Below are 122839 nucleotides of genomic sequence, written 5' to 3'. Positions count from 1 at the left end.
TGCGACTATGCAGTCAGCTCCATGAAAAGCAATATACTTCAGGCAAACTGCTTATTCACTGGAGCCGCTACTGAGAGTAGTATTTTCGCAAAACAAAAATGTTATATTCTGGACTAAGAAAGAAAATAAACAATCTTTTTCTTAAAGCATGTGTGTGTCTGTTGAGTGAATCACAAGGGCTTTTAATACAGGTTTGCCTATTGCTCAGGGCCTTACAGTTTATTTCCCACTGCTGGAATAGTAACTATCCTAGTGTGTGGCAAAAGAGTGTGCCCCTGCTTATTTTGCAAAATAAGGTCCACTGTATTTTTGTTGTACATTTACAAAGCCAGCGTATCTGCATTTACAAATGGGCATTGCTTGTTTTGTTTAGAAAAATGTAGATGATGCACCTTTATTCATAACCCAACCAGTAATATAGTGTTCTGTCGTGGGTTGAGGTGTGAAGAACAGCAGATCGTAGAAGACAGTGCTGTCAGTAAATAGCCCCCGCACACTTCAATATTTACCCATCGATCCAGGGTTGATTAGAGGTACAGCGTTATCAGTTATTGTGTCGGTGTTTTATTTTTCTTCTGTATCCCCGACTTGTTATTCCTGTACCTAATCATTAGCACGCAGAAGTGGATCAACGCACATGCACGTCTGTCTTAAAATCATTTGGTTATCAATGTGATTTTTTTTTGATCTGGGTAATACATTCATGTTCACTGATCTACATGCAATAACTCTTTTTGTTTGATTGGTTTCAGGAAACAATTTGATGGAAGTGGTGTAAAAACATACAAGCATACTATAATTGTTATTAATATTTGTCATAATTATAAATGACCCTACCAACAAAATATTTAACATTTAAAAACAAATACTATTTGATCTTTGCACATTTACCCCATTACTCAACTGTCATGCTGTCTAGAAGACCTACCAGGTTTTATTTAATTCTTAGGTTCGGTTAACATCGAGCTTCCTGTTGTTGAAGTGCTGAGATCTGTGGTTGTTCATGGGGGCAGGAAACACTTAAAAACATGCATTTTATAAGTAGGTAGGAGAAGATTGTAAGGTGTATAAAATCCCTATTATTATGTTACTACTATGTTTTTCTGTGTTGTAAGTATTGATTATCACAGGGCAGGTGTTTTGAGACGGGACAGGTCAGTAATGCAAACGGAATCAGTTTGGGCTGAACTGCCATATGAGGGCCCCTCTGTAAACTCAAACCCACACGCTTAGGGTATTGTGTCCAGGGGGGTCAATGGATGGTAACTTTCATTGCATCTCACGTTTTCTGAAATGAAACATTACATTACTATTCCATTGCAATCGATATCAAGTATCTTACATTCAAATATGTAGGTGATATAATATAACCAAGCTTTCAGATTTTCATAAGGGAATCCTATAATGGGTGGAAGTGGCTAGATTAAAAAAAAAAAAAAATTGGTATGTTCATGTTTTTATTTAATTCAAAGCAACACAAATGTATTTAGATGTGTCCGTTTCTCACTTCGGCAGTCCTGACACATTGGGCCTTTTTCTTAACTGGCTAGTGTTTATATCACTGGGGGAGTCCACGATATTATTGTTTGTGGGTGTTTTGCTTGTTTATTGATTGATGTATTTGTTTTTCTCTGCACTATTCTCATAAAATTAATCATGACATCTCATCATATTTTGTTGGGAAATTAAACTGATTTATGCACTATTTGCTTTATTGATGTTAATTTATCACCGGCTCACCACAGGAGGCTCCATGTTTTGTTCCTGTAGGGCCCTTTTTGGCTCTCCTGTACCATACGTTGTCTTAGGTTAAATAAAAACGACTTAATTAGTCGTGGGCGCTATTACGATCAGTTATAACAGCAATAATAAGCTCTCCTGCGTTTTTATGAGTTGTGTCGACATTTGGAAGAAAGAAACTTGTGGTAAGTTCAACATTTTGTCTTTCTCTTTAAACACGCTATATAAATATTAAACTATGAAATAAATAAATATGCAGTTTGTTTCACAATATCTAGTGATACCCATGAAAGGGCCCTTTTATTTAAATAAGTTCTTATTGTTATTAATACTAATTATGTGGGTCGCGCATCTCCACCTCACCAACAATTTCTTGGGATATTAACATTATAATTGGCTAAACAAGTGTGCGAGCTGTTTGGTCACTTTCTTAGTTGAATCTAAAATAAATGTAATGATGTATGTACTTGCAAAGCGTTTATATATTGTCAGGTTTCCTGCTGAAAGAAAAATTGATATGACTAATGCTGTATTCCGTCCGAGTTGTAAAAGCTGTCTTTTTGGAAATTATGTAAAACAATATCATACATTTAAAACTGTATGTATATAAATGGTTAAATATTTGGTCTATAAGTTGTAATTTCTTTGTTAAATTTAAAATGTATACATGTATTTTTAAAAGCAGAAGTTTTAATCCACTGACACTGTTTTTTTGCAGTTATTTGCCCAAATATATCTTGTTGTCTTGTTTATTTGGAGTGGGTGTCGCCAATATGGCCGCTGAACTGTGACGCAATCCAGTGACACGCTGACCCCGACAAGATGCCTGTATGAATGTGAGTATTGCGTAGGACTGTTTTCATTAAAGTAGGATGAAATTGTATTAAAAAATCGTTATACGTGGAAAAAATAAGTAGGTAGTGATAAAAAAAAACACCATTTTAATTCCGTTGATTAAAAATCAGATTTTGGTTGACAGACCTACACCTGCCAAGTCTACTTTGAACACCCACTGTGTTTTTAATACAAACATGAAGTGATCAAATGCCATCATAGGTTCATTAGCACCTCTGGTAAACCTATAGAAACATTCAGATCAAATTTTCTACATAAAAATTAAAAAAATGGCTTCCACAGGATGTTGCGGCCCGATGTCATTGTCTCTGTTCTTGACCACAAATACAACGTTTGACAAGTGTACCTGTACATGATGTTGCACATGTGTACATTTATTTTATTTAGACTTATATATTTAAAAAAATATATTTTGTCACCATGTAATGTCACACTTTGATAAATTATATTGAGCGTATTTCTGTGTTTGTAGAAACAAAGTCAAATTGTGTTGGCACTAGATGGAGACCGGCAGGTACTGGGACGTGGTGATGTGCGGGTGGGGGTGCATGTGCTGCTATGGTAAACACTCCTAAACTACAGGCAGGTGTGCGCTAGGTTGTGAATATTCTAAGAAACAAGATCCAGTGAACTGGAGCTTCCTACACGTCCTACTCACCCACAGACCTCATTCTTCACTGCCGAGCTCAATGACGGTTCCCTGCTCTTCTGAAGAGCACACAATGGAAAAGTAGGTCACAGCATAACATCAAAAAAGACTACAGGCCATGTTGTCGATTAAGGTGTGCACCAGCAACAATGAAAGTTTGCTTTTGACACCCAGGGGAAAATATAAGTAGGCTTTTAAAAGCAGGGCTGTGCTATTGTGCTCATAATACAGGGCACTGAGTACCTGTAAAATTCCCCTGAACTGAATGTGAAATAAATACATGTAATACTATTATTATAATTATATATTTTAGACTAGATAATTAAAATGGTGTACATTTCAAGAAAAGTGGCCTTCTTGAGCCTTATCCCATACAATCTTTTATTGTGGGGGTAACTGTTACCTGAATGCTCCTTCCAGTAGTGGGTTCAGTGTGGTGCTGCATGCTAACAACTGAGAGATCGCCCTAGATTACACGGGATCAGACTGAACTACAGCAACACAGTGGTGAATCTCACAGTGAAGCTCTTTTGGACTCGTACCTTCTATAGATTTTGGATGCTAAGTGTGCAGTTTAAATGGAGGAAAACGTTAGGTTGCGAATGCAGTCCTAGTTTTCTGAGAAAGAGGATGCTACCCAAAGGGGCGGGGCTTATGTCCTTGTCCCTATGCATAGTGCCTTAAGTGTAGAGAAGAACAATATATTAAAAAGGTAAAAAAAAAAAAAAACCTTGCATATATTATTTAATAATAATAATCATAATAATAATAATAATAAAAATGTTTTAGTGGAAGGATGAAAGGAATGCAAAATATATCTATTCACCATAAATAATTTATTTTGTATTAATTATTTACAAGTTATGAAACGGCACACACAAACAGGACCTTGATTGTGAAACTGCTGAAAATCTGCATTGCAAAACGTAACCACTTCACATCTTTGGGGGAAAATGAAAAACAATTTTAGAGTAAGCATTTCAATACACACTGATTACTATGGTGCTACAGTATTTTTTCTTCTTTCTCCTACACTACAAAGACGCTTAAATAATCTGGGTAACTCAAAACACTTGCGTCCAAACTTGTGTTGTTGTTTTCATAAACATTTATTAATCTCGATCTGTTATATCGATCTGGTGTTGCTGAAACCAAGGTCTCAGTACACAAAAGTGTCATCAGCCTTTCTATACCATGGCCACAACTTAGCCACCACGTCCTGTGTCCATCTACCCCCCCTCCCCTTAGCTAGACTTTAAGAACAAACACATGCGTCACCTTGAATAAATGAGTACATTGCTTAAAATAACCCAATTGTTTTGTTCATTACAACCCAACAAGTCTGACATTGTTTATAATGCATACATTTATTGATCATAATATGCAAATTACAAATTCTCACTTTTTTGAGAAGTATAACCAAATATCTCCTTTGGTAGCTATTTTATTTTTTTGCTGTCCTTTTAATAATAATAATAATAATAATAATAATATATAATAATGGTTTAACAACTCTCTTGCATTGTTTATTTCTTAAACAACAGGGCAAAAAAATGATTTTGGTTGATTTTTTTTCATATTTTAATTTCATGGCTATCAGCAATCAATTCGTTTTCTCCTAACTTCTATTATGGAAAATAAAAAAATAAAGTGTTCGACTGAAGTGGAAACTGCGATGGAAAATACTCAGTTGGCACGAAGCAAATGGAGAGAAAAAAAAAGTTCAATCGTCGGACCGCTTCTACACTGTGCATAAAAAAGTAAAATGAAACGGTATTAAGAAGATAAAACATAAATAGAAGTCCCAACCCAATTGTAATAGCAACTGATAAGATATTGTAAGGTGGAAGACAGATGCATGTACTTATGGGTCGCTCTGGGTGGTCCATGTGTGGGATGCAATGTCATGAGATCCTCCTGTGTGATCGCCAAACGCTGTCTACAAACAGAAGGGTTCCCCAGCTTCAGATCCTGTGTGTTGTAGTTTGTCATAAATCTTCCTTGTTTTTCACTTGATTTCAACCTGCACTATGCGAGCTGCTTCAAAGCACCTGTCTTTGTGAAGGTGTCAGTTACATTGACGAAGAACGACAATGAGAGGAAGTTAATGAGGGCCTCCCGTCTCAATCTCCCACTGTCCTTGTGTCCCTGGGACCCGTGGTGGTGGGAGTGCAGCCATTCCGTGGACCACAGTTACAGTATGGTCCTGCTCCACTCGGGAGGATAGTTTGATTTTGTTAAAATCAGTGTCAGATAAAACTGCACCAGGCAGTGAAGATAAATAATTACAAAAAACAATCCCAAATGGAGAATGTCAGAGGACTCAACAGGAGACAGTCTTTGGTGCTGTTGCTCATCCCCGAGGTCTCTTCCCTGGTTTCTGGCGTCTTTTAGTTTCAAGTCTTCCAGCCCTTGCCGCAAGACTCACAGTCAAGCTCCTCCGTCATGTACAGGTAGGAGTTTATTGCCTCCCGAAGCCCCTCGCTCACCAATGGCTCTCCTGACTCCGCTTTGTCTGTACTGAACAGCATGGAGCTGCAGATGGATGGAAATAGAAAGAGCTCCGTTAAACAACGCAGACATGCAAAACACTCATTTTGATGAGTTGCCAACCCCTCTGCTATGTATTCAAGCACATCTGAGTGCATTTAAGTATTCATAACCTAAAGAAAAGATTACCCCCAAACCTTACATGTTAAAATGCCCAGATCCATAGCTTTGGGTTCTATAGTCAAAAAAGCACCAGCTTATTTAGTATTGTTCTTCACAAAAAAATTGTATATTAAAAACACTGTACCTGTCCACATCTTTCCAGTTGAGGGTGGGCTTTCTGACTGCCATCGGTGGGGGTCCGCTCAAGACTGGGACATTGTTGGAGCCCTGAATGAAGCAAGGCTCCCTCAGGAGGCAGCACAGACCCTCACTCACCTCTGGAAAGGAAGGGCTTCATTAGGAGTGTTTCAAGCAGGGGACTGCTGAGTCAAAATCATATCCTACCAAAGTAGCCAGGCATGTATTGCCATGTATTTCAAATTCTATAAAATATATAATCTAATAAGTCTTTAATTTGGAAAGAGTCATTTTTTTTGTTATGTTTTTTTAAAACTGAAAAAGCAATGCCTAATACTTTTATATAAGGTACCCACCAGAATAATGATCCACCAGCTGGATGAGCGAGGGGAAGGTCAGCCGGGGGGAGACGTAGAACCAGCCGTTGTGTAAGCGATGGATGCGATAGTGTTTCACAGACTCCCAGGAGGAGCTGGTGTTCCTCCGCACGGATAGGGAATAGCCTCCTGCAAACACACAAACAGTGGCTTTTATTAATAGCAGTTCCTGTATAAGTGAAGACTTCATTTTCTCTCTGTGACAAACTACCAGGCACAACGTCCCTTCAGAAATGTCGACAGTACAATACAATAAAAGTAAACCAACATGATAATTTGTTGTTGTTTTTTACTAGAAAAAATATAAAAAATATATATATATATATTTACAAGAACCGCATGTAAAGTAGATATGAAGCAATAACGTTTTCTAGGATGTTCAAAGTGTACATTTGTATTAAATCTTATCTTGTGTTTTTTGACACCTGGGTCTAGCACGCTGATGAGCTGCTTTGAACGTCTTACCACTTCTGTTCTAGTTCATCTGCAGGTGTGTGAGCATGCATAAACAATAACATTAATACACAAATTAGTGGAGGTGTAATTGTCATTTCCTTTCAACTGGCACATGAAAATATGTAGCATTAACGGAAACATTTAGAGGAGACCCTCTTATACCCTGAATTGAAAATATAGCACTAGCTAGAGATGGATCCATGTTGAGAGATCTGTTGCAAACTGTTCTGGCTTTCTCATAACTTCTACTGAGGCCAAATATAACATTGTTCTCTCTCTCTTTCATGCTATCTCTCATCTCCTTTCTGTGTCTTTGTTTCTCTGTGGTTAAGTGGCTTTTAGAGTGATAAGGCAGTCACAGTGAAAAGAATAGAGGAACCTACTTAGTTTTCCTGTACAGTAGGTTTAAAATGCATTTTTCAGTCTAATTCATTTATATTCAGTACTTTTTATGAATTCATTCTAATCAAGCACAAGAATCAAATAAAAAGAATACAATATATATGTTGCTTTGGAAGTCAGATCTTCGGTGAAATTGAGAATTAATTCGAGAAATTTAATCTGAGTACGTAAAGAACACAGCAGTGAACTGTGAAAGGCAGGTAGACACGGAGGGCAGCTCTGGGAGTAAGGGAGTTTAGTCGTTGAGAAGCTGGGCTGGAAGTGACTCACCTCTCCGCGTCTGACTCTCGCGGATCATGAAGGAGCCGGCCTGGTTGTAGGGTAACAGCAACAGCTCTTCGGCTTTCTCCCGGCTGATGCCTTCAAATAGCCACCTGTGGAGAGGGAGGGGCAAAGCGAGTGGCATCAGGCACACTTTCCATGTCTGTAAATCCCCATACTGTAACGCAAACACAACGCAGATAGACCAGTGGAAACTCTAAGAGGCAGGTACTGCCTCACCCACTGGGGAAGGTATGACATCATTGTTGCCTAGCTGGAGGCTGCCTAATGTCCCAGACCCCCACCAACGTTATTTAGGATAGCATTTCAGAACCTCATGCAGTTGTGGTCCACATTGTGTCACATATCACTGCTTACCTGTGATACACTTTGGCAGTGTAGTTGCTGGGGATGTGGCTTTCTATTCCCGTGGCTGTGGAGCTCACCTTCCACCAGTCGCCATCCCTGAAACAGACGCACAGCGACAGATCAGCAGGGAGAAACGCCCCTTCGAAAAACAGCAACCACTGTATAGTCTTAGCATTTCGATGCAGCAATCAAACTTGCTGATTTGGTTTCATAAGGTCTGACTTCGATGTGCAGTCCTTGTTAAACCCATGACCAAGTTAGAATTGTCAGGACAATGTGTATAGTTCAGTTGCCGGTATTTGTGTCACTTGTGTCTGTATGTGGATGCATGTTGTGATGTGTGGGAAGCGCGCCGCGGCCTCGTACTCTGTTAGGACGTTGAGTCGCTCCCCAACTCGAATGCTGCAGTCCCCAGGGCCCCCAGCTGGATAGTTGTACAGGGACACCACCACATATTTGCTGAGATCTGCACAGCCAGAAGACAGACACAGAGTTAGGCCCAAACTGCTTGAACATGTATTCAAAAGTACTACATTTGTATTGGTGGACAAGAAACATTAGATCTAATCAAAAGCGACCACAGCAGCAGATTTTTTTTTTTTTACAGTTACACGCTAAACAAGAACAGAAATGCAGATATTTAGTTCTTTAGTATTTAATTCTCATACATACATAAACACACACATTTCATAGAATAGTCTTCTTTTTAAGGTCTTCTAAAGTTTCTGTTTGGTTATAGTTAGTTATAGCTGGCCCTTTTCTGATGTATATAATATGTACTTTTTTTTTCTTCTTTAGCTATTTGTTTATATATGACCGTGTGCTCAGTCTGATTTGTATCATCGTATTTATTCTGTCTCACTTTTTATAACCCTTGAATTATTTCGGTGTTTAGTGGGGTTTTTAAATGGTAGTACAGCTGCTTTGGAAAAATGCAATGTTTAGATATTACTTTAACCTTAACACCACAATTTGGCAAATAAAGTTTATAAAAAACATAAAACACGCCACAAATACATAAAATCTCATTAAAACACTATATAGGACTGTAACATTTAAATAAACGCTCAGATTAAATATGTTAAATGTAAAAATTTAGAGATCTTTGACATGGTTAAAAAAGACCACCACCAACCCCTGCAAGAAACCAAACAGAGCTCAATGTAACACTTTAGGAAGGAGTATACAGCATGTATAATTATACTTGTGAGTTTATCAAAACTAGTTGCTTTTAAAAATAATCAATTTCTTCTAGATATCGAAACAGTTATTTTAATGTTGTGCACGTTAGTTTGTGCAGGGCTTTTTCCATTACGATTTTGTGACACTGGTGGGGCTACAGAATCTGTTACAAAAGCTTGACAACAATACAAAGGCTTTCATTAGAAAAGGGGTGCAGAAGTCTGTGTAGGAGGGAGACGAGCTGTTTTTCAAAAATACTGTTACCAGGGACTGGGCCTGTAGATGTAGACTTTAAAGGTTTTGCTTGTGACAATAATGTTGTTGAGAACAACTGCGGTGGGTTCAGTAAATCTAGCTATTTATTTATTTTCCATTAAGTTCCCCTTTTTTCAGGTATGTGCTTTCCTGCATCTTATAACAGAAATGGAAATTGTTGGCCAGCAATTAAATATAAATCATAGACCCTTGAATGGCTCAAAATTCCCTGTATTTCTCTGGCAACTCACGTCAGTCTCTGCAGGAGTGTGTGTCAGTTGGCAATCTTACCAGCGAAAGTTGGCTGAGGGGTGTCAGGCTGTCTAGTTACACTCGGCTGCTGGGAAGAGTTGCGTCGGCCTTTGCTAGGGCGGCTCCCCATTTCAATCGGGTCTAAGTGGGTTCCTTAAAACTGTCTCACCAGCTCGTTCTGAGGGCGGAAGAGAAAAGGTTAAATTCGTTGAATTAAAGAGATCATCATATTTTTACTTCTTGTTAAACACTCAGAACCACTATACATGAAAACAACACAGAGTAATGTTCAAATAGGAACAAGACAACATTGTATCAGACTCAATAAATAACACAATAGCCAGATATGTTAAAACCTAACAATAAGAGCTCATTACTTCCTGAGAAACACATTATTTTGTAGTTTGTGGGGGTTGATTTTAACATCATGTTGTTGGCCCTGTTTGATTATAATTTAATAAATATTATTTATCTCCTTGTAATTTAATTTTTTTCAATTGAATTATTTGAACAGAATTCTATTTGGTATTAAACACTGTAACAACTGGATATGCAAGGTCTGACTGCAATGCAAAACTGAACACCATAGGCTGACAAAACGCAAACTCCGAAGAAAAAGCTAATGTGATAATCAAGAAGAAAAAAGTAATGGTATAATCTTACCTTTCTCAAATTACCAAAAATGCCTAATTTTATCTGTCCCCTGCACAGCCTTCTCTACATACAATGCCTGTCTTTGTCATTACTGAGCTCTTCACTTTGAGAGAGCTGAATTAAGCAGTTAGCAAGTTGCTGTACAGAATACGTCTGCCAGCTTCGTGCAGCTCACCCACCTATCTGAACACCTGGAGAGCTGAGATTAAAGCAGGGGCTTGTGCTGCAAAGCTTTATCAAATGCTATTTTTTGTTTGTTTGTTTCATCAATGATCAGAAATGCTGCAATATGTCAAACCAAATTCTATAATAGAGTGTGAAACCCCTTCATGTGAATCGAAGGGTCTGCTGTGACCAAGGCGTTTTTGTTGCGAACTACAAGTGTTAAGTCCTATAAAGGCCACGCCAGTCAGTAATGACATTTAAAGACATAAGATTAAGAATTTCTATTAGCTTTTATACAGGGGGAAAAACATTTTATTGTACTATATATACACAGATGTTTTTCATAAAATAGCAAAAATACTGGGGATTTTGTTCTGATAAAAGTGAAGTTAGTAATTCTCTATGTAATCAAGGAAACTTCAAAGTGTATTAATATGCATTGCCTTGCTTATACTCAGATCTGGAGACGTTCTATGAAGGAAGTGTCAAGAAATCTCTTTACTTTCAAGATTTAGAGAATTATTACTGTAATTGCAAAAGGATGTCAGCAAAAAAAGAAAAAAAGTGCCCTCTTTCTTTAATAAGCACAGGGCCAGGCTGAAGATTTTTCTCGAACTTGCTCAGAGAATACGGGAGGATGTAGATAACTGCAGCTTCACAAAACCAAATTTTCCAACCACAGTGTGACAGAGGTACAGCCGTTACAGGGGTATTAGAGGGCCGCAAGCTAGAAATAACCTCCGGACTCTCAACAGAGGCCACAAGGATACTAAAGCACTGCCAGCTTGGCCACATTGTTTTTCTCTGAATTTGTTTTCTCAATTGTCTTTTATGAATTCGTTTATTTAAAATGTTTCTAGAACAGCAGCAACAACATTTTTTTTTATAATCCTTTAACCTGCAATGCATTGAGAACTGTAGAAATCACCAGATCCATGACTTCAAAATCCTGTGTCCCTGCATTTACAGAGGAATGTAAATGTGTATTTTTCCACAGCTGACCGTATCAAGGTTCATATCCATAGCAGTATTTTTCTGGAGGAATGCCCTGGGCTGCATGTTAGAATACAAAATGCTTTCAGGATGTGTACAAGTGTGGTGATGAAAAGGCACCATTTTATCTTGTGTAAATTTTTGTCATCAAAAGACATCTAAAGTGAAACAACTGCTTCTAGTCTCACTTTGATTAAGCTCAAAGGCACCCAGTCGATTCAAGCTTTTTCACTTATAAAAATTAAACAATTTGATTCAATGCATTTGACATATTGATACCTTGTCAGTCAAGAAAGGACATTTCTGTTGGTTTCATCTGTGCATACAGTGGTAGTCCTTGCCAATGTGTATTTCACTATATTCCAGATTAAAGAATACACATTTAAAGACTAAATGATGATGATAATAATAATAATAATAATAATAATAATAATAATAATAATAATAATAATAATAATAATAATAATAGCCAGCATTTTTTTTGTATAAGTAATGTTGAATTTTTGATTTTAAATAGTATCTTCTCCCTGCTACGAAATACAAGTGAAACTGGTTTTATTGGTTGTCCCTTAATATTAGGCATTGTTTTTTACAATTAAGCACAATAGGGAACGTTTACTTCTAAACTGACAGAATGCCCACACAGAGAGGACACAGCTGGGCCTCAGTATCCAAAAACAGAGCATCTCCACATTGTTCAGACCAAAATTAATCAACAGTTTGCAGTTAATCTGTATAAACAACAACAGCTTTTATTACATAATGTAAGAAGCAATATGACAAAGTAAGCACTTCCTGTGCTACAACAAGAATTCCCATAATAATCATAAGAAAAAAACACAAGCTCTGTTTTTATATAATGGTTAAATAAACCCCAGGAGAAACTCAGGCTGAAAGCAGTTTCTGACCAAGTTCACAGTTTTTTTCATAAATTGTGCAAACTTTCCAGCACACTCCTTAACGGCTAATTAAGTGAAAAGCCGCCAAACTCCCATTTTCTCCAGATATGGCTAAATTAGACCATATTCCTTTTAATACCTTACTCTATGCACAGATGAGGCTGGGACATCTTTAACAGATTACAACACATGTGTACACAAACTCACATAAAACCAATATCATCTACTACAATCACTGTCACCTCAAGGTTCAAGCAGAGGTAGGGTGTTGGCTAGAGCAGTGTGCTTTAACAGGATTATTAGTTATACCTCTGTAATAGGATTCGTTGGGTTAATGTCACAGTAATCTCACAGAAAGAGAACGACTTTTAAAAGGGGATCTGCCAACAACATCAACTCCATTGCTGGCCCCCTGCGGACCATATCAGAGACCATACCTGACTGCAAAGGATAAACGCATGGACAACCCTCATCCCCCAAGGGAAAGCATGATACAATAGTTTTTAAAACCAAGCAAAATAATGGGATGGGCACCATAATTTGAATCCTACAAAAAATACAGATTATTGTGAAGTTTGATTTCCATGCATACATTTAAACATTAAACATGTTGACATTTATATTTGTGTAAATATTTTGCCAATTGCAATCACAATATTAAATAAATACATATATAGTTACATTATTTTATTAAAATATATATTTTAATATATTGAATATATATTTTAATAAATTTAACATATATATAGTTCTACATGTTTTATACCGTTTAATAACCTGTAACTACTAATTAATGTTTGAAGTTACTTTTATAGTCTGTTTATGACTGAAGCATTTGTACTCTATTAAAAACAAAAGTAATTTTCTGATTTCTACTGATCAACACTGGAAAAGATACCTGCAGACAGCAGTTTCTAACGTGTATTAAAATTAAAGCGAGAATTTCAATCATTATGGCAAATATTTTCATGAGAAAAATAAGAGCGGAGGATATATTTTAAATCAATAAAGTACACTTGGTATTACCCTGCTCTTAATTGTTTTTGATAAAACAGAAAGTAGAAAGAGTTTTATGTTTTAAGTTTGAGCACCTGAATCTGAGCTTCAAAGACTAATTTTATCAGATTAGTTTCTGTGCATCTGCAATCTGCAACCCAAGAAGTAGAAGACAGCTTCAGCAGTACAACACACATTCACACACAAATAAAACGTACAACAAATCATAATACTGACCTCATTGTATACTTTTGCTGTCTCTCAGTTGGCTACCACCTCTTGTTGGCAAAAAGGATACTCCTTTTCGTTAATTGCTCTTTAAAGAGATGTGAGTGAAATAGAGGCTGCTGCTACAATGATCCTGTCCTTGTGTGCGTGTGTGTGGTTGTGTGTGTGTGGGCTCCAGTCTCTTCCATTCGTCGTCTGGTACTGTGTGAAGGCTCACATACACCTCTTAATTAATCCTTTGCAGTGCATTGTGCAGGTGTGAGATGACGTGAAATAACAGAGGCATGTAGAGGACCTGTGGGCTGATTTATACAACTTCTAACTTGCTAGAACTGCCTTCAACTTCTAGTGGATTTCCTGTGACGACAAGAGCCAGTGCCTCGACGCACTACTCTGTTCTTAGCAGCAGCTTGACACGCTGTTGGTCTCACCCCCAAAGGCATCATATGTTTCTGTCTATTGTCCTTGTGGTTGAGTCAGAGAACCCTTTCTTCTGTACAGGCTTAGCTTTTCCTAATACTGTACTTTGGTTTTGTTTGTTTTTGTAGCCGAGTTGAGTAAACAGCATTCACAGTTGATCAGGTTAAAGAGTTGAAGGCCTAGCTTTTATCTTGACGGTGGCGATGTTTTTCTTCAGAAAGTGAAAGCGGAGTCCAAAATGACAAAGTAAATCCTCTTTTGCAAGTGAAGTATCACATTTTAGACTTAAAATGGAAACAATGTCACAGTGTAAAAGGCAAGGCCTGAATCCATTGCATATTTAATCTTAAATTAATACCTCATTAATAATGTAGTTTGAATAACAGTTAGGTATAGTCACAGCCAATGTATTTCAAAGTGTTTCTGTCAAGGGCAAATATTATAAGGAAATCACAAGTTAAGGTCTCATAAAACTGTTTGGTCTAAGGTTTCTTTGTATATAGGTTACAAAAATTCAGTTTGAAACATTAGTAAACAGACAGTTTGAACAGCACCATAAACTGGTTTTCTGATGCTTTCTAACCTCCGTCTCAAATCTGCACACACCAAATTAATACTTTATTTTACCATGTAACAACACATTTTATATTGTATGCATTATTCTGTTTACCACTCAGAACTGTAGCCGGGAGCTATTTTTAGGACTTCCGGTGAGTGTGAATGGAATTGGAACATCAGCATCAAGCAAAAACGGCAGTTTCCCGCCCCCCCACCCAACGATTAATAACAATTAGGCCTAATGAATCGGTATTACCATGACTGCCTTTTTGGTAAATTATGCAATACGTCATTAAGTCATCTCACATGCAGTTTCCTCACCCAGGCCATACGTATGCTGGCCCACTGTTCCTCCCCATGATGTGAACATGTGACAGAGGAAGACCTTTTTCAGATGGCGAATGAGACGTGAGCTCTGTTTGTGAGACAGGGAATGTGGTGACTCTTCACAAGTTCACATCTAAAAATAACTCGCTTATCAAAAACCGTTGCAGTCGCTGCTTTAATCATTAGTGCGACGAGAACGAGTCTTGCAATCTCAATGATCGACAATGTTTTGTATTGGAAAAGACTCTCGGCGATTCCAGAGGAACATCAAACAGCAGTATGCGTACGTCTGTGGTCCTCCATGACTCCACCATTGCTTGCGTTTCCCACATTTGCTTCATACTTTTGTAAATGATTCTGCAACACAGGAAAGATACTCATTTGTAGCATGTTTATTTTTGTATTCATCTTGATTAGGGTTTCTCATCCCAGAAATAGGCATGTAGTAAACATGCAATAAACTCACCGTTTAATGATAGCATATTTACAAAGTAATCGACCCATCTTGTGGTCTGAAGTGAGAGATGTTTAAGCGACAGCCAAAACATGACAGCCTGTTGACCTACACTTCCAATGATTAGTTGCTTTTGAAATCTGGCATTGATGAGTGCAGTCAATGAAGGACCCATATTGACTGAGAGAATGGGGCTTAGCTCTTTATGATGGGGCCGTTATCAGATGTAACTGAGGACAGCCTTTGTCAACGGTGCGGTCTTTTGATTCCTACAATTGCAGCTGAAAGTGAGCTTCAGACCCTTTCTTTTAAAGGAAGACGAGCAACAGCATGGTGCCGCAGCCCACTCACAAGAAACTCAATTCACCAGTAATCACTTCTCCGCTCACTTGCTGACATAGACAGTTTTAAAGACAATTTAAATAAAGCTCACTCATGGTGACCCTGTCTGCAGTCAAGGGATATACAAGAACGTTCTTTCTAGCTAAACTATGTCCATGTTACTTGAGGCCTGTCATTTGCAGAGGACAAAACCATCCAAAACGGCAGTTTTCAGATAGCGTCCTGTTTCCTGTCTGCAAGTTTCATGACTGATACATATGCAGATCATTGTACACAAACCCAATTGTTGTACCATATAGCATCTTTATAGAGTGCTTGTAGAAAGCATCACAAGATAAAAGATCATATCATTATAAGCAGTGACATATGCAATACAGAACATTGTTAGATGGAAATGAACTATTTATGGCAAACTGCAAGATAAATTATAAGACCAGTGGGAAAATTACTCAAGAGGACACTGACAAATCAGCAGATAAAGATGTCCTGTATGTGACTGTCCTATGGCAGGCAGGCTCGGAAAGAAGTTTGTGTCCTGCAAAGATCTTTCTCAAGCACACAGAGTGCTTTTTTTGGTTCTTGGGCAGTGTTATCTGATGTACCTGATGCTAAAAATAACCTAACTGTGAATGTCTCATTTGTGGCCTGACCTTGTTTTAAAAAAAAAAAAAAAAAAAAAAAAAAGACTGTAGTTGGAAACTTGGACCAATGTTACCAAACAGACATGCTTATAATGAAAATGATTTAAAAAAATAAAAATACATCTGTCACTCATGGAGGACACGGGATTTGTTTTGGAATTACTCATTATTTGGTACTTGAAAATGTGTATGTATTGTTTTTAAACCTTGTTTTAAAACTATATTGCAGTGTTCAGTGTGCAAACATCCACCTAGGATGTCTCCCTACAACCTATATTAATCAGTGCCTGTGCTTTGCCTACAGCAAACCTAACCCTCACCAGATTTCAACACCCCAAACTATTTGTAAACGTTCTTATAACAATTTGAAAGTCTACAGCATTCAACTGTTATTGACAGTTGCCAGTCAGTCTTGTGTGCTTAAATGATCAGGGTCTTCATGGTATGTGTGTTTCAGATGTTATGCATCATCATCAAATGTACAGTCCTGAAACTGCCATCAAACATGCAGGGAGGGGGGTCTAGTCACTTTAGAAAGACAGGTAAACCTACACCAAACCTCTTAGTACTTGCTCTGAGCATCTGTAGCAATTACAGGGCCTTAGCTGAATGAAGCACACACAGCACACCAGCCATTTCTCATTTACAACTTCTAGCTTTATTTAATAATCAGTACAAATTGATATAATCAGCAGACAGTGAGAATTATATGTTCCCTGTTTGAAGACAACAGTGTAGCATCATCACAAGCTCACCCAGGCTTTAATCCAGTCAGGAACAGCAGTGAATATCCACTCGGGGGAAAACAATAATTGAAAAATGTACTATGGTATCCACTACATAAGAAAATTAACAAAACCAAACCAAAATGTACTGAAGGAGATGACCATATCTTTATACGGAGGAGGATAGCACAGTTAAACCCTAAAAAGGAACTGTCCAAAAAAAAAAAAAGGTTTCATCAACACAAAAGTAACCACTGTACAGTTTCCGGTCCTGACTTTAAAAACATTACAATGCAAAGCTTCAAAACGTACACCAAAAATGTATATAATGGATTAAATTCTCCGGATGACAATTTTTTCCCCCCATTTACCACACCCCTGCCCTGTATGTTACAAGGTATAAGGTCCCATAATAAACGACAAGAACAGCAGGTTGGCTTTCCTGCATCTCCTAGTAAGGAAAGCTCTACTAACAGTCTAGGTTTAAGTACATAAGAATAGCTGAATTTCTACCTACATATCCCCTTCACTCAAAGCAAATCCTGTGCATAGCTTTGCTACTGCAGTGCAACCCGTGTAAACCGCATGCAAACCCACAGGGACAATGTTTTTTTTTCCCCATTCATTGTGTTTGTCTCTTTCGGTTCATTAATGTGGGGGTTCATTAAAAACGTAAAGGTTTTGTCTGGACACAACATGTTATTATCCATTATTATTGTAATAGTGTTTTTTTCTCCTGCTCATGTAGTTAGAGTGGAGAAGCCACGTGAAGAACCAGTACACTTCAATAAAGGCAAACAACAAGACAGGTGAAAAGCCCTCTGTCACATTGAAAGGCAGTACCGGGACGATTTTAATGCGAGACAGTGTGATTGAACGTGTCCAGTTTATCCAAATGGAACAACTCTGCCACTAAAGGCCTAGATAGAATAATTCTGGTTTCTCCCATTGCTGATGCCTTTTAACCCAGGCTTCACTGTATGTTAGTTTCCTGCTTTTGATGCGAATTTCAGTCAACTTTTTTGAAAACCTGTAGATTTAACACAAAGTTTGGTAAGCTCTCAGGTTTCCTCCTTTGGTACTAGACGCTCCCAAATCAGAGACACCTAAACAGAAGCAATCTTTTTATTTATTTTGTAATTATTTATTTTAGTTTTTTATATACACACACAGAATCCCAGCATTTTGCTCCTACACTCTCATGTTAAATCATGCTATAAATCCATCATAAATAAAGATACTGTACTAGAACAAGATGTCACAGTAGATCGAAAGAGAAGCACTGAATTACTGTATGCGCACAAATGACAACAAGATAAGAAATACATTGTGTGTGTGTGTGTGTAGTGTCTGGGGATGGAGAGGAGAAGGATGGAGAGTCACACACAGAAAAGGGAAAAGAGTGACTGGTTTTGTATTGTGTGCACACTGCAAGGGAAGAATGCAGCTGAAGGACAAGACAGCGATGGTGGGAACTGATCATCCATTTGCGTGTCTTTGTGTGTTATGGCTGTGCCATTTTCCACTTCCCCCCCCAAAAAAAACCTCATCACCTAGGTGCCTAAAAAACAAAGATCAACCCACTGTAAAAAATAAATACAATTTGCAAAACAAAGAAAAAAGATATCAACAAAAAGAAAAAAAAGAAAATAAGCAATGACTGAATTTCCAAGGGATGCATGCTTACACTGCTAGAAAAAAAGAATAACTGGATACTTGGTGGAGGATCATAAGCTGTTAACCTTTTTTCTTTTTGTCCCCTTGCTCTTGTGACATATATATATATATATATGTATAATTTATAATATGGTTCGTTACAGGACTTGCTCTGGTTTTGAGCGGGGAAAGGGAAGGGAGGGAGACACAGGAGGAAGAGGGAGGGGGTGACAGGCTGCCTGGCAAGTGGAAAGAGCGGTGCGTTTAGCAGGACACCTCCATGGTTTGAGGCCTAGCCTGGTTGTCGTTGGCGGCTGCGGCGGTCGCCCCCTCCAGCTGGTTGTTGGTGAGGGAGTGGCTGCGGTTCCCCTCCCCGGAGCCCACGCTGGACGAGGAGTGTGCGCGAGAGCGGGCTAGACGGGTCATGCTTGCTGTGGGCACTGCCAGTGGAGAGAGGGGGAGACAGAAAACAAAGTGCTGCCTTAGAGACGGGCGCTGGGTGCACACCGGGCGGCATGGCTACCAACAGTATCAACATTCCAAACACAGCTGTGTCCGCAGCCCTGGGAGAATAATGAGGCTTTCATGGTTCACTGTGACCAAAATTACTCTATAAACGATACAACAAAACCTGCTAAACAAACATTTAAAAAATATATATTTTTAGTCGAGATATGATTTACATTCATTTATACTTTTAACAACACTGACAAACAAACACAAACAAATATAGTGAACTTTTTTTTAGAAATTGTTAAAATTAAAAAGCAAAAGACTTTGAAAAAAGTCTCTTGGTTCAGTGGTATGGAATTGATGGTTCATTATTCTCCCACCAGAAACTCTTTTTAAAATTCGGTATACGTTCATTTTCGATTAGAAAAAGGAACAAACCAAAAGGCTGATATGTAGAATGCAACATGCATCAGACGGAAGAAAAGAGTTTCACAGTACACAGGAATACACACTGAACACAACGGCAGCATTTGTAAATGACTATATGACAAAATTCACTCACTCTCACTCTCCCACTCGTGTCATCACAGATTCACATATTTAGAGGTAAATCAAAATTATGACATGGATCATGCTTAAAAAAAAAAATACAATAATAAAAAAGAAGTAAGAAGAAAAAAATTAGCAAAATATAAGAGGCATTCAAGTTGGCGAAAAAAAAGTGTGTGGTGTAAAGATGGTACCACTGAAGGACTGGTGCTTAAGTGCCCAGAACACATGATCCTGGTACCTGATTCGTTGTTCAGGTGGCTGAGCTGAACGTAAGGGACTGTTAGCATTGAGGGTCGGGAGGAAGGAAGAGAAGTAAGGAGGGACATGGAAATATATTCAGGTTATTGGTTATCAGACAAAGCCTAGCCTCCAATAGGTCACCACATCTAGTCATTTATATTATTGATGTATGTATATTTATATATACACACACATATTTATCCCCTCCCCACATGGTTTTTCATTAAAATACCCTCATCTGTCAGGTTAGAATGTAATATTTATGTCAGTGGTTCATACCATGCCTCATTATAGCAACTATTGTTCTGTTCATGCATTGCCCTCAAATGTAAGTAACAAACAGGGCCTGCCACTGGGAGCATAAATTGAGGTATCACTTCAAAAACAATATGTCACTATCAATATGACGCAGTGGTATTTCTTTATGGATTAAATGACGTTCCAGGCAAGGACTGTGTAATCTTCATTACTTGAAGACCTACTGAAACAGACAGATACTTAAAAAAAACAAAAAAAACTTTCCTTCAGCTTATAACCACCTCCCCTGCCTTTTCCCAATTCATTATTTTCCTTTCTCTTCTCTGAAGAATGCATCCACCTTTCTGGTGCACTGACACTAAATGCTGATACTTAATGCCATGGGAAATACCTCCAAGTAAATGTATGGCCAACAATGTTTATATATATATATATATATATATATATATATATATATATATATATATATATATATATATATATATATATATATTTGAAGGAGAAACAGAATAAAAAAGCACTCTGAACCCAGACAGCACGTGATTTTCTGAATACTTCTGAGTGGAATTTGTAAGCATCGTGTCTTTCTGATGATAGGTTGGCTTCCTGTGAAGTCAAGATGAATCAGTGGCTGGAATGAAAACAAAGCACTGGAAGAAACTACTCTTGACAGACAGGCACTATTTCTGACAGATTTAACGCCCACTCCAGCCTAAAACACACCCCAAAAAGGAGAACCCAGGGTAGTAGGGGGGGACCCCGTACTGAAACTGTCACATAGATAAGTGACATTTGCATAAAGCAGACATTTCCACTGTGCACATACCTAGACAAAGGTGGCACAAAGGACACGGTTACAGTGTGATATCAATTTGTGTTTTTCTGTGCAATGTGCTCATGTTTGTATATGTGTGGGTGTGTGTATATTTATACTTGAACAAATTCATTTGCTCAAGCGCTTGAATCAAATTTAAAGAAAGTAAACTAATTTTTATCTCAGTCATATTTCATAATACAGAAGGGGGTATATATATTTGTACATAGAAACATATACAGTGAGGGAAAAAATTATTTGATCCCCTGCTGATTTTGTACGTTTGCCCACTGACAAAGAAATGATCTATAATTTTAATGGTAGGTGTATTTTAACAGTGAGAGACAGAATAACAACAAAAAAATCCAGAAAAACACATTTCAAAAAAGTTATAAATTGATTTGCATGTTAATGAGGGAAATAAGTATTTGATCCCCTATCAATCAGCAAGATTTCTGGCTCCCAGGTGTCTTTTATACAGGTAACGAGCTGAGATTAGGAGCACTCTCTTAAAGGGAGTGCTCCTAATCTCAGCTCGTTACCTGTATAAAAGACACCTGTCCACAGAAGCAATCAATCAATCAGATTCCAAACTCTCCACCATGGCCAAGACCAAAGAGCTGTCCAAGGATGTCAGAGACAAGATTGTAGACCTACACAAGGCCGGAATGGGCTACAAGACCAACGCCAAGCAGCTTGGTGAGAAGGTGACAACAGTTGGTGCGATTATTCACAAATGGAAGAAACACAAAATAACTGTCAGTCTCCCTCGGTGGGGCTCCATGCAAGATCTCACCTCATGGAGTTTCAATGATCATGAGAACGGTGAGGAATCATCCCAGAACTACACGGGAGGATCTTGTTAATGATCTCAAGGCAGCTGGGACCATAGTCCCCAAGAAAACAATTGGTAACACACTACGCCGTGAAGGACTGAAATCCTGCAGTGCCCGCAAGGTCCCCCTGCTCAAGAAAGCACATGTACAGGCCCGTCTGAAGTTTGCCAACATCTGAATGATTCAGAGGAGAACTGGGTGAAAGTGTTGTGGTCAGATGAGACCAAAATCGAGCTCTTTGGCATCAACTCAACTCGCCGTGTTTGGAGGAGGAGGAATGACCCCAAGAACACCATCTCCACCGTCAAACATGGAAGTGGAAACATTATGCTTTGGGGGTGTTTTTCTGCTAAGGGCACAGGACAACTGCACCGCATCAAAGGGATGATGGACGGGGCCATGTACCGTCAAATCTTGGGTGAGAACCTCCTTCCCTCAGCCAGGGCATTGAAAATGGGTCGTGGATGCGTATTCCAGCATGACAATGACCCAAAACACACAGCCAAGGCAACAAAGGAGTGACTCAAGAAGAAGCACATTAAGGTCCTGGAGTGGTCTAGCCAGTCTCCAGACCTTAATCCCATAGAAAATCTGTGGAGGGAGCTGAAGGTTCGAGTTGCCAAACGTCAGCCTCGAAACCTTAATGACTTGGAGAGGATCTGCAAAGAGGAGTGGGACACAATCCCTCCTGAGATGTGTGCAAACCTGGTGGCCAACTACAAGAAACGTCTGACCTCTGTGATTGCCAACAAGGGTTTTGCCACCAAGTACTAAGTCGAAGGGATCAAATACTTATTTCCCTCATTAACATGCAAATCAATGTATAACTTTTTTGAAATGCGTTTTTCTGGATTTTTTTGCTGTTGTTCTGTCTCTCACTGTTAAAATATACCTACCATTAAAATTATAGACTGATCATTTCTTTGTCAGTGGGCAAACGTACAAAATCAGCAGGGGATCAAATACTTTTTTCCCCATACTGTATACATGCCTATGCTGATTTGGGTATCTTAATTAACATTTAAACATAATTAACAACATTTCAAATTACACACTGTAAACTGCACTCATCTGGAGGTACAGGTCCATGAAGACAGAGATGCAATAAAACTGTCAGTGAACAGTATGGAGAATGTGTTCACACCAGCACATCCCGAGGAAGTGGGAACATTAACAGTCATGCTTGTAACTCATGAGCATCACTAGGGCTGCAAACTGGCCACTGTAACCATCCGTTTCTGCTCCTATTTTTATTGATCCGCTTCCAATGAAACAAAGCGAAGCGGAAAGTAAGGACACCACAGTTCAGAGCCGTTTTGCACGGCTGAGAGAGGGGAATACCACAGACTGGTGGACATGGAAACATGAGAGGGTTGGTCACGTGACGTGTCTAGGAACACACTGCCCACTCGAGCCCAGTTCATGTTCTTGTTCCAGGCAGGTTTTATTGATCCTTCTCCACTCTTAATTCTCTGCATTCCACAGGTTCTTAAAGATTATTGTTCTTTCCCCTCCTGTGGCATTTCCAAATAACTTAGCAGGAAAGCACATTTAAGAAATGCTTTTGCTTTGTGGCATCCGGATTAAAATACTACAACAAAATGTAAGTGCTTGGTAAAACCCAGTTCTCCCTCACCACAGGGGAGAGGCTTAAGTAATATTCATGTAAACTAGAGAAAGAATAATGAAGATCAACAAAGAGTAAGATGAAAGTTAGAGGAGCATAGAGAAGTCTGGCGCTCAGATCAGAGCAGCATGCACATGGGTCTGTGTCTGTGAGTATCACTTATAAACCTTTAATTCAACACATCCTCTCATGTTTACAAGACCGAGGCTTCTCTCAACACAAGCACGCACGCAGACGCACACCTCGTCAAACTGCTTAACAACTGTACCTCTTTAAAATCAATTGACATAAAAGTCTCTTGAGTCTCATAAAGCACTTTTTTGAAATGGAACAAGCAGCGCTGTAGGACAGAAGAGATTTGGAGGTGGCAAGCTGTGAGACATGGTAGTTAATGCCACAATGTTATGACCTAGTTTTCAGCCATTTAGAATAAAAAGAGTTGGGACATAAAACTGATATTTATTAAAAGAGTTTCCCTGATTCATTTGTGTGTAGTCTGCAGACAAAAATACTTTTGTTTGCAAAGTTGATGGCTGCCAAAAAACATTTTCAAGGGCTTGGGGGAACCTGGAATTATTTACTATTATTTGATTACACTATTTCTTAAAAAAAAAAAAAAAAAAAAACTTTTAGAGAGGTTGACAGCAAGATTGCACCAGGCTAGTGCAAATATACTAACTTTTTAGAACTACCTCAATGTCTTCAATATAAGTGTAAGATATTTCACAGATTTTTATTACAGATTTTTTTTATTAGTCTTATGTATTATGTTATATAATTTTAATGTTAATTTCCTGTTTCCATGTTTTGCAAGCATGTTTATTTGCATATATTCACTCCCCACCCTTTTAGTATTCCCTCTAACTGTTTAAGATGCTATTACTGACAATCGCTTTTTGTTTTGCTTTGTTTTTTTGTTAAAACTACAGAACCAAGTAAAATTTTTGAATGGTCTTCAACTTTTTCTTTAAATCATTCTTTTTTTTGTAAGACAATCAATTATGAAAGTATGAAATGTCTGTGAGGGGGAAAACATTTCTAATGTTCTATGTAAAATACCCCCTTGCATCCTGCTTAAGACTGGAAGTAGTTTGTATTACTATGAAGTACAGGCCTGTACATTTAATACAAGAGCCGAGTTGCCGGTAACTATCATTTTGCTAATCTGAGTAACAGACTGATTATGTAGTGGAAAACCATTTTTATTATAGATTTAATTTAACAATGACATTCTGTAGACAAACATCTTAAAAATCCCAATTAGCCATACTTAAATTTGGAGTTAAGACACCGAAGATCAGTCAAAGAAAAAGTCAAAAAACAACAAAGTTTAAGGATACAGTGCCCCATATTTGTATGTTGTTTTTTTCTTAAAATGAATCATGCACATCATTTTAATAAGACATTTCGTATGTAAAATGTGTGCGTGGAGTGCCGTGTTAAAGTTTCGGGGGGAATGATGAAACGTGAGTTTCAAAACATGAAAGTTATTGTTTCCATCATAGGGGGCACTGCATTTTAAACGAGGGGGGGAAAAATAACATCAGTCACTGAATTTCCCACTCAAAGGCTCTCAGAAAGTCAGTGTACAGTGACAGGGCTCAGTGCAGGTCATGCTACAAACTTCATTCTCTGGGTGGCAAACAGTTACTTACAAGTGTGGTTATGAAACACTGTAAACAAGACGGCAATAGCATTAGAGTTTAGTCATGTTAGTCAATGTAACTTGTTACTTAATTGGAAAATACTGGTTTGACACTTAGTCAAACTGGGCAATAAATTACGAACCAAAACATCAACACCATAATTTGACATGGTAATAAAATACATGGTAATTAAATTAATTATAATTAAATTTACCTAAATAAAGATTGCTACCTCTATGCCACCCAACAGTTTCAGAATCTATTGGGTTAGGCACCAATTAAAAAAAAAATGAATCTAGGAAAGAATAGCCCTCATGGCCTAGGCTAGAGAGACTTCCCTCCCCTTTTCAAAAAATACTTTAGTATAAAGGAAGAACTCGCATTTACATGCTGGTTAGTAGGTTTAGCATATTAACTCTACTACAATTATGCTACACCTAACATTGTAATGGGTGTTGTTAATTGGCAAACATTATCAATATCTGCAGTACATCCTGCATAGAGATTGTGCATGGCAGTCCTGAGATATACTATTAAAAATAGTAAAAAAAAATAGAATATAGTATAAAAACATGACTAAAAAAAAAAAAAACTTTACAGTAAAAATGTTACACGTTGCTAGAGGAAGTGACGATGAGATCAATCTGAAGTGTTTTGGCTCCAGATGCCTTCGAACGTGTTAGAAAACTAGATATGTAATTTCTACATTACAAATTGCTTAGTGGGGATGGGGAGGAGGGGGCTGAAAACACAGTTGACTTTTTTTTTTTTTTCATCTTCCATGGAAAAGAGAAGCTATGAGACAAAAATACCTCTTAAAACAAGACACTTTCAGAGAGAAAACAAATAAAATACAAATAAAACAAAAACTGTACTCAGTACATGTAGACAGCATCAATTCACCCAGACACAAAACAATAATGTAACATTAAGTCTGACATTTAAAAAGACTAGGAAGGGAAACTGTAGAAGGAAAAAAAAAAAAAAAAAAGAAGACTACTCACTGTAGCCCATTCCCTGAACAAAGTACTTGAAGGCCTCTGCTAGCTTGCCAGGCTGTAAGAAAAGAGATGCATTATTGTTAATGTGGTAAATAATATCATTCCAGATTTGTAAACTGCTTCAAGGTCTATATTACACAACTCACTATGGTTGCCTTAGATGACTGTACTTTGGCTTTGCTTGTCTGAACACTAGACTATATCATCTTCTTGTCCTTTCTTTGCCGTAACAAAGCCTGTAAAAATGATAACCTCAGACTATTTAACTACTTACTTGGACGACTTGAGGCAACCCTCCACAGTCCGCCATCTGAAAAACAAGATGAAATCACAATTACAGGCACGAAATGCTCTGCACAGGGTCACAGCCAAATCTCCAAAGGCTACTTCTGTCTTTTAAGTCATTGGCACACAGTTATTAAATGCCTTATGTAGGTATGTTTTGTCCTTGAAACCACTGTGGTTTTGACAGCACAAACTGTTCTGTACACATAAGAGCGTTCGGAGCAAATTGGTTTGTTCTTTCAGATAAGCTGAGATTTCTTTTATAGAAGCTACTAAGAAACACAACTATTAAAAGAAACAAGATATAAAAAAATATTTTCTGCTGGTGAAACGTTACCCATTGAAGGCAGCTCTGCCTCAGAAGACCAAGTTCAATGATGTGAACCTCGTCTCTCCCATTCAATAAACCCTGTTTGTCTACTGTAATACTAGAACACATACCTTCAACAAGGTTGTTTTTGAAGGGTTTAGTCTAGAATTGCACTCAACCTGCAAGTTAAAAAACAAAAACAGGTAAAGGATATGGCAACATTAAACAGTAATTGGCAGTTTTTAATCAATTCAAAACCCTCTGACAATTAAACACTGACCAAATTCAATTTTCTTTCTGCTCTTCTGGCTCCTGGAGAAATTTAGTTAATCAATCATTTTCTAAGATTCTTTCAGCAAACGGGGAAGAGGTCACATTTCCTCCTCAAAATATGGGCCTTGTTATCAAGCACACGTTGGAGTCGTATATGACATTGTGAGTGCTGACATTGGAATGGAGACGACAAGACTGGAGATTGAGGAGTTAACGGTGTTAAATACAGTAACAAACCACAGCTTACCACAGCTTCCACTGCTGGAGAAGTGTCTCCAACAACCAGCAACGCAGGGCATCTGGGACAGGAGGAGACATTCGATTAGTTATTCACAAGGGCAGTGGTATGCGTCTGTCTGAATGTACTAAATAACAAAATACATTTTCAATTTTGGCTGCTACACACAGATTTACAATCCGCTCCCGTAACTCAATTCAAGTCCTACTCACTTGAGTGTGCTAACTGTGTCCTCATTCAGACCAGTTACAGGTCTCTCAATCTCCAGATCTCGACGGCTATAAAAAAAAATAAAAAAAAGTAGTGAGATGCTTTTCCAATATGTTTCACTTTTTTTTTGTGGTGTTCTTTTAATAAAATCTAGTTTGGAGTTGAGAACCAACGCCTTCTCACCCTCCTCCACAGTGTTGCCACATGCTTTTCTTTCCACCCAAACCCCCCTGTCTTTTCATTAGTATCTTGCATCATTAGTATCTTGCATCATAGTGGAGAGTCATCCTGCCTATTGTTTCCACCCTGAGATTTTACTGTAAGCTGGCTGAGTTGTTATCTCAGCTGTGAGAGCATGGCACATGCTCACACCTTGATTTCGGGCTCAGATTTGTGGTTTCAGACATCAGAAACCAAACTGACTGCTCCCTTGCACTTCACATCCCAGAATTTCCCTAAACCATCACTGACCCACATCTTCCTGCACCATGGTGTTTCAGACAGAAAAACATGACAATTTAGTGACTCAAAACTTGCTAGCAAAAGTGTGAGAAGAATTCAAAGGAGCAGCTCTGACAGGCATAGCTAATGCATCCACAGAGAAGAGCCCCTTATTGTTAGAGTTATTTAGAACTGTTATCAGTTGAAGTTCAGTGCTAAATTGATCCTAAATGCAGTGCCCTGGATGTTGTGGCTTATGTAAATTAGTACAATTTAGCAACTGCAAGGTTTATCAGAAAACCTGTTACCTGGATACAGTGTAAGAACAAGAAGTGCAGAGACTGATGACTGATAGCGTGACCTGCTATGAGCAGGCTGTGAGAGATTGTTTTGTGTGCTGCTCGTACCCATTGTAGGAAGTGCAGAAGAGATTCAGGTTGTCCTGGTTGATGTCCTGTGCAATGTGCAGGCGGTATGTCTGGATCAGCTCCTGATTGTCCTGAAGCTCCTCCTGTGAAGACATGTGGGGGAACCCTATGACAGGAGCCCAGACAAAGCAACACTGCCATTTTATCCATGGCCTTAAAACAGCAATAACGGTGGGGTAGGGAAAATGAAACCACCAACAGCAATACATTATACCTTGTCTTTCCCTACAATCAACGCTGGGAAAAGTGAATCCACCACTAAAGTGACATGTTTGGATTTGGGGCATCATTGCTCGGTGGCGTTTCATGATTATATATATATACACACACACACACACACACACACAAATCAGCCGTAACATTATGACCACCTGCCTAATATTATGTAGATCAGACTGGTTTGTCCAGCACATCCCACAGATGCTCCTACTGGATTGAGATCTGGGGAATTTGGAGGCCAAGTCAACACCTTGATCTCGTGATTCATCAGACCAGGGCACCTGTTTCCATTGCTCCATGGTCTAGCCATCACAATTTGGCCCTTGTCAAAGTCGCTCAGATCCTTACGCTTGCCCATTTTTCCTGCTTCTAACACATCAACTTTGAGGACAAAATGTTCACTTGCTACCTAATATATCCCACCCACTGACAGGTGCCATAACGAGATTATCAGTTTTATTCACTTCACCTGTCAGTGGTCATAATGTTATGGCTGATTATGGTGTATATTACGTATATATTATTGCACTTTGTACTGCTCTCGTATTTTGTAAGTCGCCCTGGAAAAGGGCATCTCCTAAGAAAGAAATAATAATAATAATAATAATAATAATAATAATAATAATAATATATATATATATTTGTATGTATGCATTTACTTTCCTCTTCATATATTCCCTGTAACTGATGAAGGAGTGCTGTTTTTATAGCAACTGATTAGATTATGGGAGACAAAGTAAAACTAGTAGGCGTGCCAGGTGTACTGAAGAGATTAGCATAGCCTTGTCAACAGATAACTGCAGCTGAGGGTCATCTGTGCTGCAGATCAACAACTCAGACTCACATGACTGAAATGATGAGCCATGACAATGTCCACCAGGCTGCTTGTCCATCCGGAAAGCTGCAGAAGAAGGTAAATGTTAACAGTTAAAGGACAATCTGGAAAACTGAAATATTAATCTTAAACGGAGAACTAACTGTTTTGTAAAAGTGGCAGCCTTCTCCATGATATCACAAAATACACAAAAGCATTCATGTGCTATTTTTAGGTAACATAAGATGATTTAGAAATCTGCAGAAGAAAACGTGGTCAACTACTGCAATCTGTGATCTCAAATATTTAAAAAGTGTAAAGACTGCAGGAGTGGGCAGACTGAAGCTCTTCATCAGCTCAGTTTACACTACAAGCCTTTAACTAGCGGATACGAGTGTGCTGTGAATAATCCTGCCACCTGTCTCTTTGCACACGGCTGGTCATCCAGAGTTAAAGGCTGGATGGCAGGTTTGTGAAGTTCCCACCAATAATACTGCTGGCACAGAGCAGTGGCCGTCCATCCAACTTGCACTGCAAATGGTGGCCTTTATGGGTTGAGACGCTTGAGAAAGTCCCTCATGTTGTGTACTTGATTAGGCAGGTTGACTCAGTAGAGCACACAGTCAGTGTGGACGTGAAGAGTGAGAGAGTCACCTTCGAAGCTGCCCAGTCCATCCAGCCCTTCGCACACGGGTCAACATCGATGAGCACCAGGCCTTCAACCAGGTCGGGCTGGTTGAGCTGCAGAAAGCAAGAAACAAGGGAAATGGCTTGATATTAATAGTAGAGCATATTGGACTTTACAGTTCACACTCTCAGCAGAGGCAGGCTTTTAGTGCAGCAGTCACTGAAGTGGAATAATGCCGCTCCCTTGCCTTTATGAATGTTTCAGCAACCTCTGCAATGTGGTGATGCAGCAAAACGGCCACCTGACTCTATATATAGCTACATGCAAGAGAATCAGCCTTTAGAAAACATAGGAGTGACATCAAACTAAAAATGAACAGCATCAGAGATAGAGCTTCAGAAGGCTAATCTATTGTAAATTTGATTATTTTTATAGAGGTGATTAGAATGTGCCGGAAGAATCAAGCTGAGTGTGACCATAAATTCATGTGGGACTGGAGGAGGAGATGTTAACAATACAGATAACCATAGCAGGTAACTGCTACAAGTGATTAAATGTCAATTATATTTAAAAATAAATAATCTCTCAACAGTTGACTATGACCTGTTTTGAGATCCCTGTTGTTCATCTTAGCAAATCAAACAAAAATTAATTAGCTAATAAGCATTTGCATCGAGATGATTACATTTGAAAATCAAGTCAGCTGCTACACAGCAATGCAGCAAAAAATAAATAAATCAGTTAATTTGTTCACCAGCACAAGAGACAGTAAAATACATAGTTTGGGAATTTAATCTGAAAGCACTGATCTTTTGCAAAAAATAAATCTTAAAATCACTTTATAGATTTCTTTATAACATATTTATAGACTCTTTAGAAAACCTTCTAAAATATTACCTGCAACCTTATTTAATTCTGTGACATTTTGTTGAAAATGTAAAGTAACAAGAAGGAGCTGGATGAAGTCAATTGCAACAATATTGCACCGCACTCCCAAACACAGTAATTGAACACTGCACTGAACTTACTGCAAGTCTGGTGAGAATGTAGGCACCGGCTCCCACGCCGATCCCAATGACACTGCTTATCCTGTTAACAACAAGAAACGGACTGTCACAAAGTAAACGTGGGAGAATGGTCTCAAGCAAGAAGTGACAAGTCCAAGATGAGTGTTCATATCCTTTTGGCAATTTATTGCAACCACATCAACTAGATCTTCAAACAGCTCTCCTGCTATTTCAAATTTAGCAGTTCTTTACCTCCATAATACTACCAAACAGACTCACCACCTAGGTCTCAATTATAGTCAAACCCTCCTCCTGGTTACCAACATACTAACCCTTTTATAGCTGTGGCTATGTCCACCTCCTCCCCAGCTAACCCGTTAATCAGATCCAGTTAGACCGTTGCATAATCAGTCTTTTAAATATAAAACAGTTCAGTTGTATTATTGCACTTGAACCTATAAATAAATAACTAAATAAACAAATACATATATATGGAAACACAGTATCAAAAAACCTTATCAAATAGCAGCATATACACAAATACTCAGTCAGGTTTAACACCTCCCGCCACCAGAATGCGCTCTTCCTAGCCCGTATATGCGCAGGTGAGAGCCACGCACGTGCCCATCATAACAGAGTGCTAGAGATACAAAGCTGCGTACATCTAGAGTCGCCTGTTGAGGTAAGTTTTTACATAGTAATAAAATGAGAGACTTTATATTAAATGAACAAACAATACAAAGCAGTCAATAAACCTTTGTTCTGTAATAATATGAAACTCGCTAAAATGCAGGTGTGCACCCCATACATCCCACTCCTATTCACATCAAAACAATAACAAAACAATTACTATGCTTTCATCACCACCCTCAATCACTTCCTCTTATGTAAAAATTCACGTTATTGCAAATGAGGTATATTCATGTAAATAAATAATTCATACATGTGATGTCTCCCTTTGCACGGTTTGTATAGTTTTATACACAGACATGTAAACAATCATAAAGTACGGATGGCATCTATTAATATTAAACTCCATGATGCTGCAGTGAGGGAGTACAGACTAAAGCTGCTCTGTCACACGGACAAACCAAATGCGTGGCAGGAATAGAAGAGCTCACAATACACAGATCATGAAAGTAATTTTAGTTCTTTGCCAATACATTCCTGAAAATCATGATGTTTTTGGGAATCGCAGAATGCCAAAACAAAAAAATTATCTAAAACTCCGCCAGAAAACAGCCAGATAGCTGAAGGCCCAGGCAAGGCAGTTCCCTAGATTGTGTACAGACTTTTTACTCAAATTATGTCAAACTTGAATCTGCTGGAGAATCAGAAATGGACCAGGAGGAGGAGCTGTGCGGATATTAGTATACACTGTGCAGAACTTACTTCAGGTGCAGTAAGACCGAAGGCAGCATCTCAGCCAGTTCATCCATAGTGGGGTATTGGTACCTGCGAGGACATGGACCACACCGTTAAGACACACGATGGACTAGAAGACGAGCAGTAAGACAACAGCCTACCTAAGGGTTATGGTACTAGCATGTGAAAATCTACCCGCTTTGTATTAGAGATGGCTGACTGGACCAGATCAGGTATCTGCCAGATCTAAATCACAGTGTTTTTATCTGTTTTCACATGACACTGTGGGTCAATACCAATACCAGTCAGCCAGACTGGAGGTCAGTCACATTTGTCAGTCTGTCATTGAGCGGAGGTTGGCAATATGGAGCTAATATTCATTGTCTCAGCAGCTGAGCATCAACAGAAATGCCACTTTTGTATTAACAAAGACCACAACAGCTCCCTTATTCAATATTTCCTGGTCTATTTTCCATCAAAAGCCCCTTTTCTTGTACTAAAGGAGGCCCTGTTTTCTTATTGTAAGCCATGGTCAATTTTGTCAGATCATTTCTGGTGCTTTTTAATTCATTATTTGTATTGCAATCCTCAGAGTTTGCTTCTAAAGCAAGACAAAAACACATTTAAAAGGGACAAAACTCTTTCAACACCAGTCTCCAATTCTTAATCAAAGATCTTCCTTAACTTTAATCCCAGTTCCCCAGAATATAAATTCTTTAGAAATGTACATAACATGCAAGTTACACCAGGACACACCACTGAGAATCCACAGGCAGTACACCACTGAAAAGAGCTGGAGACCCCCACCACAGGCTCTGCCCACTCAGACAGGTGTCCCAAAGCCACTGGACAGAGAAGGACACTGAAAACCAGTCTCTTACCCGGTAGGGAATGGAGGAGCATTCTCCTGCTGTCCAGGGGCATCAACATGGACCACTGCGAAGTGCTGCGTGATCTCCTGCATGTCTTCGAAGTTGAAGAGCGTGTTAAAGCAGGACTTGTCTGAGGAAGACAGCAGAAACAGGAAGATGACAATGGCCCATCCTGCTCAAAAAAAGGCTGCTAGATCTCGCTGGGTCTAGTCTTACAGCCTGATGTAGGAGTAGGGGACATAATGGACCTTGTATTTTGTTAATACTTGACCTAATTGGCCTACATCTTACAGCCTGGAGTGCAGCCCAGACCAAGACAGTATCATGTTTTTACCCAACGAACTAAATCTGCTCAATACCGCAGCATATTAATATTGCAGTATTGCAGGGCCACAGTCAGTTGCAATTACCATTAACCACACAGACCAAAGAGAATTAGAATGGCGGAAGCAACAAATTCATTTCTGAAAGATTGCGACTATAACGGACACCACCCTGGCCATAGCAAGCGATTAATAACATTACGTTAACAAAGGGACAGAATGAACAGTATTTATTTCTGTTGACCTTTTATGATGACTGAATACCTGCAGCCTGCCAAGATTATATATTTTTACAACTGGTACTACATTGTACAAAGTGAAACCTAATGCTAAAAATATGATTCTTTATCTGACATACCCAACTTCACCTTAAGTAAAAAACAAAACTGTCCTGGAATATGTGCTTGTATGCAGTTGTCTTCCACACATCCAGAAAAGTATCTCGTCGCAAATATATGGTGGCTTACTTCTTGTTTAGTGTGTGCGTTATAACCTAGTTTTGGCCTCTTCTTCTTAAGGTCTGTCCTTGCCACTTAGCCTGAGATGGGGAGTGGATACTCACGGTTGAGTCCAATGTCATGGTAGGTGAGGATGACGGGTCTGTTCCCCTTAGGAGTGCCTCTCAGGGTGACATGGAGGACGCCATGTGGGGTCTCGATGTCATGCTCCTGGAAAAGATAACAGACAGAGGGGAGTGTCAGTCATGGCCAGGTGACCGACTGTCTCAGGTAGAACACCTTAGAGTGGCAGGAGAGCACTTCCAGGTGAGAACTAAATATATTGTAACAGAACAGAAAAACAGCATCTACCATTCTTTCAGGCAATGTGGCTGTGTGAAAAGAAAGCCTGAGATATGGTGGTGAGTTAGCAGCTTGACAATTCCTGGAAATGCTTTGCAAAACGGCACCTAAAATTCACAGCTAGGCTAACAAGAATGTCTTGCAGGTCTAATGAAATTACAAAATGTTCTGCTTTTTCTAAAAATGGAAATCACAGGGTGAACCATGGGGTGTACATTGTAATGTCTGCTAATAAGCCACATAAGTATTTTTAATTAAAATGCCTCATGTTGGCAACAATACATTTGTCAAGACTCAAAATACATTTTCTTTAAACATCCTTAGCTTTTTTAATCACTACAAATTAATGGCAAAAAAAAAAAAAAAAAAACATTTGCATTTTCAAGAACATTAACATCACATGTATCTCCCTGTAGTATGGTATAGACACCAGTGTCTGAATTATAGGATACATCAAGGTTAGCTGCAAAACAAATGTGCCAATTTTATTGCAAATTTGGCACTTTCTGAACCATAACCACTACCACATTAGGGGCAATCTGGAAAAAGCTGATGTTCTTGTGGCCACAATGAGATGCCTTTCTGTTCTCTCTGCGACCACGATTTCATCCTGTCTAGATTAGAGTCCTTTTTTGAGGTTAGTGGTGACGAAACACTTTTCTCCAGGGGTCCAGTGCCTAGCTTCCTGCAGAGATCTTGTGCTCGGTACTCTATAATGCTAGACAACGTGCCATGACGTCCACCTTTAATCAAATGATCTTCGTACGGAAGTGTCCTTGAGCAACATTGCTTTAATTGCAAAAAACAACAATTCTGTACCTAGTCCACAGTCCACACTAACCTGAAATGCTCACAGAACCCAATACCATTTCTAAGCCAAATCCTAGATGTATTGCAAATGGTATGATGCCCAAAACAATAAATACATACACACAAAAAATGCGGATTACATGACTACAGGTTAAATCTAAATGTTAAATGTGCTCTACAGTCTCGATCAGGTCACTTATGGAATTTTATTGGTCCCAGAGCCTCACCCCTGTTTGATAATATTTTTATCACCAATACTAGAGCACACACTGCATCACAGTTTTGGTAGACAGACCAACATAATCTCTTCCAAACAGCCTGGGCGTGTCACATCAAGCACAGAGTTATCTCAGTAAATTGGAGCCAAGATTAGGTGTCAAGATACAAAAAGGGAGTAATTTGCTTCAGTCCCACACAGGAATGATGGGAGAAAATCATGACAGTATCTCACTGCTTTGCAACAGCATCACTCAGAGAAGGACAGGCATTGGCTGTCTGGGTGTGGAATTGGATTTTTACTTTGTTCATTCTAGAACACATCCAATTTTAAAGTACATGACGTTCAAGGGAGCACTAAAGCCCTAACACAAAACAAAATCCCAGAAATGTCAATTAAAAATGCATGGCAATAGTCCTTCCCGAGAGAAAAAACTGCATCAGCAACCACCGCATAAAGAACGCATGTGTCCAACAGCGTTTGTTTGCAGATACATTTAAAGATAAAAGAAAATAACCAGAGTCCTAAGTGCCGATACAAAAAAAACATCTTTTATCTATTTGCAAATATATTTTACCATCTCTTTTGTACATGGAAGTACCTCCTTCACGCCTTGAAGAAATCATTTTCCTAGTCATTTAGTCTAGTCAGTTTGCATTTGTAACCTCACATTGCGACAGATGCATTATGGCTACAGTGGATCGAAGAGGAAAATTCCCTGATGCTCAGTTTCAGCTGAAGGCAAGGTTAGCAGTGACTGGGATTCACAACTAAGGGGTGGCACAACTGCATTGCTCTAGCAGTGGCTGCACAGTGAGTTAGCATTTCTTCAGACCCACCGCCCAAAGCATCTCAGCCCTTCTATTATTTAACAGTGTAAAATTAAGGGGCCCAGCATGCTGTTTCTACCAAGTCCAGCCCGAACAAAATCTACACACATAGTGTTGCCTGCTGTTTTTAAAACTATTAATTTAAAACAAAACCACCATTAAACAACCAGGTCCAGCCAAGACTAAGAAATTCCTAATCTTGGAAGATGCTTCATTACAACAGCAACAGCAAGTAAATCTTAAAGGTAGATCAACCAAAAAACAACAAAATCAAAAACACACACACACACACACCAAAATCTTCCTAACATGTTCTCAAAGTGCTCTGTGGCTTTTCAAAAGTATTACCAAGTTAACACCTGCAGGATTAACATTTTGAAAACTACGCACAAGTGAGAAAATATAGAACAGAAAAATGAAAAGGGGGGGGGGGGGGGGGGTTGGCTTCAGCACCCTCCTCACTCAAGGACCAGAGTAACTGAACACCCACACCTAGGACTCCCCACCTGGGGAAAGACCTTGTGCATCTGAGCCCAAGCTGTGGGCTGCTTGCGTCGCTGTGATGGTTTTGCTAAAGGGAGAAGCTGTGTTATAAACAGGCTTGGGAACTACCCCTTTTTTTGTCGACCACAATTGCTGCAAACATCATTTATTTTGTTGCAAAAGCAAGGTGCCCTTGCATTGTGATCAGCCACAGAGTGTTCTGCAACCAATGTTTGCAAATAAAATAAAACAAAAGATTTTTATTTTTTTTAAGAAAGTACACCCAGACTTGATTCAGAAAACAGTATACAAAGTGAATGAACAAGGACTGCTGCTTCAGAGACACCTCATGATACAACATGGACATGATTCTGCTCAGTCAGGGGATGGATGTTCAGGGCATTCAGTCTGTCTGGGGCTGTCCAGCCATCTTTAAAAGTCTCGCTGAATTCACGTGTGGCCTTCGATTTAACACCTTTTGTGCGATTTGGTATTGTAAGAGGAAACACTGTCAAAAAAATGTACACTCTGGATTTAGAGTATGAAATATAGGTATATATGAAATGGAAAAAGCAATAAAGTAAAAAAAAAAAAGCCAGCAACAATATATCACAAGTGTTATGCATGAATAAGTCAGAGAATGGTGAAGAATTAAATTATGCAGAACTTGTTTATAGAGGTGAGGATGACATGGCAAGGAAAGATACTTCAAGAAAGATAATAAATATATATTTATGTTACAGAAGTCTCGACAATTAAAAAAAATATGAATGCTTTCAATACTCCATGAGTTTCTCTTATCCCAGCCATAAGAGATATGAGGGTGTCCAATTTCACTATAGAAGTACCACATTTCTTCACAAAAGTGCAACATAAAAACCTACATTAGATAACACAATACACTGGTCTACTATAACCAAAGCCTTAAAAAAATGCAGCACAAGGTGGTGCAAGGTCATTAAGTGTGAAAATGGCAATACTTTTGATACACATGACACAAACATCGGCCTAAGCCTGGTGAGATTTTGAAGCCTTCAGTGACAACTTGCTTTTCTGTGGGGGGCAACAGTGACAGAGGCAGTCAATCAGGGTGTCTCATGACTAGACAAATCAGACTGTAAACATGCAGATACTGTCCCCAGTCACTGGACCCCAAGAAGCAAAGAGAAACAGCAACCTCTTCCTTGGAGTTAATATTCAGCTGAAGACTGGAGAAGCTGCCATTGGTATAAACAATAATAATCTAAATCACTTTACAGAGCTGAAGGGAAATTAAAAAAATATACAGGAAAAGATAAGACAAATCCCCCCTATATACTACTAATAATAAGGAAGGAAACCCATCTAGCTTCTACCAAGTTAGTGTGGCAGGCATATTAAACTAACAGCCTTAACAAAGACAGGATTATGCAAAGGAATTAAAAGAAATACAAATTCAGCTGATAATTGTTGTTAACTCCCATTATTCACACCATATGGCGCACTGTTCCTAAATCCTGTTAGCGCACAAAGGAATCTAACTGTGCCCACTGTGCAAGGAGAGATGTTGATTCCTGTGCAGAAATGTGTGTCACCACTGCAACAGTGAGGAGGTTAAAGGCAGTTCTGCATGAGCCCATCCCTTTTCCTCCAGGCTGCAAGATCTGTGCGCTACAACTTCTCATTTTCCCCACAGTACCAGGGCCTAGATGACAACAAAAGTGGTCTTTCAACCCCACCAGCCTCTCAATAAATAACCCCGTTCTTCGCAAGCTGCTTCACTCAACAGGCACATAGACACGCAGGGTAAGATAATAACCGTCGCACCTGGATTAATCGGGAGCCGCGTTCCTGGCTGTCTGTGACCAAACCCACAGGCTGCAGCCCATTCGGTTTGCAGGCAGCTACCCTGTTATTAAGCACATTCTGAATGAATGACAATTAAACCAGGAGAGGAAAAAAACAACGCAGTCGTGTTTGGCGCTTCAGCACACTTACCACTTCGACTACGGCACATGCGATGGGATTTAGATCTAAAACGGCTGTCATCTTGCACTGAGGAAGGAGCCTGGAAACAAAATCTGCCCTGTCAGCCGAGAAATAAAACTAGTGAGTTCCCAGCAGTGTGTCCCTCCAGGAGATGGGAGGAGAGAGTGCGAGAGAGCAGAGTGAGTAAGAGAGCGAGAGAGAGAGTCAGCCAGCCAGCCAGCCAACTAGCGAGCCAGAGAGAGGTGCAGCGCGAGAAAGAGAGAGAAACTGCAATTCCCACTTGGTAAGCACAATGCGTCCAGGGGCTGTCTGGACTGTGTGCTGCTCTAATTGGATTTAAGAAGGTCAGGTGAGCTGGAGTGCTGTAGGCCCACAGATTCAGAGGGTGGGATGTGCGTCTCCCCCACCCCCCGGATTTCCGGCATGCTGGCATCACAGGAAATGCGTCTCTTACGTGCTCCTTTCAAACAGGATCAATAAGGTCTGTCTGGCTTTGCTGCTGGGGCTTGGACAGAAGTGGGCGCTAAGCAGCTCTAATAACAGATGTCACGTTAAAATACACCCAGGAAGGAAAACAAAACCCTAATGTGTATCGCTGGTTTGAATCAAGACCTCACAACATTCTGCACGTCACTTAATTCTGTTGCATCACGCTGCAGCAGTGTTTGTTTTTCACTGCGGTCCTCTGCTGAGCACAAAGTGAAATATTAAAGAGTCTGCTCACAGGCGCTGTGGAGAAATACTTCCAGACTGTAAAGATTTGTGGGTGAGAGGGTGATGGTACATTAATATTCTGTAAATCAGTAAACTGATCTGTATTTCAGCATGGGGATTCATTTTTATACCTCATTCTAACTTGATTTGCTACTTAAAATAAAATAAAATGAAATGGGTTTTTGTTAGAAATGAAAAAGATCCCAATGCAGCCTCATAGAAAGAATACAATGACTAGAAATTGGCTTCCTTCAATTTGATGGAAGTCACACTCAACAGAAAAGATAGGAAACTTACATCAACAGTTTCCTAAAAATAAAACATAAAAAGGAAAAAAGCAAGCAATACAATTTTACAAGCAATGGACAGAGGATAGTGTTGCTCAAGATTAGACAAATTACTTTTGTCATTTTATTTTCCTTTTCTAACAAATTTGGCACAACCCTGATAATTGGGCCTTAACAACACACCCCATCCAGATTTACACAAAAGGGTATAAAGCCAGTAGAATTTAAAAGAGTGGAAAAAAAAGCTTTTTTCTTGTGGCTTTCAATGAGGATTAGCAGGAGGCTGGGGCCCTGCTCTGCTGGAGCTGCTGGCAGTAGGTCTCAATTTTCTGTTCCCATGAATTCCAAGATATTCACAACAGCAGATCTTACAGTTAAAACAATACATGTATTTTAACAAGAGCGAACTTGGCCAGGAAAAACATTATTAGACTCTCTGTGGCCAACACTAAAGCAGAAAATGCATTTGATTAGGTTTCAATTAATTAAAGTTTAAATTACATTAGTAATGAGTTCATCTGTGAGTGTCTGATCTGCAACAGATTTGGTTCAGCGGTTGGTCCCAGAAATCATGACCATCTCTGTACACTGGCTATTATACATGGAGCACAAAGACTTCATCTGACAGTACCACAGCTCCTCCACCAGAGGCCAGCACAGTACACAGACATTTCAGCTGAAATCCTACACGGACAGGGCACTACAGCATGTGTGTGCCAACCCTGCCAGGCCTGTCTGTTTAATGACAGAAGGCACTGGACACTATGCCATGCCCCTGGTGTGGCACAGAGAGGATTATACAGCAGGCTCTGCTTCCGTGACCTCCTTACCAAAAGATCTATGGCCTACCAATGCCACGCCGGTCAACAGACAATGATTCACTACATTATAGGTGACTTTCATATATCTATACAGTGTTACATAGTCAGTTCAACACTAAAATATGAATTCCATGTTTGTATTCCATTATCCCAAGTCAAAAGCAGATCACCATTATTCCTGGACTATTTTGCCTACAAAGTAACATTCAGAGATTCATGCTAACTGAGGTCAGGGGAAACCTGCCTTAACTGAAAATAGGTCAGAGTCAGAAGTTCAGACAGGAAATCACAAAATGCTATTGTGCTGCAATAATCTTCTCAATCATTAAAATGCAGACAAAATCTAATTCTACAAATGCCACAACTCATTGCACAGGACAAGAATAATTTTCTAAACGGCACACCCATGTAAATAAATATGTAGGGTAGGTCAAGGGAGAAGCCCTCAAATATCACGAAACCTCAGGAACTGCTGTGCTGGGGAATCCAGCTGCTCAAACTCCATTGCTAGACCTCAGCACCGACACTGACATTTCAAACCCAAAGGCCATGAGCAGAGAAATCCCACCACCATCAACACAGGATACACCTGCTCGAGGCTGACATTAGGAGGACTCCCTCAACAATCATGTCTGCACTGACTTAACAGGTGACTTTCCCCAGAGTCTCCTCTGTGTCAAAGGCACCATCTGTACCATTCGCTCTACAGCTTCTGTACGTTGTAACTGCGTGATCTTGCAGCAGTCTGTCTGTGGTGAGCGTGATCACTGTGGGCACAGGTGTATCCTGTAGCTTCACCAAAGGGATCAGTCAACACAGACTCCCCACGCTCCCCCCTTTATTTCATTCAGTAAAATTTAATTTTTGGTTACGAAACTTCAGCTGCTGCGTCTGTCACTGGGGAATCAGATGTCTCGCAAAAACCTGACGACACAAGATGAGATAATTGTACACTAGCTGACTTTATTATTGTTTAGTTGTGGTTTCTTAAAAAAAAAAAAAAGCAACAGTGATGAAAAGTATTGCAGATGTCGAGTCCGAGAATTCCCATTTTTCTAATGCAACCAGCGCCACTGATATAAATACACAACAGTCAAGGATCTGCAGACTGCAGTTCTCTGGAATCAAATATAGAGGGCACTCTTGAATAAGTATTTATATAGATAGCAAAGGATGCAAATCACACACAATTCTATTCCATAACAATTGTGCTATTTTTGTGTTGTATAATTTTAAATTGCATATTTGTCCCACATTAAATGTTCTGTTTATAATATACAAGTCTCATATGTCTGTGTGTGTGGGTCTGTGATGGTTCAGTAACATTTCTGGATGATGTCCAGGCCCAGAGAGGAACAGATTGTTGCCAGCAATAATAATCAGCACCTACATTTGGACTCTGCCTCGTCTGTGCTTTAACTATTTTCGAATGATGAGACTTAATTGTTTGTGAATTAATGTTTTCAGAACTTGGGTCACGTGTAATACGTAAAAGATCTCTAAAATGTCAGAGACAAATTTGAGAATCTCTCCTCTCTCTCTCAGCCATGTTTTCTGTTGGCTCATCCTTTTGCTGTACAGTGAGATGCCCCAGCATGCACAGCCCCCCGATCATGTTTATAAATAGTGCTGTCAATGCGAGGACTGTGCTGTCCAGCAGGCTGATAATTACTCTGGCAGATTGATTTAATCTGCCTCTCGCAGGCCTGGCCAACATCTGTCAGCGGGGGCCTGTCCTTCAGCTGATTATCTAGGGCAAAACCCTGCAGGCTGCCCCTACAGGAGGGCACTGGGCCACTGACACCAAGCCACTGACCCAACAACACAGCCTTGAATATCCCAAAACATGATACGCAGACTAACAGGACCCCTCAGCAGAAGAACACGCACACCTTTCAGTGTAATCTATAACAAAGACTACATTTTGGAAACCAGATCTGAGGAGACAAGGAAAACATTGTAAATACCAAGGAGCTGATTTGCACTTCATTAGTTTCCTATGTAGTGGATGTTTTTGTCTCCTATGGATGGATACTTATAGACTTCCCTGGTATATGTCCCAGTTAATGTCATTTATTTATTTTTTCCAAGAAAATCACACAACTAGCTCAGAATTGACAGCAAGGACAAGCCAACTGTGATGCTCACAAATACCAATCAAAAACATAACAAGAAATAGCAGACTCATCTCTGTGACAATCATTAAAATATGAACATTACACCTTCATGTAAAAAGTTCAAATGGTGAATTACAAATAGCAGAGTTATAGAGGAATAAAAATGCAATTCAAATGCCTATACTACAGTTGAGACACCGTAAAAGACTGCCGAGCTTCACATTGGCCTCTCTGTGAAGGTTAATGGTAATACAAATTACCATTCTGATCAACGCATCTTCCTGAAAGTCATGTGCAGAATACGTCCTTGGTTCTTCTCACATCCCCGTATTCAACCATTTCATTCTAAGGAGTCGAGCACTGCATACAAATGTGTGCTTACAATGCCCCCTGCTGGCAGCAATCAGAGCTTCTCCAGAATTTGGATTTTTATAATTTAAACAGATCTGCAGCACAGAGAGGAGCTTGTGAGAGTGCATATTTAGATGCAGTGAAAACTACAGGTATTTTTAAATCAACTATATACGAACCTAGTAGCCAAGAAGGGCTTCCCAATACAGGGACAATGGTTATTTGTTACAAGTCAGGATTCAAATGATTTAAATCATCCTAAAACAGGCGACTGCTTTACATAAATTACGACACTGACTATGCACATTTCTTATAGTTTGCTTATGAAGAAATATGATTGCTTGCCTGTGCAGAGTTAGAGGCACTAATTGATTCAGATAGTGCAGCTTCATTACTCTTTTTAACACCCAAACTGCGCACAGAGTCCAAGTGGGAGCAGAAGCAGGCGCAGTAAAGGGAACGTGGTGCTCAGGGTCCAATTTGTTATAGAAAAGACACAGAAAGAAGGGTGAGGGCGGGGGATCACATTTGTATTCAAAATTGCTTTTGCTGGCAGGCCCAAACTTACGTGCAATAAAAAGTAATTTCCATTCCGAGAGTGAAACAGAAGGGATGGCTGTGCATTGAAATAGCCTCATCTCCCGAATCCCTGACAACAGTGGCTTTGGCGAGAGAGACGCTTTATGAACAGAACACCCTGCAGAGCTATCTCCACCATCTCAGACACAAAGCAGCCGTTAAAGCCAGCACCTTTATCTGGGCAGGTTCTCATTCACCCTGTCACAGAACATTGGACCACCAGCTCTGAGATTACTCGTCAGTGCTCAGGATAGCACTGTTTAAAAAGGGAAGGTTTTCTTTTCTTTTCCCCAGCCTTTGATTATTCGTTATTCCTTTGACTGACAGGTTTGTCCAAGGCCAATCGCATTCAAAAAGGGTCTGCACATTTTGCATAATTTAAATATTCGAGCAAACAAATCCATTCTACTACATCTCTCATGGACACAATAAATCAAATGCATTCAAAGATGAAGCAGCTACATTAAACCACTGCGGTAACCTGCTGTTACCCAGAGTGAACCCTGCAAAGGAAGGTGAAGTCTAGTCACCTTGAAAAAGGCACAGCGGCGAGGGAATGACGTTTTTACTGCGCTCAGTCTTACATCACTTCCAGAGCTGGCCAGCCTATGGAGAGCCAATGACGTTCAAGACTCATTAATTGATTCCCGCCTGGCTCCCTCGGGACTGTGGTGACAGTCTAATAGCTCATCTGGAATCACTGTCTTACCTGAGGCTGCTATATATAGCTCTGGCCCAGCACTGGGATTTAACACTGAGAATCAGATACAAGAGCTGCTTTTCATGTTAACCCCTTTTCACTGTCTGTTGCACCAGGAGATTTTTATATTTTATTTTGAAGGTTGCATTTGAAGGTGAAAAACAAGGAATGTATTTTTTGGGGGGTTGTTTATGTAAGATACATTCCTACACCAGCCATGCTTTGAAACCTTTTTGTGTCCCAATGGTTGCCTCCCTGTATTCAAATTCATCCCCATACAGTACTGTACACCACAGTTCAGGGGGAATAAAAACAAGAAGGGTGAAAATTTGTAGAATAAGACATTTCAGCACCAGCCAAGAATAAGTCTCCCTGTAATCTGCGAATGGAAACATTGAGCCCCATTTGTGACTGCTGACATTATGGTATTGATGCGTTTATAAGGAGCTCATGAGAGAACCAACTGTAATACAAGCAATGTTCATTAAAGGAAAAACAGCAGCCTGCCAACAGCCAGAATTACCAGTCCGTCAGTGTATTAATTAAATAGCAATGCATCGTTAATAAGCATACGTCAGGAATCTTGGCACATAGATTTCGGCAGCAACTCAACGAATTAGGTATGGCTTTAAATAGGTTCCCTTGCTGTAGCAGATGAAAGGTTCATTAATGTATTTATTATCTCAGTGATCCCCATTAAGGATGCCCAGCTTTCCTCACCACAAACTTGACTACCAGCCACTGAAACTACTGGCCACATAGTTCCTTCTTTCTCTTATTGAACCAGATCAATGCAGAGTCATTTGGCTGACGTCTCTCCCAATGCACATGATGTGGATTGAATTGTGCACCCAATTAAAACACTCTGCTACTGACTGACTGTACCGTGCAGATGCTTTTCACCCACCAGCAAGGATTGAATGTGTTTTCATTCAACCTACATTTTTTTTTTATTGCATACAAAGCATTACAGCATACAATTCTTTCACACAATAGGCAAACTGTGCTTTTCTCAAATAATAGTCTTATGACACACAGAAGCTGTTCAACAGATGCCATTTTGGTTTTATACTTTGTCTTATGCCCTGCTATGCTGTATATAGCTCTTTCTTGCTGTGCATTAAAATATACAATGTATAGTAAGGAGGGGTGACTCCTGCAGAGAAATGCTTTCTGTATCAGTAAGTTCTCAGAAACAGTTAAGATGAGAACTAGCCATTGAAATAACCCTGGTGTGCAGTACTTTTAAAAAGCCTAACGTAAATTCAAATCAAGAGCCATCAATCAGATAGGCCAGGCACACTCACCTGACAGTCGAAGTCTTGAAAATTACGAGTGTTCTGTGGAGGGAAATGGAAACACTGTCAGTAATCATTAAAACACTTCTCCCGTTTCTCTGGCCATTTTCTTCTGCAACTCTTAAAGGAACAGTTTTCTTAAAAAAAAAAAAAAAAAAAAAAAAAAAAAAAAGGAGACATTGTCATCATCTTTGTAACAGAGAGGGACAGCTTCCGACACCTGTTTTGCCCCTGCTACACTTGTGTCACTGTCCAGAGATGGAGTGTATGAAATGATCGCAGAATAATTAATTGAAGGAGGGTAAAATACAAACGAAAATCACAATGGATGTGTTCATTTATTTTTGCGGGTGATGTGATCTTGCAGGTTTTACTTAGAAGCTATGAAGCAAAAAGGCAGTAGGGGGCACAGCTGCACAGCTGTCATAGTGAGGAGTAGTTTGTGTGGGTGAAGGTATATTGAATATTTTCAGTCACCACAAACTGCATTATCAATGCTGTACTCAAAGGACCTCTGCTAAAGATGCAGGAGAACGATGAAGGGAGAAGGTCGGGCACCAGGGAATATGGGAGTTCATCTGGATGTGTCAATGATAATTAATCACTAGACGGTTTGAAGAATGAAGGGTGGGGAAGCCCATTGGCGTACTGTGCAACATGATAGGCTTGTGTAGATGATGTAAGAGTGAGAGAGAAAGCAAGCAAGAGTACAAGAGTGGAAAATTCCACCTCCCCCCTTTCCACCACCCCGGCAGAGACCAGTGAATTTTCAACCATTTTCCAAAACAACGCAAATAAAAGCAGACCTTTTAATTAAAACCCCAGTCATACCTCTGTGTGACCAGCTCAGAATACAAATCAGGGCAAATTAATTTAAGGCCTCAGAGCTCTCTCCCTCTGCTGCCAAAGAAGAGCAGCTGAAGAGATGCCCTTCAACAGTCCTGCCACTCACACAGTTTAATAAACACTCCCTCATAAGCAGCTCTTCGCAGATCAGCCACTAGGCGGTGTGCCAGGTTAACTTGATCTTCTTTCACAAGCAGGGAGGACCAGTGTCACCTTAATACCTAATGCTTTGTCTGACATTTTCTCAGCTTATTTATTTTTCTTGTATTCCCCCATACAGTCTCCCTGGCAACTACTGTAGCTACAGTCACCGTCAGACTGGGATTTAATTCAAATATGCACCATCCAACAATGGCAGACTCTTGTTCCTCGTTTGCAGCTTTGCCCTTGGTAGAGGTTTCTTGAGCCGACTAATGGAAATCTGCTGTCATGCACAAGCTAATTTTCAATAAGCAGGTGGGCTGATGGTTTGACTTAATCTGGGCCTTAGAGACTTGTGAATTATTAGTTATAGTGGGGCATCACCAAGGTGCATGGCAATAAACAAGAAAATCACAAGAAGTATCGGGTTAGCCAGGTGCCAATTGTATACACATTCGTTTTCAGTCACACTTGAGCTGATTATCTGCACTGAGAGAAACCAATCTGCTGTATTCTTCATAATATTCCTCTTGATTCTGAACAATCAAATCTCTTATTTTGTTTAAAAGGGGAAAATAAGAAGCTACTTGAGGTGTATAGGAGTGAAAGAGCCTAATTTACATCAGGACAATGCATCAGACCCATGCAAACTACATGAGAGATACTTCTGGGATTCAAAAAATAATCTTTGATCAGTTTGAAGTGCTGAGGCTTGTTTTTAATGTTGCCTGCCTTGCTGAGTGTAATATGCAGAGGAAGCTCTCCAGAGAAGTGTGCGATCTCCTCCCTTTGATCCAAGTGAAGAGCACCCTGGAGATATTGTCTCTCGCTCTCCCTCTCCCTCACCTTCCTGCTCATGGCTACAGAGACCCATTTTTTCTACTTTGGCCGAACAGAGTCATTGAGTCATTAATTATTTAGGCTCATAATAAGAACAAACTGGAAAAGGATATCACACCACCATTAGACCAATATGACCACAACCCTGTGCGTGATGTTTGTTCTGCTGATGTCTCCCGGGGCCTTAGTTCGAAAGTATTTATTTTGCTAAGAGTTTAATGAATTAATGAATGAATAAAATAACAAAATATATACCGCTTTGAACACATTCAATAATTATTCCACAGTACATCCAGCTTGTTATGCCATCATTTCGGAATCTTCTGCAAACAAATGATGAATCTCGTTTCCAAGGGTAACCTACATGGTACAAGACCACGGGAAGCCCCTGATCAATGAATACAGATTTTCATCTCCCTCCACTCTTTTAAAGGAGTTGCATTTTCCACACATGAAAATAGTCTGTGGCTCTCTGCGGGTTACAGTGGCAGTGACATCTCAAGATTGGTAACTCACAGACCATCCTCATCAGTTTTTTTAAATCCCCAAATCAAAATGGAGAAGTACACTAGAAGAGTTTATATATTTCAAATGTTATTTTCTTGTACTGTGTGTTGCAATACATACTATTCTCAACAGAACCCTGTAATAGAGTATTCTACTCTCTCTTGGAGGAGGTGGGTCAGGTCTATGTGATGACTATTTCCCCCCTGTAGTGTGATGCCACATAAATGGGGGATTTTGCCCTTGAAAATATATTGCGATATAATGAAACACTCCAAAGATCGTTTGTTCACCAGTGCTTTCGAACAGCTAATTTGCAGTTGGGGTGTCATTGATGGTTGAACTTGTGCATTATAGTGGATAACTTTGAGATACTCTTTTGTGATCAAAGCTCGGCACGCATCTACATCCGCAGACCTAAGTTCAAACACGGAGACATCAAATCTGTACAAAACCAAGACTTTTAGCTTCTGCCCTCTTAACAAGGCAAGATGCAATCCCTCAGGAACCAAAGTCTCCTTACTAGCTCTATTCTATTTGGTTTTCTACTGAAGAAAAAGAAAAAGAAAAAAACACTGGCTGAGTACTCACCTTATCAGTCAGCAGTGGTTTAATTTCAGTCAGCTGTACGTCCTGTAACTCATCCATTGTAATGTTTGTCCGTTCTCAATCCTGCAGGAGCAGAGAAAACAGTCGGTAAACTCTGTGCCAAGCAATAGGCTGGGTTAAAGGAGATAGGGGCACCAACTCTTACCGAGCTAATTTATTTGGCCATTTGATGGGCAGCAACCCACGGGCAACTGCCAGCACCTACCTAGACAGCCCTGCCGCATTGACATCAGCTGAAGGGGGAATCACAGGGTGCATGGCATTGAAAAGACATCGGAAAAAGCAATAAACCATCAGAGATCTGCGTAAAGCAGGAATCAAAATCCAATGCAGATGCATACAGGGTGCATGTGAATGCAAATGGCAGGGTCACTAATATTGGAATTTACTTTTTCTTGGAAAGGTTACCATGATATGTACAGTGCCTAAATGTTTGACTGACTCATATACAGTAATATGAAGGTCTACCAGTTGTGCATTGCCCCCTGGGAGATACTGGTCAAAGCCAATCAATAGAAACCGCCAGGATGCCAAACCCAACTTGATCTCTGAGCTGATGATTTTACCGGAGCCCCCACATTTTCTCACTGTTCACTACATGATCAAAGTCTGTAAGAATATGCTTAGGATCAAGATATAGGTGCACTGTTAGCCAAATAAAATATACAGTCGTACCGTCAGCATTTCCAAAACAGCATTGACAGCAGGCTGGCAAAGAATTCAGTCACAGGGGTAACTCTTTACCCTCTCGAATTCTAACATTTTACTTCTTGATACAAAATAGGCTTCCTGAAATTGATCCGAAATGATGAAACCACAAACAGATCAATTCAAAGGACAATCAGGTCTTAAAGTGCAAGGAGAGGGTTTAAAATGTTATACTTCTCCCTGCTTTACAAAAGACAACCACTCAAAACACATTACTTTGACAAGTGGCAGTGAAATTAACTTCAACAGTAAAAAAAAAAAAAAAAAAAAAAAAGGAGCTAAGGAAAGTTGAATTACAGGCATGTTATTTGAAAAGCTGACATTGTGAAGTGAAAAAAAAGTTTTCTGAACCCCCACCCCCAGCTACTTGCTCTTTAAGATGAGGTACTTTACACATGATGACATGGTGGGTTTATAGTACATTCGTAGAAGAGAAAACATAATAACAGTCTACAACAATTATATGATTAGTAATCAGAGGGGACGGCACATTCATCTGCAGGAGACATGGGCATCGCAGTTACCATGGATACCTCAGTGTGCCCGTATACAGGGGAGGCTGTGAGAAGACGCTTCTCTTTGCACTGAAATGAGTGATACATAGATGCTGAGAATCCCAAGACGTTTCGTATTCCTGTTGCTTTCGTCCTATTAAATGAACCAACACGGAGGAGCAGCAGTAAACAGAATGGCTGAGTTTGGCATGAACTACTACTGTTATTTACAGTCTGTCTGCATTGAGAATTAAAGTCATGAATATGTGAACATGATGCTGTTGTTACAACGGTCACACTGACGGGTCTCAATGACAGACTCAGGATGGGTAGAAATAATAGTTTATAATAAACATCTACTTCATTTTGCATTACAAAAAGCTATGTAAGCCAGTAGCTGCATATATTTAAAAGAATAAAAAGCAGGACTAAAAAGCTAGTCCAAATAAATTGCAAAAAGGGTTTACTAGTTGGCCTGGTGGATACCTAGGGATCAACACATGTGGTAACGATTTTGGTCGATTTTTCCTGCAGTTACCCAGAAAGCAAAAGAGAGCATCGGTCCAAACCACTGACCAGATCTACTTGTTTCAAATGTAAACAACTCTAAATAAACAATACAGCATTAACGATTAAGCCTGCGTCTTAGAGCTGTGCAGAGGATTGCGGTTAATAAACAAAGATCCGCATAATTAAGACCATGTGCGATGCTTGTGTAGCAATTAGTTAAGTCTCGCCTGTGACATTGAGCAGGGAAAGAAAAATGTGGTTTAATCAGAACAGGATCTTAGCCAACAACAACATAATAATAAAAAAAAAACTGCACAATTATGTAAATGATAAAGCAGATACAAATATATTTCAGTTAAAATGATAATAAGTTGAGTGATGAGCACAGTCCAAGCCACTCTGCAGGACAAATGTCTAAGCGGGGTTTTTTTTTTTACGTCTCAATTACTGTTTACTCCATCGTGCCTCTTAGGAACTGGCCCCCTGGCCTCAACTATGTAATCACAGATAGTACGCAGGATTATTAGCATAAATGACAGATTAAATAAGAGGTAAATGAAGCCACTGTGCACCTTAGGATCTGACAAGTGAAAAGTTCAGTATGATATGCAGAGAAAAGTTCCTGTCAAAAGACAAATTAATATTAGCATTTTTTTATTTTTTTTAAAGGCCACTCTGCCTCCACTCTATCCTCTGCTGAAATGAACAATTACTGAAAGGAATGCAAATAGCCTGTCCCACAGTGCACCTGCACAGACAACACAGAGCACAACCATCACCTTTAGAAGGGCAAACAAACTTGTAAACATCTTCTTGGTTTAAACGATGGCATTTGTTTAGACTTTTTGTGGACTCCATCCCCACACAAAAATTGTATTCGTCAATCTTGTTCCCTTGTTATGTCTGAGGGCAACGGTCACAGGAAGTTGCTTTTTGATGAGAGAACCACACAGGCCAGATTGACAATCCCTAGTGCTCCCTAGGATGCCAACAGTCAATCACACGCTGAAAACTGCACCACGGAAATGCGATACAGACAACAGCCGAGATCATTAAAGTTTAAATGGCACCGGATGTAAATATTTCATAGTCCTGCTCATGTTGTCTGCCTGACATTGTGGTCAATATAGTTATACTATCCTGGACTACACCCCCAAGTCTTCTTCTGTTCTAGTCTGTGAAGTGAAGGCAGCAGAACTGTTGAACGTTTGCTCGGAGGCGTCTCATCTCAATCAGTCTTCATGGAAAGCAGCTATGCAGTATAAGGTCACCTAGCCATTAAACTACATTAAAAGGGCATTTGAGGAGATTCACTACAGTAAATTATTAAGGATTTTATTTTTGAGAATGAATACAAGAAAAAAGTAACAGATTTACCCTAGTTGTATCAGAGATCACGTGGATCAGCATGGCGATCTAAAGCTGGCTGAATCTGAAGGGCAGTCCACACACTTCCAGGAAACCTCCAATCCCAAAACAATCCTTCCAGGCCTTCTTAGAAAACCGTTACGGAAAATTACACCACGCTATTTCTGTTGTCCTTTTCTTCACTGGTTTATAGTTTTTATTTGCGAGAACCTAGTCACATTGCCCACTATACAAATCAGATAAGACTGTAATACAGATAAAACAACATCTACAATATTGAGATGTCCTTGTGTTTCCCATAAAATGAAGCGACAAGGTCAGGATTTTCTGTTCGTTTCATTTACAATGACCCGGAGAGAACAGCTCAGGATTTGATGATAATCGCACGAACCAGTATTTCCCGTTTTCCCTCACCTAATGTTATCAAGTTTCTCTCAGTCAGATTTGTTAACATGAACAACCGACAGGAGTCAGCGGATGAGCTGCCCTCATTAGGAGGGGGAGCTCATGCTTTGTAGTAATCTACAGGGATGAAGAAAACAAGCAGAAAACTAATTATGTAAATACATTTTAAAAAATGTGTAAGGATCAAGCATAGGAAGTACTTAAGACTTGAAATCTGCTTAAAACTCATTTAAACCAGATCAGTGGTCCAAAAAAGATAAAGGAAAAAAATAAATATTCCAAATGCTTCCAAAGATTTATCAGCTATTTCAATCCAAGTCTTCCTCTGGCATAAATAAACTAGGACAAAAGCCTCCTAATCCCATGTTCTGGGATCAGCAGAGAGGTTGTAACCCTGGAGTTTGTCATTAAGTTTAGCCCGCACCCCCTCCACAAGATTACGGTCCTCTCTGGCTTGGGCAGGATCCCTGGGACGTGTATTTATGTGGATACCAAATGATGCCACCCCTCTTAAAGAGACCACTGAGTTTAAAAACCTTACCTCCATCTCCCTCCCGCACACTAACTTTCTCTCTCACTTCCCAATCAGTCTTCTACAGAACAGCTCATCTCATCCCTTTAATTTCATTTTTGCATTTTATTTTGATTGTTCTCCATTCTCTACCTCTGATTCGGGCAGCAGAAAAGAAAAACAACGAAGGAAGCCTCACTGTACTTCCTGTAAAAACTGTCAGCCACTGGCAAACAAAAAACAGGAAGAAAGAGGCAAGGGGAAAAAAATGCACTTGTTTTCAGGGTGAACAAATAAGATGCCAATTACGGAGTGACATTTTACCAATTTTATCCAGCCAACAGATATGAACATGAACGAGATATAACGGTGAGGAGATGCATTATAACAATTACCTTTAGAATCTCCCCTGAGGGCGACCCAGGCACCTTCTTCTGAACACTAAACATCCTACTGGGAGGGAAAATAATTATAGCAAAGCCAGCAGGCCTGTAATTTAGTTCTGAGCCCGAAATCCCGCCATCAAGTCTGTTGCTGTGGGAAACGATTCTTGGCTGGTCCGGGAGCCGGTTGCTGGTGTTGTGTAATGGGGTTTGGGTCAAGATGCATTATCTTTCGCAATGTACAGATTCCCATATGAACACAGTCTAAGATTAGTTTGACTGTTGTAGTTTCATGTCAAGCTGCTTTTCCAAATGGTTACGATAATCTTCCCGATGGTAACTGGGCGCTGTTATACTGCATGGTGCTGGAACCTAATTCACCACCTCGTAACACTGTAGAAATAAAAGGGCAAAGGAGTTATGGCGATTATCAATCACTGCATAAGTACTGGCCTTAGCCGTAATTGGAAAGAGTAAAGGAGGTGGTGATGGGACCACTGTAGTAGAAATTAATTGAAGCGTTAAACAATTTGAAACGGACGGAAAATATAATCTCTTCGCTTATGGCTGTTAGTTTTTAATTAAAATCTCACTTTTGTTTTCTTTGAGAGGGGAAGGAGCATGACATCCAACAGCTCAGACACCCGCCCTGCGTCCATTCCTTGTTATAACACATCCCAGGGTGACAGAGTCTTTAACGAGCCCAGAATAAAAGTAATCTTCGACACATCGGTGAACTGTTCTGACTGTGAAATTTTGCTTTGGCACAGGAAGTACGAGAGGGTTTTATATCATGCAAATAGGGAAAGCTTGGGGTAAGACATTTTCAAATGAGTGGATTGTAAAAAATATAAAGGAAAATAAAAAAACTGCTTACTTCTCTCTTCACTTTCAATCTAGCAGAATTAAACTGAATACATAAAACCGTCAATTCACTTAAGGCCTAATTAAAGAGAAAGCAATCAATTTATTTCCTTGGGGAGTCATTACTTTAACATCCTAGGCACTTTAATGTCACATGTACCCTTTGCAAATGGACGCAGTGTGTCCTGCACACAAGTGAAAAGGACCTTCTTGAGCACATTCAGCCTGTTGCTATAGAGACATTACATCAGATATAGCCGAGCAGAAACAGAATATTCTGCGGAAATCCCTGTGGGGCAAGACAATAATAAAGAGAAAATTACAAAGGAAATGAAATCATGGAGCTATGAAATGGCTTCAATTGGCCATTTGTACCATTTCAAAACAAAATAATATCTCTAGACAATTTAATTTTCCGCTCACAGCCACATGCATTTTTGTTGTTGGTGTTATGGTTCTCTCCTAGTCTGCCCTCCTCCTGTCCGCTAACACAAGCTGTCTGGTCAATGTCTGTGAGTATTAGGAGAGAGAGCAGCAGGTGTTCTTACATCGTTCACTTTAACTGAATTTTACAGTGATTCCCCAGCTGCACAGCAGCGTCAGTGCCGAATGACCTGTTTTCTGATCACAAAGGGGATTTCAGCCCCTCCGTGCCACAATTATTTTTTACACGTCCATGACTGTGCTGTTTATTTTTTCAATTGTACTTTCCACCAGATTCTCCTACCAGGAAGGGTGGAGAAAGAAAGACTTGCTGAGAGAAAGGTGCGCAAATTTATGTGGCCCACACAAAAATATGCCTCTATTTATTACACTAGTGTGTCATTCTACATAAGCTGGGAGCAGTGGGACTGTAAAGCAGTCATGAGAGCATTGAAAGCTCCCTGGTTCTGTACTATTTCCACTATATTTAGGCCTACATACTGTGATGCATTTAATGCCACAAAGGTGCCAGTATACTACATGGAATAGAGGACTTTTCCTTGATTGTGCATGAGAGAGGAATGTATTCTGAGCTTGCAGTCTCGTGTGTCTTGCTAACAAAATTATTCACAGACACACTTCAAATTTTCTCACAGATTTTCAAACAGTTTTGTTGTCGTTGCGTGAAATGCTTTACTTGATTGATTTAATCATTTATTTTGGTGTGACAATACAGAAAACTAAAACTAGCAATTTAACTGTCTCCTCATAGCAATTACTGTGGTGCTGCTTGGCCTGTAATGATGTTGCCTCAGTATGGACACAGAAGTGGATGATGAGCCCTGAAGTTTAGCCTACCCAAGGCAGAACAAATCTACTGTGCGTTTGCTCAAGGACCTGCGATTAATCATCCGGCAGTGTCCGTAAGTGTACTTCTGCCATCTCTGGGAGTCTCACAACACTCAGCTTAATCAGATGAACCCCCAAGGTGAGGGTTACCCCGTGAGTATACATTACCCTCAGAAAGCTTATTTACAGGCTGCAGAAAATAGATATGCATTGATTGTTTGCATTTAACCTAAAAAAAACTCCATTGGATATTGTCAGGTTTTGGATCTGAAACCTCAGTGACAGTGTGGATCTGGTTTCAAACTTTTCACCCTCTGGAAATGAGCAAAAGAGATATTTCTCATTGTCTTCTCATCTCCTCTATGTTCACACCTTTGTTGCTGGAAAACTAAACTTAATACAGTGATTCCGACCCCACACAGAGCAACCTCCTGCTCACTGAAACAAATCAGGGAGGGAGCAGTCAGGCAGTTTAGCTGTACACTGTAGAGCAGGCAACTAAACAACAAACAAGGCCACGTATGTGATGATAGACTATTTGCACTTCCAACTAATTGTATCAAATGTCATTTTTCTTTTTGCATGGCTGCCATCCCCTGAAACCACCCTGCTCTTTTGAGGCCTTAAGTGCTTTCATGTGAGCTTAGTGTTCTACACAGAAACAAACAGCACTACCTGCCCGTCAGGAAGGAGATGGGTGAATAATTAATGGCAAATCTAGTCCAAGAATCTGTTTCCCCTCGCTTTCCACACTCCATTGTGTTCCAGATCCCCAACCCTCCCCGTCAGACATCGACAGTCCGAGGGTTGCCATTTCATTGCTGCCTTTCACATACTATCAATAATTTCAAGCTCCTGTTGGCCTTTTATAATACATGCTTCACATACGAAAGATTACGAAAAATAAACCCCCATTCTCTCTCCCTTAAGGCAGCCCCGTTGTGCAAGAACAAGGTCATTGGTACAACTGCTGTAAGTCAAATACGCCTCTGTCTAGAATAAGAAAAAGAGGCTTTGTTTCGCTTTGTCTTTTCGTTTGTTATGTTTCTTAACCACTGTTTTACTTATTCATACTACACAATTATATGGCTTTCAGGATGTATTCATGACTAATCAAGCAGAAACCAGGAGAAAAACATCACTGAAGCCTATTTTCTCCAGCTCAACTTCTGTGAATGCTGGAAAAAGCTGTGGCATGCTCAACCAAATGTAAGCCTGCATCTTGACAGAGGGAGCTGAGCTGAAAACTGAGGAAAATTACTTTAATGACGAACATGAAAGAGGTTTGTGGCGTAAAAAAAAAATAGCTTGAATCTGGCCAAGCATGTAAAAATGTCTTTGTGACAGACTAATTTCCAAATACTCGCCTACTGCTAGCTACTCACACAGTGTACTCTGGGAACTTAGGAGGAATACACTTTTTCTTAATCTATGTTATGGTTGGTCTATTTTGTTTATAAATAGTATACATTGTTTATCCTTTCACAAATAATAATATGAATAATGATAAAGATAGTAAAATGATTTGCATTACATTTAAGAGCCACAATAAACTAAATTGGACATGATATGCTTGTATCATGCAGTCCATTAAAGGGATATATAACCAGACTCAAGTTAAAACCTCAACCAATTGAAAACCCATTAGGATGTGGGAATAGAATTTGGCTTTGAAAATAAATACAAAAATGTAGGCCCCACTTAATATGCAGAACAATACTACTTACAGTAAGTATGACACTGATCTCACAGTAAGTATGGTCACATGAAGCAAGATAAGACTCTGGAGACAAAGTGATTTTGAAAGCCTGGTTCATGTTGCCAGGTTGCTACAAATATATTTATAAAGGTGCCAAAAGCAAATACAGGACCTGATTGATATAAACCATTTGAAATTAGAGTAGTAAGTGACCTGAATGAGGTTTTATAAATTGCTTTGCGACCCGTTTCTGATTTTGCACCTTTCGACAATCAAGCTGTTCAGGTCAGATGTGCATTACCCTGCCTGCACAGTCCATTTCGTTATCCGTGTCTGCCTTGAAATATATGGGCTCTCTGTCAGAGGTTATAGAGGAGTACTATAGTGCCTGTGGACCTTTATACAAATGCAGCCATTACCTTTTTCCTAGCTACCATCAAAAAAAAAAGTATTTTGAAGGTTAATGTCTAACTGATTGAATAGGCCAACGGGAGGGGGGTACTTACCTTCACTAAACCACCTTTATGCTGGCCCCAACAACAGCTTTTAGTTATCGGTGGTAATAATTAATATCTCACTGTGCACACAGACCTATAATGAATATTGAGCAATGCGCACATGCTTTAATGGTTGTCAGTGACCTTTCTGCTTACTGCTCCTGGACATACCCCTGGGAGGTAGGATTTGTGGTCACAGACGGAGATGCTGACACACAAGCACACAGACAGCTACACTCAAGAACGGGAGTTAGTGCTCATTAAGCATCTCAGGGTAGATGTTCTTCAGGGGTTAATGCGGTTCCTGTGATGCTGGCAGTATTCCTGTCACGAAAGCAGTGCGGAGGAGGAACTCCACTCTATTCATTAATAATCAAAGCACCGCGGTGGCAGTCTCGTTAAGCTTCATTTGTTCGGGCACAACACAGGGAGTGGCAAGTACCAGCCTGGCGCGCTGCCAGCAGGATGAGACACCCACTCCGCGCTGCACAGAGCAGACACGACTGCGCCGTCTGCGCAGCTAGCATGCTCTTCGTTTGCTTTTATTCTACCATTTCAATTCAGAATCAGGAACAATATATTATACGGTCACACTACACTATTTTAAGGCCTCAAGACAAATCATCACTGATCGTCACGACAGGCAGCTGGTCGGGCGACCCCCGATCTGATGGTAAGCTGGTCGGAGCCGCTACGACTTTATTAAACACGTTTCCTATTTACGACCGTGGAGAGTGACGTCATCAGCAGCCAATCAGAGCCGAGCTGACAGAAGACGAGAAAAGAAACAGAAGAATAAACATGACAGGAGAATAAGATTTTCATTAGTATTTATTAAAATACTACAACTACCAATGGTTGTTTTGGGGCAGGCTATTTTAAGATACTATAATGCAGGGAAAATAATATTTTAAAATACAAATACCAATTAGTATCTGTAACTGAACCAGGTCACTGTGCGACGGACAGAGCCTGTGCTGCTCACCTCCAGCTCTCAGCGCAGACAGGCTGCCCTCGCCTCCCCGGCCATGTCTGCACACGCATCCTCTTTTCTCTCCGCACACACGAACACACATGCGCAGATCTGCGCTACACAGACGTGCCCTGTACCTGTCCACGTCCGTGTTGGGCTACTTCTCTCCGGATGCATCACGCGTGTTTCTGTGAGCTGTGCGGGTGTGGAGGCTGCCAGAGATGCCCGCGACACAGGGCTTCAGATCAGTCGTGCAGTGTGTGACCCTGGACTTATGGACCGTGTAGTGTGCGCTGCTTCATAGTCATAAATGTGATTTGTATCCAGAGATTCAATCAACTTCAACACCTGCTTGATTGTGAGGAAACTTTCTAAGCAAATGCATCATTGCTTTCATGCAAGCTTCAGGCCAGGCAAGATAAATCAATAGGCTGTATTTATTCAAGACATATAATACAATATGGTGTTTTAATAAATTGATTTGTACTGGAGAAATAGGACTACATGTCCTACACAGGGAATTAGCCAACGACATCTATCATACTGGTACTGATATCTTCCTTCCAGCAACCTTTATCCAAGTAAATACCTGCAAATTCTAGCTTAACTTTAACCATTGTTCATTTTTATTCATTTATTTTTTATGAAATGTTAACTCAATTCCACTAGCCCCTGAAATGGCATGTAAAAAAATGTATCAAGACTTAATGTATCCCCTTCTTAACACATACGTGTGTATATGCGTGTCTGAGAAATAATCACCATAGGTCACCTTAGTATTCTGTCCATGTGAATCTATATGATAATCAGGAAGAACAGACCATCAGATAATGGATAAACTACACTGCTTATTAATAATGAATGAGGAACAGCCTGACAACCGGTGAGGAATGAGCAGAAGGAGGCGATCAACTGACAGTGCCAATCTCTCAAAAAGCATTAAACAAATACATTTTTCCGGAGCACGATTCACATAAGCTCTGATAGGGGGACCTGGGGATATGGTGTAAAAGATGTTCCTGCTCAAGGAAAGAAAAACATACATGGGCTTCTGTTTACCCATCTGAAAGCATATGTGTCAGTGATCATATTCTTGGCCTTTTATTCCTTCTTTTTGTTCTTAATGTTCTGTTACCAGCACAGCGATGGTGTTTCACATATAAAATTACACTCGTTCTTCTTCAACAACCACCACGTAATACTTTTAAAAGGATTAAAACTAAAATCCTTTAATTCACAAACAACATTTCAAGTACGAACTGCTATGTATGAGGGAATGCTATGCTAAAATAATGAAAAAGAAAAAGACTATTTTTTTTATTAATTACGAAGACGTGTTTCTTTGTAAAAATATGCAGAAGCAAATTGTAGATCGTTTTACTGCAGTGTATTCCAGTCCCACTAATATAGGCACCCCAGGCTGCAAATGATCAGTAGTCAGTAGACTACAGGAAAATTCCACAGAGGCAGACGCCTTTGCACCAATCCCTACCTCCTCTGTCTTACACACTGCTTTATTAGGTCACAAGAACTTGCATCTGCTTGCAAAAGAAGGTCAACCCTGCCCTCCATATTTATTCAATTAACCTTCCACAATGTCACAGTCTTATTCAAATAGTGAAAGGTATACCATATTATTTTTAACAAACCTGTGTTTCTAGATATAAATGCAAACCCCCTTCACAGAAAAGTGCATTGGATTAAAACACCAGGTTAGTCATTATACACAGCAGGGCTGAAGTCTTATAAAACACTCTTGTGGTATTTGGTTTTACTTTTTCAAAGCATTTCTTTTACTTCTTTTTTAAAACATGTTTTTATTTTTTTTTATTCCCAGGACTCCGGACAGAAAAAAAGTCTGGTTAAAACCAAATAACTCAAGATGTGATTCCAAGAGAAAGCCAGTTTAAAGGAATAGAGATGTTTTATCTCATGACAGTGTACGCACAGTATCTAAATCATACGAGTCTCAAGGGTATAGAAGAAAGACGCTCTGAAATACCATTGGAATATTCATAAAGCCACCCTGTAATGAGCGTGTGATATTTATTTCCTCTTTTTGTTTCTGCACAGCTCAACTATGCTTTCTGTCACAGAGGGATGAAAAGGCTTGGAGAAATTAGTACACAGTTTGCTAAATGTTTTTATTAATTTTTCCTCTGTTCACATCAATAATTTGTCAGGGAGTGGAACACTGCTATTTGTCAGTCAATTTCAACAAAAACAGTATTCTGATGGTTTAGTTACTTTCAATCTTTACAAAAAAACCTAAATAAATAAATAGGACATCCTTTTGGGTTTTGAAAGGAAACCCTTTGGGGGTGAGATGGGTCGATAACATGCAACTTAATAAACTCTCTGTTCTCGTTCAATAGATCAAACACCGTGTTCCAGGGTATTAGGGGAACCGGACAAAACGTCTCAAATGTAATTGGTATTGTTTCAGGAAAAGCGCTTTAGCTTTTGGTTTGGCTGCTAACATGTCTGTATCATGCTGATCAGATCAGAGAGAGCAGGCTTCAAGATCGGGATGCTTTGATGCATATTTGATGACATCAGCCAATACACTGGGGCAGGCCAATGTTTGTGTGTGCAAAGGGATGGCAACAACATCTGTTCGCAACGTTGGAGCTCTGATCTGTGTGAAATCCCATAATCACAATGCAAGTCAATTTAGTAAGTGTAACATCCACATCACCCTTGACAGCAGAGTCGAGGGAGATAAATTAACCCCTTTAAATCCTTCTAAAAAATCTTTTTGCTCACACCTGAAAGAATTGGGCTCACTGGTATCAAGGGTAACCACCAAGCTCCAACATGAGCAGGTTAATCAGTAATCAGTAAATGGAAAACCATCACAGGTGTGATAAATCTACTTGTTTACCATAAAAAATATATATTATTTTCTCCCTATAGCATTTCCAAAAAGGGTATGTCCTCTAATACTGTACTACACAACAATCAGTGAGACACATTTAAGGAGAGACATTCTGGCAGGCCCTACACAAAAATGATAAATAATACTTATTTAAATTAATTTAAAAAAAATGTTGCAAGTCCTTGCCATAAAAAAAAAAATCTGTACACTCTGTAAAATATCAGCTTAACCCACTCATTGTCATCCATTGCTCGTTCACTATCTTCGACAATGCCTGTGTGTTGTACAGTCCTCCAGAGAGGTACACTACAGAAATAGAAGCAAGCAAGGAGGAAAGAGGACCAATAGGAGAATCATTTGATGCACAACAGCTGTTGCCTGATAGGGTGTTGGCATAGAGACTGGGATGAAAGTGTGAAAGGGAAAAGGGATAAACTGCATTGTGAAGTTGTAATAATTACAAAATGTGTGTTTATATATAGAGTGACATCATCTAATGCTTCCTGTTGCAGAGAAATATAGAATTCAATAGTGTTTTCAGGGAATGCTGCCAACTTTGGACACTGGTCAGCCAGTCTATTTTCTTGATAATACAATAAATGGAAGTTTTGGCTGTTACCTACATGCAAGCAGTTCCTTGACTAGTTGGAGAAGCTCTGAAATCACAGTAGACCTAGAAACTGCTTTAGGGTTTTCCTAGCTTTTCTGATGGTGCAAGATCATGGGTGTGGACTTCAAGATGATGCAAGAACATGCAGATGTAAATCAAAACGAATCTCTCTAATTCATCTTGAAAGTTCTTCTATTACAGAGTGAAAAAAAAAAAAACATATATATTGGAAATCAAATCAGACTCTCTCCAGGCCCTGCCAAGTCAGTCACAAGACAAACAACACCCTTGTGGGTCTGTGCCAATTAAGGACCAGCTCATGTGGAAAGCAAAAAGCACCTGAAGGAGAGCTAAATGTGACCTACAATTCAGTCACTTCCAATAGGAGCCAGCTTAAGCCTTGTTCACACATTAAAAGCCCAGAGGCAGTGATTGAAAACCACCCAAAACAGGCCAGTTTGGGACATGTGATGTGTGACCACTACCTGACCACTGCAGACAATGGCAGAAGCAGGGAGAGAGTTAGTGGGGAAATGGGGTGCAGGGCAGTCAAGTAGAATAATCCACATTAGAGTGTAAAATATATATATATATATATATTAGGGAAATAACTGAATTGAATTACCTAGAATAATGATGTAACCTAACATATCTCTACTTTACAAAAACAAGACTTTTCAGAGCTCCTTTCCACTGTATTATCACAGGCCCAGTAACTACAGTGAGGGAAAAAAGTATTTGATCCCCTGCTGATGTTGTACGTTTGTCCACTGACAAAGAAATGATCAGTCTATAATTTTAATGGTAGGTGTATCTTAACAGTGAGAGACAGAATAACAGCAAAAAAATCCAGAAAAACGCATTTCAAAAAAGTTATACATTGATTTGCATGTTAATGAGGGAAATAAGTATTTGATCCCCTATCAATCAGCAAGATTTCTGGCTCCCAGGTGTCTTTTATACAGGTAACGAGCTGAGATTAGGAGCACTCTCTTAAAGGGAGTGCTCCTAATCTCAGCTCGTTACCTGTATAAAAGACACCTGTCCACAGAAGCAATCAATCAATCAGATTCCAAACTCTCCACCATGGCCAAGACCAAAGAGCTGTCCAAGGATGTCAGGGACAAGATTGTAGACCTACACAAGGCTGGAATGGGCTACAAGACCATCGCCAAGCAGCTTGGTGAGAAGGTGACAACAGTTGGTGCGATTATTCGCAAATGGAAGAAACACATTATAACTGTCAGTCTCCCTCGGTCTGGGGCTCCATGCAAGATCTCACCTCGTGGAGTTTCAATGATCATGAGAACGGTGAGGAATCAGCCCAGAACTACACAGGAGCATTCTGTTAATGATCTCAAGGCAGCTGGGACCATAGTCACCAAGAAAACAATTGGTAACACACTACGCAGTGAAGGAGTGAAATCCTGCAGCGCCCGCAAGGTCCCCCTGCTCAAGAAAGCACATGTACAGGCCCGTCTGAAGTTTGCCAATGAACATCTGAATGATTCAGAGGAGAACTGGGTGAAAGTGTTGTGGTCAGATGAGACCAAAATCAAGCTCTTTGGCATCAACTCAACTCGCCGTGTTTGGAGGAGGAGGAATGACCCCAAGAACACCATCCCCACCGTCAAACATGGAGGTGGAAACATTATGCTTTGGGGGTGTTTTTCTGCTAAGGGGACAGGACAACTGCACCGCATCAAAGGGACGATGGACGGGGCCATGTACCGTCAAATCTTGGGTGAGAACCTCCTTCCCTCAGCCAGGGCATTGAAAATGGGTCGTGGATGGGTATTCCAGCATGACAATGACCCAAAACACACAGCCAAGACAACAAAGGAGTGGCTCAAGAAGAAGCACATGAAGGTCCTGGAGTGGCCTAGCCAGTCTCCAGACCTTAATCCCATAGAAAATCTGTGGAGGGAGCTGAAGGTTGGAGTTGCCAAACGTCAGCCTCAAAACCTTAATGACTTGGAGAGGATCTGCAAAGAGGAGTGGGACAAAATCCCTCCCGAGATGTGTGCAAACCTGGTGGCCAACTACAAGAAACGTCTGACCTCTGTGATTGCCAACAAGGGTTTTGCCACCAAGTACTAAGTCGAAGGGATCAAATACTTATTTCCCTCATTAACATGCAAATCAATGTATAACTTTTTTGAAATGTGTTTTTCTGGATTTTTTTGTTGTTATTCTGTCTCTCACTGTTAAAATACACCTACCATTAAAATTATAGACTGATCATTTCTTTGTCAGTGGGCAAACGTACAAAATCAGCAGGGGATCAAATACTTTTTTCCCTCACTGTATACACCCTCCTAGAGCAGTGAAAAGGTTAAAACAATGCCCTTTGCTTACGTCACTTCAACCATGATCGCACTCAATACTTGATGAGGGCAGGAGGTATTAACTCAACAATTCCTAAGGTTCAGGTCTCTACGGTAGAAAGGAAGGGAAAACAAATCACGAGGACAAACTGTTGAATGAAGCGCAGATGACTTACAGCTCCAAGTACAGTGCAGCAGCAATGACGCTCCGTCCTCAACACACTGACTCAGATTCCACTGGCTGGCGGTCATGGATCTAATATTAGATAATTTCCAAAATTAAAGAAAGGAAAGGCGGCTGCCCAGTAATTTGTAGGTGTGTGCTTTTTCTGGACACTTAACTTAACCTAACGGGGCCCCATGAGACACCCTGTCTGGTGCTGTGGTCAACACTTGGCGATGAGTCACTGTGACATTGAGATATGAGGCTGCTCAGGGATGTACCGTCTCCATTTTAGTTGCTTTCCTCAGATTTCAGCCACTGTGAATTAATCTTTTTCAGCACACACACACAAGAATTGTCTTTGTGCAGTTAAAAACCAAGGCGCAGAAAACTACATTAAAATTCTGAACAAATCCCATGTCAATTAGTACAGCATGCTTGGTTTTTCGGTGCAATCTCTAAATCAGCCATAGCAAGGTTCATTAAAAATGAAGAATAACACTTTTACTTGCCATTCTGTTAATCCTCAAATGTTTCATTATTAGCTGAATGGCCTTTACTTCTGCTTGCTTTTTTGCAATGTCATTACTAGTTAAAGCTGTCAAGTAGCACCAACAAAAGACAAATTAATATTGTATATACAAGTTAATTAAATTCTTCATCTCTCAAGCTTCTATCCCTTTTTCAAACACATATAACCCAAAATCCATCACTACGCATTACATGGATGAAAACATCATGCTCTGTTCCACTACAACCGCAACCAAAACCTATTCTTTACCAGCCATTTTATGTGTGCCTTTAAAATAACAATGCTTGTGGTCCTGAAATGTGCCTTTGAAAATCAGGTCTCTCTTCCCAGCAAGCACTTCAGGAATCAACACACCTGCTGTGCTCAGACCACATAGATGCACCTGCACCATTCAGCAATCATTGGCCCTAAAACATACCAGTCTGGATTGCACGCATTTCCTTTCTCGGCAACAGATGATTAAATTAGCTTAAATGTAGTGCACCAATAATAAAAGCATCAAACCATAATTTCACTCGTAACTCACATGATGAATTAAGTCATCTATTCTCAGAGTGCTATTCAGCAATCTGTACTGTGTCATGTCCTAGTGTTTATAGCATAGATTGCTTTTACTGTGTGCCAGACAGGTAGCATGCCTTCTCCATTGGCGATTGTGTTTGAGCTGAAGATCTTCTGCGGTCTGTCATCACAAAAGGCTCCAGATGTGGAGACTGGCACTTTAGTGTAGCTTTAAACCTTTGTCATGTGTTCCTTGCCACTGCTCAGCTAACTTCAGCCGGCCCAAAAGTCAAAGGACATTCAAACCCAGATATATTACAGCCTTCAAATGCAATGTGGAAAAGTTTTCAATTAACTGCCATAGATTAGCTGTTATGACCCCTCCTGTGACAAAACTAAACAAAGCTCCCAAGAGCATTCTTCCTATGTAGTGGAAATGTACACCTCCCGTTTCCATGTCAAGTACAGAGATCTTATGCAACAGTCAAAACTGTCTTTGACCAATCATTCATTCTTTCTGTGTACAGAAAAGCAAGAGAATCATAAATGATGATGCTCTCTTTTTTTTAATATTCAGCGCTCTGTTTAACAGATAAACAATTCAAACTACCCTGTTGTTTGATTTCAACTTCCACTTGTCTGCTTCATTTGATAGTGGGCTTGCGCTACAGTGAAAGACAGTTTTGTACCATCATGCATTATACAGGCTCTATCAACAGAGAGAAGACAGCAGCTGTCACAAATATAACACGAGTAGGTCTCAATTCATGGAAATGCACACAGCCTCTGACTGCCAATAACTGTTTACTAGCCCTCATTTCATGTGATGATCCCGCATTACAGAATTTGAGTGACCTGGAAAGGGATCCAAATGAGAAACAGCTCAAGAACAGCTTAGTAATTGTTTGCAATTAACTTACAGATTTTTCTCTCCTATCCTGATTCGCTTTTCCTCTTGGTAAACAACACAACAGTCCAAAACATGGAAAGCAGCAAGAGCACGTAATGAGACCAGGGAGGGACAAAAGCCGATCTGTACTTCTTCAAACAGTCCATAAGTGTTTAATATATATTCTAGGAACATACTGATTCACGGGAGGAAAAGGCAGTCTACTCTTCTTTATATAAAGCCTCCTTACAGTGTTGTAATGGCAACTCTTTTGAGTGCAAAGTATGTGGGGAAAACCTGTGGTTTGGTGAGCACTCAAAAGTTTATTTTTAACTTTCACATTACATACTTTGACTTAATGAGATCTAATACCTGGGCCTGAAAACCTCCATCTATTACCTTTTAGAATGGGATGGTTTTATTCATTTTCATATTATTTTTACTGAATTCAAAATGAACCTCAGGATTGTAATACTCATGTTTATAGGGCCTAGTGATTAGGCACTGGGGGAGAAATGAACGATCATTTGTAATGAATGAAAAAGCACAGCCTCTCACCTGCTGTTTTGGGCTGAGGGGTCGGTGTTGACCTGGGCACATGCACACAAACAGCCCTGGAGCAGCCATTTAATCACTCTTGTTATGTGTAAACACGGTCTGTGATAACAATCGCAGTGCCCAATCTTGATGTAATTTAGGTACACCTGCTTTTAAAACCTTGGTAAAATATGTTAATAATAGCAAAGGCACACTGATCAGGAGTCCGAGTTTCATGAGGGACAAAGCTGAACTTCATCACACGTAGTACATGTATGTATGTACGTCCCAGATCCAGACACGAACATTATTTTGCATGACAAAATCTTAATAAAGAAACACAAACATCATTACAGTTGCAATGATGATTTTCATTCTGTTGACTAAGTCAATTAGTGGTTGCATGTTTTCTACCTTCATAAAACACTTAAGAATTAGAAATCTAATGGGCGAGATTGCTCCTGCTGGGAAATGAAATCTACGCACATTGGTGAAGATTTCCTCCAAATCCAAACAGCTTTAGGGGGGAAAGGTATATATACAAACAGCAGTACCTTTAAGAAACACGTTTTAATACTGCTCAAAATGATTCCTTGTATAATATGCATTAACTGTAGGCTGTATTCAATATGTATGCTATTTGTTGGATGTTTAAATCGATGAGGACTTCCCCATACAGTGGCGCATGAAGCCTTTGGTGGCGTTCGCCTTGCGCAGATTTCCGCAGCTCTGCGCGGCTCCGCCAATGGGATCGATGGAATTCTGCAGATCTGCGCAGAACTGCGGGCATCTGCGCCACACGAACACGACCTCTCATTCAAACAGGCTACGGTATACATGCATCTTAATGTAGACCTCTCGCATACACTTACACAACGTTAAAACAATAATGCGTTATTGTAGTACAACAGACATTACAGTCGAGGTGTGTAGTAGACTTCACTAGGACCACCAGTTTGCTAGGGACAGATTGTGGTGGTTTAATCCGAGCCATAAAGCAGCTGTGTCGCTCTAATCCAGTCCAAGTCAATGCAGACGAGACAACGATCATTTTCACACGACCGAAATTGCATCACAAAAAGACAATGTTGTTCTCAAACACATACACATCAATCACTCCGACAGTACACACGCAACAGCATTACCTAAATACGTTAGGCTGATTTTACGGATTCGCCGATTAAAAACAATAATATATATATTATGTTTAATTGCTTTGTGGACGGCGATTATATTTTTGAGGATTGATTATTTAGGCAATCTAATAGCCGCATTAGCACATTCAAAAATAATAAAGCAACGGGAACACTGTCGTGCTGAAGAAAGCAATGCATTTCCACACTGTACATCGCCGTGAGCACAACACACTGCAATGGAAAATAAAGTCTGTGCTGAGGGAACAACATCTGCATTTAGCAGCTGATGGTGTATAATGTGGTGGAAATATCACTTGTCCTACTCACCGGTTGATTAGACTGCTACAGAATCCCGTTTACTTTCAAATCCCCGGAAAAAATGGGTACTTTGTACAGATTCCCGATGTGCTCTTCCTCCTTCTTCCAGCGCACGCTTCCCTGTTGCAGTGTCAACTTCAGCCCCGGCGCCGCTCTCCTCGACGGGCGGAACTGCAGTGCACGGCGTCGCCGGCAGAGGGCAGCCGCCGGAGCGCACACACTCACGCCGAGGCGCCCCCACAGACATGCGCATTTGACACCCAACGTGCCGCGGTGCTTTGCCCAATGCCCACAACACTGGAGCCCATTCAAAAGGGTGACATAGAAAGACAATTAGCAGACATTAAGTATACAATCACAATCGTGTCAGCATGCATGTGATGGCATTCAACGAAATGAAATGCAAATGCCAGCTATGGGATATCGAAAAAGAAAGGTTGATGAAACGTTGAATATATATCACTGTAGAGCTTATGTTCTCAGCTGAAGCTCAGATGTATACAAATATTTCCTACTGGAGTAAATTCAGATTTAAATACATTATTCATTACAGTATTGCGATTGCCCATTTTTATGGAGATATGGGTTAATTGTAATTATATCAACACGCCTGCTGTGCTCAGACCACGTAGATGCACCTGCACCATTCAGCAATCATTGGCCCTAAAACATACCATTCTGGATTGCACGCATTTCCTTTCTTAGCAACAGATGATTAAATTAGCTTAAATGAACAGCATAGCACCAATAATAAAAGCATCAAACCATAATTTCACTCGTAACTCACATGATGAATTAAGTCATCTATTCTCAGAGTGCTATTCAGCAATCTGTACTGTGTCATGTCCTAGTGTTTATAGCATAGATTGCTTTTACTGTGTGCCAGACAGGTAGCATGCCTTCTCCATTGGCGATTGTGTTTGAGCTGAAGATCTTCTGCGGTCTGTCATCACAAAAGGCTCCAGATGTGGAGACTGGCACTTTAGTGTAGCTTTAAACCTTTGTCATGTGTTCCTTGCCACTGCTCAGCTAACTTCAGCCGGCCCAAAAGTCAAAGGACATTCAAACCCAGATATATTACAGCCTTCAAATGCAATGTGGAAAAGTTTTCAATTAACTGCCATAGATTAGCTGTTATGACCCCTCCTGTGACAAAACTAAACAAAGCTCCCAAGAGCATTCTTCCTATGTAGTGGAAATGTACACCTCCCGTTTCCATGTCAAGTACAGAGATCTTATGCAACAGTCAAAACTGTCTTTGACCAATCATTCATTCTTTCTGTGTACAGAAAAGCAAGAGAATCATAAATGATGATGCTCTCTTTTTTTTAATATTCAGCGCTCTGTTTAACAGATAAACAATTCAAACTACCCTGTTGTTTGATTTCAACTTCCACTTGTCTGCTTCATTTGATAGTGGGCTTGCGCTACAGTGAAAGACAGTTTTGTACCATCATGCATTATACAGGCTCTATCAACAGAGAGAAGACAGCAGCTGTCACAAATATAACACGAGTAGTGGGCTTGTGCTACAGTGAAATAATATGGGTTAATTATATATATATATATGTGTGTGTGAGAGAGAGAGAGAGAGAGAGAGAGAGAGAGAGAGAGAGAGAGAGAGAAATAAATAAATGCATAAATATTTATTAAAAAAGGTAAACAAAGCAACAGACAGCTGCTACATGTCTCAGTACGTTGTGTGCTGTTGCCCCAGTTCTTAATATATTAACACAGAAAAGAGGGATTATGTGATTAAAGCCACACACTGCTGTTCCCTAGTTTTCCAATCACATCAATTTCCAATTACCTATGAAGTCATGCCCAATGACTGACACATCTTGTTTTGAATCTGTTACACACAATACTTTTTTGTATTTCTCCATGCTTCTCATTTGAAAAGTTGTTTTTAAATGATTCCATTTCACAACAGCACGTCAGTATGTGAATTATTTTATTCTCACTATAGTATTATACCATTGCAATATATTATAACGTCCCCAATATGAGGTCTGCTAAATAAATGAGTTATTAGTATATGTCAGACATTTGATTTTGTCTGTGTGTGTCCAGTCATTGGTAAGAGTAAGACCGATGGGTGAGTTGAAATAAATGAATACGTACATGGACATTTATCTATTTAAGTATTCATTGATGGATTTTTTTCAACGTGTATTCATGCATTTATTTATTTCAACATTGATTGATTGATTGATTCTTTTCTCTATTTATGATTAATGTTGGCGTGGGTAGTCAGCAGGCTTATAGAGGTTATTCAGCACTGGCCCTTTAAATGCAGTCATTTCGAAAGAAACCCGTTAGTGTTGCGCATGCGCAGCGTGTACGCCAAGCACTTCCGGATATACATTGTAAACATTTGACAGAGTTGCTGCTTCGCGGAGAGGCAGTAGTTTCCAGACCATATTGCTGCTGCATTCAGGAGTTTGATTTCATTGCCTCCACGTTTCTGCTTTCTAAATGTTGAAGTGCCTGTCCACAGCGATTCTGTGTGTCATTTATGTCTTGCCAATCCCATACAATGTCAAGGGAAAAGACTTTACAGAACAGGAAATGGCACAATACAGGTTCGTTCTGCATTACCTGGTCTTCTCTTAAATGTGACAATAGCTACGGTAGCTGTTTCAGGTTTACAAATATAAACCAATATATAAACTCGTAGTATTATTATTAAACACGATAAAAACAGCTAAATGTCGAATTCATAATCAGTATAACGATTTCATACTTACACACTGTCCACCACAGATTGTTATTTGTCTGGCACCTGAATGTATTACAGTATGGATACTTTAACTAAAGAGAGGGGCAAGTGTACGTTGTTGTGATGTCCTGCTCTAATCATTAAGTTTGGAAGTTCATTGGTTAAAGACACTACATCATCGTCTGTACTCTTTGAGTCAGTTTGGAAAATATTGAAATTTGGTTTTGGGTTACATGCCTAAAATTTAGGGATCACTTCTGATTATCCCTCATGGTCATGAGTACATTCTCCTCGTTTTCTTGTAGGTTGTCATGTGAGTGTTTTAAAGATCTGTTGCCTTCATTCTTGCAGGGAAAGAATCAAAGCCATGTTTTATCATGCCTACAACAGTTACCTAGACAACGCGTTTCCTTATGATGAGCTGCGACCTTTGACCTGCGATGGACAAGACACGTGGGGCAGGTATGTCTGTTCCATTTGAATCAGATCCCCCCCCCCCCCGCTGTTTTTAATATAATAATGTGACATTTTTCATCTCCTATAGCTTTTCTCTGACGTTGATTGATGCACTTGACACTCTGCTGGTGAGTTCGCTTTTTTGTACAAGTATACAATTATCAACCTTTTCTAATTTTGTCATTAGAACATATAATGAGTCAATGCACTGGCTTCAAACTACTTGGGGATGTTGTAAGTATTTGCCACAATACAATTTCGTTGCATTATGTTCTTCCGTTTCTGTATCTTGCAAGGTCTAAACACAGTAAATTCCATTAGCTCCCTTGTGGCTTTCCGTAATGATGAGTCACTTTCTGTTTCTAGATTTTGGGAAACAATACAGAGTTTCAGAGAGTGGCATCTCTGCTACAGGATACCGTGGACTTTGACATTGATGTCAATGCATCTGTGTTTGAAACCAATATCCGAGGTGAGACCAAAGACTTACATACATATTTATATATTAAAAAAGTTAATTTATCTTTGTGGTCTACTGGAATTGTAATGTACTTTGCTTTATAACCCATATTGTTAGGACTCTCCTGTGATTTCTGTTAATTGTTTGCAGAATGCAGATGTAGTCTATTTGCTCTCTCTTCTGTAGTGGTGGGAGGCCTGCTCTCAGCCCACATGTTGTCAAAGAAAGCTGGGATAGAGCTGGAGGCAGGCTGGCCCTGTTCGGGACCTCTTCTCAGGATGGCTGAAGAAGCTGCTCGTAAACTCCTGCCTGGTGAGTAGAGATTTAAATATGTTGCTTGTCTTCAATTCTGTATGAAGTGTAAAAAATCAATATTAAATGAATAACTTTTAGGGAACATTTGATCATATTTTGCTAGTTATGTTTAATAACAATAACAGATAAACATAATGGAAAGTTCTTCCCAACACTGTTGCTGAAGTTCACACAAATGTGTTGCATTTGTAGGTTGCTTTTTCTTTCACCCTTCTGTCCAGTTCATCCCATGTTTTGGGTAATTATCTTGCTGTAGGATGAACCCCTGACCAACTAGGCATATACCAGAGGGTATTTATTGCATGGCGCTGCAAAATGCTGTGGTTTTGGTTCAGGGTGCCACTCACTCTGTGAAAATTGCCGACTCTGGATCCAGCAAGAGAGCCCCATACCATCACCTCCTCCATGTTCAACAGTAGGTGTCACATTGAGGAACCATCCTTTCACCTAAACGACGATGTACAAAAACCCTGCGTGATGAACCAAAGATTTCAATTTTTTGATTAATCGGTCCATAAGACCTTCTTCCAGCCGTCAGGAGTCCACTAGCGGTGATTCATGGCCCAGGCAAGCCTCTTTTTCTTATTATGCCATCTTAGAAATGGCTTTCTTACTGCCACTCGACCTGTCACACCTGCAGCTCAAAGTCTTCTCTTCACAGTTGAAACAGACTTGCTTACTTCGACCAGTGTTAAGCTGTGCTTGAAGCTGTTGTCCTGTGAGCCGCCTATCACGCAAGCTGTTGACTCTCAGAAACTTGATTCTGTTGTGGCTTTGGGTCTGCCAGACCTCTTGCTGTCAGAGTTTCCTCCAGTTTCAAAGTGCCTTTGTTGGTGTAGGAAACTGTACTTACAAACTGTGCTTAAAGTTCAATAAAAATTGGAAAAATGGCAGTGTTCTAAAACTTTTGACCAGTAGTGTACAGTAGTACAAATAATTTGTTTAGCTGAACCTACTGGGAGAACTACATTGGAGGGTCAGAGAGGTCTTCAATATGTACATTATACTGTTACATTTGATCTGGTTACAATTGTTCATTATTCATTATCAACATGAAATGGTTACTCTAAGCAATTTCTTGATCACTGTGTATTACTACAGCAGCTAGTAAAGCCAAAACCCATCACTTGTATGGTTGTTACATCACAGTATGTATGCCAGACACTGATGAACTCTGTGTATTATACATTGTGGGAACAGAGTAAATATTTTTTTTCTGGTGTTGGGGGCAGGATTATATTTGCCTGAAATACATTTATCAGAAAACTGTTTGTTTCTGATGTTGCTGCTGTTTCTTCTAATTCAAATCCTTTCAGACAACGTAACTCCAACAACAAATTATCATCCAACCATTATGTCTGCAAAACGCTGCTGCAGAAGTGACTCTGGCTCCTGTTTCAAAATCTATGGAGATCATTTTCTCAGCTTAAGTGTATTTACCCATAATCCATCTAGACAGAAGCCAGGAACTGCTTGTTTCCTTTAGAAGTGGGTGTTACCATAGATGTGTTCATTTGTCTTCTTCTGGTTAAAGTTTGACCGGTGGATGATGCAATCCCCAGTGACAGAGGTCAGGGGGAAACTGAGATACAGAAACCTGAGGTGGAGCTTGTGAGGCATGAAAATAATCAGGGGGAAAGAAATCTTTCAATGATGTAACTAAAACCATTCCAGTAAAATTAAACCCAATTTATAAATTAATGGGGGAAAAGGCAAAGTATTAAGCTAGAAAGGTTTTCAATTATGATGAACGTGTTATTTTGAAAGAGCTGTCATAATATCATATTATCTGATACCCTGACGCCTGGTTTATTATTAATGAGACATTGGTGTTACTGGGCATGTAATATTGACAGGATTTTGCCCCATGTTCTTGGGGCAGAAGAAATCTATATGTCTTGGGATGTTAGTGTACTGCTAGGTCCAGAATCCTTGTCATCAGGACAGCTCTGACCTTCAAAGTACAGCCTTAGAGTGAACAGCACAAACAACTACTGTTTTCATGTGATTACGTGTCTGTTAGCACTGCTCATTCTTTTACACACCAACTTTTACAATTACGCCTCTTGTAAAAACAAGGCTTTTGTGTGTCTGAGATCTTTCCTGTTTTCTTGCCCTAATTCATTTTGGCAGATATTTCATATTCTTAGTTCCCTCTGTCTAACCGTTATCTTGGTGTTTAAAATCAAGGTGTCCTTGAATTTTCCCACCAGACACTTAAAAGACTAAGACTGGGTGGACTTGCCAGCTAAGCATTTTATAGAGCCAAATTATGAGTTTTCTTACTGCTGCTAGGTCACATGATTTATTGTAGAAATTAAAACCTAGAAACTGTCACTGTGACCTTTTTTTTTTTTTCTTTTTTCTTTGTGTAATAGAGAGGGAGATTACATGCAGTATCTGAAACTTAAAGCTGTGAGAATGCAGTGACTGTTTTGGATATTTAAAATCTGATCTAATTATATCTTCATGTTTATATTGTTTGTGATGTTTTATTCCTATGATGCAATACTGGTTTTCTCCTTAATATGGATTGTTATTTTTGAAGTTTTAAAAACACTTTAGTTTTAAAACACTGTACTTTTCATGTTATGCAATATTGTAATTGCAAATATTTCAAAATAGAGACCAAGAACATTTGGCAAATCTGTACATTTTGTCTTTTCTGCAGCTGTACAAAAAAGTGTGCTAAGCCAAAGGATTACCCATCGTTGTTTCACTGCACAGTTAAATTAATTAATTATTGATGTCCCTTGGGGAACAGCTTTATCAGTATCTTCAAGCTAATGTCAGAAATGTCAGAAAATGACCTTGACTGAATATGTGTAATAGGCATTTAATTTTTTATCTTAAAATGCTTCACATTCTATTCTGGTCAGTGCTGTAATAAGCTATAATTATTATAGTTTACAATAGTGATTGACAATGTGTGTGAGGGTTTTCGCTGAAATTTGCACCAAACTCTGTGACTGTCGTGTCACAATGCTGTTTGGCTTGCAGCCCCAGTACTTTGACAGAGATGGAACAGTGTTGTGTGCCTACATTCTGATTCACATTCTGCTCCCATTCAGCATTCCAGACACCCACTGGGATGCCATATGGCACCGTCAACATGCTGCTGGGCGTCAACCCCACCGAGACACCTGTGACCTGCACCGCGGGGGTTGGCACCTTCATCCTGGAGTTCTCTGCCCTGAGCAGGCTCACTGGGGACCCCGTCTTCGAGGACGTGGCCCGCAAAGCCCTGCGGGGACTCTGGAACACACGCTCCAACATCGGCCTGGTGAGAGAGAGAACTCAGTCCACTGGGGGTCACTTTACCACAACTTTGTATCACAGGCCAGAAACTGAATACTATGTTGGTGTCAGGCTTCTTAATTGTTATCTCTTCATGAAATGAAGATTTTAATTTGATAGAAATGGTCTACAGTTTCAATGAAGTTGTTGTGTACTGTGCACAGTAACAGTAAGTTCGGTCATCGCATTAGGATTAGATTTTGTTCTGGGCTAGAGTTAGGGTTGACTTCTTCTGTGTCCTGCTCTGTGCTCCTCAGGTAGGAAACCACATTGACGTGATCAGCTCAAAGTGGGTGGCACAGGACGCCGGGATAGGGGCGGGCGTGGATTCCTACTTTGAGTACCTGGTGAAGGGGGCCATCATGCTGCAAGACGAGGAGCTGCTGTCTATGTTCTCAGGTGAGAGGACACATCCTGGGTTCAGCCGTGCTTCTCAACTTGTCATTTCACCTTGGTTACCCTTCATTTAAATGTAATTTCTCACCAGGTGTCACTTTTGTTTTCCATGGTTTGGAATCATTATTTTTCATTACAACTAGACCTTCTGCATGAATGTTGACTCTAATGCATGTTAAATATTTTGTGCATGGCATAATAGCACCATCTGTTGGCCACTGTCTGAACATTACATGTATGAAAATTAACCTCTTTAACATGGTACACATACATATCCTGAAATAAATATAATAAATCACAAAATTACTGTAAATATATACCGGTATATATAAAATAACTCAATGTCTTGCTGTCTGTGGTGTTACTGTTTATTACCTTTTCTTTACAGAGTACGACACAGCCATTAGAAACTACACCAAGTTTGATGACTGGTACCTCTGGGTTCAGATGCACAAAGGAACTGTTTCCATGCCAGTCTTTCAGTCACTAGAGGCTTTTTGGCCTGGGCTACAGGTGAAATATTAATACAAACACTAAAGTCTACTGCTTATCACAGCCCCCTGTGCTTTCAGATCAAGCAAAGTTTCAGGGGAATGTGATGAGCATTTCGCCAAAACATATCAAACTGAAAAGATAACAGTCCAGTTACCAAGCTATTGGTGTTTTTATTTCAGAGCCTGATCGGGGATATAGACAATGCCATGAAAACATTTCACAATTATTACACCGTGTGGAAGCAGTTTGGAGGCCTGCCCGAGTTCTACAGCATCCCACAGGGATACACCGTGGATAAGAGGGAGGGCTACCCATTGCGTCCAGGTATGCCCATGGCCACTTCAGGTTACAGTGGTGTTGACTGTGTATTATTATTATTGTATTTGTAATTAATTACCTGACACCAGAAGTAATTGTGATTAAATGTGGAGATAAAGAACTGTAAATGAGGGGTAATCTGTCACCTCCCAATGAGATGCAGTATAGCAGAATGTGTAATTGCTACTGATTCTTAGTTTTGTGTAATATGCCAATGTGTGTGTGTTGTGTATGTATCTCCTCAGAGCTGATAGAGAGTGCGATGTACCTTTACCGGGCCACTGGAGACCCCACCCTGCTGGAGCTAGGTCGGGACGCGGTGGAGTCCATCGAGAAAATCAGCCGTGTGGACTGCGGCTTTGCTACTGTGAGTGCAGATTGGAGCCCAGCTGTAGCTTGAAACATAAAACTCCACTATAAAATATTGCACCTGTATTAGAAATAATCTGTATAGTGTATCCATACGTAATTGCTCTTACTCCACCCATTTATTTAATTTTACATTAATAAAAGAGGAGAAACTAAATTATATGGCTTTTACCGTAGTCAAGGATGGATATCTGTGCTCTCTTCAGGGAGAACATTAAAGGATAGATCTTTCATTCATAGTTAAGGCTTCTCTTCTGTTCCGAGTAGATTTAATAACTAACAACCTCTATTTATGTATGTGCCATATGCCATCTTTCCCAGGTGAAGGATGTACGAGATCACAAGCTGGACAACCGTATGGAGTCCTTCTTCTTAGCTGAGACAGTCAAGTACCTCTACCTGCTTTTTGATCCCGAGAACTTCCTGCACAACAGTGGCTCTGAGTTTGACACTGTCAGTGGGCCTCAGGGAGACTGTGTCCTGGGTGCTGGAGGGTACGTCTTCAATACAGAAGCCCACCCACTGGACCCTGCCACTCTTCACTGCTGTAGTCAGGGACAGGCTGAGCGCCAGGAACTGCAGGAGCTCCTCATGAGCCTGACACAGCCCCCCAAGCCACCTCCGACCCACGCTGACACGGGAACAGCAGCACAAGGAAGTCCAGAAGGAAATGACCTGCCGAGACGGACCTTCACAGAAAGTATTGCCCTCAAAAATGGAGGGAGACGGAAAGCTCCAGTTCTCACCTGCCCCATGCAGCCTTTCAGCTCCAAACTCTCCATACTGGGCCAGGTGTTCACTGACAATACGTGATTGCTAAGAATAAAGTTTGTTTTTATTTATACAGATGTGTATTGTGTGTTTTTCTGGTGTTCTGTTATTTTTAATTAAATTTTTTGCCTGGTGTCCATTAATTCTGCGAACTTAATTGTCTAAGCAAATATTCTGCATGGGGAAGCGGCACAAAAATTTAATTTATTTATTTGTAAGTAGTTAATTTCTAGTTAAGTTTACTTTGGTCATTAGAGCAATTTTTGGAATGCCACTAAAATTGTAAATCGCATCTTTCAGGGGTTAATAATCTAGTGAACGGAAGAATTACTATACCTACAACTGATCCATACTGAACACAAGCATTCGGCACTTTTGCTTTGATAACAGCTCCTGTGCTGTGAAGGATGAATGTATTGGCATGATATAGACTGGTCATCTAATTCATAATGTGACGTAACCTGGATTAAAAAATATTCTTCTCTGTTTATATTACAAACTCAATATGTCTGTGTATTAATATGAAACAGTTCCCCTGTGTGGAGATTTGCAAGGAAGCAAAAGAAAATGTGTTGGCAAAGAAAATTTGAAAAACGGATTTGAAAATTACACAAATATCTAATGGTCTATGATGCAAAAAAATCTTTCCAACAAAGTCAGTATTACGTATTATGCACTACTTAAAATTGACACAATTTTAAAATAGGGTACATTAAAATATGTGTAGGGTAGGGATGTGCGTCGAGATGTTGAGCCTGCAGTTCACACGGATTCTCGGCAGGGGGCGCTGCATACGCGCGTCTCAATTTATCTCGGGGACGACCCGCAGCTTCCTGTTTAGAGCAGTTCAGGAAGAAGAAGCAGTAATGGCGACGTCGTTGGGGTCCGAGTCCCCTCGGACCGGGGGAACCCGAAGGGGCCGAAACGGGAATATCCTTACGAGGATCAGACAGGGCCAAATCACCGGCCGGGGACTGAGCCGCGGAACGCAGGTAAGAGAAGCGAGGACCGCTCCGTTGTCTGCCTAAGATATTGAAAAAAGAAGCGAAGGCCGGAAGGAGCCCGGGACTAGCGTTAACTGTCTGTCCCGAGATCAAGCTACCACCGCCCGGCAGGGGGTGTTTGGGCAAACGCCATTATCGGGTTATTAAACCGTTCCAATATGTTACAAAATAGTTCCCGTATGGTTCAGATAACCAGTGATTTACTGCTTGCATTACACCTCGATACTTAAACAATGTGTGACATATTTTAGTCATATTATATAGTCTTTGTTAAAGAGTTCGCTAACTGTCACTATATCGATAGTGATAAGTTTACGATCGCTATAGACTGCAATCGAGGATTTAAAATATGCATTTAAAGTGTTTGGTTGGATGATATATTTGCAACCAGGTCCGAGAAGTGTTATTTTCGGTTTCATATTATTGCTTATTTTGGATTTAAACCCGCAGATACCGATGACCGGTGGGCCGTGCAATTCATTATCGGTTCCCTCCGGAAAAGGCCTGTTTAAACATTTTAAAGCGATTCGTTTTCCAGAAAGTGTTTTGATCAGTCCGCATTGTTCTCTTGACTAAACAAAATAAAATACTAATATGGCAACACACATTAAAATCGAATTGGTATCCATTTCATTGACAGTTTTGGTCACCCCCCGCCCCCCCGCATCAATTGATTTTTACCGGTTTAAAATGTTTCATTTTATCAATCTTTTCTTGTACATTGTAGAGTATTTCAGTAACTATACGTGTTGTCATGTATGTAAAGCTTGACAAATAAGCTTATGTTGGACTTCAAATGTATTATAAATTATCTTAATTGCTGTCATTCTCATTTCAGTACTGATTTGTGGGGTGCTAGTAATGGGGTTCTCTCTATAATAATAATAATTATAATACTACCACAAATAATATTACCTCAAAGTAAGATCGGTATTCAGTTTTATAATATTTTTTTTATCCAAAAAGTTAATTGTTGCTGTATTGAAAATCCAGAATCACTAAACTCCCTGAGTTTACACACAGCAACCATTATTTCAGCAGTCTGCACCATAAATGCTGGTATTAATGCCCTTTGTTTTGCTGATGCAACCTGAAAATATAAGTTCAGAAGATATATTTTTAAATATGAACAGCAAACAAGAAGTAAGAGGACATTTACAGAACAGATCCAGCTCAGCGTTGCTGTAGTGCTCTGACACCAAGGAGACACATTCAAGTTTATTTCCTATCCATCTAAAACCTCTAATACACTGCCCAGAAACCATTTCCATCCTGACACTACACTACAAACAAAGCAAACTGATTCAGAGGTTAGTGCCTTGCATTCTGCAGGAACAAATCACATTTAATGGCAAGACCTCTGTTCTCTGCCCCATTATGTTAATACTTCTCAAAGAAATGTGAATTACAGAAAGTAATATCATAACTGAAAGAATGCAAAAACAAACAAACAAAAAAAAACATGTCAAGAGATATTCCCTCTGGTATTTCTTCCTCACTGTGTGAATGTTTGCTAACGATAATATAAAGAAAAACTAAACAGAAAAGGCCTTACTCTGAAACCCATGGTGTATTGCATATTATCAAGTTAAATGTTTGTTGTTGTTTCCATTGACAACTAGCAGTTTCTTAGTGCATCAGTCAAAGCAGTGTTCTGGCACAGTTTCAGAAGTGCTTTGATTACAGTATTGTACAGTTCTGTGCTGCTTCTAAGTGGATTAGTAGGAAACCCTATGATAAGGGGCTTTAATGTAGTTTAAAACCATGTAATTTATATTATTGTGTAAGAAATGGTATCCAATGGATATGTGTTGTGTAAATCATGATAATGAAAAAAACAACATATAACATGAACTAACTGACTGTTATATTCTAATCTTATCCACTGCTCAATACTTTTGTTAGCCAAGGGCCTTTTTGTTTTTGTCATTAAAATAAATAAATTACAATGCTATCAGGCTTGTCCTTTGCATACTCACTATGAGTTACAGGTAGGAATTAACTTTCTTTTTTGGAAGATCATGTGACGTGTGAGGAAGGTGTATGCACGCAAACTGTCCAGGGGTTGAAATCCACATTGAAACGACAACTGCTCATGGAAGTGAATGTATCAGTGGGAATTGATGGACTATGATCTGGAGGAACACACTGTTCTTACTCCAGTGATTGTTATAGTTAAAACCTGGACTAATAAAGGACCTTACTTTAGCTTTGATATTACACTATGATGACATACAGGTATGATGAGATGAGTGATAAAAGCTAAATGCAAAGCTGTAGCTCTGAATCCAGACTGCTGCTCTGACACTTTTGGCTGTAAATCCTGCCATTGTTTGAGGTTTGCTTCTTGCATATATCAGATTTTATTTTTCCACTCTGAATTTACTTATGAAAGATTAACACTGTATTATTCCCATTATTATCACTGGCACTGTTATAACTCCACTGTAATTGTTTCCTGAAAGAATTGTTTTCATTTGGGACTTTTTTTTTTTTTTTAGCCAGTCATTTGGCGTGACTCTTTAGTTGGGTTGTGTATCCTCGGCAGTGTCTTGGATGACCACAAGGTTTGTGTAAAATCCAGTCAATGCATTGTGTAGATAGCAAGGCAATTAAATTTCCATTTCCATTCTGAATTCCAGAGCACATGCTCTCAATCATGTCTGGTTTTGCCTTGTGTGAGGTTGGATGGGTTGCCATGCGAATCCTCCTCAGCACAGCCATGGTGTCATTATGCTCTTCAAATGTCACCTACAGTTGGCTCTTTCTTCACCCTACACCCGGCTACCCTTAAAATGATGCCTGGTTAGTTACTCATTCATGGTATTCTTTTGGTTTCCTGAATTTGAGCTTCAAATTGTTGAAGGGCTTTTTGCAGTTTTATTTCAAACAAGCATTTCTGAAAACATTTTAGTTTGTTTTCAAATAAATGCATCATTCAGTATGTCAGACCATCAGGCTGTTCCGTTCAGTCTGTTCAATCTGACTTATCTTCTTATATATATACGTACATGCATACAAACATACATACAGCTCTGGAAACAATTGTGTGTGTGTATGTATATATATATATATACACACAGAAGGATGATCTGTTTCAGAGCAAATGCACAAAGTTGTTACTGTCATGAGACCATCGCATGTTTTGTTATGTATGACTTTGTGCTGCCACTGTGCAGCAGCATTTTTAGAAGTTACCCCAAAACTTTGCTTTATGAGGGGCCTTCCCAAGGATCAATTTTTCTGGAATTTGGTGACCAAACTTGGTGAATATTGATAAGAAGTAATTCAATTAAGAGATTAATGCATGAAATGCAACCTTTTAAGGTATTTAAAAGCACTTTTTGTATTTGAAAATATAGATGTCATGAGTTTCCGGAGCTTGCACAGGACTCTGTCAGAGTGATGGTCACACAGATAGATGCAGTAGAACAACAAAAATTTTGAAACGGTTGATGACCATAGTAAATCAAAACATTGTAGAAGCTTCTTCAGATAAAACTATTTAATGTTCTATCAATTATTATAATCTTCAATTTTTTTTTGTCATATGGGCTTAAAAGGAACAGTGCCCTTGAAAAGCCTATTAACACATTGCTTGAAAGCAGAATCATTATTGAATTTGTTCTACCAACAATAATAAACATGGTCTAAGTTTTGAAGAATAATTTGTTATTTTTTATAAAGATATTACGTTTACATTAACTCTACAAAAGTTTGAGGTTAATTTCCCATGGACCACTGTTCTTAATAAGCCCACTAAGCCCAGAACCCATTGTACCTCATATTACAAAAAAAAAAAAAGCCTTAAATTAATTAATATTACTCAAAATACATCCTCTTCATTCATGAACTTAACTACTTACCTTATTTTCATTATGGGGACAAAATAGATAGGCAGAGAAGATCTTGTATGCACTGCAATAACATGGTAGAAGCTTGCTGTGAATTTTGTGCGGATCACGGATGGACAGAGAAGAATAATTTTCAAGAGTATTTTGAGAAGCTGCTTTTGCCAAAGATCTCTGACATGGGACTGCCTAGAGTTTTAATTTTTGATGGTCATGCCTCAAGATATTTCTTGTGACCAAGGCCACCTCTCCCACATCCTCCAGCCACTGGACAAGACAGTATTTGGTGAAGTCAAAAGTAGGGATGCATCGATATTAAAATTCTGGGCCGATATTCATATAACAAGATCAGCCGATACCAATACTGGTATTTTCCTATTAGTTATTGACCTATAGAATGAGATGGTGGTGGAGGGGGTGGCTGCATTGCAGTTTGTGTGTGTCATTCATATTTTGTTAAAAGTACACGAGTAGAATAGAACAAATCGGATGCTTAGTTAGATGCAATAAAAGCCATACCATCAGACAGAAATATCTGCCATTTTAAAGCAATTTTCCCAATACCGATCGATGCATCTCTAGTCAAAAGGTAATGGAGGAAAGAACTGTGCTGCCATTCCCGTGTTAGCAGAGACAAAATTTGAAAGGAGGAATTCCCTGCGAAACTTGATGTGCTTTCCACTGCTGTCAAGCCATCAGTGCCATTGAGAGCACTGGAATATTCCATGTGAGCCAGAGCCGGGTGGACAGACAAGTGTCCACAAGTCATGCTCCTTTTTCTGAAGCACCTATGCAGACTTCCACAGCCCTTACAGCCCCAGCCCCGTCCTCATCCCCAACAACCAGCACACCAGCAGAGCAAACTGCCTCTACAAGTGCAACAAATTGGTCTCTTTTCATTGGTTAGGTTGATTATTTCAGTAATCTATAAAATATTGCTTAATCAATACAATTTGAAGTATTTACTGTTAAAACTCTTATGGGCTTATTTGGGACACTTGGCTTAAAGGGTAACAAAATCTACCACAAGTGTTTTGATGAGAGATTAATCTTTGATTTAATACCCAGTTTATTGATAACAAATTCACATTTATAAGAAAACATGTCAAATGTAATGGGTCACTTTCCCTACTTTTTTTATACTCTTGAGCAAAGTAATTGAATTCCTGTTTTTCTGCAGTCACAGTGGGTCTTTGATTAGCATTTTGTCTGAACACAGTATTCATACTTGCAGTGATTGTTTACTAACTGAAGATGCAAATGAAACCTAAGATCTATTAAATCACTCTTGAGCATCCAGAAGGGCACTTGTCACAAACTCCAAACAGTGTACACTGCAGTGGTAATTATGTTGATGTAAATTTGGCATCTTTACTATACGCTTCAAGCTGTGAGTTTGATTGTAGTACATTATTTCAGAAGTACAGTATAACACAACAGGTGTATATTAAGTAAACAGACTTTCAGTTTTTAACCAAGTATACCAATTGAGCTCATGAATACTTTATGGCATTGTTTCAGATTCCTGATGCTTTGCTACATGAGAGGGACAAGCGAGCCAGATGGCATGGTATCCCGATTCTGCTGCAGAAACTTTATGAAAGCAGTCACCCCAACAGCGACCTCTCGCAGACCCATGGTGTACTGAAGGTACTGTATCATACTTTGCCCTCTGCTCCTGTCATTAGGGGATTATGTTAAACAGCTTTTCTGACCCTTAAGATGCTGTATTTATCATTTTAGTTCTCTCATTTTTGTTTTGGATAAATGCTAATACTCCATCTGCTTTCAGTATAATATACACACATATATTGTGGTATCTGTCATCTTTTGTGATTCACACAAACATTTGTCTTTACAAGCTTTTCAGTGAGACGCATGTGTTGTGTTTTGCAGGAAATGTCGTCCTTGTTGTCAATGGAGGCCATGACATTTGTAACAGAAGACCGAAAGACTGCGCAAGAATCCACCTTCCCAAACACGTATACTTTTGATCTGTTTGGGGGAGTTGATGTAAGCTTTTTTTTTTCTTGTAGGTTTTTTAATGTGCACAATCTGTGTACTTCATGTTTTGACCATATTTGACCATTTATTTCAATTTCTCTCAATCACAGTTGCTAGTAGAAATTTTAATGAGACCCACATTGACAACACAGAAAAAGAAACCGAAAAGTAAGTATAGATGGATGTGTGTGTGTACATATGTGTTTTATTAAATCCAATGGATGATGAGAAATTGGATGTTGGTTTAACCTTTGTATATAGAGATTTTATAGTAATATTCAAAATGGATATTTATTAGTAACGGGTGCTCCTTGCTTTATGATTTGTTGATCTGAAAATAATATTAAGCTTAAAATATTCTTACATGTCTTGATATTGTTCTAGGATGTATTTATCTGCTTACTAATATAAGCCAATTTGATTTGATTGCAGTGAGTGATGACCTTGTTAAGGACTGTTTAAGTGTTTTGTACAACTGCTGTATATGTGTAAGTATGCCTTCCAAAGATCCTGTCAAGTAGATTTTTATTCCCACGGTACATATTGAGAATACTTAAAAGAATCACACCCTAAGTAATATCAGCGGTTAAAAATCTGTGCTAATTAATGTATACACATCTGACCGCTTCTTACAAGTTTAAAATAGCACTTAAGAATTCATGATAGCTTCTTGAGTACTTAGTACTGCACAGACACCTGAAGAACAAAAATCACAAATTAAAATTTGTATTTCTTGTTTGTTTTAGACTGAGGGGGTCACAAAGAGCCTTGCTGCCAGGAATGACTTTGTCCTGTTTCTGTTTACGCTGATGACAAATAAGAAGACATTTCTACAAACTGCCACATTAATTGAGGACATTCTAGGAGTTAAAAAGGTTGGTGGAAGTGCAGTAGCAGTGATTTATAAAATGGATACATGTAGACTTGCTTATGAAGAGCTATGTTTTGACATATTAGAATTAAATTACATCTTGCCGATCTATCTGCTGTGGAGTAACTGGTTCCAGATCCTTTGGTTTATCCTTCTCCGTTATTCCATATGTACATGTTTTTGGAAGTTCTGGAAGTCCTCTTGAGAGAGTAATGAGAAATTGTGGTTCGTCATTGCAGTTTGGCCAACTTAGGCTACTATAGTTGTACATGCAAAACATTCTGCAAGATAGCTGAGCGTTTTGAGTTGTGCTTTGACCGATTGATGCCACATTTGTTTTGTTGGCTCGTATCCCGATGAAGGAGATGATCCAGTTGGAGGACATTCCCAATCTGCCCAGTTTGGTCCAGAGCTTTGACCAGCAGCAGCTCGCCAACTTCTGCCGGATTCTCTCTGTCACCATCTCTGAGCCCGACATCGGCAACGACGATAAACACACTCTCCTCGCCAAGAACGCACAGCAGAAGAACTCAAACCCCTCCCGGGCTGAGGTCAACCAAGGTAGGAGAGAGAGCGTGAGATATTGAAATGATTTAATAAGTCTACTTTCACATGTAATTCAAATTGAATAAATATGCATTATCAGTTTACTTGGTGACGTGCTTAGTCATGTGCTATTTTATGCATTTAGTGTCCTTGAAAATTATTTAGTTCAGTAATGTGTGACCAGAGTACAAATCTTATTCCTCTGTCATTGTTGGGTTATAGTTTGCCTGATATTCACCACCGTGTTTGATTCTTGTTTTAGTTTAAAATAGGGCTGTGCGATATGACGATAAATATCATATGATGATAGAAAAACGTCTATCATTTCATATTATGCTATATCGTTTATATCGTGGTGTCGCAAATTGCAATCTTTACGGTGGTATTTTTCGTCATTAGGACGCTTTGCGTTCTTCACGGTTCTTCCACTCGTGTCGGATGCGGCAAGAAATGTGCATCAGAAACACAGACGGACACTGAGGAGAGTGAAGTGACGCACAATAACCAACATATCCAAGAGATACTTTAATGCACAAGCGCACACAGTCCGCCCCGCTCTCGTCGCCGGGCTAAACTCGATCTGCAAAGCACCCCCCACCCCCGCTAATTTAGATTGAAATAATTTGTATAAATTAATAAACGTTTGTTTGCATTTTAATGAATTGGAAAGCAATGCAAACACATGAAGGAAAGTATAATTATTATTTTTTTAAGATGGTGAAGTGGTTCAACAGTATTATTATTATTATTACTATTATTATAACTATTTTGTATTAACAACGTGCTTTACTTGTAAGTAGAATTTGAGACGCGACAGTCAGAAAGAAATGTCTCTGTCTAGCAGATGTTAATGCGCCACTATAAACCTGGCTGTGGTAAATCTTCCTGAATCTGTACCATTTTACAGCGCATGTTGCATGATTACTATTACTTGTGTTATTGTTATGTGACATTAAATCATAATTTGTATACGTATATTTTTGCTCTGAGGAAGATAAGTCGAAACGCGTAAGCATTATGATGTTCACTTTTTCTCTTCAAAATAATTTGAGACATCGGTGAATATGGACTGTTTTTAGACGGGAGCTGCTGTCCTTCCTTCCTTGACCGGATAATTGTTCTATATAAAATCCCTGGGATAAGGCACCCAGCATTTAAGATTTATTAAAACTATTGTAACGCCAGCTATTTTTAAACTTATGTATATATGTGTGTGTGTGTATATATATGTATATATCCCATAACAACACACGTAATAGTAACACTTGCCCTGTAATGTGTTGCATTCTGCATATATTTACCATGACAGCCTGCATGTAGTATTTGTTAGTTTTGCTTATTGGAGGATTAATGAAATACTTGTAGTTTGAATGTCTTTGGTCTTATTTTGTGGCTTGATTGGATAAAAACAAGAAATATCGAGATATATATCGTGCATCGCCCAAACTTCTAAAAATATAGAGATATTATTTTTAAGTCATATCGCCCAGCCCTAGTTTAAAATATTCACTAGGATTTATTTATTTGTAAATCCGTAATCTCTTCTGTGTGAGACTTCTCATGGCTGTTGCAGGAGAGCACAATTTAAACGTGTCCTTCTGTGATTTTGCAGTCACCCTGCTGAACATCCCCGGCTTCATTGAGAGGTTGTGTAAGCTGGCCACCCGAAAGGTGTCTGAGGCCACGGGCACGTCCAACTTCCTGCAGGAGCTGGAGGACTGGTACACCTGGCTGGACAACGCACTTGTGCTGGACGCCCTCATGCAGATGGCCAGCGAGGAGGCGGAGCACAGCAGCACAGGTGACACCCCTCTCTTTATTGCAGGGTCAGAATTTTGGGGGTTTCTTCAAAAAGGCAGTTGAAAGGGAATAGAGCTAAAATGACTTATGTACAAGATGACTACCTTGTTTTTAATCAAAGTCTTAATTTGAAGGTGCAGGTTTAGATAAGTATTGTCTCCTCCCCCTTTCTGAATGTGACTTTTTAATTTGAACACTCGTGCTTTCTTGTCTTCCCAGAATCCTCTGATGAGAGCACTTTAGCCACCAGTCCCCTGAGGCACAGGCTGCCCCAGTCCATGAAGATCGTACACGAGATCATGTACAAGGTGGAAGTGCTCTACGTGCTGTGTGTGCTCCTCATGGGGAGACAGAGGAACCAGGTGAGTGGCTACTGCCTGACACTGGCATCAAGAGCTCATCTCTGTCCTTGACATCAGAGTTAGTGGAAGTACTGTGACAGTGCATTTTCATGATGTGTTTAGTATAAGCTCTTGCTGTAATTTTGACCATATGTGCTTCACCCAGTGCAATTGTCTGGTTTTGTCCATTACAATAATGCACATTTTGCTACATATCAGGCAGTATTAACATATTGCTTACACTTGTTGAGAGTATCTTTTATAAAATGTTTTGCTCCTTTTAATTGGCATTCTGGTTGTTAGAAATATTTGTATTAATTTTCTTATGTTAATCGATGGACTCCATTTATTCACACAGGTACACAAAATGTTGGCTGAGTTTAGACTGATCCCAGGCCTCAACAATCTCTTCGATAAACTCATCTGGAGGAAACACACTTCAAACCATGTTCTCCATGGTCAAAACCAGAACTGTGACTGTAGTCCTGTAAGTACAACATTTTTAAATGTGTGCATTTTATTTATATACAGTGGGGGAAAAAAGTATTTGATCCCCTGCTGATTTTGTACGTTTGCCCACTGACAAAGAAATGATCAGTCTATAATTTGAATGGTAGGTGTATTTTAACAGTGAGAGACAGAATAACAACAAAAAAATCCAGAAAAATGCATTTAAAAAAAGTTATAAATTGATTTGCATGTTAATAAGGGAAATAAGTATTTGATCCCTTCGACTTAGTACTTGGTGGCAAAACCCTTGTTGGCAATCACAGAGGTCAGACGTTTCTTGTAGTTGGCCATTAGGTTTGCACACATCTCAGGAGGGATTTTGTCCCACTCCTCTTTGCAGATCCTCTCCAAGTCATTAAGGTTTCGAGGCTGACGTTTGGCAATTCGAACCTTCAGCTCCCTCCACAGGTTTTCTATGGGATTAAGGTCTGGAGACTGGCTAGGCCACTCCAGGACCTTAATGTGCTTCTTCTTGGGCCCTCCTTTGTTGCCTTGGCTGTGTGTTTTTGGTCATTGTCATGCTGGAATACCATCCACGACCCATTTTCAATGCCCTGGCTGAGGGAAGGAGGTTCTCACCCAAGATTTGATGGTACATGGCCCCATCCATCGTCCCTTTGATGCGGTGCAGTTGTCCTGTCCCCTTAGCAGAAAAACACCCCCAAAGCATAATGTTTCCACCTCCATGTTTGACGGTGGGGATGGTGTTCTTCGGGTCATTCCTCCTCCTCCAAACACGGCGAGTTGAGTTGATGCCAAAGAGCTCGATTTTGGTCTCATCTGACCACAACACTTTCACCTAGTTCTCCTCTGAATCATTCAGATGTTGGCAAACTTCAGACGGGCCTGTACATGTGCTTTCTTGAGCAGGGGGGCCTTGCAGGCGTTGCAGGATTTCAGTCCTTCACGGCGTAGTGTGTTACCAATTGTTTTCTTGGTGACTATGGTCCCAGCTGCCTTGAGATCATTAACAAGATCCTCCCGTGTAGTTCTGGGCTGATTCCTCACCGTTCTCATGATCATTGAAACTCCACGACGTGAGATCTTGCATGGAGCCCCAGACCGAGGGAGACTGACAGTTATAATGTGTTTCTTCCATTTGCGAATAATCGCACCAGCTGTTGTCACCTTCTCACCAAGCTGCTTGGCGATGGTCTTGTAGCCCATTCCAGCCTTGTGTAGGTCTACAATCTTGTCCCTGACATCCTTGGACAGCTCTTTGGTCTTGGCCATGGTGGAGAGTTTGGAATCTGATTGATTGATTGCTTCTGTGGACAGGTGTCTTTTATACAGGTAACGAGCTGAGATTAGGAGCACTCCCTTTAAGAGAGTGCTCCTAATCTCAGCTCGTTACCTGTATAAAAGACACCTGGGAGCCAGAAATCTTGCTGATTGATAGGGGATCAAATACTTATTTCCCTCATTAACATGCAAATCAATGTATAACTTTTTTGAAATGCGTTTTTCTGGATTTTTTTGTTGTTATTCTGTCTCTCACTGTTAAAATACACCTACCATTAAAATGATAGACTGATCATTTCTTTGTCAGTGGGCAAACGTACAAAATCAGCAGGGGATCAAATACTTTTTTCCCTCACTGTAGTACTAGTTCAAGATCCATGCCTAAATACTTACTTTCATTAATTCTATTCCCATGTGTTTTCTTCATGTTGCTATAGGAAATTTCCTTCAAAATCCAGTTCCTGAGACTGCTCCAGAGCTTCAGTGACCATCACGAGTAAGTATATACTGGATGACAGCATGGAAACTGTAATGTGGAATGGCTGTTCGTTGAGCCTTATGAGAACTCAAGCTCATTCTATTCATTATAGTGCTGACTCATTAGAATGTGGAGCTATGTCAAACTGGATTTAAATGAATGAGAAAGATACAGGCAGTATAACAAATATATTTATTCAACACGTTAATTGTCTTGTATGTATATAAATCTAGCAATCAGTCCAACAAACTATTCTCTGTTTGCTTTGTAGGAACAAGTACCTGCTGCTGAATAGTCAGGAGCTGAATGAGCTCAGTGCCATCTCTCTAAAGGCCAATATCCCAGAGGTAGAAGCACTGGTCAATACAGACAGGTAGGATCAGATGCTTCCGGTGGGAGTGGTGACAAAGATGCATTGTGTGTATGTTCATTGCTTTATGATGCCGGTGTTTGTAAGATTTGATGTGGAATAAAAAAATATATATCTTTGATCTTTCGCCGTGAAGTTGAATTTGATTTCTAACGTCACTCCCTGAAAACTTTTTTTTGTTTGTTTTTTAGTGCAGTTTTCCCTGCATGCATAAAGAGTGTAACATTATAGAAAAAAGGCATCATTGACTGACAACCCTCCATTTGAAATGAGGTTCAATGTTTTCTTTTAGACATCTAAAGTTGACAAAATAAGGTTAATAAGGTTGCCCTGAAGTCAAGCGTTTAAAATAAGTTGACTGAGTTGTCCTTGGTTTTGAGTTTGAAATGGCTTCACACGAAACATCCTGCTGTATTAAAGACTGTTTTTTCAATTCCCTTTTTCAAACAGGAGTCTGGTGTGTGATGGAAAGAAAGGTCTCTTAACGAGGTTACTGACCGTCATGAAGAGGGAACCTGCTGACTCCTCCTTCAGGTAAAACATCGCCCCCCCCCCCTCTCCTAATGCCCTTCTAGCAGTGGTCCGCAATATATTTTTTCCATGTGTGCGCACAAATTTGGCTATTTCAGCGGGCATTCCACTTGATATGATATTGACCTGTTGTAAACCGTTATTTTTAGGCTATATTGAGGACCCAAACTGTTCATACATCAGATGCAGATGTTGATTAAATGAGAAATTGGCAATACCTTATTTTTCCAATGACACCCATGGCTGCTTTAGTTTTGTCTAAAGTTGCTTGTAATTAGGCTTAATCGATGTAGTGGCAATCCACACAGTCCTGCAGACTCTAGTTTCCAAGACGACTTCTAAGGTTCATCATGGAAAATGTAGCCTCACATTAGGGCTGGACGATATGACTTAAAAATTATATCTCTATTTTTTTAAGTTGGGGCGATACACGATATATATCTCTAGTTCTTGTTTTTATCCAATCCAATCCAAGCTACAAAATAAGACCAAAGACACTTAAACAACAAGTCTTTATTTAATCATTAAATAGGCAAAACTAAAAATTGCCACATGCAGGCTATCATGGTAAATATATGCAGAATGCAACATTACAGCTCAAGTGTTGTGTAAGATCTCACCTCGTGGAGTTTCAATAATCATGAGAACGGTGAGGAATCAGCCCAGAACTACACGGGAGGATCTTGTTATTGATCTCAAGGCAGCTGGGACCATAGTCACAAAGAAAACAATTGGTAACACACTATGCCGTGAAGGACTGAAATCCTGCAGCGCCCGCAAGGTCCCCCTGCTCAAGAAAGCACATGTACAGGCCCGTCTGAAGTTTGCCAATGAACATCTGAATGATTCAGAGAACTGGGTGAAAGTGTTGTGGTCAGATGAGACCAAAATCGAGCTCTTTGGCATCAACTCAGCTCGCCGTGTTTGGAGGAGGAGGAATGACCCGAAGAACACCATCCCCACCGTCAAACATGGAGGTGGAAACATTTTGCTTTGGTGGTGTTTTTCTGCTAAGGGGACAGGATAACTGCACCGCATCAAAGGGACGATGGACGGGGCCATGTACCGTCAAATCTTGGGTGAGAACCTCCTTCCCTCAGCCAGGGCATTGAAAATGGGTCATGGATGGGTATTCCAGCATGACAATGACCTAAAACACACAGCCAAGGCAACAAAGGAGTGGCTCAAGAAGAAGCACATTATGATACGGAATATACGCAGAACTCATGTACCTAATGTCGCAGATAGTTTGTGTCGCTAACAAATACTGAATGTACAATGTCGGCACAAGGTAGAGGGAAGGCTGATACGCGTAGAGAGAGAGGATGGACGGTCAGTGTGGTATTTGTCCCGCCACTCCTCCACTGTGATTGGACGGCTGGGTAAAAAGTGACAGTAACGAGTGCTGCGTTTTACCAAAAGTTGAACATTTTTCAACTCTCGGTGACCAGAAAAAAACGCCCAGTGCTCAACATGAAAAAGACGCTCCCATTGCAAACAATTGAAAAAATATGCCGACCTCAGGAAAAAAATGCTTTGGTGGACACACGGCCTTAATGATGTAAAAAGGAAGAACGACAAAGCACGCCCATTCTAAATATAAACAGTATTAATCTTATATATGCTTAAATGACCGCATTATAGAAGTGCAAGATTTAAAGGTAAAGTGAAGGCCGATTTATACTTCTGCGTAGGTACACGTATGTGTCTCTGCGTAGCGACACAGAGCAGGGGTTTCTGGGTAAGCACAGCCCGCAGAGGCTCGCAGAGGAGCCGACGCCACTCCCCCGAGATCAACAGCGCGTGCGTCCTGCACGTCAAGCCAGCGCTGATTGGCTGAGCAGAGATATTCTAAGAGCCTCGGCAATCGCTCAGTGCTGGGGTGACTGGTGTACATTGTCTGTCTGTAGGCACTGCAGCTGGTCAGAGAAATGATGTGGTGACATACGAAAGTATTTAAAATGCATCTCCTCATCCACGAAATGCATTTGTCCACATAATGACTATTTTGTCCATCGAACTGCACATTTCGTAAATATAATTCAAATTTCTTGAACATAATTCACATTTTATCCCACGAGATGCCCACATAATTCGTGCTTGGCAATTTTGGATGAAAGGTAAAATGTACTTTGCTTTCCGTGGATGGAATGAACAGTTATCATCATGATCAAACAGTGACTGATCAAGTCATGAATTATTGTTTCACCAAAATATGTGGTGTAGTTGTGGAATAAAAAGGAGCGGGTACTGCACGTAGTTTTTATACGACTTGTTAATAATCAGCCTTTTTTTACTTATTCTCGTCATATTTCATACAAATACACCGCGCAAGAAAATGTTTTAAATACATTTATTAATAATGGTAAATATTTTGAATTGAAAAGCATGGAGTTGAAAGTGGCGCCGCTCCGCCCGGCTCCACTACACCCCTGTGTCAGAGGCGCAGTTCCGCCTTAACGGATTTGAAAGTGCAACTGTGGAAAGTGTTAAGTTCCCATTTCTCAGGTTATTTTAGAGGAAAGTCAGATTTCCTCTGAAATCATTTCAGCTTCCTTTCCTTTTTCCTATCTTTTATTAGCTATTTGTCTGTTCTTAGTTTGTTAACTTGAACTCACAACTTGAATCGCATATTTTTTGGGGGGTGTTTGCCATCCTTGTATGTCTGTTATGTTGTTGGAATGCTCCTCATTTGCATACACATTAATAACTTAAAATCAAATTGGTCGAACTTACACTGCACGTTTGTGCATGAGAGTGACTAACATCTTTTTTTTTCAGTTCATTATCGGAATTAAAAATGTTTTTGAGAATTAACATTTTTTTGGCTCTCTTTTTCTCCTGAAAACCTTAGTTTATTAAAAATGTACAATAATCATTGCTGGTACATCAGACACCTTTGTGGACTACTGCCAAAAGTACATGGTACAGGTATCATGGTACAGCAAAACTGGAGTTTTTTGCATGCGTTTTATTCCACTCTGATTGTTGCTCCACAGAGATGGGTTTGAAGAACGGGCAGATTGCAGCCCAGCTGGGTACATGCCGCCATCCTCGGTGGTTGGTGTTAATTTGTTTTCTCCGTGTGCAGGTTCTGGCAGGCGAGAGCCGTGGAGAGCTTTTTGCGAGGAGCGACATCCTACGCGGACCAGATGTTTCTGCTCAAAAGGGGACTGTTGGAGGTAGAGCCATACAAATCAATACAATATATACACAATCCTGTTTCTCTTTATTTTCTTCTTAGACTATATATAGTACTGCTTCCATTTGCGAGAGGTTTGAGGATCATAATGGGTGTGTTGACATACATGCCGATTCTAATATGTGCTGTATGTATTTTTCTTTGTACAGCACATTCTGTTTTGCATCATTGACAGCGGGTGCAAGTCCAGGGATGTATTACAGAGTTACTTTGACCTGTTAGGAGAGCTCATGAAGTTCAACATCGACGCCTTCAAGAGGTTTAATAAATATGTTAACACAGAGGAGAAGGTAAGCACCAATCAGAAACAGTTTTACTGTGATGTCCTGGGAATCGGCTTTTTATTTGAGGTTGAAAACTTACAATAAGATCAGAAACAACTTAATGTATTGTGATTTAAGAAAAAATATAAAATGTCAATCAATCCTCAGGGGAACCACTTTGTTAATGTTTTATTAAACTCGTTTTTTCCCCTCCACCCTGTTCAGTTTCAGATCTTCTTGACTCAGATCAACAGTTCCTTGGTGGACTCGAACATGCTTGTGCGCTGCATTGTTTTGTCCCTCGACAGATTCGAGAACCAAACCGAAGATGTGAAAGGTACATTGATTCGACTGAAGAGAGAGTTAAGAGGCCGCTGTTAGATCCTTTTGGGGGGGGAGATGTACCATTTCAGATGCAAAACAAATATGTATATTTTTTTTTTCTTGCAAAACTTTAGGGAGTCAATGTATGATTGTCCTGTTTGTTTATTTTTTAACTAGTTGTTGAAGTGCTCTCCGAGTGTTGCCTGCTGTCGTACATGTCTCGTGTGGAGAACAGACTGTCCTTTCTCTTCCGACTGATTAATATCATCAATGTACAGACGCTCACACAGGCAAGCCCTCTTTGAAATCGTTTTTTACCCACATTTCAATAGATATCTAGCTGTTTGTATGCTAGGCTTGAAGGAATGACTTCTATTTCAGTGGCAGGTATTGTTTTTTTCCTTTGTAAAATAGCTTATTTTTGGGGTATTTTGGTAAGGTTAAATACATAGTTTCCTTAAAAAAATCTTTAGAAATGAATTAAAAATATAATTGACCATGTAGTTATTGTAATAATGTTCAGTATACTTCTTTGATATACTACTGGATATCTCATACGTTTGATTAGCAGATGCTTATCTGTGTAAAATACCTCCAAGGTACATCTAGACAATGAGGCGTCTGAGACACGTTAGTTAATCGTGACAGTTGGATGTTAATCTCGGATGCTCTGATTTTGGACCCGTTGACTTGCAGGAGAATGTCAGCTGTTTAAACACTAGCCTTGTTATCCTGATGCTGGCACGGAGGAAAGGCAAGCTTCCCTTCTACCTGAACGCACTGAGGGAGAAGGAGTACGCGGAGAAGTACCCTGGTTGCCTGCTCAACAACTTCCACAACCTCCTCCGCTTCTGGCAGCAACATTACCTCAACAAGGACAAGGACAGCACCTGCCTAGAGAATGTGAGTCCTCATAGGCCAGTCCTCCGTCTCAGAGACATGATCATTTCCATAGGATGCCAAAACTAAACCGTTTAACTATGCATTATTATCAGTCACATGGTCTTGTGTGATTTACCCTGCATTCACATTGACAGCTGAAACAATGATATGGTGGAACCTGTTTTGAAGGCCCTTTCAATGTCGGGGCTTTGTGCTTCCACTGGGTAGAAGTGATAAACCTCTGGCAAACAACGCTGAAATTTGCAGGTGTTTGTGTTCTAGTGTTGGACTTGTTTTGAAAATGTCATGTATGCTCTGTCTCAGTGCTTCAACACTGTCTCTTTGCTTTCAGAGCTCCTGCATTTCTTTCAGTTACTGGAAAGAGACCGTGTCAGTGCTTCTCAGTCCAGACCGGACTTCACTATGTGCTATAGCAAGCTACATCGACGAGGCGTACATGGATATTGACAGAGATTTCATCGAGGATTAATCCTGGGGCGACTCCTGACAACCACAGACAATGCTTCAGAGAGCGTATCCCCGGCCAAGATAATTCAGGGATCCATCATTGTACAGTGTTTTGTGTTTGATGCTGGAATTTGCAGAAGGTTAACTGATCATTGCAGGTGTGTTTTAACCCCCAGCAATCATTAACATTTTTTTTTTCTTTCTCCAAAAAAATAAAGGAAAAAAACCCCCCCAGAAAAGATCATATTCAGGGACATGCAATTATTTTAGGTTGCTGGTTTGCTTTAGACAGATATAGAGATCTATATATAAAAACAAAACAAAAAGAAATATATATATAATACAGAAAATCCATTAAAGGCAGATAATTTCCCTAAAAACGATACCAGTACATGGAACTTGGGTCTTCATCATCATTCATGCACAACGGCATGGGTTAAATTAAACACAACTACGTTCAAACATGACTGCAATCTGGAAGAAACCCATGCTTTTTTTTTTTTTTCCCTTTTATGCGAAGACTGTTGATGCTTGTGGGTCTGATGTCTTAACAGTCATCTCTTCTGGACACAGTATGAAGACCTGCATCATAAATCAATTTGCAGAAATCTGGTGCCAGAGAACGGGACACCACAATATTTTTTTAATTATTTTTTGTGGGGCAAGGGATTTGTTGTAATGATAATCTATTAGCTGTTAATCATTAACAAAATAACATTGCACAGAGTGATATTACAGTTGTATAACGGTTAGCACATTTTAATCTGTTGCTGATCCTTTTTTTTTTCTTTTCTTTCCACATCTGTGAAGTCTAGGTGATGAGTAAAAACTATGCAGGCTTAAGGCATCCTCTCTCTGCAGTGTTCCCACCCCCCGTTTGAATGACACTTTATTGCCCCATCAGTGTGAGACTTTTTATAGTTTTTCGGTTTCAATATACTGCTCAATAGCCCACTATTACAGTGTTACTTAGTCTCCCTATTACTATTGTACCTCGTTTCTTTGTTTTGCAAAATATGTGATTTGACACAGGGGGGAGAGATTCTCCAGGAACCGTGGTTGCCAAGCTGCTTTTGTTAGGATGTTTTAATGTTGCCAGGGAAGAAGAAGATGACCCGTCTGCTCATGAAATGTGTATTAACTATCCGATACAGTAGTGCTGGATTCCTCTGGTTGGCCTGAAGTAACCCTTTGGAAAACTATGGTTTGAGCTACCTCATTTTTCAACCCAGCACCATACCCATGTAAAACCATCCTCATCCCTAGGGTTACAATAAACTTTTCAAGTTTTTTCAACCATGATCAAGTATTGTAATTTAATCCCTTTTTACATGTGCAAAGCTTCTAACAATGGTGCTGCAATCTGTTCCTCGTGAGGTTTTCGCATGTTCTCAGTCTCTGGAGCAATTCTGTCCTCATCCCTTGACAGTCGAAATTGTGGTTGACATCTGTGAGGCTTAGATCCACGAGACCCACATGGGTGCGTCCTTCCACAAGCGCCAAAGTTAAGATCGGTCGCTGCTGCTTGTGTTGGGGTGCTTTTAATTATTAGCCATATGGACATACTTTGTATGAAATCACACTTGATTTCCACTTCTTTGTAGATTAAACCTGTAGGGCACACAACATAGCTTGATTTTTGAAGCAACGTCATGCCTATGTCGGGGGTGGTTTTGTGTTTCTCCTCAGCCCCAGTGCAGTCATGGTGTCCCTCAGTATATACAGCAACCATTGCTGCCACCATTTACTTACACCAAAATCAATTGATGAATGTTCTAAATAATTTGCCTTCCGCTTTGCCCGGATCATAATACTTTTACTTTACAGCCTATATTGTTAATATTGTTTTTTTTGTTCACCAATTTTTATGTAAAAGAACACTACAGGCTTCTATACCAGTATTTAAGTTGCTTGTACTATTTTATGTTAAGCATAAAAAACATGCCTACAGCTGTCCTACAGAAATCCCAAATTTGAAACTAGGGGCATCTCTGATTAGCCCTCTGCATCGTTTTTGCAGTTTCACAAAATGGCATTTACCCACGATAGGAAATATCATTTTTATTTTGTGTGTGTATAATAAAGCAACTGCAATTTTAATTTTATCCTCTTTACCTTTAGAATGAACTTTTAACCGATGTACAGCAATGTTATAGATCAGATACTTTTGCTGCCATTGGAATTACACCCGTTAAATTCTGGGTTGGAATTCTGAGAAGATGTTGACATCTGCTGTACGGGAACATTTGTTTTTCAAAATGTCATTTTACAGTGCTGTAAATGTAGGTATTGATCAGTCTAATCTGTATATACCCTGTATCAATTAAGAAAACAATAATAGAGATATAAAAAATAGTATTTATCAGCCGTCTGCCATAGATGGGTACAGTGCTGGTGCTAAACTCTCACAATGGATTTTGATTGCTTCCTTCAACCCCCTTCCCTGCAGTACATTCTGAGTTAGCTTGACTTTTTAGGTGCTCCTTTTTACCCCTCCTTGGTTATTTTTGTGTTATTTTTGTATAGTTTCAACTGATTTGTGTGGATTAGCGTTTTGTTTTGTGTGTGACTAAGAGAAAACACCCAACAAGTGTCTTAAATACGCAGCGATCACCAGCCGCGTATTGAACACCTTCAGACAGACAAACGCACTCCATGCACCCCCCACTTTTCAGCCGTCTCTCTTTAGGGTTTATTTACAACACCTCGCCATCCGTTTTCTGTATTGGTTCCTTTTTTTAATTATTATTACTTTCCTCATTTGTTGTTTAACTGTATTGTTTGTAAATGGAAAATAAATTGTTCACTACTTTATTCGAGTGTTGTGTATTAGCTGCTGACTTCAATCTGCAGTAGTCCTTTTAAGCCTGACAGTTATGACTACCAGAAAGGGTATTGATTCAGATTCTTCTGCTGCTGTTCAAATCCCAGAAAAGTATCTGGGAATGCCATAAAAATGCAGATTAGGAGAGGAGTTAGTCCTGGGATTCTTGCTTTGGCATGTGAAACAGTGCAGATGACTTTTACAATAAGATATGGAGGCGTGTCCTCTGGTCCCCCCCAAAGTTTTGGTTTGCTGCTGTGATGTATTGAAATTATAGGTGTGAGCAATATTCACGTGCAGCTCAAAAGTATTCTAGTGTTGGAAGAATTAATTTTCATTACTCGTTTGTATCGGTGTGTTTGAGCAGCCAGAGATATTTTCTGGCCTTACTATGCTACCTGGAATGTAAAATACTGGACTTTTGTTGAAGCACATGGTGTGTTTTCAGTGAAGAAAGAAATGGAGGGGAAGAAAACAAGGAAAAGAGCAAGATGGTTAACTTCTAATTGAATTTAATTTAATTGTACAGTCTCAAAGCTGTTGCAGCTTGTTGACGGTGTCATCAGCCAGGCTTTTGGAGGAAGATTCATTTTCATTCAGCAAGCTGAAATAAAGACAAAGAACAATCAGTTCAATTCATGAATACTAAGAGAAGTTATGGAATTAATATCATTAGAATGAAAGCTTTATCACCTAAAAGCTATAACCCCCTTCAATAAAAAAGTCAAGAGTTTTGCACACAGCTGTGCCCAGTACAGGGTGTGGTCATGAGCTGGTTGGGTGATGTTTCGTATTGCCTACCTTGCTCCCCTGGTCACGGGTGCGGACGCGCAGCTTGTTGACCTGCGTCTCGGCGATGTCGGCCCTCTCCTCGGCGTCGTCCAGTTCGTGCTGGACCTTCCTATACTTGGTCAGGTTAGAGTTTGCTTGCTCCTCCTGGAGAGGGGGGGAGAGACTGGAGTCATATATATATATATATATATAGTGTGTGCAACTTTTTTTTTGTTCAAACTTTTTTTTCTCATTCATTTTGAAGTTTGCCAGATGGTGAGACTTACCGCCTCCTCAGCCTGCCTCTTGTAGCACTTCACCTTCGTCTGGAGTTTGTCGATCAGCTCCTGCAGGCGAAGCATGTTCTTCCTGTCCTCTTCGGTCTGCATGACAAGATCCACACTCTTTTATGAGATTCTATATACCATGCTTCTGACTGCTGTCATGGCCTCTTTCATTATTTCTTATTTGATTTGTGATCTATCTTTCCAGGCTAGCAGGGCATGTGTACTGTGGTCGGTGGACACGGATATCGGGTAAGGATTTCACTAAGAAGTAAATAATGTCTGTGTACGAGATATTTGCAAAAGTTGCATTACAGGTTCAATTGAGCATATTGGAAAATTAATAGAATTTCAATACACTTGTGTGGGATTGGTAATGCAAACAAAAAAGTGTTACCTGGTAGGTGAGCTCTTTAATTCTTCTCTCGTACTTGCGAACTCCTTTCTGGAACTCGTTACTCTTCTTCTGCTCACACTCCAGCTCGTTCTCCAGTTCCCTCACCTGGAAGGGAACCAGAAGTGGGTAAAATCCAGTGCAATTATGTTATGGTGTCTGTTTCTTACATTTTTCCCAAGCCAAGATTCAATTAGGGATTCAGATGAAGGTTTGAAGAAGTCTAAAAGTTTTGAGTAATTTATTTTGGTCAGAGTTAGGGTCAACTTAGGCATGTTTTTCTATTTACCTAATTGAATGGTGTAGCTTTGTATGGGCCTAAATTGAAATGTTAGTTGACCAGAGCTGGGGTACAGGTTGTTGCCTGGCCTTACAATGGGGTACTTACTGGTGTAATACATTTGTGTCCCTCTCTTCTGCTCAGCAATGTATCCCAGTTAAGAATAAAGTCCTGTCTTTTATTTTTCTCATGTGCCTTTTCAAATAAACCAGTGGTCGACTGGTTGAGAGAAATGGACTGAGGTAAAGAAAGTGTGGCTTCATTGGCTCACCCTGCTCTCCAGTTTCTGGATCTGCTTCTTGCCACCCTTGAGCGCAATCTGCTCGGCCTCATCCAGACGCATCTGCAGGTCCTTGATGGTCTGGTCCATGTTCTTCTTCATGCGCTCTAGGTGGGCACTGGTGTCCTGCTCCTTCTTCAGCTCCTCTGCCATCATGGCAGCCTGGAGAGAGAGAGTACCAAGTTGATGCAGACAATCAGCAATAAACGTTTCTTTGTTAAAACTGGATTTGATTGACAATGCACTGAACCTGGTTATATGCTATGGGGTCCTAGATAAATACATATAAGAATACATAGTCGAGTTGAAGTCAGTCATTCTTACATCAGTTATGGCCTTCTTGGCTTTCTCCTCAGCATTGCGACACTCCTGCACAGCCTCCTCCACCTCCCCGGAGAGCTGGGAAATGTCACTCTCCAGCTTCTTCTTCTGGTTAATCAGGCCTGTATTCTGGTGGAAGCAAATAGTCACATTCAATTACCCTCCCTGAAACACTTATTAGTTTAGATTTTTTGTGTGTATTTTTTTCTTGTTATTTTTGTTCATTCTCCTTTGTGCTGGTATTCAGATCTATTTTAAATTTGTTTGTGTATATTTTGGATATTGTCTGTTTTAATCACTTGTTGTGCTAATTGTGTCTTTTAATATGTATGTTTGCATGTGTGCTCATTTCCAAGAGAGATGCACAGTTGTTTGAAATGTACCTGTTTTGCTCTCTTTAAATTTGTAGTTCATCAGTTCATATATCCTGTCATCTTTATTTAAAAATAAATAAATTAGAAGCTTGTTTGTGCTTTGCAAATACCAGTGTGCCATTAAAGTTACATGCAGTTAGATGTGTGCGTGCATGTTAATGTCCATGCCTGGGAGTGCAGCAGATTGACTCTCTCCGTGGACTCCAGCAGCTCGTGCTCGGCCAGCTTGCGTGCACGGTCGGTCTGCTCCAGGAGGCTGCGCAGCTCCTCCACCTCTGCTGCCAGGAGGTTGGTCCTACGCTCGATCACCGCCATCTGCTCCTTCAGGTCATCATTGAGGCGGACTGTCTCGTCCAGTTCAATGTGCAGGTCCTGGACACACAAAAAACAAATGTTAGATGTTTTCTTTAAATGCGATAGGGATGCGACTTATGATGAAATCCTTCTCCTCTCTGTGGCTGCCCTCACTGACCTTGACCTGAGCCTGGAGCTGACGGACCAGTTTCTGCATCTCCGCCGCCTGCCTGTTGGCGTGATTCAGCTGGATCTCCATCTCATTCAGGTCGCCCTCCATCTTTTTCTTCAGCCTGACGGCTTCATTGCGAGACTTGGCCTCGGCATCCAGAGTGGCCTGCATGGACTCCACGGCACGTTGGTGGTTACGCCTGTAAATGATGAAGACGAGAGGGATTGACTCTTCCCCTTGAATAATTGTCAAGCTCCTCAGCCTCCTCTTCCTCTCTTTCAGGCAACACCACCAGCTATATTTTCTCTAGAGCTCTATTCCTTTGCAACAGATGTGGCAAAAAAATATTTTTCTACTTGATAATAGCAACACTGTTTCAGTAACAACGAATCATTCAGACGCCATGGACAGAAAACAGGGAAAACACAGAAAACAGTGGCTTGGCCATCAAAGTGTTTTTAAATGTGAGTGGTATTTCATACCACAACTTCACCAACAAATCTCAAACAAAATTGAACTGAGCTTGTACCACAGTCAAGTGTGTTGAATTACCTAAGGTTGTCAATCTCCTCATCTTTCTCTGCCAGCTTCCTGTCAATCTCGGCTTTGATCTGATTCAGTTCCAGCTGGATTCGTAAGGTCTTGCTCTCCTCATGCTCCAGAGCTCCCTAGAAGAAAAGCCGAGCGATGTTAAGGCAGAGATTCCTAAACTATTATCCATGGAACAGTGATACAAGTTCCTTTCTGATGGTTTATGGAAAGGTTACACTCTTGTTAGAAGTAGAATTTTGATGTATTGAGTTGCAAATTGGGAATCCCTTTATGATCTGGTGTTGCTTGGGGTGCTGATTATTGTTAGGACTAGTAATAGAGTAAGTACATTTTTCATTCTATATAATGATCAATGTTGTCAAGTCTTCCTGTTTGGCACTACAGTCCAAATAAAGATTCTAAACATTATTAAAACTTTCACAATATTTAGTTGGGCCTTGAAAAAAAAGTAAATTGAGAACCCGTGCATTGAATTGTCTGTTCATCACTAATCTGACCACTATAATTTCAAAGCACATTGCAGTGTGCATTAGGGAATTAATCACAGCTGAATACTTCAGAAATACAAGTGCATGGATTTCTGTGTGCCATGTGTTGTTTAAAGCACTAGTTGCCAACATTTAGATGTGCCACCATATGGTTTGACAGAAGTGTGTGGTCGGAGGGGGTCAATTACCTCCGCCTCCTCCAACGCAGCCTGGATATCATTCTTCTCTGCATCCAGTACTTTCTTCACCTTCTCCAGCTCGTGGATTGTCTTCCCTCCTTGGCTGATCTGATCTGTCAGATCAGAGATCTCCTCTGGGGTGGGGGGCAAGAAACAAACTCCATGTATTAGATGAGGAAGCAGGAAAAGGCAATTCCAACATGTCACAAAATCTGTGTGTATGCAGATATAAGCACTACAGGAAGGAAACATGATCCTGCTCATCAGTCGTTGGCCCTACCTTGGAGGTTCTTGTTCTCTCGCTTGAGCGTCTCCAAGTGGTCCAGTGACTCCTCGTAGGCGTTCTTCAGTTTGAAGAGCTCGGTGCTCAGGCTCCGGGACTCCTTCTGGGACGACTCCAGCTCGGACTGCGTCTCCTCATACTTCTGCTTCCACTCGGATAGCACCTTGTCGAAGTTGCGCTGCTTCTTGTCCAGAGCCGCAGCGGCAGAGTTGGCTCTCTCTAGGTCGATCACCAGGTCTTCGATCTCCGTCTGCAGCCGGTGTTTGGTCTTTTCTAGGGAGGAGCACTTGGCGTTCGAAGCCTCCACTGCTTCCTCTGCCTCTTGCAGCCGAGATGCCAGCTTCTTCCTGCAGGCAGGGCATCATTGTCACGATCAGTATATGAAAATGTACTTATCATTCAGAAACATGTTTAATGCTCTCTTGTTCCATTTACAACACACATGGGCTAATTAAGAAATCACCTTATAAAGTGTCTATCTACTTTAGTTAAACTGCAAATGTAATCAAGCTGACAGATAGAAAATATGTACTGTGGCATAGTATTCTGTAAAATATTACACTTTCTCACTGAAGTCATGTGCAATCACAGACAGACACAGACTGGCAGATGGATGGACAGGAGTGGCATACTTAGCATCCTCTAGCTCTTCAGTCCTCTGGATGGCATCAGTCTCATATTTGGTCCTCCACTGTGCCACCTCCGCGTTGCCCTTGGAGAGCGCGCGCTGCAACTCGGACTTGGCCTCCTGCTCTTCTTCAAACTGTTCCCTCAGCAGGTCGCAGTCATGACGTGAGGCCTGCAGGGCATGTGCTAGGGCGTTCTTCGCCTGTCACCCAACAAAATCTGATCAGTGGAACTATCCTCCGGTAACTGAAGCCAGACTTGGTGCCAAATATGAGTGGTACATATTTCATAAGCCTGCTTTACAGAATGGATTTTCTTTTTTCTGTTTACAAACTAAAATGAGACTCAACTGTGTCCCATCTATGGCCAATTGTCACTCTGCATTGTGCTCTCTCACCTTAGTCTCCTCGTCCAGCTGTTTCTTCAGCTCCTCCACAGCGTGAGTGAAGGACATCTTACTGCGGCTCAGCTGCATGACCAGGGCTTCACGTTCTTCGAGCTTCCTGGACAGCTCACCTGCACAGAGCAACGGAGAGGAGAAAGTGAGTCTTTTGCTATAAAAAGCTCTTCAGAAACTGATTTACACTGCGCATGCTTGAGAAGCTTGATGAAGAGCATAGGAAAGGCATGTTTGGAAGCACACATCATTGCCCAGTACTGGTCCTCATTATAAGACACTTGCCACTCTCTGCCTGCGCTTTGGCCCGCTGGGACGAGGCTTCGTTAAGGTGGCGCTGGAGCTCTTCCACTTTAGCCTTAGATTCATTTAGCTGATCTTCATAAGTCCTACACATCTTCTCAGCATTAGCCTACGAAAAACATTTAAAGATTAGATGTATAAAGCTGGTCTGAAAGTCTATCACAAATCCAAGTGTCTCACTTGATCTAAAGATCTAAAAAAATATGAGAAGAGGTATTAGAAGAAGCTCATTACTTCCTTAGCGAATCAAAACAGTGGGCTAGACTCTTATCTGGGGCTTCAAAGCCTCCCTGAGGTGACTTTGGCCTTACCTTTCCCTTGGTAAGCTGCTCCATGCTCGAGCTCAGGTCATCCACCTCCATCCTCGTCTCACTCTTTTCCTTCTCCAGCTTCTGCTTGACCCTCTGCAGGCTCTCGATCTGCTCGCTAAGCTCGGCCACGCTGTCGGCGTGCTTTTTGCGCAGGGCGGCGGCCGTGGACTCGTGGTGCAGCATGGCCTCCTCCAGGTCCCGCCGCAGCTTGAGGAACTCCGCCTCACGCTTCTTGTTCATCTCGATCTGGGCCGTGGTGGCCCCGCCAGCCTCCTCCAGACGCTCACTCAACTCCTCCAGCTCCCGGGCCACCTCCGAGCGCTGCTTCTCCACCTTGGCCCGCACGGCCCGCTCAGCCTCCAACTCCTCCTCCAACTCCTCGATTCGTGCCTGGTTTTTGTTGGGAGTGGTGGTGGAGGGAGATCATTATGTACTTTATTGGGTTAGAGAAAGCAACTTTATATGATTTCAATAGGTAAAATAAAAATGCTGTAAATCCATTAACTACAGAATACACTACATAGCTTGATTGATGGCACAGTTGTTCTATATATATGTATATATGAAGGCTTAGGAAGCCACTAAGCCTTTCAGACGTATTTGGGTGCATTAAACGCAACCCATGTTCTAGAGTGAAAGTAGGGGTCAGTACACACCTGTAGTTCCTTGATTTTCTTCTGTAACTGCAACACCAGGGCTTGTTCATCTTCAATCTTTGAGCTGATTTGATTCATTTCAAAGTCCTTCCTAGACAAGGCCAAACAACAAGGTATATTACACATTGTTGAGCTCAAACAGGGTAAGTGTATGAATCGCAGCCATTTGAAACTGAAATGGTTTCAATGATGCCTTCTTAAAATGGATCATGACAGCTCTTCATGATGAGATAACAAAATAACAATCAGTAAAAGTTTTTTCAGCACAACGTGTAGTGTGCATTGTGACCCTCACTTTTTGAGCTTCTCCTCCAGTTGCTGCTTGTCATTCTCTAGGTCCATTATGGACTCCAGAGACAATTTGAGGTCTCCCTCCAGCTTGCGTTTGGCCCGCTCCAGGTCCATTCGCACTTTCTTCTCCTGTTCCAGGGAACCCTCAAGCTGTGAAGGAAAATCAAAAGCTTTAAGGTCAGCCAGCCAGTTCACAAGTTTGTTTTTTATACAGAGTTTATCACAGCAGATTTTATGTTGCCTTGAGCTCACATCATCCACTTGCTGCTCCAGCTTAGCCTTTGCTTTCGTCAGCGTGTTGACCTTGTCTTCCTCAGCCTGCAGGTCATCCAGGGCCTGTTGGTGAGCCTCCTGCAGAGCCTTCTTTTCCTTTGTCAGCTTGACGATGGTCTCATCTAATGCAGCCATTTCCTCGATCAGGTTCTTCACCTGAGGCAGTGGTAGAAGAGATTAGGGGTTAGAGTTTAATGAGTATTAAAGAACCATTTCATTAACATAATCTTTTGTTTAATTAAACCTAGCCCATGAGAGTTTCCCTATGTCAACTTCACAGTTGTCTTGTGCTCACCTTGTTCTCGGTGGCGTGCTTCTCCTTCTCTACTTTGGCCAGCGTGATCTCCAGGTCATCAATGTCCTTCTTCAGCTCGGCACACTCATCCTCCAGTTTGCGTTTCTTGGCGGCAATGTCTGCGTTCATCTCCTCCTCATCTTCTAGGCGCTCAGTTAACTCCTTGACCTTGGCCTCCAGTTGGATTTTGGCCTTGATCAGCAAGTCGCAACGATCCTCTGCATCGGCTAGATTGTCCTGCTCCTGGAGGGAGAACAATCACTGACATTCAGTGCAAAGCAAAAACAGATGAAAAGCACCTGTGAATTAAATATCTAATGAATACAAAAACAGTGGCATTGTGTTGGGCTGTTCAATACTCACAGCCTGGAGCTGCAGTGAGAGGTCGTTCTTCTCCTGGATCATGCAGATTTGTTTCTCCTCCAGCTCCTTCCTCTTGGCCTCAGACTTCTCCAGGGCCTCCTTCAGTTTCAGGAACTCCTCCTTCATGGTGGCCATCTCCTTCTCTGTGGCTGCACTCCTCAAGAGTGGCTTGATCTTGAAGAACAGTTTCATCCAAGGCCAGTGCTTCACAGCATTGAAGGCCCGGATATTCCACTGGATAATCATGAGAGCCTCCCTGGGGTGGGGACATAAATCAGGGTGGCATATCATGAGAGGGGACACCCATAGAATCTGCACCAAGATGAAATGTCAATCAGTCAAAGAGGCACAGTTGCAGGTAGGGTACTCTAGCTTCCAACACAAACAAGGTGATGGTCGAGTTTATTTTTTTTGCCTATTTATTCACATTCTGTTGTGCCTTAAAAATATAGCTTTGGAAATTGTGCATGTTTGAGGTATGTATTTATATCTGTACACAGATATATATCTAACTATCTGTCAAAAAGACAAGCTCATTAGTGAGAGGTTGGTAAAAGTCAACTGAAGGACAAGTTTATTATTCAGAACTAAAAGCCCTGTTTAGCACTAATGAGTGTCTGTCATCCTCTGTGACCTGGGAGGATATTCGTTCTATGTTGTCATTAAAATAGGAAAATCTCAGACGAAGAGCCCAGTGGGAATTAGAAGTTATTTTTAAGAGGGGTAGAACAGCTGCAGATTGTGCTCTTTGAAAACAAATGTTGCCATCTGTCTCTAAAGACACTGTCTGCATTGTGTTTAAAAGTGGGTGACTTTGGATGAGGGACCACACGCACGTAGTGACAGGGTCGTTAACCTGCTGCAATGGGGGGGAATATTTTTCAACGGCCATTTACCTTGCACCTTAAAATAGAGGAGCTGACACGTTACTGGGAAGTGTCAAGATGGGAGAACTGTACCTTCTTTCGATCATCTTCTGGTACTCTATTCTCATGATTCTGCCCCGGCCCATGGCTTGGATCATGGTGAGGATCTTGGCCAGGCGTTCATCTCTCATCTCCTCCAGTTGTCCCAGCAGACCTGCTTTGAAGAACACCTGGAGACATGATAAAGCATTGTCAGATACATACTGTATGAAGATGCTTTCAGTTTCCTCCATAAAACACACTACCACTTACACTCACTGCATTACACTACTTCATCAAAAACCTGCTCCTGCTTTACTATTGTTTATCCTTCTAAAGCACACTGTCATGATCAGACTACAGTTGACTTAGTTTTCCAAAAGTCATGATGTTATTTAGGAAAGCTTCACCAAATTGGATATTTCTACAAACAATCACACTTAATTCTCTCAACTTCCTGTTCCACTTCCAACTTCCACCCAATCCAGTCCTCTCTTTGCTAGAGAGAGCTGTCTCACCCTCCTCACCTTGGTGTGTCCAAATCTGTACTGGTTGTGGTCAATATCCAGGGAGCTTAGCAGCTTCTCTGCAGCTTTCCTGCTGTCCACAAACTTGTCATCAGGGATTGCATTGGGGTTCAGGATGCGATAGCTGCCAGGGATGTGGAAAGCAGGTTAGACTTTGACTTATTTTCAAAATACAAAAGAAAGTCTGATTACTCTACATGATTTAAGTACACATTCTCTGAAGTATAAGTCAATTGGTTTAATTTTATTTGTTATCTTTGGGCTGAGGGTTTCTTTTCCCACAGCCACCCATTTCTCCACCAGGGAATTCTAAGGTAAGGAAGGGAAGAGCAGAAGAAGAAAAGCCCAATTCTGCATGCAATTGTTTTCTTATTCACAAAAAAGCACCTATGTTAACATAAATATTAACTTTTAAATTTAAAATTTAGTTTAAATTATACTCTTTAAATAACAAATAAAATAACATGTATCATATGAAACTGAAATATTTTCAAACACGGCGGCTACGTGACACAGTGTGTCAATCCTCCAATCAGTCCACTGGAATCACAGGTTTCACTCACCGCTGCTTGAAGTCGGCGTAGAGCAGCCTGTTGGGAAAACCCTTTCTGCAGATCCTAATGCCCTCCAGCACACCGTTACAACGCAGCTGGTGCAACACCAAGAACGGGTCCATGATGCCTGCAGAGTGAGGGAGAGGGAAGGGAAAACGGGTCAACTTAGAGACTAAAATACAGAATTCCTCCCCCTTTTCACCCCAGTTTGGTGTCTGCTTGCTGCTGCAGGGATATGATAAAGCATGCACCCTACGATCGGTCAGAACCATTTATTGGTGGATAGTTTTTAGGGAACAAGGTATTTCACACTGATGGGTGTGGATGTTGATATCTTGATTGCAATTCCCATATAGGCCAAACTGTATCATGATTTAGAAATTAAACTCTCATTGGGAAAAAGTACATGCATTGAGTTATTTGCCACATTTATCTACTATGACACGACTACTAGTGCTGAAGATGTACCTGGAGTCTTGGTTTCATTGGGGATGATGCAGCGCACAAAGTGGGGCTGAGTTGAGCGCAGGTTTGTCATCAGCTTATTCAGATTTTCCTACAACAAGCAGATAAATACATGAGAAAAACATGAAACCATGCACCAGTCAGTAAAAATCAGACCGGTACATTCAGTATATGGGAGACTTTCAAAGATGTCTCTTTACAACAATGTATTTCAGATATTGTATTTGTTTACAGAGAACAATTACAAGACATGCCAAGAAAGGCTATAATCACTTTCATTGCAAAAAGCGGAATACCTCTGTCACTTTGAAGTTGACATGCTTTTGAAAGGAAGTTGTGCAGAAACTGCATATTCTGTTTAAAGTGCCGAAGTTATAATTGTAGTGAAAATGACTTCACAAGGATTAGAAACGCTATTTACCTGGTTCACAGTTTTAAAGGATGCCTCCATGTGGATGTTCTGAAGGCCAAATGGCTGACTTACCTGTTTCTGTAGCTCAGCTGATGATTTGGAGTGGAGAGCTAGCACAGACTTAAAGTGATGTTCATGTATTGATTTCTCTAAACATCACTGCAAGTCTTAACTAACTCTTTCTCATTGCTAAAGAGCCCTTGTATTGAGTGCAAAACCAAAACTCCCAACCATCCTAGTTTTTACCGCTGCCTCCCCATACAGCACATGCTTAACAGTCAATACTCTTTTGAGGCAGATATTCTTTGGTCCATTAGACAACAGCCTTTTCAATTTAATCGGCCTGAAAATAGGTTTGCCAAATGTGATGATAGTATACCTTCCTTAGAACATAAAAAACATAAAAGTTCTGAAATTGACTGGCAGGCAGAGAGCATTACCTTGTGCAGCTGAGAGACTGTCTGGAAGGATGCAGCCTTCTTGCGCTTCTCCTTGGTCGCTGTCCTAGGCTGGTCAGCAGCTACAATTTAAGTAACAACATGTTAAGTGTATATTTCCTTTTATAATGCTTTCACTTTGTACATGACTTCCAATCCAACACAGCAATGACTGAGAGAGAGAGTACCATGTCAGTGTAATGAGAAAATTAATTCTCTGCACATTGATTATTAGTTTAACATGTACTGCTGTAGCCTGGCCTTTAAGACTCAAGGACTCAAGCACCTTGTTCGCAAAGTATCTCTGACACTCTCACATTCAAATGTCCCTACCTGCTTCAGCACTGACGTAGTTCTCGTATAAGCTGGCTAAGAGCTTGTTAGAAGATTTCTGGAAGACGCCCACCACTGTCTCATTCAGGGGGTCCTTATTCTTATCCAGCCAACCACAGATGTTATAAGGTACCTACAAAAACAATCCAGTCATCTTTGCTTCTCTGCTTTGTTAATATCCTGTGAAACTAAGGATTTGGAAATGAAGGGACTTGCATGAAAGTACATTGCTTCCTTAATTTCATAAAACTGTTTCTCTTCTAGACCTTGCAACCTGTTTGATAACAGAAAAGCTAAATAAAAAATCTGGACATACAATGTAGATTTGTATTAAACAAGCTAAATAATCGTGGAAGTCATTATAAAAGATTAAATTTAAAACAGGCTTCAAATTGGTGCTTTTTTTTTGTAGGAATGTTTTTTCTGTCCTGTTTTGTGACACTTTCTCCATCAGACTCACCACACCAGCGTAGTGGATGAGTTCGAAGTGGGCTTCGTATTTGCGTTTCTTGTCGGGGCGGGGCTTCTGGAAGTTGGAAGATTTGCCTATGTGGTTGTCATACAACTTGGCCTTGAAGCTGGTGTCGGTTGCCTTGGGGAACATGCACTCCTCTTCCAGGATGGACATGATTCCCATTGGCTGAGAAAGACACCAACATCAGCAGCTGCAACAAGCACTGGCAGATCCAAGTAATTTCAAAAGCCTGCAAACATATCCTCATATATACATTTTTCAAACTGCATACTAAAATAGTTATTAAAAAACGTATTCAACGACAAATGGTTCTGTGTGCATCTGTGTTTGAAAAGCTGATGTACCTTCTCAATGAGGTCTATGCAGGCCTGCAGGTCCAGACCAAAGTCGATGAAGACCCACTCGATGCCCTCCCGTTTGTATTCTTCCTGTTCCAGGATGAACATGTGGTGGTTGAAAAACTGTTGCAGTTTCTCGTTGGTGAAGTTGATGCAAAGCTGCTCGAAGCTGTTCAGCTGCAAGAGTGAGAAGGCAAGACAGGTGGATGACTTTTTTTTCCCCCCGTTTTAACGTTGCCGTAGCCTGTTTTTCACTGATTATTCTAGTGTTTCAAAGACCAAATGTTTGTGGTACGCACTTCAAAGATTTCGAAGCCTGCAATGTCCAGCACACCGATGAAGAACTGCCGGGCCAGGGACGTGTACAGGGTCTTGTTGATCCGGCTCACCAGCCATTTGAACATGCGGTCGTAGGTGGCTTTTGCCAGGGCACCGACTGCATAGTTCACCTGCACCAAAACCACACACAGTGTCAGCTGTCGACGTCTGTCCTACTACAACCAGCTACTGACGGGAAAGTTTACAGGGATTTTCAAGCTCCACAGTAACATTTGTTTTAGAAAGTAATTATAGCTCTAAAAGATGCCATAAACCATGAACTTTACCTGTTCGACATTCTGTCCTTTGATGACGTGCTCGTTCCCTACTTTGACGCGGGGGTGCAGCAGCCCTTTGATGAGGTCAGCTGAACTGACTCCCATCAGGTAAGAGGCCTTGTCAGCACCTGGAGAGGATAGGCACAGTGTCACTGTCTGCCCTGCTGTGTTTCCCTGAGTCTCAGGCACCCCTATGTCACTTAACATTTTGTACTGCACACCAACCCCTCCTGCTTTGCCAAACCATAGATGGAAACTTTTGATAGTTTGTTTTTATTACTACTAATTATAATACTTATTATAATAACTTTTTATGGTTTGAGTCAAGTCAGATCAGTATAGTGGCTGTACAGTGTACAAGCACAGTAAATGGCGGTATGGAAATTCATAGTAAAACTGTCTCACTTTCAGTGCCGTCAGCTTCCGCCTGCTCCTCACGCTGCTTCTGCTTGAATTTCATGTTTCCAAAGTGCATGATGGCACCGACTATTTTATAGCAGCCATACTTCTCATCAGCACTGAAGCCCAGGATATCCATGGCATGCTGGGAAGGCAAGAAAACTAAAAATAACTATAGTATAAAATAAATATAAGTATAAATACAGATAGTACTGTCGTAAAAAAGCTCAGAGACTCTGACAAGTGGAAATTAAGCCTTGTATTAGTTCAGCTTAGTTTAGCATGGGAGCCTTACATCGGTGGCCATGAGTTCCTGCCCATCATCCAGATTGTCCACAGTGGTCACGCCTTGGGAGCAGAAGTGATAGTCGTAGGGGTTTGAGGACACCAGCAACATATCTAAGGATCAAATAAATAAGATGAGAAAAACTGATTATCAAACATTCGTTCCTTTGCACAACTTTGCCATAATTACTTGTGCGCAACTGTGCTGTCACATTAAACCGGATACATTGGTTTATCCTTTTCTGTGACTTTGTTAAGCATTTCGGCAACTCATACCCATAAGCTCTGGTTTCTTCTGAGACATGATCTGGTAGTAGATATGATAACTCCGTTCTCCTGGCTGCTGGAAGATCACTCTGGATTTTTCCAGAAGATCTGAAAAAGGGGATATATACATTAGTTTCCCAGGTTGTGTGGTCCTCACAATTTGAAAAATAACGAAAAGCGACTGTACTCACAGATATCGATGTCAGCAGAAGCCAGTTTCCCTGAGGGACCGAAGTGGATTCTGATGAACTTACCCTGGGAAGAGCAGGGATAAAACAGAAGAGCTGTTCTCAGGCCGAGGATAAAACGTTATGAAACCTGATAGGCTTTTCTTAAATTATATTCCCATTTCAAACTTTAAAATTATGCCTCTAAAGTTTTTTTTTTTTCTTTTACCCAGACAGGAAAGTTGTCAGATACTCACAAAACGAGAGGAGTTGTCATTCCTCAAGGTTTTGGCGTTACCAAAGGCTTCCATGGCAGGGTTAGCCTCTATGATCTGATCTTCTAGGGTGCCCTAAGAAAGCAGGAAGGGTTAAACAAGGATCACTTTGGCTTCTCAGTACACTGAGATACACTAGTCAATGAAGAACAGATCTCTGAGAGACAGCAGGGAAAATGTATGAATCTTGGTAATGCCCTGTGCCTTTCAGATTAGTGAGAATTACTGTATCTAGCCAATGCTAAACTTTCAAGGCATGTTTTAGGAGCTTTTTAGTCCTAAAGAGTCCTAAAGTCCTAGATTTTGGTACCAAGTTGTGAGACTATGAATAACATTAAGTTGCTATGCACCACTTAGAACACAGGAGGGAGACAGAGCCTACTAAAGGTTATCCATTATATTTTCCTTTAAAATAATATGAAGTGTACTCACCCCTGTTTTGGTGGCAGGCCCCTGTGCAAAAAGCCAATATTGCAGTTAATTTAGATTCAATACAGAAATTATTACATTAAAATCATATTGCTTTAAAGTACTGCAAACACCAAAAAGGTATAAATATATTTAAAAGAACTGCAAAAAGGTCACAGTTTTTTCATGTTATTACAGAAGAAATGACAGTTAGCTGTTCGTTATCTTCTTAGTTGTGGTTTAAGGATGGAAATGGTCAAACCAGAATTAGACATTGCTTTAACCATGCATGGATATTTATAAATAATGATGGAGTATTAATAGATTTGACGATAATGAAGACGCCTAATAGCCTTATTTCTAAGCATAAGAAACTGGAGTCTTTCAGCATCAAAGATCACAAACACTTTGCATTCATGTATGATTCTTTTAAATACTTTTTTGTTCAGAATATGCATGCAAATGCAATTACAACTGATGAGGCTACTATGTACTGAGTTTACCACAGGTCGGCCTGTCATGTCCTAATCTCTAATATAAATAGCACAGTGTTGCCTTGTAGGGATCCCGCAAGAACAACATGTGTTTCAAAACCTTTGTGAAATAGATTTGCTTGGTAAAACAACTGCTTTGCTACATTCGTAAAGCTTCAGGGTGATGTGTTTTGCTGTGTGTTGTAATGAAAATTGCAAGGTGAGTGGGGGGGAGGTGGGAATTCAAGATGAAAAACTAAATAAAAAAAGATTGCAAGAAAAGGCAGAAAGTAAGTTGCTTCAGCAAGTTAATAACAGAGGTTTTCCGAAAAGGACTAAAAAAAAAAGGGGGGGGAAAAATGGGAAAAAATCACTTGGGGAGGACTGGTGTAAAAAAAGGTGGGGTTTAAAAATGCACTGCAGGAAAGAAGGCAGCAAAATGTAAGCAGGGCTTAAAATGTCATACTAGGATGCTTCAGCTAACCTGCACTTGCAGTGCAATAGACTCTGATCATAAATCAGCATACCACATGCTGGCTGAATATTTTAGAAGCATATGGAGTTTTCATAAAATATGCACAAAAGCTCCCTTAAAAAATAAAAATAAGAAATTCTATGGATATTTTCAAGCCCTGCTTCATAAAAAAATAAAAAAATAAAAAAATAAAAAAAGAAAAAATCAAAAAGAGGAAGGAAAAAAAGGCAAAGTTCTGAAGCTTTAGCCTTACTCCTTTCTTGCTGTGTGGATCACCCATGGCTGCTACAATGGCAAAATACTGAATTACACGTTTCGTGTTGACAGTTTTGCCAGCACCGGATTCTCCGCTAGGAGTGGTAGACAAAAATATATATGTATATATCTATATCTATATACATATACATACACAAATATGGGGAAAAGATTGGGGGGAAAAATACACAAAACACAAAAAATAGCATAACCACGCCAGCATATAAACACCAATCTCACGTAACTAAAATATCTTTAAAGATATTCACAAAAATATAACTATATAAAACTGTAAGAATAAAAAACAATTTTGACTCCCCAAAATACAGCTCGACACATAGTAATAAATAGTAAAAAATAATGCATTTGAAAAAATAAATTTGGCCTATAAAAATCACAAATTCAAGTATGTTTGTCCCGGAATATGAAAACTATTAATCAAGAAGCTTATAATAAATCCTTTATATATATTCAATAATTGTGTCACTAACTAAGCCAAATAATTCAATGCCAAACCAGCTTACTGACTAAAGTGAATAATGAATTAATGTAGAGTAATAATCTCACTTACGTGATGAGCATGGACTGGTTCTCACGATCTGCAAAATAATAAATGGTGGCATTATAAAGTGATATACAGGATATTCATCAAAAACCAAACAATGTTCTTAAAACTATACAAAACAATTGCACTTGTGAATGAAGACTTACTGCGCAACATGTCATTATAGGCATTGTCGGCAATAGAGTAGATGTGGGGAGGAGCCTCTGAGCGACGCTTGCCCTTGTAGGCCGCAACGACAGGGTTAGTGTAGACAGGCAACCACTTGTAGGGATTCACGGTCACACAGAACAGCCCAGAGTACGTCTGTGAGGAGGAAACAGCCCTTGTTATTTTTGGTACATGAGCACTGGGTGATATAAAAGGGCAAATGGTTAGATTTCTCTAGCTCAAGGCCAAAGGGTTTCCCTTGGACCAAGTCTTGGTCGTCGCCCCTGGCAAGCAGAGTCAGTATTTGAGAGCAGGTTTGGGAGCTAGAGGAGCTGACGGGGGGACAGTTATAGGCCTCCGCAGGAAGAACATGGCAACAGAGGCTGTTATTAGAGAGGAGAGTAAGACTCCCAAACTCTCTGGACAGACCGGGTTAATTTGGGGTTCGTAGCTCAACCTCCTAAAGAGCGCCAGCCTTCAACTCTAAGATGTCCTAATAAAGCTTAATTTGGTGTGAATGATTACCAGTCTTATTATGAAAATATAAGAATAGGTTAATGTAATTCAAGCAGCATCAGCATAACAGTATTTAAAGACTACTACAACCAAAACATGGTAAAATGTTCACTTTAAAATTAATATTTCACTGGTACACTGATTTCACTGGTACAAATGTGGAAGCTCACATAGATCATCCAGTTGCTGTAGCGGCGCCTAAGGTTGTACAGCACGGAGGCTTCATTGAGGTGGGTTAGCATGGCCATGTCCTCAATCATGTCAAACTTTGGGGGATTCATCTGTTGGATGTCATCCTCCTTCACGGTCAAGGTCTATGAAAGAAGCAAATTAAGTACATTTAGAAAAAGTAATGGTTTAGGTTAGGTTCACCTGCTAAGTGCAAACTGTTTAAACTGCGACTGAAAACAATCTCCGCGCTCTTCAATTTACTACTGGAAAAGGGATTTTTGCATTTCCTCCACATATTCTGCCTGGTCTGAGAAGCAACACAGTCTGCATGGACTATCATCATCTGAAATAAATAAGAACCAGATACAACTTCTGTTCTATATGTTCTAATCTGGCATTTTTATATTGTCCTGATCCCTGCTCTCAACAAGAGTGGATTAAAGGGTGATATTTTCCTTTCTCTTTTCACAATTGCATCAATGTTTATTTCTCCCACACATTGCTGATTAAAAAATAAACCACAATCAAACTAAATGAAAACATCAGCCAATAGAAGCAAACAAACAAAAACAAGTTGGAGATTTAAACAGACCTAATGTACTTACCTTGCCATCTTTGGTTTCCACGATGGCTTTAAGACCGTTTATTTCCTTGATCTCCACCTCGATATAGGCTTCTTTCTCATCCGGGACCCAGGCCTTCTTCTTACCTGGTGGGGCAGAGACAGGACTCCATCACCAGACACCCAACAGATATATTCTCAAAAAGCACTAGAATATTTGTCTACAGTTGAGGAACTATTCATAACAAGAAAAGTTAATGTCCTTAAAAATACGCAATATTTGCATTTTACATAAAATAATTAATACCGTCGAAAGCTACTGTCTGCAAGACCATGATCTCCTTGTCGCTCTTCCGAAGGAAGGCAGCAGCTTCTCCAAACTCCGTCATATCCAATAAGTGAGACATGGTGATCAAACTGCGACTGGACACAGCAGGACGCAGAACTGGGAATGAGTTTTCAAGCTATCCTGGAACGAAAAAATGATGCATTTAGCATCCTTATTCAATATATTGGATGCACAGTTGCTCTTCTAAAACCTAATCATTAAAAGCGAATTGCAATTAGACTAAATCGGTATAGTTCATTTTATATGTGCAAAAAATTAACAAAACATTCAATTACATGCAATGCGCAAAAACTAAACAAAATAAACACATTTGGTTACATCAATGTATATATATATATATACACACAAAAAAACATTGCTATATTCAGTTGTGCATATCAAAAAAGACCAAAAAACGCATAACATCAACTAGAAGACCATTTGAACTCACTGCAAACAAGGTATAATATGTGTAAGAGAGAAATAACCTGTTCCCTTAAACAAAACAAGTAATTTTACAAGTCACATTAGCAAACACACACACACAGCACATTGAAGTGTTAGTTGTCGGATATGGCGCACATGCAGGTAGGTAGACTGTACCGACCTCAGCACACACTGATCAGATTGTGTCCAGGGAATGGACAGCCTCCTTTTATTGTCCCTCTCAAGGTCAGGGTTAAGGGAGATATGTCAGAAATCCCCATGTGTCTCCTCCTCCGCCGCCCATTGGTGCTGACCGTGTGCCTGCATTGACACAAAAGGCAAGCCGCATTTTTATCTAGGAGCAAACCTAAGCCGGTTATTTTTATAACGGTATTATATTATAACTGGGATTACGACAATCAAAAGGACACTGTCTTAATACATAACACACTATTGTTATCTGGCGCACTAGTGCCATGTATTTCTTACATAAAACCTGTATCTGTGCGTAAAGTTGCATAACCGGTTCGCTCCATAAAGTAAACTTGCTCAAGTTCTCAAAAAGAAAGGAAATAAAGAACGAAAGATTAATGTAAGGTGCTCCAACGCAGTAAATAATAATAAAAATACATTGATAATGTAATTATATAGTTATACTTCTATATTATATTGCTCTTATAGACTGCATACAAGCATGGCATCAATTATTCAGATCACATTGATCACGAAAATTGCACGTTATCTTCTGCTCAGTAAAGGAAACCACAATATAGCACTCTTACCTTCAGTATGTTCCCACTAGTCTTTCCCATATCCCTGACAGCACCAACTTGAGAAAATGCATTTTTGAAGAATACATATTTTCCTTTGAGTCCCAAGCATTTCATCTGTGCCCCTGTAGTCCTGAGGATTGTACTGTGTCACTAGTAGTGCAACATTTACAAGTGATGTTTTAAGGGGCCCAGTGACATAAAGTAAATGAACTAAAAATATAAGACGATATTAATAGAATCAATGAGTGCTAAATGCTCAATTAAATTCACCGAATAGATAAGTCCAATGAGATGTGGAAGACTCCTGTGTTCTGGATGTAATTTCACAGGCTCTCAGTGCAAAGTACCCCCTGGCCTTTGAGCAAGATCTTTTGCGTGGTTAGGTTTAGGAATGGTGTGCAAGTGAAGCAACAATGTTAAAAGCATATCTGTCTGATTGTACTATTACATTACTGTTGTATGGAAATAGAATGAACTGCATGGAGGAGGTCTTGTTTTATACCGACAAGCTCTCAGCACTGGATAAACCTGCTAATTGTTTTAATAGCTGAACACATAGCATCTTTTGAAACCACCATGTCTTCCTCTATAGGGCTAGGTTGATTGTAGTAATTTAATGTTGGAACTGTAAATGTCAATGGGATTAGATGATAACAGTGTGGCTTCTGTGGGCTCACGTGAAAGACTTAGTTGATGAAGACTGCAGTGCATGTGGCTATACCCTAAGAGAAATAGAGTAGCAAAAAACACACGCTCAAGATAGTATTTTTAAGCAATGTGTTTCAAACAAACAAACAAATGAACAAACAAATAAAAACAGACCACACAATATTAATAATCCACTTTTTTCTTCTTCAGTACACAATTAATTTTCAGTCATTGGTGCACTGCGTTGTGACATTTAGCATAGGCATGCATTCTCTCTCTCTCTCTCTCTCTCTCTCTCTCTCTCTCTCTCTCTTTTTTATGTCCACTTTTTAAATTTGGTGCTCAGTGTGTCCTGACCTTGAGAACAAAAGAGGAGATAAGCGTCCTTGCATGCAGACTGTAGGGTCCCAAAATAGACAAGAATACAACTCCACTGCTAATAGCCAACATTCCTTACAGAGATAGGCCAACTGCTGGAAAGAAATCCATTGTTAAAGAGGTAGCACACTCATATAGGGTACTGTACAAAGAGAGCCTTTTGCACTGCATAAAGTCTACCATTTTTGTTCCAAGCAAGCCCTCAAAGACGTCATTCAACCATAACAATGATAAGCTAATAATCTGCTTAATTAGACATTCATTGTTCTTCAAATCTGTCTTCCTTTCTGCGTGCGTTGTTAATTAGTTAATTGGAAACCTTAGTAACTGAAATGGAGCAAATGTTTCTGTTTTTCCAGGTTTGCTCAGTGGTGATTTAAACACCCTGCTGGACTCCATCCCTCAAGGACCAGAATCATAAAAACAGTTTTAAATAGTCGCTATTTAACATATGGATGCGTCTTTGGATTTTTTTTAAAGACTCCTGAAGATATTAACTCCCAGAGGTGAAATGACATTATGAGTTCAGCTGTGGTTTCAGATCAACAACTCAGAGCTCAGATAGAATGACACTAGTACATGGGCCATAAAGACCCTGCCTCAACCAAGCGAACCAGTACCATTGAATATTGGAGATGTTTTATTGAGTTATTGATTTATTTTTGCATTCTAATCTAGGAGTCTATGGCAGGGGTGTTAGACCAGTTGAGATTCAATGATTTGTAGTGGTATGTATAATAATGAACCTAGTCAGGGATTCTAAAGGAAGGATGACAGTTTAGCAAATTAAAGGGACAGAGTTCAAGTCTGTGGTGACTAACTAACTCCTTCAAATGCAGAAGTCCAATCCTCTCCTGCCTTAATATTTGTATATATATTATTCCCACTAATTTGTTTGAATTGGAAATAAACTAAATATCTCAGCTGTGTTGAGTTAAGTAGCTTGAAGCCAACAGCTAGAGTGAAAAGAGGGACCAATCTGCAGACAGCCCTATCTAATACCATGAAGTGTTCTGGTGATAACTGGTGCCTTCTCAAGCATTGATTAGATATAAACAGCCTGCTTTGTGGCTATTCTGGGATTGCTTTTCAGTAGGCAGCTGTGTTGTGTACAGCTTCACTGGTAAATTAGTTAACATGATAAAAGCAGACTGAACATATTTGAGCATGATACATTTAATCGACTTTGAAAGGTTTACAACATTTTTGTTCTGTGCACGAGACACATATGCATTGCTATGAATACATAGTTATCATGCATCACCTGTACACATTCATAAAGAAGTACTTTCCTGTTTGGTTTCAGTTTGGTTCTGTGCATTCTGATTACACCTATATACCCAACATTGAGTTAAACTCATCTCCCCGAGCCAAAAAAGCTAACTAGAATATCTACACAGGGATTCCAGGAATTGGAGTTGGAATTGCTATAAAGGGTACAGTTGTTTTAGATTATCATGCACCAAATGCCAGCATGCTTACTTAGTGAAAGAGAGGTGGCCAGTGCTTGCAGACTTTCCACAAGCCGGTTGCAAAATCATAACATTTATATATGTTAATCAAACCCTTTCTCGACATAAATATTTTTACATTATTTCTGCATCAGATTCCATGTTCAATTTTATTTTAAATTAACATTAACTTGTACATTGTGTTTGTCCGTAAATGTATTTTGCTGTTTTTTGGAACCCCCATCAGTAGAAAAAGCATTGAGGATAATTAGATATTGAACTTTTCAATCAACTTTACTAACACTACATGTGGTACAGTTCGAATCTCTCATTTGCAAATATTATGTTGAGTTTTTTATATATGTAAATTATTTTGTGTGGTTATACACCATTCAACATGTAGTTCAAAGGACAGCATTAACTACTATTGCAAAACCACTGAGTTAACTTCTTGATCTGCCACTTGTAATAGATAAGTGTGTATCAAGGTACAGTGGTTTTAAATTGCCAATATAATCCCCTAGTTTTAAAAGTTCCCTTGTAATGTGTACTGGACAGATTAGTTCTCATCAACAAGAGTGTTTTATTTTTCTGTAGGAAGACACATATGTGACATGCAGACTGGAGTAATGCTTTGTATAATCACAAGTAACACCCCTGACTGCGAACCCCCAAACAGCATCAATAACATGAGCTAATCAGTCTTTTAGCAGCTCATTTGGGAAAGATACCAATGCCATTACCCCTGCAGTTCCAGACAATAGCATATCTGCATTGTGTTACTCTCAGTCCCCCCGATATGGCCTGCTTCAGCTGTCTTTCTATTTAAAGGCTGTTGAGACATACCTCAGTCTTGCAGCTATGCCTAGAACAATAGACACACGCTCACATAAACATTGCAAACTTAGAAACGGGTCATAGCCTACTACTGCAGAGCAATCCCTCTGCCGCCAGCCTCATAGCAGCAACAAGGTGTGCAAAACAAAATGCCCCCCGGGAGAATAACATCAAAAACCATACGTGGAAAACGGGAAATGGAACAAAAACATGGTGTATTAACTGTGAGGCACTACTTTCTGGTGCATGATATTGAGATGGTGGGTAGCTAGACTTCTTCTATGGGGGCATTTATGCAAAAGTATGTTTCAACAAGGTACCCGGTACTTTTTCAGTTTGTCTTTTGTGTAGTCACATGAAATATTATTGTTATAGGCCTACTTCAGATTTTGAAGTAATGTCGGGAAGCATGCCTCCCATATTCAAGTGCTACTCTTCACTTGTCCAGTTTACTTCAGTGCACAGTCTTTACACATACTAGAAAAGCAATATGATCTCCACAATGTTACATTAAAATGGCCACAGTAAGCTGTTATAGTGTTTGTGTCCTGTTCTATCCTGAGATAATATAATAGAACATTATTCTAGACATTTTGTTCACTGCAGGCACACAGAATTAGGCAATTTTCCTTACATTTATTAAGAATTGTTCCACCAGAAGTAATAATAATTAATAATTTTAATAAAAACATCAGTGTTATACTGTATTTTAATCCT

At 40.0% G+C, this 122839-nt stretch overlaps 5 protein-coding genes across 8 annotated transcripts; 2 read left to right on the top strand and 3 right to left on the bottom strand.

The window, feature by feature from the left end:
* Positions 1-4061: 4061 nt before the first annotated feature.
* On the bottom strand, positions 4062-13815 carry sla2b (Src like adaptor 2b). Its single transcript, XM_066702460.1, has 8 exons — positions 13533-13815; positions 9628-9766; positions 8266-8365; positions 7909-7995; positions 7540-7643; positions 6391-6540; positions 6042-6174; positions 4062-5779 (listed from the first exon to the last, which is right to left on the bottom strand). The coding sequence occupies exons 2-8, from the start codon at positions 9716-9718 to the stop codon at positions 5641-5643; spliced, it is 804 nt and encodes a 267-aa protein (XP_066558557.1). The 5' UTR covers positions 9719-9766; positions 13533-13815; the 3' UTR covers positions 4062-5640.
* A 3085-nt stretch (positions 13816-16900) lies between these two features.
* Positions 16901-68144, bottom strand: LOC136748584 (protein NDRG3). Of its 3 annotated transcripts, XM_066702456.1 has the most exons (17): positions 67986-68144; positions 48384-48464; positions 45471-45503; positions 34049-34154; positions 33173-33293; positions 32319-32381; positions 30948-31008; positions 29946-30032; positions 29322-29378; positions 28238-28341; positions 27392-27457; positions 27189-27240; positions 26800-26847; positions 26348-26383; positions 26077-26128; positions 19890-19928; positions 16901-19086 (listed from the first exon to the last, which is right to left on the bottom strand). In XM_066702456.1, exons 2-17 carry the CDS (start codon positions 48438-48440, stop codon positions 18911-18913), a joined length of 1158 nt encoding a protein of 385 aa, XP_066558553.1. In that variant the 5' UTR covers positions 48441-48464; positions 67986-68144; the 3' UTR covers positions 16901-18910. The 3 variants fall into 3 exon arrangements, with proteins under 3 accessions (XP_066558553.1, XP_066558554.1, XP_066558555.1); XM_066702457.1 differs by lacking the exon at positions 19890-19928; XM_066702458.1 differs by lacking the exons at positions 45471-45503; positions 48384-48464; positions 67986-68144 and adding an exon at positions 38604-38854.
* Positions 68145-70337: 2193 nt separating this feature from the next.
* edem2 (ER degradation enhancer, mannosidase alpha-like 2) lies at positions 70338-77648 on the top strand. Its single transcript, XM_066702455.1, has 11 exons — positions 70338-70561; positions 71050-71160; positions 71243-71282; positions 71521-71626; positions 71801-71926; positions 75001-75212; positions 75484-75625; positions 76011-76135; positions 76297-76441; positions 76681-76802; positions 77126-77648. Exons 1-11 carry the CDS (start codon positions 70455-70457, stop codon positions 77615-77617), a joined length of 1728 nt encoding a protein of 575 aa, XP_066558552.1. The 5' UTR covers positions 70338-70454; the 3' UTR covers positions 77618-77648.
* Positions 77649-78405: 757 nt separating this feature from the next.
* On the top strand, positions 78406-99076 carry LOC136748580 (short transient receptor potential channel 4-associated protein). The gene is made up of 19 exons (XM_066702449.1): positions 78406-78567; positions 83952-84080; positions 84327-84443; positions 84545-84602; positions 84867-84922; positions 85181-85309; positions 85668-85866; positions 87464-87652; positions 87871-88013; positions 88351-88479; positions 90182-90240; positions 90494-90595; positions 91043-91126; positions 94215-94305; positions 94475-94615; positions 94814-94925; positions 95090-95202; positions 95609-95815; positions 96147-99076. The coding sequence occupies exons 1-19, from the start codon at positions 78442-78444 to the stop codon at positions 96282-96284; spliced, it is 2322 nt and encodes a 773-aa protein (XP_066558546.1). The 5' UTR covers positions 78406-78441; the 3' UTR covers positions 96285-99076.
* Positions 99077-99581: 505 nt separating this feature from the next.
* On the bottom strand, positions 99582-118235 carry LOC136748579 (myosin-7). 2 transcript variants are annotated; one of them, XM_066702447.1, is made up of 43 exons: positions 118217-118235; positions 117589-117750; positions 117325-117428; positions 116719-116862; positions 116032-116188; positions 115892-115919; positions 115319-115415; positions 114142-114162; positions 113692-113784; positions 113459-113522; positions 113277-113375; positions 113011-113114; positions 112722-112860; positions 112326-112444; positions 112020-112169; positions 111727-111897; positions 111368-111547; positions 110908-111040; positions 110578-110657; positions 109729-109816; positions 109270-109387; positions 108707-108830; positions 108234-108370; positions 107275-107530; positions 106912-107154; positions 106596-106772; positions 106348-106493; positions 106053-106143; positions 105397-105786; positions 105068-105194; positions 104783-104901; positions 104391-104587; positions 103756-104105; positions 103485-103609; positions 102809-102924; positions 102263-102455; positions 101959-102162; positions 101420-101545; positions 101087-101257; positions 100539-100643; positions 100145-100240; positions 99888-100022; positions 99582-99690 (listed from the first exon to the last, which is right to left on the bottom strand). In XM_066702447.1, exons 2-43 carry the CDS (start codon positions 117686-117688, stop codon positions 99679-99681), a joined length of 5829 nt encoding a protein of 1942 aa, XP_066558544.1. In that variant the 5' UTR covers positions 117689-117750; positions 118217-118235; the 3' UTR covers positions 99582-99678. The 2 variants fall into 2 exon arrangements, with proteins under 2 accessions (XP_066558544.1, XP_066558545.1); XM_066702448.1 differs by lacking the exons at positions 115319-115415; positions 116719-116862; positions 117325-117428; positions 117589-117750; positions 118217-118235 and having other exon boundaries at positions 116032-116072.
* Positions 118236-122839: the final 4604 nt, after the last annotated feature.

Source organism: Amia ocellicauda, chromosome 4 (assembly GCF_036373705.1).
Source record: "Amia ocellicauda isolate fAmiCal2 chromosome 4, fAmiCal2.hap1, whole genome shotgun sequence".
Classification (NCBI taxonomy): Eukaryota; Metazoa; Chordata; class Actinopteri; order Amiiformes; family Amiidae; genus Amia; species Amia ocellicauda.
This window is presented reverse-complemented; position numbering and strand designations above follow the sequence as displayed.

Coding starts and splice junctions, on each gene's coding strand:
- sla2b (XM_066702460.1), bottom strand. CDS start 9,718: ATGGGGAGCCGCCCTAGCAAAGGCCGACGCAACTCTTCCCAGCAGCCG. Junction 8,366..9,627: donor CCCTCAGCCAACTTTCGCTG/GTAAGATTGCCA, acceptor CTGGCTGTGCAG/ATCTCAGCAAATATGTGGTG. Junction 6,541..7,539: donor CGAGAGTCAGACGCGGAGAG/GTGAGTCACTTC, acceptor GTGTGTTTGCAG/GAGGCTATTCCCTATCCGTG.
- LOC136748584 (XM_066702456.1), bottom strand. CDS start 48,440: ATGGATGAGTTACAGGACGTACAGCTGACTGAAATTAAACCACTGCTG. Junction 33,294..34,048: donor CCATGACATTGGACTCAACC/GTGAGTATCCAC, acceptor TGTCTTCCTCAG/ACAAGTCCTGCTTTAACACG. Junction 28,342..29,321: donor TGGCTCATCATTTCAGTCAT/GTGAGTCTGAGT, acceptor ATGTCTTCACAG/GAGGAGCTTCAGGACAATCA.
- edem2 (XM_066702455.1), top strand. CDS start 70,455: ATGTTGAAGTGCCTGTCCACAGCGATTCTGTGTGTCATTTATGTCTTG. Junction 71,627..71,800: donor GTTTGAAACCAATATCCGAG/GTGAGACCAAAG, acceptor TCTCTTCTGTAG/TGGTGGGAGGCCTGCTCTCA. Junction 76,442..76,680: donor GGGCTACCCATTGCGTCCAG/GTATGCCCATGG, acceptor GTATCTCCTCAG/AGCTGATAGAGAGTGCGATG.
- LOC136748580 (XM_066702449.1), top strand. CDS start 78,442: ATGGCGACGTCGTTGGGGTCCGAGTCCCCTCGGACCGGGGGAACCCGA. Junction 84,923..85,180: donor TGTACAACTGCTGTATATGT/GTAAGTATGCCT, acceptor TGTTTGTTTTAG/ACTGAGGGGGTCACAAAGAG. Junction 88,014..88,350: donor TGGGGAGACAGAGGAACCAG/GTGAGTGGCTAC, acceptor TTATTCACACAG/GTACACAAAATGTTGGCTGA.
- LOC136748579 (XM_066702447.1), bottom strand. CDS start 117,688: ATGTCTCACTTATTGGATATGACGGAGTTTGGAGAAGCTGCTGCCTTC. Junction 111,898..112,019: donor CAGGCTTCGAAATCTTTGAA/GTGCGTACCACA, acceptor TCACTCTTGCAG/CTGAACAGCTTCGAGCAGCT. Junction 101,546..101,958: donor TCAATCTGCTGCACTCCCAG/GCATGGACATTA, acceptor TGCTTCCACCAG/AATACAGGCCTGATTAACCA.